At 44.6% G+C, this 142,250-nt stretch overlaps 2 protein-coding genes across 2 annotated transcripts; one reads left to right on the forward strand and one right to left on the reverse strand.

Moving 5' to 3' along the window:
• The first annotated feature begins 5,215 nt into the window (after window positions 1-5,215).
• On the forward strand, window positions 5,216-118,997 carry BACE2 (beta-secretase 2). Its single transcript, XM_054468834.2, has 9 exons — window positions 5,216-5,957; window positions 62,989-63,077; window positions 74,192-74,408; window positions 78,051-78,179; window positions 79,597-79,731; window positions 82,180-82,281; window positions 86,967-87,116; window positions 93,357-93,525; window positions 111,830-118,997. Exons 1-9 carry the CDS (start codon window positions 5,646-5,648, stop codon window positions 112,081-112,083), a joined length of 1,557 nt encoding a protein of 518 aa, XP_054324809.2. The 5' UTR covers window positions 5,216-5,645; the 3' UTR covers window positions 112,084-118,997.
• LOC134738984 (placenta-specific protein 4-like) lies at window positions 16,396-17,306 on the reverse strand. The gene is given in 4 exon segments (XM_063659928.1): window positions 16,396-16,708; window positions 16,839-16,949; window positions 17,051-17,119; window positions 17,224-17,306. Coding segments are annotated over 4 exon segments (576 nt in total).
• Window positions 118,998-142,250: the final 23,253 nt, after the last annotated feature.

Below are 142,250 nucleotides of genomic sequence, written 5' to 3' on the forward strand. Positions count from 1 at the left end.
CCTTGCCTGGCTGGGACCTTGCTGATGTAATATCATAGTAATGGGCCTTATTTATCCAATGATATGCTCCTGAAAGCATGCACGGCTTTCTGTAAATGGGACTCTATTTTAAATACATGAGGAAAGATTGTTCTTTAAAGGAAGTCCAAGGTGAATTCCTACTTCCCTCTGTTCCCAAAGGTACCTAATTAGTCATTTGAAGAAGGCAACATGGGTTAGGTAAAAAAATATTTAGGCTTCTGAAGCTGACTGGGTTCAAATCTGGGTTCATCATTTCCTCACTGTGATTTTAGACGAGTCATCAGTCCTGTGCCTCCGCGTCCTCCTCTGTGATGCAGGTGCACGTGCCTAGCTGGGAGTGTTGGAGGATAAGAGTCCCAGGACATGGTGGGAGCTCAGCGTTCCTGTCCCTCAATTTCCTTTTATAAGGAAAATTATCATCCCTACCATCCCTGCCTCCCACTGCTTGAGGAGCAAAATAAGGCAGGATTTGTGATATTGCTCTGAAAACTGAATAGCACCAGCACCATGCAAACAGGAGAGATTATGATGCAGATGGCTGTCTGTTGAGTGCTCCCATCACATGAGAGTCCTATGATGCTTCTTCCCTGTGCTGCGAGGGCTTCATCTCCTAAGCACTAAATGCTAAATTCCCCCTCCCACGCCCATCGCCACTGTCCTCACGGATCCTCGCAGCAGCTTCCCAATCGGTCTCCCTGTCTCCAGCCTCACCACCCCCAACTCTCCTCCACCTAGAAGCTAGAGTGGTGTTCCCAAAAAGGAAACATATTTACAGTCAGTCTGTCTCCTGCCAAATTGTAATTTCTGATGGAAGGGGCTTTCTGGGTGTTATTCGCCCATGTGAGCCCGCCTCTAGCGTGGAGTTTGGCACAGGGAGGGTTCAGCATATGTCTGTTAAGTGCCTGGTTATGGATGCAGCCTGTAGGGGTCTACTGGCCTATTGCACTTTCTGTGTCCTGCCTGAATGCAGATGGCATTCTGGAGGCCTCTCCAGCTGGGGAAGTCCATGAGCTCCAGAAAGTTCACATCAAAGGGGTGGCCTGGCTCCATGATGAAGAGTACAGGCTCTGAAATCAGACCCAGGGTTCTGAATACCATTCCCACCTCTCACCAATCAACTATCAATTCTGTGCCTCAGTTTCTCATCTGTAAATGAGAATGATAATAATGCCTGCTAATAGGGTCATTATTTGTATTAAATAGCTGAGAATATTGCCTGAAATCCTTGCCAATCCACATTATTTTGAAACAAGTCTTATTTCATCCATAAATATGGCAGCATGTGTCTCCACTAGATAAGAGCTCTCACACACACAATACCACTATCACACCTAAAATATTAACAATAATTCCATAATATCATCCAACCAGTGTTCAAATTTCTCTAATTGTCTCATAAACAACTTTGTCATTTTGTTCAAATCAGGACTGAATAAAGTCCATCTATTGCAAGAGACTGATGGGGTACTGGGATTCTTTTGATCTATAGCATGGGTTGGCAGACTTTCACTGAAAAGGGTTAGATAGCAAGTATTTTAGTCTCTGTGGACCATTCTGTCTTTGTTGCTATGACTTAAACGAACGGGTATGGCTGTGTTTCAATAAAACTTTATTTATAAAAACAGACTGTTGGCCAGATTTGGCCCTAAGAAGGCAGATTGCTAACCTGTGATGTACAGCCTTGTTCAGATTCAGGGTTTTTTGTTTTGTTTTGTTTGGCGATGATGTGTCATAGATTAGTAGCATTGTGGATTTCCATCAGAAGGCTTAGAATGTCAGGGTGTTTCTCTTTCCCTCTCTCTCTAATATTATCAGCCATGTACATTCGGTGTCCAGATCCATTAACTCATTAAGGGAAGTAAAATGGCAACATTCTAATTCTATTGTCCCTTCATGTATTAGCTGCGATACTTTTACAAAGAGAAACTCGCCTTTATCTACTATTTGCTTATACTGAGGTATAGTTTGTACAGGAAAGTCAAGATAATAAATGCTTGATCCCTTTCCTTTCTTTGCCAGCTTTTAAAAATAATGAGTTGGGCTTCTTAGCATTCTTCAAAGATAATCAATGTACTTTAAAAAGAACATTATGAGCAAATAGATTTCAACATAATTGAAGTGTTTTGAGGCATTGCAGTTACTGCCTTTAATGATGTTTAAATTGTCTCCGTTTTGCCCCAGCTTATGACAAGACCTCAGAAGTCTTTGATAACATTCTTGCTTTCTGGTGTGATGAGATATTCTAGGGTTATCTTATTCAGTTTATAAAATCAGCCTTCTCCAAAAAGCCCTGGTTCTCTCTGGAGGGAAGTGATATTTAGTAACCCTAATATGATACTAAGGATACTCATTGTTTCCAGAACTTTTCAGTAGATATATCAAAGGATCATTTTTTTTAAAGCCCTCAGAAATACAAAATTCAGAATACTGAAATTTTTGAATCAATTCAGGACCACAGCTGGGGCCTCTATGGGTAAGGTAAGTATGTGAGAGGTAAGATCCCCCACGATCAAAGCTGTTTGCGTCCCTCGGCCCAGCCCGATCAAACTTCTGGATGCCATCAAAGAGATCTGCCTAACCTAAAGATCATTGTTCTTTAAAAGAAAAACAAGCTCATTAATCATGTGAGGAGCCTTGGGGCCAGGATATAAAGTTAATGACAAGGGACTCCCTTCTATTAAAAGGACTATGTGCAAACAGGCCTGCCTGGAGGAAGCCAAGGACCACGATAAAGGAAAACAAACACCTTATGATTCATCCAACATAGGCTCGGTTACAATTGCAGGTGTAAAAGGAACTGGGAGCTGGCAGTGAGAGACCACAAACATCAGTGGAACATGGGATGGTGACTCTTTCTGGCTGAGCGCCACACGTTCCTACCAGGAATCTTCTATTAGTCATTTGGGCTGGAGGGTGAGATCCTTCCTCACTCTCCACCGTCCAGGGTCATGTTTAATGGTGATGTTTGTTCTTTCCAAGGAGAGAGGTCCCATCTAATTGCAGGGCTTTTGTTTTCCTGAGTGGACTCAGGAAGGCTGTGGCTGAAAACGAAGGTGCTGAGAGGCTATAAGGAGAAGGGAAGGAGGCGGAGGCTCTGGTGGAGTAAGGAAGAGCAGGGCAGTATCCTGTGTCCTCTGATGTTAGGGGTGAGGTCAGGAGGGTGGGTCTCACCTTCTCCTTTCTCTGCCCTCATCGGTCACCATGGTTTAAAAATCAATGCTATTCCATGAGAGGGCTGCCACTTATCATTTCAGTTCCAACACCTGCAAAGTAAAATTATTGTCTCCCAAATCTACCCAGTACCATAGGCTTGAATAGGGATCATGTGCTCTAAGACCATTCATGAAAACAGAGACAACCAAGGAGACAGTCACCCAATGCTGTCCCTTCAGCTTGCATTATTTTCTGACAAGACAGCTCTGTCATCCATGGAAGCCTGTGTGCTCCTCCGTCCCTGGATCTTTATGCATCCTTTTCCCCACAAACCCAAACCACCCCTCTTAAAATGAAAAGCTTAGGAAAACTCACCCTAGACTGAGTCACGAGTTTCTAGTACAAACTTTAGACTTGATTTTTTTTTAATTTCCCTTGTGGCTTTTAATTATTAGAGAGAGCAAATGTCTCTAGTATTAAACTTATATGTCACATAGCCTCTTTATCAATGGCCCTAATACATTTCATGTGCTTTTCAGAAAGATTATATTCTTCCCAGAGCTGTCTGAATGTCTTTTTGAACCCCTCAAGACTGGACACCAAGGAGTATAAATAATCATTTAAAAAAAAATCACACTCTGTCTACAACCTTGAATCTGAAACGTGAATATATGAATAGAAGGGCTCTGGAATAACTATGCAGATTTATGGAGAATATCAATTTAAGTTATGTCACGGGATCCAGCTATGCCTTTCTTCATGGAGCTGGGGATTTGTTAAAGTTGAGATATAGTTTGGGGGAAGTGTGATTTATGGTTAAAGTCATCTGAAAATCAATACAGTTGAAGATCTCTGACATAAGGGTCCCTTGCAGAGCTAGACGTGATTCTAAAATTGGGAACACAGGAATAAACATCAAATCTTGAGTAGAAGTAGCTGAAAATTGCAGTGATTCGGGGAAGCTTGGCTTCTAACTCCCCACTGTTTGAAGATGGGCTTGTTTGTTTTTTAAAACAGCCAACATAATTCAGCTGGAGGAGGTAGAAAGAATTTTCTATTTCTTGTTTCTGCAGAAATCGATGGACTTTAGCTTGTATAATTGTCCCCCCTGCCTTTAGTATCTAAAATAAAATAACTCTCGTTGCTTGCATTACTCAACGCATTTCTGCGTCTTGGTGTCTATGGCTAAACGAGTATTAATTAGATAGTCCGCGGAGAGCTGGCTGGGGATACAAGGGGAGGTGGGGGAGAAGGGCAGGGATCGCAGCAGGGTGGACTCACAGCCCTGATTTGGGATCCTGACAGCAACTTACTAAGTGGCCTGAAGGCCGGGTGCCAGGGGAGAGAGCGGGTTCCAGTAGCACCTGATTCCAGTAGCACCTGACCTGCATTAGGGACAGGGGCGCGGCGGCGGGGGCGCAGGGGGCGGAGGGGGCGGAGGTGGGGGAAAGGTGGCCGGGGGGAAGCCCAGGTTCGCAGCTAGCTGCGGGCAACAGAGGGAGTAAGGGGGGGCAATGAAGCTGGGGCCAGGCGCCAGCAGCAGCCACGCCCCCCACCTCCCCCGATTTTTAGGGAAAATTCTCCAAAGCTCTCTCATCCTCCTCTGCCTCCTGCCACCCTCCACCCTCCCGGCCTCCACTGAGACCTCTTTAAAACCACCCAGGGGCCGCCGGGGGATGAGGCCGGGGAACGGGCAGGACTGGGGGCGGGGGTTCGGGGGCAGCGCACGGGAAACGCCTCGAAAGCAGCCAGACCCGGCGACTGAAATGAGGCGGAGGAGCTTGGCGAGGGGAGGCGCAGGCTCGGAAAGGCGCGCGAGGCTCCAGGCTCCTTCCCGAGCCACCGCTCTCCTCGCTGACCCCCGAGTCACCCCCGGCAGCCCCCGCCGCTGCAGGGCGAATAGACCCCCGCGGACTCCCACGCGCGCGGAGCCGGGGCCCTAGTTCAGGCCCTCGCTGCCCCTTTAAGGGTTCTCGAAACTTTCCCCCCGGTATCAGATGAGCCTCGTCACATCCGTTGGCCGTGGCCGCTGGGGCGCTTTCCGAGGAAATTCGGGACTCGAGTTTCCCGGGGAAGAGGCTCGGCCTGAGCCCGGCGAGGGTGGGCAGGGCAGGCGCAGGTGGACCCGGGCGGCCCCCGAGCCCCGCTGTGACCTTGGCCGCGGGGGAGGGGCTGGGCCGCTGCGGGGCAGTCGCGGCCGCCAGAGGGGGCAGCGGAGAAGAACTTGCCCAACTTGGCGGCGCGGGCTGGGGCGGCTCTGCGCCTCCGCGCCCGCCTCCCCGGCCTCCGCCTTCTCCCCTCCCGCGAGCCTCCTCCCCTGGGCCCTCCTCCCGTCCTCCCCGCCGCCGCCGGTCCCGGTGCGCGCCCATCCCTGCCCGCAGCCCCGCGCGCCCGCCGAGTCGCTGAGCCGCGGCTGCCGGACGGGACGGGACCGGCTGGGCTGGGCGCGCCCCCCGGGCCCCGCTGTGGGCATGGGCGCACTGGCCCGGGCGCTGCTGCTGCCTCTGCTGGCCCAGTGGCTCCTGCGCGCCGCCCCGGAGCTGGCCCCCGCGCCCTTCACGCTGCCCCTCCGGGTGGCCGCGGCCACGAACCGCGTGGTTGCGCCCACCCCGGGACCCGGGACCCCTGCCGAGCGCCACGCCGACGGCTTGGCGCTCGCCCTGGAGCCTGCCCTGGCGTCCGCCGCGGGCGCCGCCAACTTCTTGGCCATGGTAGACAACCTCCAGGGGGACTCTGGCCGCGGCTACTACCTGGAGATGCTGATCGGGACCCCCCCGCAGAAGGTAGGGACCCCCGGCTGCTGCCGCGGGCTTTTCGGGCTCGTTGGAGGGAGGGGGCTGTCCAGAGACGCCTCCACGCGGCTTAGCGTCGCCCCCAAAGCAGCAGCTGTCCCCGCACAGAATAGCGGGGAACGCAGAGGGGCTCGGGTGGGCCGGGGAGCGGGGGCGCTCGCTCTTGAGTCGCGGAGGACGGCAGCCCCCGCCCGGGGCGCACGGAGGGGTGTGCGCGAGTGTTTCAGAACTTGTGAGCTCCCCCTCCGCGGGGCTGGGCGGGAGAGGAGACCGGGAACTTGCCGCCTCCAATAACGCGATTTCCTTCTTGCGGGCGACACCTACTTCCAGCGGGAGACGGAGCGGTGGGCCTTGGGCGACGGGCTATTATGGGGAAAATCACCTCGTGTTCATACTCTCCCTCCCCCCCGCCCCCCCACCATGCTGTCTCATTGCTAAAGAGGCTCGTGGCCGGCTTCCAAAGGCGCAGTACCCTTTAAAAAGGATTTATGCATGAGCCCAGCTAAAAGCAACCCGGTTAAGAAGTGGCTCGCTTGCTGCTCTGAGGAAGGAGCAGCGTCTCCCCTGCACCCGCTTTCCTTTCTCGGAGTTGGTTTGTCAGCTGTGTCCTCGCTCATCCGGCGGCCCTGCCCCTCTGCATGGAGCGATGCATCTACACGCGGGTGTACAGAGAGTGTGAAATGCAGTCCAGCTACCGGGAAAAAAATAGGGGCTGAGTGAGGTGTCCGGGGACCAAGTGGTATCCCGATTACAACACAAAAATAAAATCAAACAGCTTTCCTTTTCTCTTACTCTGATGTTCATTTACTAACACTTTTTGTAGCAAGAAACAAATGTTCCCAAGCACAGTAATCTGAAAAAAAAAAAAAAAAAAATCCCAATTGATCTGCTTCCCCTCCTACTTTCCAACTATCTAATCCAAGTGGGATTTGAAGTCCTTTGCTCAATTGAATGCACTATTTGAAGATACTTTATTTTTATTTTTAACGTTGTCATTTGGGTTTTGATTCAGCTATGATTCCCCCATAAATAGAACATACTCATGACTTTTGTATAATTCTCATTAAATTATTCAAGACTTTAAGAGGAAAGACATGCCATGCTAATTCTTTTAAAAAAGGAAACTGCCGAATAACTTCTGTAGTTGTTTAATTAGTTTAGGGGAAAAAAAAACCTTCAAAAGCGTATATTCAAACTTTGATTCTAGTTGCCTTTCATCTAAGTCATGGGAAGCCACGTGAGTGATCTTTGCCATCTCCAGGAGTGGATGGTTAGAGGGAGGGAATAGGAATCCCCATCAGCTGAGGGAGCTTAACTTGGCTGTAAGATGTGGTCTTGGTGCAGCCAACACGTGGGAACGTGCGCCTGGTGCTGAGAACCTTGTAAATATGACAAGATATTGAGGAAAAACCTCTTCTGTGACCTACAGAGAATCTTTTGGAACAGGCCTTGAATGAATCCCCATTTGACATGTGTGCTTTGATGCGAGGGAATTCTCTCTACTAAAAGTAAATTTGGGTGGTCTGAGGGCTATGATAAAAGAAGCCCTGAAACCCTCCCTCCAGAGCAAAGGGGAAAGGAAGAAGCCTGAAGAAGGACTAAAAAATACTTAACTATGGCAATCAAAAAAAAAAGCTTTTATAAATAATAACTTGCCTGTTAATTAATTCAATGACCTTTCCTTTAAAATGATGAGGTTTAATTAATTTAATTAACAGAAATGTATTGAGTACCTAGGCTCCTGTCTTTACCATAGCCAAGGCAGTAGTTGGTTCAAGATTACTTCTTGACCATTAGCATGTTTCCAGGGAGGGCTGCTTCTACAGAGACAGATTTAATGTTTACATGTGATGGGGAATGAAATATCCTGGACCTCCTTCCTGGCTTGATTTAGCGATAAGCTGCTTTGTAGCAAAATCTTTCCAAATGCCTACTGTAAAGTCAGGCTTTACTGACTACTGCATTAGGATTCACTACCTGCCTGTGTTGCCCTGAAATGTCTCTGACCACCAGCAGGGTGTCAGCAGCCAGCTAGAGGGGGCAGCAGTGAGGTGACTTCTGAACCTGGAGTGAGCTTTCCTGCTCTATTAATGGCCAGGAGTCATGCATTTATTCTCTGCTGATTCTCTGAAGCCTAAAATAAAAATTGCTTAGGTGGAGAGAAAAATGGAATTGTAAATTCAAGCAATAAATAACCAAGAATTTTTCAAGAATTAAGTAATAGTCGTAGACAATGTCTGGAAGCTCAGTACGTGACAAGCACTGCGCTCTGCTTTAAGTGTGCTTTCCCAGGAATCCCCACCCACCACCCACTACCCCTTGGGGGTCTTATATGGATTTTAGGGGTGGGAAAACTGAAGCTCGGAGAGACTGAATGACTTTCCAGGGCAACAGGGCAAGAAAGAGGGAGGGCCAAAAATGGAAGCCAGGGAGCTGAACTTCAGAAGCCAAGTTCTGAACCACCAGGCAGAAAATGACTTCCTTCCCTTCATGCCTCCTGATCTCTTTGGTTTTGGCCTCAAACTACCCTTTCTAGCCAGAGAACCCTGAACTTACACCCCAAGGTGTTAGGAACTTATTGTATGACGGCAACTGGACCCTCCGGAACTCCCTGCTGTTCTCCCATTTCCTCCTTCCTTCAGCACTGCTGAATGAGCAACAGAATGAAGGGCTGGATCCAGGTGTGCATGGGAGAGGCCTTGAGAGGAGCAGTTCAACAGGAACCAGAGCCCTCCAGCTCCCCCTCTTTTATGGGAAAGTCAACTGTTGGAAGTGTGCTTGTTCCCCGAAGGCTTTAATCAGGAACTAGAGGTCCGTTGTTTGCCCAGTGAGGAGTCACAGGCATGTGCCCAGAAGCCCGCGTGAGAGCTGCAAGGCCTGTGTGCTGGCGGGCAGGGCCACGTTGGCATGGAGATGACTGCCAGGTTTGTGGCTGATCCCATTATGTGGGTTCTTTCGAACCGTAGAACTTTTGAACAGTTCTTTCAACCAGCATCTGCTTGAACCGTGCAATTTGGTCTTATTAATAATAATAACACTCTTCTAAAGTAATTATAATTACAGCAATTTCCATGATTAAAAAAGAGACTTTCATGTTAACACAATAACTCCAGCTGAAGACAGAAAAAGGTGTGCAGCCATATACCTGGTAGTAGCTTCAAAAAAAGCCTTTGGGATTTTTTTTCTGAAAGATTTTCTGTCATCTCCACTAAGATAGGTAAAGCAGAGAGCAAAACTATTCTCATACCTGAACACTTGAATGTAAAGGGCTACCTAATTATTTTGGTGAATCCTATTTTAATCATGGTGCATTCACTTGATTATCAGCCTCTTAGTACACAATTATTTGGAAGACTTGTATTGAAAATATGGATCGAGCATATGCAATAAGGGTTTGTGTTCTTCAGAAGAAGCCATCCAGGCTCCCCAAATGAAGCTGACTGTAGGTGAGGCTGAAAACAAGAAGGCAATCCCAGCAAGAAGAAATCTGATGGAGCCACCTGAAATGATAAACTATTAAAGACAATGAGAAAAAACAATTACTGAGGTTGAAAGAACAAGAAAGTCAAAGCCAGTTTGCCACCAGCTCCTTCAAGTGAGAAGTGGCAACTCCTGGGCTTTAGAGAAAGAATTAATCAAAGACTGTATTACAGAGGACTGGGAAAGGTGAGCCAAGAAATCAGCTTGAAACAACAAGGAGGGACAGGAGTCTGAGAAATAGTTTATAAGATCAAGAGCTGACCTTGATTTCTTGCTGATGGAGTATTGGACACTCAAATGGCATGTGAAGCCCTTTGCGTGGCTCACCTCATTGTATCCTTGCAACGTCCTGGAAGATGTGCACAATAATGTGACTTAATTTTCAGACGGGGTAACCGAGGCTTGGAGAGGCAGAGGAGTTTGTCCAGGGCCACACTAGTGAAGGCAAAGCAGGGTGGAGCTGTCAATCTGGGTCTGCCCAGCTCAGTCTTTGCACTTCACTGCGGTTCCTCCTTATGTGCAGTGTTTTAGTTATGGTAACTTTTTAAGAAGAACCATTTTCATGCTTCTGGAGATGATGTGGTTTGACAGGAAGCATCCTGGCGTGATTACAGGTCCTGAACACTGTAGTGTCACACCTGTGACCATGAGCAAGTGTGTAACCTCCCTCGTCTTCCGTTTCCTCAGCTGTGGATAATCTTCTAATTTCTGCATTAATGTCCTGGTCTCAAAACAATAGAAACTTGTTCTCACAATTCTGCAGGCCAGAGTTCAAAAAGCAAGGTGACAGCAGAAACACTGTCCCTCCGGAGGTTCTGGGGGAGGATCCTTCCTTCCCTCTTCTTAGCGTCTGATGGCTGCTGGCATTTCTTGGCCCTTGGCCGCATCACTCCAATCTCTCCCCTCCGTGTAAGTTTCTGTGGCCAAATTCCTCTCTTCTTATAAGGAGACCAGTCATTAGATTAGGGCCTGCCCTCCTCTAACCTGACCTCATCTTGATCCCATCTGCATAGACCCACTTTCTGAATAAGGTTAAGTTCACAGGTACTGGAGTTACGTCTTCAGCATATCTTTTGGGGAACATGATTTAATCCACAACAAGTTCATTCTAAGTTTTTCATTCTATGGATTTTTTTTTCTTTGATTCTACCTCACCTTTTAATTGTTAATAATTTCAATTTGGGATTCAAGTGTAATTTTTGTCACAGGCAATAAACAAATGATGATTTTAGTGCTGTATTAATATGAAGCCTGTGGCAAGAGAGTGCCCTGGGGCTTAGGGTGGGAGAAGGAAGAGAGGAGGGTTTCTGCTTCCCTTCTGTACTTCTGTATTGTTTTTCCCACTGGAGAGTAACTGCTTAAAAATTTAAAATGTCAGGCCGGGCGCGGTGGCTCATACCTGTAATCCCAGCACTTTGGGAGGCTGAGGCATGTGGATCACCTGAGGTCAGGAGTTTGACCTGACCCAGCCTGGTCAACATGGTGAAACCCTGTCTCTACTAAAGATATGAAAATTAGCCAGGCATGGTGGCTTCTGCCTGTAGTCCCAGCTACTTGGGAGGCTGAGGCAGGAGAATTGCTTGAACCTGGGAGGCAAAAGTTGCAGTGAGCCGAGATCATGTCACTGCACTCCAGCCTGGGTGACAGAACAAGACTCCATCTCGAAAAGAAGAATTTAAAATGTCCCACGTCATGTTGCACTAATTCTAGAATTGCTGAAATTAATGTATAATATGAGAGAAATCCAATGTGTGCAAGATTAGATCAATGATATTTAAATACCTGTGAGTAATAAACACTTATGTTGGGATGGATGTAGAAGGCTTCAGTATTTCATGTTTTAAAGACATTATAAGGCAACCCCCTTATCAATCAGGATATATTTAATATGAAACAGGTGCTTCCCCCCATGCTTCCCGCCATACTCATCCCTGATCTCCTTGTGTGATCTCCTTGTTGTAGGTACGTTGGCTTCACCTCCTCTTGCCTGCCCATTTTTCTTTTTTCCTCCTGGAATGATCCCAAAAGGATAAGGCTAGCTGTTGTGATGAGTGGCTTTTTTTTTTTTTTTTTTTTTAGACAGTCTCGCTCTGTTGCCAGGCTGGAGTACAGTGGCCCGATCTTGGCTCACTGCAACCTCCGCCTCCTGGGTTCAAGCGATTCTCCTGCCTCAGCCTCCTGAGTAGCTGGGACTACAGGTGTGTGCCACCACGCCCGGCTAATTTTTGTGTTTTTAGTAGAGACGGGGTTTCACCATGTTGGCCAGAATGGTCTTGATCTCTTGACCTAGTGATCTGCCCACCTCGGCCTTCCAAAGTGCTGGGATTACAGGCGTGAGCCACCGCACCCGGCCAAGTGGCTCTTCTTTTGTGGTGGTGGTACCTAGCTGCATTGCTCCCAGGGGTGGAGGCGGAGGAATTTAAAGGTGGTGTTTTTCTCCTTCTACCTGGTATCTGACAGCATGCCTTGGGATTTATGTAACATCTCATTCATAGACTAGAGCAGGTCAAGCCTTTGGCCCCTGAATTCAGGGTCTACCAGTGCTGGAGAAGATGTCGGGGGTTAGTGGGCACTGACTCTTGCCCCACCCCCACACTGGGTACAGCAGGAACGGGGTGGTGGTCCTGCTTGCTGGTGAGTGAGGTCCCTCTCCAGGTGACCTGAGGCTCCTATGACTGACTATGGGCCTCTGTCTGTCCTTGAGTCCCTTGCTGTGTGTCATGGATCCCTCCTCTGGGTCACCCTGTTTGCCCGGCCTTGGCGAGACACTGGGGCTCATTGTCTGTTAAGGTAACAGATACTACCTGGACAATAGGGCATACCTGTGAGGCAGGTGGGCAGCCTGGCACCCCTTCTATAACTTCCCTGGGTGTAAACATGTTTCTGGTGGAACCTGAGGAAGAGAGTGTCACCTCTTCTGGGTGACTTTCCTGGCCTGGCTCCCCTTCATCCTCTCTTGGCCTAGATGTACTATTTTGATATTTGACTATTGCTACTCAATACAAAAAAATGGTCACTTTTTGCTCTTACAATTCTCAAAAGAAGAAAGAATACTCTGGGAGTGCTGATATTAACCACATAAAGGAAATGAAATGAGTGTGTTTGTTTTGTGCTAATGCTTGCTGTCCAGCCCAGGCCCCGGGTGGGATGTTTTCAGATTTTTATTATATGGCAATCATATACCTGCATCTAGAAATATACAACCTCAGCACTGCCATTGCAGGAAGACAGAGGGACTGTCTAGAGAGTAACGTGGCAATGCCCTGGGCAGCTCCATCATTCCAGGGAACCATAAAGGGAAGTAGGAATGCACACTCCATCCGTTTCACGCTAGGCTGAAAGTGGCAGGGGGAGAATTTACACCTGGCCTGCTAAGGGCAGCCTCGTGTTTCCATTTCAGAGCCCCAGCTTCTCTAAAGCCAGTGCTTGGGAAATGGCCTTGTTGGTAGCAGGCAGGAGACTGGTGCAGTGTGCCAGCTGTGTGCCAGCTGTGCAAATCCCTACCAGCAAAGAAAACAATTTCTAAAGCAGTCCCCAGGATTTCATGCCATGGGGGTGGCGAGGGGTAGGAGGAGGTGGAAAGCATTGAATCAGAAAGTTTTCCAGGTGCCAGCAATGCCAGGGTTAATATGGTCTGGCTTGCTTTTCAGGTGAGCACCTGTAGCTGGCAGGAAAGTGGCTTCTTGGTGGAGGTGGACATGAATTCCAGAAGCCTTGAAGAGGCATCCAGAGCCTTTCCCACTACATCATGCTGCCTCCTGGGGAAATTCCTAAGCTTTTTTTTGAATCAGAACAGCCACTGACAAGCAGACAGAACTGTGTGGCTTGTGCAGTGATTGGAAAGCTAGGTGCTTTGGGTACTAGTCCCAGATCTGCTACTTGCCGAATGTTGGGTATTGGAGAGAAGTCATTTGACCTGTCTGAGCCTCTGTTTCCTCATCTGTAAATCAGGGAATTTGAACAAGTAACCTCAAATTCCTTCTAGAAGCTCTAACAGTCAATGATATCATCTATTTCATTTGAGAGGATCTCTATAGCTCTAATTTTTTGCCCCCAGACCAATCTGCTTCAGCTTTGTGTAGGTGCAACACCTGGGGTTAGGTCAAAATGCAGAATCAGGTTCAGTGACCGGGAGCAGAGCCGAGGGTGGGTGCTGCCAGCTCACAGGTCACACTTGGAGTCGTTGCTTCTTTCCCCAAACCAGCTGCCGATAGTTCCTGGAAAGACCAGGACTGCCTTGCAGAAGGGCCTAGAAATACAGATTCCCATATGCAGTCCAGATTTATTGGGTGAGACTGTCTGCACTAGGACCTGAGAATCTGCATTTTATTATATCCCTTGAGTCCCCTTTAAGCAGCCACGCTGGCCCCAGCCATTGGACTCTATTTGGAGGCCACTGCAGAGGCCAGATTCTCCTCTGCTCAGCGGTTTCCTGTGCAGAAAGGCTGTGTTCTTTCGTCTTCCTAAATACTGTTCCTAGGTTAAGTGTTTCCTTCTCTTTGCCCATCTAGAAAATCTCCACCTCAAGCAGATCGTGTTCCAAAAACTTGTGTTGGGCAAGTGGAAAACACGCAGGTTTTTCTAGGGGTCTCATTCTGAAGCGGTGCTGCTCAAAATCTTGGTGCTGAACGTGTGTTTTTGAGATTTCCAGTCTATCACGGGGCCGCAAGGTGTAAATATCAAGAAAAATGAATTACTAGAAAGACAAAGTGAAAAAGACATACAAAATACAAGTGTCATTCTTTTTATTCTTAGTTTGGACAGATGCTCCATCCTTCTACACTGGTCCCACAGTTTCTGAAGCTTCCTGCAATGATCAGTGGTTACCTTGTTGCCCAAGTAACTGCAAATCCCTCCTCTACAAAGTGTGCTTGCTCCAAGGCAGTGCAAACTAGAAGTTGTTACAAATGGTTCCAGTAACAAATTTGTTTGGCGTCCTTTTCCCTTGAATGAGACAGTGGTTATTTTTGCTAAAGCAGAAAGGAAATGTGATACTATTGGGCTGTGTTTTGCTCTCTGGAGTAATCCTGCTTGGGGAAAATAGGCTTGTTCCAGAATGCAGAAATTCCTGTTAAATTAGGCAGTGTTGGGCTGGAGGACGTCTGCCTGCATCCCCAGTGCCTCACAACTCACATCTCTAAAGGCCACTCAGGTGGGACACCATCAAGACATTGAAAATCGGCAGAAGGAAGGCAGGAAGGGGAGAGGATTGAACCCGTCAAAATAGATATTCAGAAAATCTGTGTTCTAAAATAAGGCAGCTGTTCCCTCACAGCACACTTATTCCTAATTTCAACAGGACTCTGAGTCTTGCCCCACAGTGTCACAGCCTACAGCAAATTAGAAACTGGGGTGGGGGGGATATTATTCCACCAGTAACACCCTTGGGACGGGGCACACAACATGTTTGCCCTCCTACCTCTCTGTCACCTTCCCAAGAAAGGGTCAAGTTAAAACAGTGTGCATTTATAGTACTGCGAGAGTGAAGTGAGCTGCGGTGTATTAGAACCTTAGCCTCACACAGCGTCAGCCGTGTGGTAAATGTTCCATAAATCTTCGTTTAGAAAAAGTGGCAAATTCCAGGCTGCTAGTAAACAAAGGAGGGAAGACAGACAAAACGGAACAGCAACAACAACAGAAAACCCAAGAACTAGATGCCTAACAATCTGGGTCTGTATCTTGAAGGAATGTGCATCCTGTCCTCTGATTGCAAAGCCAGGCCTTCTGTGGCCCCACGACGCTGCCTCCTAGCCCTCCTAAAGTGGGAATGGAGCTGTACCCCATGGTGGCAAACAGACCTGGCTCCATGGATCTCAACCCGGGGTGATTGTGTCCCCGCCCCAGGGGACATCTGGCATCCTCTGGAGACATTTTGAGTTCTCACAACTTAGAGGGTGCTACTGGCATCCTGTGGGTGGAGACTGAAAGTGCTGCTCAGCATTCTTTGCTGTACAGGGCAGCCCCCACGACAAAGAACGATCTGGTCCAAAATGGCAACCATGCCAAGATTGAGAAATCCTGGTTACTCGACACAGCAGGTCGGCTGGCCTAGGAGTCGCTGCCCAGAGAGACAAAGGAAGAATGTCCAGTGGAAACGGCTGCCCTGAGCATACAGGCACGCTGATACCTGCTGATTCCCCCATCCTTAAGGTCCTGTCTTATTCCTAACACCACGTGGATCTTCTTGCCAGATGCATTAAAGCGTGAGAAGAGTTAAAAATCACTTATAACTAGTGACTGGGGGTTAAAGAGGAGAAAAAATTTGAACCTGACTCAAAGGATGAGCATGTTTTTCTTTCTTCAGCACATTGGCTGGGTGTGGTGGCTCCATGCCTATAATCCCAGCACTTTGGAAGGCTAAGGTGGGAGGATTGCTTGAGGATAGGAGTTCAAGATCAGCCTAGGCAACATAGCAAGTCCCCATCTATATAATTTTTTTTTTAATTAGCCAGGCTTGGTGGTGCATGCCTGTAGTCCCAGCTACTCAGGAGGCTGAGGCAGGAGGATCACTTGAGCTCAGGAGTTCAAGGCGGCAATGAATTATGATTGTGCCACTGCACTCCAGTGTGTGCAACAGAGCAAGACCTTGCCTCAAAACATATTGATTAAGCACTTACTGCATGTCGGGGCCTTGGTCTGTGCCCTGGTATGAAACAGTCAACTAGACAGAGATAGTCTTGGCTTTTACAGAACCTCTCCTTATAAGGAAGACAGATTGTTCAAGAAGTAAACAGACTTTTAGAGGAGTGCTGTGCGACAGTGCAATGTGGGAAGGGCTATGGGTGAAAGAATCCTGCTTTATAAGGGCAGTTAAGGAAGACCTCTCTGAGGAGGTGCAATTTGAGCTGAGATTGGCATGAGGAGGACTGAGCCTTCAGAAGTTAGGGAAAGCCTCCCAGGCTGCAGCCAGGGAGGTGAAGACTTGAGGGTGTCAGAGTGAGTGAGGGTGTCAGGGTGAGGAGTGAGGGTATCCAGGGTGAGTGAGGGTGTCCAGGGTGAGAAGTGAGGGTGTCCAGGGTGAGGAGTGAGGGTGTCCAGGGCGAGAAGTGAGGGTGTCCAGGGTGAGAAGTGAGGGTGTCCAGGGTGAGGAGTGAGGGAATCCAGGGTGAGGAGTGAGGGTGTCCAGGGTGAGGAGTGAGGGTGTCGGGGTGAGTGAGGGTATGAGGGTGAATGAGCGTGTCCAGGGTGAGTGAGGGTGTCAGGGTGAGTGAGGGTGTCCAGGGTGAGGAGTGAGGGTGTCCAGGGTGAAGAGTGAGGGTGTCAGGGTGAGTGAGGGTATGAGGGTGAGTGAGGGTATCAGGGTGAGTGAGGGTGTCCAGGGTGAGGAGTGAGGGTGTCAGTGTGAGTGAGTGTATGAGGGTGAGTGAGGGTGTCCAGGGTGAGTGAGGGTGTCAGGGTGAGTGAGGGTGTCCAGGGTGAGTGAGGGTGTCAGGGTGAGTGAGGGTGTCAGGGTGAGTGAGGGTGTCCAGGGTGAGTGAGGGTGTCCAGGGTGAGGAGTGAGGGTGTCCAGGGTGAGGAGTGAGGGTGTCAGGGTGAGTGAGGGTGTCCAGGGTGAGTGAGGGTGTCCAGGGTGAGTGAGGGTGTCCAGGGTGAGGAGTGAGGGTGTCCAGGGTGAGGAGTGAGGGTGTCCAGGGTGAGGAGTGAGGGAATCCAGGGTGAGGAGTGAGGGTGTCCAGGGTGAGGAGTGAGGGTGTCCAGGGTGAGGAGTGAGGGTATGAGGGTGAGTGAAGGTGTCTAGGGTGAGGAGTGAGGGTGTTCAGGGTGAGTGAGGGTGTCCAGGGTGAGTGAGGGTGTCCAGAGTGAGTGCACATATGTGCTGAGGAGGTGTTTGCAGTGCTTCAGGTGCAGCTCCTCTTTCATCTAGTTTAAAATTGTGCTCTGAGGTTAGATTTTAGTAGAACAAAGGCCTTACAAAGAATGTGAAAACATTATGCTCCCCTGCTTACAGGCAATGAAAAAGGAGAATGAAGCTGACAGTACCTGGTGTGGGGTGGGGTGGAGAAGACCACAGAGAGTATTGTGTGTTTTATTCAACAGTGTCCTGGGCTGCTTTCTCCAGAAATGGCCCTGAGACATGGATGTAAGTGTGGCTAGTTTACTGGGAGATGATCCCAGTGATGCAGGACAGGCGAGTCCTAAGATTGAGGCATAGCCCAGGAGGGTTCTTAGCTTTGCCCAGGAAGGAACTCAAGGGCAAGCCAGTGGTGTTAGCAACTTTTATTGAAGCGGCCGGCTGTGTACAGCAGCAACAGAGGCGCTGCTCCTTGCAAAGCAGGGCTGCCCCACAGGCTGTGAGCCCAGAGTAGCAGCTCAGAGGCAGTTCTGCAGTTGTATTTGTACCCACTTTTAATTATATGCAAATGAAGGGGCAGTTTATGCAGACATTTCCAGGGTGAGGGTGGTAACTTCTGGGTTGTCGGGCCGTTGCCATAGAAAGAGGCAGTAACTCCTGGGTGCTGCCAGGGCCATGGTGAACTGACTTGACACAGGTGGGTGTGTCCTTGGACCTATTTTAGCTAGTGGTCAGTTTGGTCTGAGTGCCTAAGCCCCACTTCCAGAGTTGAGTCCCACCTCCTACCTCATTCCCCCTTCAGAGATTAGATACTCCTCCTTAATCTTAAGGGGGCTGCAGAAGGGCGGAGATCTGTTTTCCGTAACTACTTCCTGCTGAGTTTATGGACGTAGGCCCTGCCTAGCACTGGAGGAGTAAAAATCTCTGGATACCTGATCTAAGGGGCCCAGAGGCAGGACGATTTCATTCTCTGTGTCAGTGGACAGGATGGGCTGGAAGCTTGTGCCAGCATTGTCTCTGGAACTGTGGTAATCTAGAATACACAAACTTTACTAAGAGGTTAAAGAAGCAAGGACCAAAAATTGGTAACAAGGCAGTTGTCAAAGGTCCTAGAAGAGGTGAAAAACAGGTGAGACTTGGGAAGGCACTTTGGATGGTTGACCAGATATAGTTGGGGTCAGTGCCCTGGTTATATCTATGTAATTAGGCAGCTTGCTCATAGATCTTTTGAGTGTTAACCTCAACCTGTCCAGAGTTAATATATGTGCAGCAGGTTTTATTAATAACTGCACAAGACTCCACCTTGTTCAGCTGGTAAATAATCCAATGCTAGTCTGTTATCGACAACTACATTTTCCAGAGTCTGGGGAACTCTTGAATTCTCTTTAATGCCTGAGCTCCGTTGGTGGCTAAGGATTCTAGGATTTTAGCCAACTTCTTTAGCGTTAACTCATGGTAGGCAAAGCCACCCCAGGGTGCTGCTAATCCTATTGCCGCCCTGATTCCTGCCAGAATTAGTTTTATTGCTTACTTATTTCTGATATTCTTGGGTCCTAGGGGTTATAGATTGTGACCCCTGGAGGGGAAAGAGTGGCCAATGTTCATTCACGTCAGTTCCAAGTTTTTTAGACACAAGGGAAAGCTATTCCTTAAAGCAGAGGTGACTCCTTAGGGAGTTGGAGTGGTTACAGGGTGTGACTTCTTCCCATTCATGGTCACAAACAAAAATGAGCCCAGCTGGGGCACCAAGAGAAGCCCTGCGGGGTGCGATATTTATACTTCATTGCCAGGTTGGGTCTATAGAGATATTTTCCACCTGTTCTCATGTTGGTGGTTGAACAATCTTTGTTTTCTAGAAGAAGGTAGTACTATCACCTCCCCAGATCAGGCAGTTGTTTTTCCTTTGTATGTTCCCATCTGGGAGAAGGTACCATATATGGTCTTTTCACTTACAAATGGAATCTCATTTACCTCCCTGTGGTCTTGGAAACTTGGCAACTAGAGTTGGATCAGAGCATTGCAGGGAAGCTTCCACTTTTGCGTCATTAATGCAAGAGTGGATGCAAATGCTAGAGTTATGAGTGCACTGGAGATATAGATGCCCGACTTCCCAGATTCTGATAATAGTGGTCAGGGCAGGGGGACAGCAGGGTTCAGGTGGGATCCACTAAGTGGGGTAGAGTTCCACTTCACAAGTAGGGGTTTGAATATTTTGAGATTGCTATGGTTAGTTAGGAGGTCTGGGGACATGGTCCTGAGATTTTCCAGATAGGTCAGAAGATGAAACTCTCTATCCTGGGAGTGTTGATGACAAATCTAGCAACCATAAAGATGATTCTATGATGCTATAATTTTTGAAATATTTACTGTAGAATTTTGTCTACCCTCCCCGTCCACATACACACTGGCTTAGGTTAATTAGAAGAGCAAACAGAATTAACGGTGGCATCGTGGTATCTGGTTGGGTCTTAGAGTAGCCTCTATTCCCAACAAGCCCACAGGAGATGTTTCCCAGGAGGACGTGGCTGGTTAAAGCCATAGAAAGGAAGCACTGCAGTCAGGAAGAAGAGCAAGATTAATGCTCCTATTCCCATCTACAGCATTACATTACCTCTTCTGGCTGAGTGTTGATTATTTTAAATAGGTAGCAGAGATCTTCCAAAGCTTTACTGATATGGGTTGTGGTTGTAGTGTCCTTCCTTTGTGCCCGTGACTCATAAGAAACAGGTTTAGTCCTGGATCTGTGTGCCCAAGTAGGTGTTCCCTGAAGTTTAACAGCAGTGGGGGTACTTAACAATACCTGATAAGGGCCCTTCCATTTTGTTGTAATTGATTCTTGGGGGATCCCTGTCTTTACCCTGTCTTTAAGGTTTTAGGAAGACTAAGTCTCCTGGTTTAACAGGGGAGCTATTTTTTCCTTTGTGGGGAAGGACAGTATTTTATTTTTATATTGGAGGGCCTTTTGAACCTGTCCTAAATTCTAAAGGGGAGGGGGAAGGTTTGTATAGGTAATTACTACAAGCCAAGACCACAGCAGCTCAACACATAAAATCCATAGACAAATCAGTTTTACAACCCCGTTTCCTGGCTTCTAGTTCTTGGCTTCCATATGCTCAAAAGGATTTCAAGGGCCAATGAGTGCCTGCCTACCTCCACACTCATTCACACTGTGCAGGTGACTTACACAGACCATCTACAATGTGGTTGAATTTCCTGACATGTTCTATACTACTTCTTTCTTAAAGTTATTTTACTCTAGGATAGGAATTTACTATACAAGATTTCTCCACATATAAAATTACTCTTTCTTTATATCCTTCCTTGCAAAACAAACAAAAAATACATTTTCTATTCATAATGTTCTTTACATCTCTCTTTTCTACTCACTGGTTCACTCATGTTTTGAACCTCCCATTTAGCAACTTCCGGATTAGACAAAAAATTTTTTCTCAATAAAGAATACATTTCTTGAGCACATTTTATGTAAACCTAGGAAGGAAGAAGTCATGAACTTCACAGTAGACATTGTCATTCTATAGATGAGAACCATTCTGCCATTTTATGATTGTAAACCACACATTAAGCATATCCCATTTATGTGTATTTAATTATTTCACTTTTAACTTTATCGAGATCACCGAGAACCAAGATACCATGCAAAGCTGGTCACCATTTAAAGCCATTTTAACCATTTTAAAGCCTGTGAACATCAGTGACTTACCTAGGTAAAAATCCTAAAGTTAAATTTTAGAAGATACAAGATTCTCTTCAAACTAATAAGCTTTCAGTAGTCTTATTTGTTGAATGTGTGAGTGTTCTTTTATCTATAAGCCAATTTGATAGCACGCTAGACACAACACACATCACAATACATGTACATATACCCAAAAACATATTAAATAAAATGACCTATACAAGACAACTGGATTCAAGTTATTTACAGAACTGGGACCCATCTACCTGGCCAAATTTTGTTTGCCCCGATAGGTATGGAAAACAGGAAGAGGCAGGACAGGGAATCCCATAGCATCAACTAAAAAGGGGAGGGAGCAAACTGCATTGCTCAAAAGGAGATTCTGGAGTCCCCAGGCCACTGGAGAGCACACTCAGCCGTGGAAATACCAAAGAAAAATGTTCAGGCGGCTGCTTATCTGCCACTGTGGAAAGCTGTCCTCTGGGACAGTAAACTTACTTGAGCTAAGCAGCTCACTGGGGCTAGTAGAAGAAGGTTAGCTCTAGTATTGATGGAAGTGTTTTGTTGTTATTGTTCTCTCTCACTAGAGCAGTTGGGACATTTGCATTGCCAGGGGCCCTTTTGCTTATAGTAGGCACAGTGATTCTGGCCCAGGGGTCAGCAAGTCAGGCGTCAAGTCTTGTTTAGGCATCCCAGATGCTAATTTTGTAACATTTTCTCAAGATGAGTAACCGTGAGGGGGAAGGGGGCTTAAAGCCACTGTTAACAATTGTACTTTTTGGCTATTTCTTTTTACTTCCCTCTTTTGCCCTGTCCCTATTGTTGTAAACTTTAAAGGCTATCTTTAAGTGTTGTTTCATAGGACTTGAAGGTCCCATTGCTGCTTTTTGTAGATTCCTCTTAATATCAGGAGAAGATTGAATGATAAAATGTATACCCAGGAGAGCTTGCCCTTCTGGGGTGTCTGGGCCTGCATTAGTATATTTCCTGAGTGCTTCAACTAAAAGACCTGAAACACAGCAGGATTTTCATCTTTTCCCTGAGTTATTTCTTTAACCTTGTCATAATTGACTGGCTTAACCACACACTTTTTCCTCTACTTTTTTTGTTCCCCACAGCACAGCAAGCGGATGACAATATTTGTAAGTCATGGCAATTTAAAGAACATAGTCCGTGTAACAAACTCTTGTATAAGCTTTTCTGGTTTATCTGAAAACTGGCCAATTCCTTCCTTTTATAAGGTCCAATTAGACATAGAAAATGGCATGTGTACTCTTTGAGTGTGCCCTCATATCCGTCAGCTACTTCCCACGATGGACACAGGCTTGACTTTAGGGGCTGATATGGAGCCCCACTCCTGGTGTACTGGTTGGGCTCACTTTCTTGGGCAGTGGAGGTTATAGGCTAGGGCTAGTTGGATAAGGGGGAAAGGTGCCTGATGATATTGGGGTGGAATCTTTCATTAGAGAATTGGTGAGAACCCCCACTCAGGAATGGGGGACTGAAGAGACTCTGGGGAGGCTTATACACTTTCTATGGGGAGCAGCTAGTTGGGGATCCCTTATGCATGGCATTCTAATGCCTGGAAGTAATGTGATCCAGTATAGAGCCATAAAAGCCTGTACATAAGGGATCTCTTCCCATTTTCCTTCTCTTTTACAAAATAAGCCTAATCGTAAAATATCATTATAGTATATAGAACCATGTTTAGGCCAGATATATTCGTCGTCTAATTTGTATTTAACCCAAATGGTGTTGCAATACAAAATGAGTTTCTTTTTCTTTAAGCCAAATTTGAATTTGCTCCAATAGCTTAAAAGACACCCTAGTGGCGAGTCCCTCGGGATGCTCCTTGTTGTCCCCATGCCTATATTAAGGATCTCTCTACAGAGGGTTTTAATTAGCCCAAGTTTAGCAAAAGCCTAGTTACTCTTCCCTCTTAAATTCCTGTGTTCTTTAAAGGTGTAAATATAGATGGCAAGGTGTTATAAAAATGGATTATGAGCTACAAATGGGCAGTCGAATGTTGAGCCTAAATTCCGTAGAGATCTAGAGTTGGGTGGAGAGGGGGGCTAAACAAATGGAGGAAGGGAAAGGGGTAAACAGTGTTGCCCAAGGGGAGACCTCAGAGGCTCTGACTTGCTGGAGAACCTCCCCAGTAGTGGAGATGCTGAAAAAAATACTGGGCTGGCCACTTGTCTACCACTGTAGGTGGCTGACTGCCAGGTCAGGAGCCTGGGAGCTCCCAATTCCTTTGACCGAGAGCGGCTTAGGCAAGGGAGTTATAAGACAGTACACAGGAAGGAGCTTGCAACTGGCTATTAGGAAAATAATACTCCTAACTTCAGGGTGGAAAAAGACAAGACCAATATTAGCTTAGCGAAAGGGGTATAACCCACAATCCTAGAGGAAATGTCAGTGCTAAAAACCCCAGAGCATCTGGAGGGTGGCCTATAATACAGATGCTGAGAACCCAAAATGCCTGCGTTTCAGCCAACAAGGATGCCCTCGCCAAAGCAGCTGTGCACAGCAGTGCCAAAAACCCTGGGGCACCCAGCGGGCGGCCAACCCCGTGAACCCAAGACCAGGTTACAGAACATAGAACAACGTGACTCTGGTATCCCAGAGTCAATACAACAGGGGACCTCTCGCAACCAAGTGTCCTGCCTTAAACAATTGCCCACATACAGTTAACAGAAAGTCGAAAGCAAACATAAGACTTCAAACAAGACATACATATTAGGACTGAAAATGAAACCGAAGTGGAGCAATAAAATGGAGTCAGAGGAGAAAGAACCAGGTGAAGGGGTGGCAAGAATGTGCTTCAAGGCACCTAAACTGTGGGGAACTGACCGCTTAACCAAAGGCTTTTATTTCCTAGCTTACCTGATATTACTGGGGGAGGTTGCAATGGGGACACTCGCCCATCCACAGAAGACAAAATAGCACCAGCCAGTCTTCCACGTGGGACCCGGGTGCAGGTCTCTCTAGGTTCCCCAGCTTGGGGGTGCTCAGCTTCTGTGTAGGGGGCTGGCTGGTTGGAGCAGTGGGTCTCACACGAGGCAGCTGTACTATGGACACTTGGCTGTCCACTCAGTTTCACCACCTGCCAGGGAAAGATGATGGCTGTGAAAAGAGGCACTGGTTAGGGTTATAGCTTGGTAGTGTTAGCAGCTCTTTATTGTTACTTCCTCAGTGTTACAGATCTTACATCCTCAATCACAGACTGCTTCACCGTCTCTTGCTGTCTTGCCAACTGCTGTCTCTTGTCTCTCACCAATTGCTGCCTCTCTGTCTCCGCTGTCTTGCCTCTCTGCCAATTGCCGCCATCTCCGCCGTCCTCGTCCCTTTGCTGGTTGCCAGATGATGCAGGACAGGCAAGCCCCAAAATTGGGGCTTAGCCTGGGAGAGTTCTTGGATTTGCCCAAAAATTCAAGGGTGAGCTGGTGGTGTTAGGCAGCAGCTTTCATGGAAGCAGCTGTGCACAGCAGTGTCAGAGATGCCACTCCTTGCAGATCAGGGCTGCTCCATAGGCTGTGTGCCCTGAGTAGCAGTTCAGAGGCAGTTCTGCAGTCATATTTATACCTACCTTTAACTATATGCAAATTAATGGGCGGTGTATGCAGATGCTTCTAGGATGAGGGTGGTAACCTTAGGGCCATTGGGTCATTGCCACGGAAAGGTAACTTCTGGGTGTTGCCATGGAAACGGTAAACCGACATGGCATGCTGGTGGGTGTATCCTATGGAAAACTGCATCTGCCCTGACCTGTTTTAGCTGGTGCTCAGTTTGGTCCTATGTCCAAGCCCTGCCTTTGGAATCAAGTCCCGCCTCCTGCCTCACCAGGAGTCGCAGGTAAGAGTGTATGTCATGGAGGAGGTTATAAATGTGGGCCACTGAGGCCCACTCCCCCGCTGGGGAACTCTGAGAGGTGACATCAGATAGATTCAGCTGTGCTGACTACGGGGCAAGGCGGCTGGGCCTTATCACCCCCTCCTGCCAACCATGGGTAGAGGGCAGCTCACAGGGGTTTCACTCTTCAGCATTTCTGGCTCGATAGCTGGCCAAAGAAAGCATCTGCAGAGAGTCATAGGTGCTTGCATTTAGAGGCTGTAGAGTCACCTGCCCAGGAAGGGTGTGGCTGGCAGTTTGCTGTAGCTACTGTGTGCCTAGAACAGCCACCGTGTGCTAGAACCATGGCTAGCACAAGTTAGGGTGATATTTGAGGAATGAAAGAGCGAATATGTTCTACCACTGAACGTATGTGAGATCACTATTTTGGCCCAGGAATCACAAAACAGAGTTTTAAAACTGAACTTTAAAATCCTAACCTGCTAGCAGGCTCTCTAGAATCTAACCCATGAAAGCCTCTGAGAGTTTGGAGTGTGCCTGTCATTGCTGTGTAGTACTTTGAACTTTTATTGGAAGGTGAAGATGTGATGTGTAGATACTGAGCAGGAGAAAATGGTTGGGGAGCAAAGGGTGATCGTGTTTGAGATTATAAACAACCACAAAACCACCTTTGAGAATTGAGTGCTCTGAACGTAAGAGCTTGCAAACCCTTTAGAATGGCTGGGCTTTGTATGGTTGACTGGCAGCACAACAAAGTTGCAAGCAAGTGTTAAATTCCTGACCCACTACCACTTCCATGTAATCCATCAGGAAGTTTACCAAAGTATAGCTCCCACAGCTTTTGTATACATAAGAATTTACTATGTAATAGTTTGTTTATATTCTGTATAACATCAGTTCTTAAGTACACACACATTTTAAAAGTATGTAATATTGTTATCATCCTTCCATTAGTCAATATATGTACATTTATGTAATAGTTCGGTTATATTCTGTATAACATCAGTTCTCAAGTACACACACATTTTAAAAGTATGTAATATTGTTATCATCCTTCCATTAGTCAATATATGTACATTTATGTAATAGTTCGGTTATATTCTGTATAACATCAGTTCTTAAGTACACACACATTTTAAAAGTATGTAATATTGTTATCATCCTTCCATTAGTCAATATATGTACATTTTGGCTTAACCCTGTAGTCCAGGGGCAACTTCTATGATCCCTCCTTCTTACTCTTTGCACCCAAATAGGAGAGAAGGCAGTGTCATTCAGGATGGTCGGGTTGCAGGCACCTGTGGGCCTGTGTTTATAGAGAGTGGAATCACTCTGTGCCCAGCAGAACCCACGTCTTCCCCTCCATGTCTGAGCTGGTGCTTCACTTGGGGCCTGCTCATCTCTGTCTCCATGGACATATGCCTCATTGCCTGGGTTTATGAACCATGAAGCTAAGTAGAGAACTGAAATCTCCCAATATTTATGTTCAGGCCTAGGGAGAGGCAGGGTGTTCCATGGTTGGCAGGCCTATGCAAACCACGCCAGAGTCCAAGGAAGCTGAGAGGCCGAGGAAGAGCCTGCCAAATCCAGTTTCTCAGAAAGAAATATTTAATAGGGACTTATGAATGGAAGCCATGCCTGTGTCTAGAGTGGTGGTGAGACGAGATGGTAGATTCCCACCCATCACCCCCCAGACCCACGGCTTACATACCATAGGGAAGGAATGTCTAGGGCAGTCGAAAAGGCAAGAATCCTATGTGAATCTGCCTAAGGGCGGGATTGCCTGAGCTAAGGGCAGGATTTGCCAATAAGTACTTTCTCTTACATAAGGAACAATAGATAAGAGAAACCTTAGAAGCCTTCCAGAAACTGCGGTCAATCAGAAGTCAACATGGTGGTGGGAATCCAAGGATGGAGTTGCTTTAGCCTCTCCACAGGGGCCTGCTCAACCTCAACCTTAAGCCTCATGCTCCAAGCCAGCGTCAACAGGATTCTTCCTGGGGCCACTGGGTTTTAGCACAGCCAATGGCACATTGGTTACTGTGGTTCCTTAGCCCTGTAATTGCATCAGAGGCCTGCCCAGAAGACTGATTGGAGGCCAGCAGTCTTGCTCCTGTGGCCAAGCAGCATCTTCTTGTGTCCCTTGAGAGTTTTGAAGGTATTTTCACATTATCTTCCAGATGCTGTTGATGAGTCTGATGCAATTGTAATTCCTGATTCACTGTATATGAACTGTTTTCTTTCCCTCCGGAAACATGTGAAGTATTCTTGACCTGGTATTTGGAAATTTCTTGTTGATGTGTCTTAGTCTGGATCTTTTTTAAAAAAAAAAATGCTGGGCACTTAGTGAATCTTTTCAGTCTAGAAATTGTCTAGTAATTGCCTGTTCTCTCTTCTTGGACCTCCCATTATTCAGATGTTGCACCTTCTAGTCTGGTCTCTCTGTTTCCCTTGTGTGTCTTTTTGTTCTTCTCTCCATTTTCATTTCTGCCACCCACATTTTAGTTTTCAGGATCACTTTCTTTTTCTATGAATGCTTCTGTTTTTGTTTGTTTTTCGCCATATTCCTGCTTCAAAGTTGCACATTTTCTTATATTTCTCTGAGAAAATTATGATTTTTCTTAACATTTGCTTTCTGCTTTTTATCTGTCTCCTCCAAGTTCCTTGTTTCAGTGTGTTTGTCATGGTCTTTGTGTCTCATGCTAGAGGCTTTCATCACTATCTCATGATTATTGGCTGTCTGTTCATATTTAAAAGAGAAGCATTAAAATTTGATTGGAAGTTAAGGACTGTATGGAGACAAGGTATAGAAAATATTTTTATTGTTTTATTAGTCAGGGTTCTGTAGGGGAACAGAACTAATAGGAGATAGATAGAGATATAGACATACACATAGATATAGATAAAGGAGAGTTTATTAAGTATTAACTTACACAATCACAAGGTCCCACAATAGGCTGTCTGCAAACTTGAGGAGCAAGGAGAGCCAGTCTGAGTCTCAAAACTGAAGAATTTGGAGTCCAATGTTCAAGGACAGGAAGCATCCAGTACGGGAGAAAGATGTAGGCTGGGAGGCTAGGCCAATCTCTCCTTTTCACGTTTTTCTTCTGCTTTATGTTCACTGGCAGCTGATTAGATGGTGCCCTCCAGATTAAGGGTGGGTCTGCCTTCCCTAGCCCACTGCCTCAAATGTTAATCTCTTTTGACAACACCCTCACAGACACAACCAGGATCAATACTTTGTATCCTTCAATCCAATCAAGTTGACACTCAGTATGTACCATCACAAGTCCACCCCTTGCCAACTTGAACCCATACACATCTGAGATCACACATAATCTTCAAATAAAGACAATAATAAGGTCATAATTATGCCTAACATATTACAACTATTCTTCGTACAACCTGAAACACACCAATCCCCAACCCAAATACTATTACATAAAGTTAACAATACTTAAATGCTGATTTGAAGTCAGTAAATCTTATGTCACATGCTAAAGGAAAAAGGAAATAAAATCAAGATATTTTCTTAGTACAAGTATAAACATGCACAAACATGTTTTTAACAAAACAAGGAAAAAATACTCATGACAATTACAGTCCTCATTTCTGCAGCTGGTCACGTGGTTGTAGCTGGTATTGATGACTGCCTACTTCTACTACCCATTCTGTATTCCCTTTGCCTTCAGCAAACACCTCAGCAGGTCGTGTTTTTTTTTCCTGGTGGAGTTACCCAAACCTTCATTCCTGAAGGGTCTGGGCCATTTGTAGTCCTGCCTGGATTGGGCTGTTGTAGTTTCCCATTGGCCTTAATCACAGAGCATGGTAATACTAAGAGATGCCCTAATGGATCTCCTGTATTCCATGAATACTCTTCCTTACCTCCATTGTGGAGTAGTAGACTGATTTCATCTTGATAGTCTGGGTCAATCACCCCGGCCAACATTGTAACTCCTTTAGCCTGTTGACTTAAAGGTAGGAGGAGCCCAAAGTGTCCAGGTGGCAATCTTAACTTCCAGTTTAATGGGATTGTTGTTGTGTCTCCTGGTGGCAGTGTTCCTCCCTCTGGAACTAAGACCTCTGGGCCAACAGAACTTAATGTCATGGGAACAGGAAGCAAAAATTGTGCTACTTAATCACTAGGGGTGATGGTGAGTGGTGCCACTTCCACTTCCACTCCTTGATTCCTGAACCCGTGAATCCTGGCTATGGGAGAAACAGTACCATATATGGGATGCTGATTCAGAGCATACACAGCCTTCTGGAGAACTTTGTCCCAGCCATGCAAAGTATTGTCACCTAGTTGGCATTGTAGTTGTGACTTCAAAAGGCCATTCCAACATTCTGTCAATCCAGCTGCTTCAGGATGATGGGGAGAACATGGTGAGACCAGTGAATTCCATGAGAATGAGCCCACTGTCACACTTGTTTAGCCATAAAGTGAGTGTCTTGGTCAGAGGCAATGCTGTGTGGAATACCATGATGGTGGATAATGTATTCCGTGAACCCACGGACGGTGGTCTTGGCAGAACATTGCATGCAGGATAGGCAAACCCATATCCAGAGTAAGTGTCTATTCCAGTGGGAACAAACCTCTGCCCTTTCCATGATGGAAGAGTTCCAATATAATCAACCTGCTACCAGGTAGCTGGCTGATCAACCCTAGAAATGGTGCCATATCGAGGACTCGGTGTTGGTCTCTGTTGCTGGCAAATTGGGCACTCAGCAGTGGCCATAGCCAGGTCAGCCTTGGTGAGTGGAAGTCCATGTTGCTGAGCCCATGTGTAACCTCCATCCCTGCTACCATGGCCACTTTGTTCATGGACCCATTGGGCGATGACGGGGGTGGCTGGGGAAAGACGCTGAGTGTTGTCCACAGAAAGGGTCATCCTATTCACTTGATTATTAAAATTCTCCTCTGGTGAGGTCACCCGTTGGTGAGCAGTCACAGGGGATACAAATATCTTCACAATTTTTGACCACTCAGAGAGGTCCATCCACATCCCTCTTCCCCAAATTTCTTTGTCACCAATTTTCCAATCATGCTTCTTCCAATTCCCTGATGATCCAGCCAAACCATTGGCTATGGCCCATGAATCAGTGTATAATCACACATCTGGCCATTTCTCCTTCCATGCAAAGTGCACAACCAGGTGCACTGCTCGAAGTTCTGCCCACTGGGAAGATTTCCCTTCACTGCTGTCCTTCATGGATGCCCTAGAAAGGGGCTGTGGTGCTGCAGCTGTCCACTTTCGGGTGGTGCCTGCATATTGTGCAGAACCATCTGTGAACCAAGCCCTAGTCTTCTCTTTCTCTGTCAGCTGATCATAGGGAACTCCCCATGGAGCCATCGGTGCAGACTGGGGGAGAGCAGGCAGGGTGGCGGGAATGGAGACCATGGGCATTTGAGCCACTTCCTCATGTAACTTACTTGTGCCTTCAGGATCTGCTCAAGCCCGATCACGTATATACCACTCCCATCTGATGATGGAATGCTGCTGTGCATGACCCACTTTATGGCTAGATGGGTCAGAAAGCACCCAGTTCATGATAGTTCAAGTCGCATGGTGACTTGAAACATTCAGTTTCCACCAAAGCCCAGTAACAGGCCAAGAGCTCTCTCTCAGAAGGAGAGTAGTTATCTGAAGAAGATGGCAGGGCTTTGCTCCAATATTCTAGAGGCCTCCACTGTGATTCACCTATGGAGGCCTGCCAATGGCTCCAATCAGCATCCCTATCTGCCACTGACACCTGAAGCACCATTAGATCTGCTGGGTCATATGGCCCAAGTGGCTGAGCAGCTTGCACAGCAGCCTGGACCTGCTGCAGAGCCTTCTCCTGTTCTGGACTCCACTCAAAATTGGCAGCCTTTCGGGTCACTCCGTAAATGGGCTGGAGTAACACACCCAAATGAGGAATGTGTTGCCTCCAAAATCCAAATAGGCATTGTGCTCTTTCTTGGTTGTAGAAGGGACTAAATGCAGCAACTTATCCTTCACCTTAGAAGGAATATCTTGACAAGCCCCACACCACTGGACCCCTAGAAATTTTACTGAGGTAGAAGGTCCCTGAATTTTAGTCAGATTTATTTCCCATCTCCTGGCACATAAATGTCTCACCAATAAGTCCAGTGTGTTTTCTACTTCTTGCTCACTGGATCCAGTCAGCATAATGTCATCAAACTAATGGACCAGTGTGATATCTCATGGAAACAAAAAGCGATCAAGGTCTCTCTGAATAAGATTATGACATAAAGCCAGAGAGTTTGCTGTCCTACCCCTGAGGTAGGACAGTAAAGGTGTATTGCTGGCCTTGCCAGCAGAAGGCAAATTGCTTCTGGTGGGCCTTATGGACAGGAATGGGGAAAAAGTCATTTACCAAGTCAATGGCTGCATACCAGGTACCAGGCGATGTGTTAATTTGCTCAAGCAATGAAACCACATCTGGTACAGCAGCTGCAATTGGAGTCACCACTTGGTTAAGCTTACAGTAACCCATTATCATTCTCCAAGATCCATCTGTCTTCTGCACAGGCCAGATGGGAGAGTTGAATGGGGACGTGGTGGGAATCACCACCCCTGCATCCTTAAGTCCTTGATGATGGCACTGATCTCCACAATCCCTCCAGGGATGTGATACTGGTTTTGATTTACTATTTTTCTAGGTAGAGGCAGCTCTAATGGCTTCCATTTGGCCTTTCTCACCATAATAGTCCACACCCTACCAGCCAGGGAGCCAGTGTGGGAGTTCTGCCTGCTGTTAAGCATATCTATGCCAATTATGCATTCTGGCACTGGGAAAATGACCACAGGATGAGTCCGAGGACCCACTGGACCCACTGTAAGTTGGACCTGAGCTAAAACTCCATTAATTACCTGACTTCCATAAGCCTCTACTTTACTGGTGGACCGCAATGACATTTTGGGTCCTCTGGAATTAACGTCAGCTCAGAGCCAGTGTCCAGTAGTCCCTGAAATGTCTGATTATCTCCCTTTCCCCAGTGCACAGTTACCCTGATAAAAGGCCAGAGGTCTCTTTGGGGAAGGATGGGAGAAAGATTCACTGCATAAGTTGTCGGTAATATAGTGGGGTCCTTCCTCAAGGGGACCCCATCTCCCCTTCATTCAAGGGGTTCTGGGTCTGTAAACTAGCTCAAGTCTGGAAATTGATTGAAGAGCCATGATTCTCTGTTTTTATAGTTCAAATTAGTCTTTTGTCCATTTGACCTAGAAGTTTTCTGCTTGTATAAATTAAGTAGGAATGCAGTAGGTTTCCCATCAATTTCACTTCTAGGAACACCATGATTAATTAACCAATGCCAGAGCTCTACACGAGTCATACTATTCTGATTGCAGCTTTGCCTCTGCTGTCCATTACGGTAGCTCTGCCCACCTGACCTTATCATATCTAGTTTTTGAAACAGGGCAAGGAAAATGATTCCACGTAACATGACCATATCAGCTGGATGACTGAATAAAACACCTTCTCATCTCACTTTCCTCTGGCCTGAAGCTTTTTGCTGTAGCTGCTTTTGCAACAAAGGACACAGCTGTAGACAGTGGATCCTAAATGGAGCTTTCCTGGCAGACTTTAGGGAAAGCTTATATTTTCCTGATAAAACTGTCAAGTGTGGCCAAGATAATACTTTTCCCTGTTTTCTGACTTTAATGAAAATACAAGGCCCTCAACAGAGATAGCTGAATTCTGACTTTGGGAGAGAGGTCAGGGAACAGCAGTGATGCTGACACTGATGTTTTTGAGCTATTGGTCTGATATCACCAGAGGCTTCCTTTACATATTTGAGCCATCCTAAATCTATAATTTTCTGTTTACTTGTGGCCAAAAATATTCTAAATGTTTCACCCTCATACTTTTTGAGAAAAAAATAATAGCTTAATAATAATAACGTACCTTAAGGCAATTTGCCATTCTTTTCCTTTCTTCCAAATCAGCAAAGCATGGCAGGACACATCTGAAAGTCTGTTTACTGTTGTTTTTGTTGATGTTATTGGCAGGCAGGGTACTTATTTCCAGCAGGGAAGAAGGGGACCCAGTTAAAGGGATCTAGACTCTGGTCATCAGGAACGGGTCAAGCCCTTCACCATGAGAAGAGCACCAAAGGGAGTTAATATGGGGTTGACCAGAGGTAGGCAAAGGAAGGCCTGTGGGCCAAATCTGGCCAGCTGCCTGTTTTTATAAATAAAGTTTTATTGGAACACAACCATGCTGGTTTGTTTCATATTTCCTGAGGCTGCTTTCACACTGCAATGGCAGAGGTGAGTGGTTGACACAGATGCCGTCTCACCAAAGCCTATGATATTTACTGTCTGGCCCTATACAGAAAAAGCTTGCTGACCTCTGAGTTAGACTGTCAGGTGGTAGAGACTAAGGAGGGAGTGATAAGTCCCTAGCTGGCCACCTGAGGTTCTGTCTGTATCAGGAAGCTGCAGATGGGAGATGTCCAGGCAGTGGCTCAGAAGAACCCATGGAGGACCCATTAGGGGAAGGGTTGGTACGTGGACACCAGCCACGCCCAGAGTGAACCAGCTGTGCAGTCAAATACAAAACTTCCCGTCCCTTACACCTCCATTCTCTGTGTTTCAATTTTAGTGAAGCCAGCCACGCCCAGACTGAACCAGCTGTGCAGTCAAATACAAAACTTCCTGCCCCTCACACCTCCATTCTCCCTGTTTCAGTCCTGGTGAGGTCAGAGGCACAGTCATGAGCAAAGTGGGGAAACAGCAGTAAATCCAACCACAACACCTCTCCTCCCCGACTGTAGACTGCCAAGCCTAAATCAGGCTCGTCACGTTGGATGCCAGATAGAAACTTTGATATGAGATAGGACTGGACTCAAAATGCCTAAAATCAAATGTATGACCACAAAGCTATTCAAAAAATGTAGACTTTGTCCAAGATACCATTCAAGGGTGGAGAAGTATAACTTACATGGCTTGTTAGAAAGCAGTTGTATGGCAAGAGAGGGTTCTATTAAAATGTTATTCCATCATATAATTTCTATGGAGAGGAATTTGGAAATGGCTAGCAAAATTACGTACATTTATCCTTTGACTCAGAAATCCACTTCTGGGCTGGGCACAGTGGCTCATGCCTGTAATCCCAGTACTTTGGGTGGCTGTGGCAGGCGGATCACTTGAGGTCAGAAGTTTGAGACCAGCCTGGCCAACATGGTGAAATCCCGTCTTTACTAAAAAAAAATAAAAATAACAATAAAAATTAGCCAGGCATGGTGGTCCATGCCTGTAGTCCCAGCTGCTTGGGAGGCTGAGGTGTGAGAATTGCTTGAACCTGGGAGGCAGAGGTCACAGTGAGCTGAGATTGCACCAATGCACTCCAGCCTGGGTGACAGAATGAGACTCTATCTCAAAACAAAAAACGAAAAACAAAACCAAAAAAAAAGACAGAGAAATCCCCTTCTGGAAGTCTATACAAACATTACACTGGGGAAAAATATGAAAAGCAATTCACAAGGCTATTCACCATGGCACGACTGTCATAGCAACCCACATGTGCCTTGAAAGGGGACTGGTTGATTAAACTATGGTAAATCTACACCATCGAACGTGATATAAATGATTGAGAATATCTTTAGATACTGCAAGTGAGAACAGCAAGGTGGAGAAAAGAGGATAGATGTGTACCACTGTTCATCTAAGAAGGTAGCATATGGCACGTGGAGGTATCTTTCCCAAGAAACTGCCCAGGACAAAGGTCTCCAAAGTTACAGGATGCAGGAAGAAATTAGAATGTCTGAATTTGTTTTGCCTAAAGCAATAAAGAATTTGGCTTTGGTAAGTTGTGGTAAACACAGGTAACCTCGTTTGGTTCACCTGCTGGGTGTCCTGGTCTTCATTGACGGTGACACACTGCAGAGGTCTGGGGTCTAGGGATCGCTGATTCTGCAGCTCAGTGAGCACAACTGGTGCTTCCTCGAATGTTCTTTTGCTTGCACCCCGCTGGTGGCTTCAGTTTCCAGGATTTTGTATGGCATCAGTCTGGTTTGTCTTTTATTTTATTTTATCTCATTTTTTGAGACAGGGTCTCACTCTGTCACTCAGGCTGAGTGCCATGGCACAGTTACTGCTCACTGCAGCTTCAGCCTCTCAAGCCCAGGCCATCCTCCCACCTCAGACTCCTGAGTAGCTGGGACCACAGGTGCATGCCACCACACCCAGCTCGTTTTTAATTTTTTGTAGGGATGGGGTCTCACTATGTTACCCAGGCTGGTCTCGAACTTCAGAGCTCAAGGATCCTCCCACCTTTGCCTCCCGAAGTGCTGTGATTACAGGGATGAGACACTGCACCCAGCCAGCCAGGTTTTTTTTTTTTGTTTTTGTTTTTGTTTTTGTTTTTGTTTTTAAAGAAACACGGTCTCTAAAGATGAGTTACATGATTTTATTTCTCAGAAAGTCACAGTTCCAGATTTGCTGACATTTATGGTGTTAGCAAGTGGCTGGCAGTGGTATGGTACTTAGTAGATATTGAAAAAAATAAACACAAAACAGGTCCCTTTAAGATGATATTTTAATGCTAAGTGAGAAGCGTAAAATCTCCTGCTATGGAGAGGTCTTTTGAGGATGATATCTGTACATGTTTACATCATTATTTGATTTCTAATACCAAAATGGAGTAAGTTTGCTACCTATGAAAACACTTTTGAACCCTTAACTTGGAGACAGAATTTCCTACCTATGTAAAAATCTTCCAAATAATTTTGCTTGTGTTTAAAAAAAAATGGAGATAAGCCGTACCTTCCGGTTAGTTTGCTAGAGTTACTGATTGACATTAGGAAAGATGAAAGTTGACTATTCCTCATCTCCATTTTACAGACGAGGAAGCTGAAGCACCAATCAGCTATATGGCTGAGGTAACGTCATTCATGAGGGCAGAGCCAAGATTTGAAAGCAGGTTGGCTGGTCCCCCACTCTGTGCCCTGAACCAGTGTACTAAGCTGCCTCTTGTGTGTTTTATAAATTTCAAAATGTATGTAATGTACAAAGGGAGGATATGCATAAGGCGGTAGATATATACACACCTAGAAGTTAAATACTCAAAAATATTTATTTTTATTTTTATTTTTGAGACAGAGTCTTACTCAGTGGCCCAGGCTGGAGTGCAGTGGTGCGATCTCGGCTCACTGCAGCCTCTGCCTCCTGGGTTCAAGCAATTCTCATGCCTCAGCCTCCCGAGTAGCTGGAAATACAGGCATGCACCACCACACCCGGCTGATTTTTGTATTTTTAGCAGAGGAGGGTTTTGTCATGTTGGCCAGGCTGGTCTTGAGCTCTTGGCCTCAAGTCATCCGCCCACCTCGGCCTCCCAAAGTGCTGGGATTACAGGTGTAAACCACTGTGCCCAGCCCCCAAAATATATATTTTTTGATGGGCCAGTTTATCCCCAAATTTTCAAAGTCACTTGTCACTGAGAATTCTGAAGCCTTGTGGGGAATGATGGGCCTCGTCTGATTCAAGAGAAATTGCCTGTTTCTGAGTTAAGTCACAGTGTTTTTGGATACTCAGGCTAGATCTAGACCATCACAGATGCTCAGGAGCGATGCATCCACCTGTCTGTTCCTGGCAGGGCTTTCTAGCTGCCTTCTTTAATAAGCTCCTCTACCAAAGCAGTTCCAGATAGAATTGAACAATCTTTTTAAAGCATAAATATCAGCTTCCAACAGGGGTCTCCATGCAGTCTCTACTCTACAGGTGGCGTATTTGACTTCTCTTTCCAGCTAGCTGGTGTGAACACACCCACTCGAGTTTCAGCACCGCCGCCTTTTTTTTGTTTTGTTTTGGTTTTTGTTTTTAATTTTAGTATAAGTACTGCTAGCAAAAACAGACTGCTTCTGGAGGTTCAACCGAATAACCATCACCCTTCTAGGCAACTTGGGTGATTTGTTGGTGGCTCTCTGTACGCTCTTTATTTATTTATTTATTTATTTATTTATTTATTTATTATACTTTAAGTTCTAGGGTACATGTGCACAATGTGCAGGTTTGTTACATATGTATACATGTGCCATATTGGTGTGCTGCACCCATTAACTTGTCATTTACATTAGGTATATCTCCTAATGCCTTCCCTCCCCCCTCCCCCCACCCCACGACAGGCCCCGGTGTGTGATGTTCCCCACCCTGTATCCAAGTGTTCTCATTGCTCAGTTCCCACCTATGAGTGAGAACATGAGCTGTTTGGTTTTCTGTCCTTGCGATAGTTTGCTCAGAATGATGGTTCACCGCCTTCTTTTTTAACAGGCACCCTCTCAGAGGTCAAGGTGCTGCCCAGTGTCTGCTCCTCTTTCCCCTTTCCTCCTTGTGGTGCCGGGAGGAGCTGGCTGCCAGAGTCCCTTCCTCATCTTCCTCCACCTGCGCCTTCCTACCGTCCCTCCCTGCCTCCTTCTGGAGGGAGCCCCAGGGAGGAGGGGAAGGCTGGTGAGGAGGAAGAACTGAGCTCTGCTGGCAGCTGCTCAGGGGTCTGCAAGGTGCTGAGGATGCCGCTGGGGGTGGCAGTGGGGCTCTGCCCAGCACCTGGACAGAAGTGTCTTGTCTGGGTGCCCCGGTGAAAGCAGTACCACCCAATGTCCTCCCCCTGTGGTTGCCCAAGGAGTAGGGCATTTTCCTGGGACAGCTTCCTTCTGTCCCGTGCTAGGGAGACCAGCTTCCAAGAGTGGTTCAGGCTTCCTTTTCTTCTGGCTTCTAATTCAGCTCAGAAGAGCAAGAGAAAAGCCAGTGCATGGATCCCACTCACCCTTCCTGCTTGTTTTAGCCGGGCTTCGATTCCCTCCGCACCTCCAGCTTTTGAAAGCAGGGCCTCTCCCAGCCGCGGCTCTCACTGGCAGGCGAGGTGGTGTGTGCCCTGCCCCTCAGGCCAGGGGCGGGGATGGCTGCCATTGTTGTAGGTCCCTTGTGCCCCGCTCACACCTCCACAAACAGCCCTTCCATCAAAACCTCTTCTTCCCACCTATGAGTGAGAACATGCTGTGTTTGGTTTTTTGTCCTTGCGATAGTTTGCTGAGAATGATGGTTTCCAGCTTCATCCATGTCCCTACAAAGGACATAAACAATGAGAACACATGGACACAGGAAGGGGAACATCACACACTGGCACCTGTTGTGGGCTGGAGGGATGGGGGAGGGACAGCATTAGGAGATATACCTAATGTTAAATGACGAGTTAATGGGTGCAGCACACCAACATGGCACATGTATACATATGTAACAAACCTGCACATTGTGCACATGTACCCTAAAACTTAAAGTATAATAATAAAAAAAAAAAAACCTCTTCTTGGGAGCTCTGGAGTAGAATTCTCTTTCTGGCTGGACTCTGATAAATACAGCCGGTGATCATTATTTCAGAATGAAACTTCGTTTAATTTATGAGTCTGTCCAAATATTTCGATCATTTAAATTCAGATTTTAGTTTACCTCGGTTTGTAGAGAATGGACTGGGCTGTAGAAACTTAGAAGCCAAGCGAATGTGGACTCCGCTGTCTTCGTTGCTATCTTCTGTTACTATGGATGTCAGATTAGGTGCACCCGTGAGGTCTTGGATTGAAACCCCATGTTCTGCAGGTCTCAGGACCTCGTCCCTGCACTGTGCTAGCCCGGCCCCCTGTGATGCACTGAATTGTGTCCCTCAAATTTATGTGTTGAAGTCCAAACCTCCAGTACTTCAAAATGTGACTGTTTTTGGAGATGGGGCCTTAAAAGAGGTCATGAAGTTAAAATGTGGCCACGAGAGTGGGCCCGGATCCAGTCTGACAAGTGTCCTTATATAGGACATGCAGAGAGACACCAGGGATATGCGCAGAGGTACCACCATGTGAAGAAGCAGCAAGAGGAGCAAGAGGACGGCCATCTGCCCATACCTTGATCTGAGACTTCCGGCCTCCACAACCATGAGAAGATACGTGTCTGTTGTTTAAGCTGCCCAGTCTGCACTGCTTTGTTCTGGCAGCCTGTGCTGACTCACAAACCCACTTCCGACCTAGGCCCTGACTGGGTTCAAGCACGCACAGCCGGGCCAGCTCAGCCACTGTCCGCATTCACAGCCTCCTGCAGCTTCCACTACTCGGGTATCCTGGTCCTAGCCTTCTTAGTTGACCATTGCTCACCAGACCATTTTATGTGGGCAGGAATGAGAAGACAAGGAGGGCCTTCAGGGACACAGTTGCCCCTCTGCTGTCATGCCCTACCTGTCTTATCCTCTGGACCATGCAAAATGTTTATCTTATGAAGTCTTTTGTTCTTTGGTAAATGCATATTAATATAACAGACACATACTTAGTATCCATGGTGTCCCAGCAGCCCTGCAGCTCTGATCGTAGTAGAGGTGGTTTAAAGAGAAATGCATTAAATAGAGTTGAGTTTGTTTTTCACAAATCAAGACACATCCCACTTGGGGCAAAGTTGTGACATTCAGGTGAACCTGAAAGTTACAGCTTCTTTTATAGCCAGCTATCCAAGGGCTAAAGCCATCGAGCTGCCTGCCTTCTGAGCACTTGAAACAAAAAGGATTGGAATGTTTGGTACAAAACCCAGCACTTAAAACCTATGAGGCTTTCAGCTGTGACTCTTACTGTCTCGCCTGCGTCTGGGAAGTTCATTGATCTTCAAAACCTGGCAGGCTCCTCAGGGGAGAGAAGATTTAAGATGGAGCAGCCAGCTCAAATCCCTATTAGGTCCAAGAGCCGAGAGGTGCAACGCACAGCTAGTTAGGAACATATGAACATCCTCCCAAAAAGCTGCAAGACCATTTTGCGTGTAAATCTAAGTTCAGGAAATTATGTGGTGAAATGGGTTTTTTCAAAGTTTGCACTTAGGCCCTTTTCCGAAGAAAATCTGTGTTGACAGTGGAGGGAGATAATGTTTGAGTTAATTGATGAGGGTTTTAAACAGTAATCATTATTTCCCAAACTAGCAAACCCAGCATGTTTTAGGGTCATTTTCAATGATTAAAATTAAAATTTGGTTGTTTCAAAACTTTGGTTGAATGCTAACCACTGGAGGCCTGGTGTTGGATGAACAGAGCATATTTTAGGATGCTAAAAAATATTAAGTGCAAATCCCATCTTTGTCTGAAATTGGTTTTTGTATTATTCCTGTTTTAGGAAATTGTGAAATCATGTAAGACAATTTTCACTATAAATTATTTTCAAAAGTCTTTGTGCTAAATGACCAGGTATGACCATAGTGAGCTGTTTATTTGTTATGGTTAATGCTTAGTTGCCATGTGCAGAAATTGATGGTTAGATGTTTGATTAGGGGATTGTTGAAGGTGGTCTGAGGGCTGGATATTGACTCCAGAGGAGTTTTTGAGATGCTACCATTATGAGGAAGGAGCAGGAAATCATATCACACGACCAATGCTTGGAGGATTTCAAGGGGGTGTGCAGCCCACCCACCTCCACCCCAGAGGGATGCCATGGGTCCTAGGCAGGCAACACTCAACACTCAACAAGCTGCCAGCCAGGTGGAAGAGGGCATTATTGCAGAGGACAGGCTTGGGTCTGCTGGAAAGCAGTAGGGGATGGGAAGTATTCAGCCAACTGGACGTTTCCTGGGGACAGGCACCAAGTCCCTTTCACTAGCTGTTTATTTCTGGATAAGCCATCGCTCCTGGCACTGGTCAGATCCTCAACAAATACTGTGGAATTAAACTGGAAAAGGGAGAACGTGGTGAAAAATATGCCCTAACATTGTAACAAGTTAGGTCATAAGGTAATGCACTTCCCATCACTGAAAAACCCAGCAGAAACACTGTCACCTCTGCATGCTGATAGACAGCAGTGCAGTCACTGAGAGACGGGACCAATCGGTGCTCCCCAGACCTGGCTGATCAGCAGTTACATGGGGACCTGGTTAAACATATGGATTCCAGGCACCATTCTCTGGGCTGGAGATGTATATATTTTTTAAGTGTCTGAGGTGATTCCAGTGATCAGCCAGGACAAAATGATGACCCCCAAGATTTTCATGTTTCTTCATAAAATCTAGTGCAGTGACTGAGTTTGGTTATTGCTTTGGAGAAGTTACTGTAATCCACACGTGACTGCAAACATTTGACAAATCGATATTTCATGGACACGTGATACTTGCCTGGTCCTGTTCTAGGCACCGAGCATCAAGTAGGTGCAACAGTCACCAAAAATCCTGCCTTCTTGGAGCTTACTCTTTCATGAAAGGGACAGCAGGACAACACGTTGTAGGCATGGTGATAGACTATGAAAGGATGGTGATAGATGCTATGAAGAACATTACCACACTAACAAAGGAGTGTCAGCGGTAGGGAAGTGTCACAAATTCATAATTATCATGGCCAGGGAAGGCATCTCCAATGAGGGAGCTCTGGAGCAGAGACCTGAAAAAGGAGGGGTGGGAGAGCAAGGTGCTTGGGGAAGGGTGTCCAGGCAGAAGGAAGAGCCAGCACGACGGCCCTGAGGAGGAGCTGTGCTTGTGTGCTGGAGGAACCCAAGGTGGCCTGCGTGGTAGAGCATGGTAGGTGAGCTGTGGGAGGAAGGCTTGAGGAAGGTGGGGGAGTGCTGTTGATGAGAGTTGCCTGGCTGCGAGGGTGAATGAGGAGTGTGGTTTTGGAGACGCCAAATGGAGATGCCATTCCTAACACCTATGGGGAGAGCACCTGCAGCAGCTGATCATGCCTCTGGGCCCAGAGACACCTGAATTTTGAGAGTGTGCTACACAGAGGTGGCATTCACATGCTCCCATGGACTGAGCCTAGGGAGAGGAGGTGAGGTCCCAGCACAGGCTCTGGGACACCCCAAAACTTAGAGGTGGGAGAGGTGAGGAAGGGTCAGTAAAGGGCCCCAAGGAGGAGGAGCCTGGTGAGGCAAGATACCTGGAGACGGGGATGGGGCAGGGAGGAAAGGAGTTTTGAAGGACGTCAAACCCCTCAGCAGGTCAGCTGTGGCTGGAGAGGATGTTGCTATAGAGAGAAGAGCTGTTGTTTGGGGGTGGTGGCCCCAAGGGAGAAAGGGAGGAGAGGACCTGGAGCCTGTGAGCTCACTCAGCTCTTTCAAGGGGATTTACTGTGGAAGAGAACAGAGATATAGGGCTGTGGTTGGAGGACAATGTGGGGTGAAGCCCAGGCTGGAGGGCAGTGGCACCCTGTCTTGGCTCACTGCAGACTCTGCCTCCCGGGTTCGAGCAATTCTCCTGCTTCAACCTCCCGAGTAGCTGGAATTACAGGCACCTGCCACGACGCCCGGCTAATTTTTTTTTTTTTTTTTTTTTTTTTTTTTTTTTAGCAGAGACAGGGTTTCAACATGTTGGCCAGGCTGGCCTTGAACTCCTGACCTCAGGTGATCTGGCCACCTCGGCATCCCAAAATGCAGGGATTACAGGCATGAGCCACTGTGCCCAGCCAAGAGTTTGCATTTTCTTTCTCAAGATGGGAGATATTATGTCCCATGTATAATAAGGGGGAGTGATCCTGGGAGAGGGGGAAAAACCAATGATGCAGAAGAGAGGGAATTAGGGGTGTGCTGTCCTGAGTGGGCACTGAGTGGGGTGGTCCAGTGCCCACAGAGAGGGCCTGGAGCTAGGACCATGGGTGGTACCTGTCTGCACTGCTGCTCCAGCAAACATATTTAACTCTCACATTCAAGGGCTCTCACACGTATGTTGAAGACTTTGCCAAGGTTAATATGTTGCAGTTTTTTCCCCAAGTCTTCTTCATTTTTCCTGTCTGAAAGATTTCTTTATGACTTTTCTATACCATAATTAAAGAAAACATCTGTATTTTGCTGGCAATAGAAGCCAAAGAGGGATGCATCTGTCATTTCTCTTCTGGGTTAGCATTCTTTCAAAATATCTGGACACCATAAAAATGTAGAGGTCAGTCAATAGAGATTTAATGCTTTCTTGTGAGAAATTCCCTTGGAAGGGCTTTAAGAAGTCTTTTTAGAAGAGAATGATATCTTTCATCATCATATGCCTATTAAAATACTTTTTTTTTTCTTGTGGGTTTAACATGGAAAAAAACATCAAAGCTTTATATGAACCACATAGAAATAGCCTGTTTCTTAAATGGCTGGCCTGAAATTAGCGAAGGACAGCAAATTGAACACAGTGGTTTTTCTGTGTTGCGCATTCAGTTTGGGCTGATCAGATCCCATGCAAAAAGATTAATGTAAAACGAAGATGAAATTTGAGATTTTAAGAAGATTTCATTGTAAAGCTAGGTCACAGCATTCCACATTCAGGTGAGTACTAGGATTTGTAGATTATCAGTCATTATCATTAACATAGTCACATATAATTGTCATTGTTGCTAAGAAGTGTTTGCACCTTTTCAACACTTAGAAATTAAATCACATTTTCTGCTTTCAAAGCCCTTAACCTTAATCAATATTTTATAATGTATTTTCATAGATGAGATAAATTTGAGTTACCCCAGTTATAAGATGGTTACTCCTTGCAATTATTCTAGATATGAAGATTCATTTTGCTAAAATGTGGCAAAATTGCAAGGCCATTCAGCAGGTCATTTTAAAATACAATATGATTATTATTCCGTCATCTTTGTGCGTGATTGAAAGTAACAGATTGTGTGATTGACAATTCGCTTCCCCATTAGAAAATTTACCTTCCTACTTCTGTTGTATCTTATATAGTATAATTATTCTGTTGCCTTGAAAAATATTATAATAAACAGAAGGGCTAATTTTTTTAAGCGTGTTGGGTGGCCGAGGAGAAATGAAATTTTGAGTGGAAAACCTCACATGAATTGTCTGTAGTTGCTTGTACTTCATCCCTCACCAGTCCAAAAGCCAATTCCACAGGAATTGAAAACTGTTATGAAAGAGAATGCTGGTCTTCCGTCTTAACATCGGGTCATGAATTCAATGGGAAACACTGTATCTTCTTCATCTCTATGACTCAGGCACATAATAGCTGCTCACTTAATATTTATTAGAAATAAATGTTTATTGAAAAAATGAATCTCCCCCAAAGAACTGAAAGCAAGGTCTTGAAGACATATTCACACACCTGTGTTCATGGCAGCATCATTCACAATAGCAAAAGGTGGAAACAACACAAGTGTCTGTGGACAGTTGAATGGATAAACAAAATTCTGATCTATACTTATGTTTTAGTTTGGGCTGCCCTAACAAAGTACCCTAGACTGAGTGGCTTATAAATAATGTCAGTGTATTTATCTTAGTTCTGGAGACTGGAAACCCAAGATCCAGGTGCCAGCATGGTCAGGGTCCAGTGAGGGCTGCCTTCTGGGCTGCAGACTGCCTGCTCTTCATTGCATCTTCAGATGGCAGAAAGAGGGTGAGAGCTCCTCCGTCCTTTTTATAAGGGCACTAATCCCATCCCTGAGGCTCCATCCTCATGACCTAATCACCTCCCAAAGGCCCTGCCTCCTAATAGCACCACCTTGGGGATTAGGATTGCAACAAAAGGCAGGGGACACAAACAATCAGGTCATAACAACATATAATGGAATATTATTCAGCCTTAAAAAGGAAGACAGTTCTGGCACATGCTATAACATGGATAAACCTTGAAGACCTTATGCTATGTGATAGAAGACTGTTACAAAAGGACAAGCACTGGATGATTCCATATATGTGAGGTTCCTGGAGAAGGCAAATTCATAGAGACAGGAACATTAAGGGTGGTGTCTGCAGGAATGGAGAGTGAGGAGTTGTTTAATGGGTAAGGGTGTCAGTTTTGTAAAATGAAGTGAGTTCCTCAGGTGGGTGATGATGATGGTTACACAACAATGTGAATGTACTTAATGCCATTGAACTTCACCTTTAGAAAGAGCTAAGATGGTAAATTTTAAGTTATGTGTATCTACCACATTTTAGAAAAAATGAACGTTAATATCTAGAATAATTGCAAGGAGTAACCATCTTATAAATTGCAGTAGCTTGAAAGTCTTGCCTGATGCTGCAGCAGGTTTATTTGCCTTATCTCTTTCTTTTTTTACGTTTATTTAAAATTTTGACAAAATTTGAATGTTGGCAACCAGGGTAAAGTTAACGATGTTCTTTTTCTGTAAGTTCAGGTTTGGTGTGGTTCTTCAATTGCTGTCATCAACTCTTGAGCAAAAGAGAACATTTAGTGAAACTCCAGAAACATCTTGAGAACTAAGACATTATACCTTTGATAAGAATTTATTCACACTTCTTTAGAAAATGTGCAGAAAGAACTAATTTGTAGGCAAAATGACATGTCCTAAAATTTTGGGAAATGCATAATGGGTTCTTCGGGGTTCTTTCGGGGTGGCTTTAGTTGTCGCTTGGGAAAGGAAGAAGCTAACCCTGTTAATAGAAATGTTATTCTACTTATCCCCCTCCCCAACTATCATCAAAGTATGAAGGTCAAAGTTCTTTTGTCCTTTTTAATAATTTGTTTCCTTAAAAGTGGTTGAGTGTGAATTTTCTCATGCATGGGAAAAGGATCATTGTTTTTATTGGCATCAGTGAATGCACTCACACATGACTGTTTAAATATGTCTTCATTCCTTAGTCAGTAGGATTGCATCCTGCTGGAAGACAGATTGTGTAACCTCAGAGGCTTCCAGGGAAACTCCAGTCCCAGGGAGAGAGTGGGACAGTGGCATGCTCCATAGAGAAAGCACCCCTTGTTCTCTCTCTCTCTGCCTCCCCAACCCTGCCCCACTGATCTCCCTCCTGGTGCAGGCTGTCTTCAGAGGGGCTGTTGGAGCAGAAGAAAACATCCAGCTCACCTGTTACTGAATATCCCCTGTTGCACAGGAACACAGGCTCTCTGGCCTCCAGCCCACATCTGCGGAAGCTTGGTTGGAGTGAGGCTGCTTACGGCTGCTCCCCTTTCAGTCCATGTTTGGTTTCTGCATCCAAGAGGCAGAGGGAGAATCAGACCCTGGACAGGGGTGATCCCTGAAGGCAACGCAGTCATTTGCAGTCTCTTGGCAAGCAGCCAGTGCTCTCAGCTGGGACACCCTGTCTTCAGGCATGCTGCTCTGTGGCCCCGATTACAGTGGTGACATTGCTTGATTCTGGCCCTGGTTCTGCCTATCACTGGCCAGGCAGCCCTGAACCAAGCTCATACCGCTAGGGCCTTAGAAAGGGAGAGGAATGCAGGCAAAAGTCGTCTCCCATCCACGGCCACCTAAGGAGGAACAGAGCCTTAGGATGTTAAGTGGAACAAACCAAGTCACCACCCACATGTAAGAATGTGACCAAGAGCGAGAAAACCCACAGACACACCTTTCTAAGGGTGGTGGCCTACAGGATTAGCTTCTCTTTCTCTTCCAAGTGACTGCTCTCCCCACACCTCGGCCTCCACCAGAGGGGGATGTGGGCAGTGCACGCAGGACCGCACTGTGTCTTCTGCAGGGGTGAAAACAGTATTTAAAGCCCCTGTGACTGCAGGTGCCTGTGCCTTCTGGGGGTGGGAGAGGGCGTGAAATCCTATCAGCAGGAAAGTCCATCCTTGCTGCTCCCCTCCACTCACCCGAGCCGGGCTGGGAAGAGAGGAGAGAGGACTTCAGAGGTGCCCAGGCTGTTCCCAGGGGGAGGCCTGTGTGGTCCCCATTTGTTCGGAGATGATAAGGAGCCATCTGAGGGAGGAGCTGCCTTCTGGACATGGAAGTGGCTGACACTACCTCTGCGGGTTTCAGTGCAGAGATAAGGAATGCGGTCTGGTGGATAATTTGATGCGTGCCTTGTTCTGCAGAGTGATGTATTTGAGAAACAGCCCCGTAACGAGAAAAAGCCGCACTACCCCTCTTTAAGTTCAAACACCACCGTGCCAGGCACTTTTCTAGAGTCAGGACAAGGTGCGATGCTCAGAGCAACACTCTTTATTAGCCCAGGGTACAGACAAGGGGGCTGAGGCTCAGAGAGGGTGGCAAACCTCAGATTCTGCAGCTAACAAGAGGTTGAGCTGGGGTTAGAATCTCAGTCCAGCACACCCTGAAGTCACTATTCTTTCTTGTATGGAGAAGACACAGGTGTATCCTGGGACCATGGCTAGGAAATGAATGTGAAACTCGCATCCTGTGAATGTTATGAAAGGACATAGATCCCAATATCTTTAAGGGCATTGGCTATGGGTTTGGGATGAAACCTCTCCCTGCTGTAGAAATGGGTCCTTTCCACTCTTCATAAGGGATGTGTGTTATTTGGAAAGTTTCAGAACTCAGTCAGGGAGGTCCCCCTCCCGCCTAACCAACGTATCACCCCAGGAACGAGGTTTCAGCTGCAGAGGTAGTGACAGCTCCTAGGTCCAGAAGAATTAGGATTTGGGGACTTGGATTTGAGTTTGAGTGATCTCTTAGGTTCTTAAAATGGGCCTCCTACACCCTGAATACTGCTCCCTCAACTTCAACCTCCACAGTTGGTATCAACCTGCTGTCAACTAAAAGTAAGCTCCTAAGCTCCCCATCAACTGAACAGACCTTCTTTTTGCCGAGGAGACCCCCCCCAAAAAAACCTTAAAAACTTAGTTCTCAGCCCTGATGGGACAGGAGATCAGACATACCTTGTTATACTTTCTCCCTTTTATGGTTTAGGCACAACGACTGACCAGTGCTAATGTTAAAATAGAGAATAGAACAGACTGTTTGTGGCAACAAGATACCAACTTATAAGCAGCAACCTCAGACCACGCCAGGCAAGGGTCGAGCCACGTACTCTACACTTAGAGAACGGATTCTGTTCTCACGCCACAGTGTCTTCTTTTTCTCCAGCAGCTAAACACGCACCGGCCCCGAGATCAGCCAGATTCAAATGACTGCAGCTCATCCACCCACAGACGCTGACTGACCCCGTTCCACAGCCATGACTACAGCTCACATTGGGCAGGAGACTGACTTCAGGAACCTCCTCCAGATAAGAGACCCCTGACAGTGGACTGGCTCTGGCTGCTTTACAGAGGCTGCTCACTTGAGTGCCTTCAAGTCCTGAAAAGACCTTTTTGACATTTAGGGCCTAATTGTGATACATTTAAATGTTAAGACTGCAGCCCAGAGTGAACACAGGAGGCATGTAACATGGATGTTCAATATGCGTGCATCAGGACCACCTTCATGCATATTCATAGTTCCTCCTGTAACCTGCTGAATATGTATGTTTAGCCAAGCCATTCAGCATAAAGCTCCTTCCCCAACCCCTCCTCCTTCAAAGTGCCTGTCTCTGGTCTTGCACAAAGGCACACTTCCCAGACTGCAGGATGGCCGCCTTGCACCTTTATAAGAAGGTATTCTTTTCACCTTCCCAAATGTATAAATATTGTGTTGATTTTTTTTTTTTAAGTGAACACTGCTAAATGCTAAGCATTTGGTGGAAAACCACCACGTTCCAGAATCAGGCAGCCAAGCCCATCCCCATTCCCCCCCCCCCGCTCCCACCCCTCTCCCCCCTTCACTGCCACCATCCACTTGGCAGTTGTGGTTTTCCCAAGAGGAGCCCGGGTATCCATGTGTCTCTCAACATGTGTCTTTCTAGTAGGAGCCTGTACAGCAATAGTGAAATGGCTAACACTCTCACACGTGCACACACAGCCGGAATAAATTGTATTATCAAGCTCCTCTTAGCTAAGTTCTGTAGCATCTGTTTGTGTTAAGTGGTGCTCTTTGAAAATGATTTCCCCCCTTTATAAAAGCAACCTTAATTTTAGATTGTGGAGAAATGGCGCATGACAATTATTTTTGCTTTCTTCAACAAGATGTGTTTAAGTAAATGAGATTCATTTCTAGAACTGAAGCTCTGAAAGAGCCTGATTAACAGAATCAGTGCCTACAATCATATGTAATAACTGTGGGCAAACAGCCCTGCGTGGCTGGGCTGCAGAGGCCACTGCTGCTGTGGGTTCGGCTTGCCGGCAGACTTCAACAGATGGGCTGCTAATATAATTAGGAATCGTTGTGTTAAATGAGCCATTATTTAAATTATCTGCTAATTTTCTTATCTATTAACCTGCTGAAATAAAGAGAGTAATATCTGAGAAGTCTCAGGCTGCTAATCACTAACTAGATGAATCACCCAGTTTTTCCCTTTAATGCAACATTTTACCTTATTGCAGCAATTAGCAAATGGCTTTCTGTAGGGTTATTACCCAATGCATCAACCGGAGATTAAGAAGGGACAGTGGGAGACGTCCACAGTCTGTTTAGGTTTCATCCAGGTGGCAGATTGGTGGCTAGACCATGGCTTCTAGCCTAGGAGGCTCTTGGCTTTCTCGACCACTGTTTTCTTGTTTATTTCATAGTCTCTGCATTAAAGGATATTTGGTCTTCAGAAAGCTTCTCTTAGTCCATTTGGGCTGCTATAACAAAATACCTTAGACTGGGTGGCTTATTGATGGCAGATATGTATTTCTTACAGTTTTGGGAGCTGGAAGTCCAAGGCCCAGGCACTGGCAGATTGAGGTCTAGTGAGGGCTTCGTGCTTCATAGAATCAGTGCCTTCTCTCTGTCTCCTTACATGGCAAAAGGGATGAGAGAGCGCTCTCAGGTACTTTTGTAAGGGCACTAATCCTATCTCTTAGAGCCCCAGCCTCGTGATCTAATTGCCTCCCAAAGGCCTTGCCTCCTAATATCAGTACATTGGGAATAAGGGTTCATCATACAAAGTTAGGGGTCAGGGCACAGACACTCAGAGCATAGCAGAGCATAAGGTGAGGACTGTGTGAGTAAAACTTCTCTCACTCTCCCTACCCTGAGACACTGGTAGGGCGCAGGGAAGTGAGGTGGGGGGGAGGAGGAGGTCAACACAGGGTGCACTCAGAGTGGGCTATTGCAGTGCACATCTGGGGCTCAACCCCACCAAGGACTTCTGGGGGATGGCACAGAGACCACTCCAAACTGTTTGCCTGGGGAGTAAGGAAGCAAGGGTTTGGACCCACCAGCCGTTTATTTTTGGTCGAGGGCTGCTCCCAGGAGCATTCACTCCCTGGCACATCAGACCTAACTTGGACACTAGATAATCTCACTCCTAAGGTTACAGAAGCTGAAGTGAGTGCCCAAGGAATATGGGTAGGACACCAGCAATCTCTGCTGTCTTCTCGCTTCTAGCTTTGCTTATACTTGGCCATTTAAGAGACAAGTCTGTGGTTATTTATATAGCAGCTGAGAAGTTGACTAAGTTTAGCCTGCCCTAGCCATGCCTAGAAAATCTAAATTAATTATTTGCACACATGATTTAGGAGTTTGGCCTGTTGAACTTTCTCCAGCTACTTCCAACTTCTTGGCAGGTTTGTTGACCTAATTGGCATTCTCTCTGCTCCCAGGTGGGAGCTCATGGACGTGCTTCCCCATCTTAAGGAACAAGTGATTAGTGAATTCCTATTAGTTGTAGGCACTGTGGGGACCATCAAAAAGAGACTAAGAAGAAGAGCTTTGTCCTTAAGGAATTTACAGGCTCATTGAGAGGAAAGATAGGCAACTGGAAAACATTAGAGGACAATAAAAGACACGAGACAACCCTGGACACCAAAAAGCAGGGCATGAGCTGTCAGAGAGCAGTAAATCAGAGCTGCAGCTAGGAGGCCTTCTGGGGAATGCAGGACTTAGCATGGGTCTCAAAGGCAACAGCCTTTGTACGGTTTATCATTTACTCTCAGCCAGCAGGCAGAAGGGGTGAGAGGTGGTTTCTACTTGCATCAAAACAAAATAAGGAACATCAAACCCCACAAATCATGCCGTTTAAAAAAATGAGTAAGCTGGCCGGGCACGGTGGCTCAAGCCTGTAATCGCAGCACTTTGGGAGGCCAAGGCGGGCGGATCACAAGGTCAGGAGTTTGAGACCAGCCTGACCAACATGGTGAAACCCCGTCTCTACTAAAATACAAAAAAATTAGCCAGGCTTGGTGGTAGGTGCCTGTAGTTCCAGCTACTCGGAAGGCTGAGGCAGGAGAATCTCTTGAACCCGGGAGGTGGAGGTTGCAGTGAGCCAAGATCGCGCCACTGCATGCCAGCCTGGGTGACAGAGTGAGACTCCGTCTCAAAAAAAAAAAAAAGAGTAAGCTTTGTCTGGGCAGGGCCCAGCATGGGGAGAAAGTTCTGACTGTTTCCAAGGAACAGTCAATTTGATTCTTCAGGAAGAATCCTTTAGAATCAAATTGCTCCAGAATCAGCCATTTTCCTTGTCCAGAGGTTTTAGTGCCCTGGGATGCTGTGGACTGTATGTCCCTGGACACCAGGAGCCAAACTCAGTTTACTCAGTTTTCACACCTTGCTGGCTAAAATTGCACATGGAGCCGGCGCTAATGTTTATTTGCTCACTCGCCGTGAGCCAGCACTGTGAGGAGCATGTGTCACAGCATTTACTTCTCACAAGCACCCCATGAGAATGGTCATCGCCCCCTTTCCTAGAGGAGGGAGGGTGCAGAGAGACCTGGAGAGAGGAACCCACGTCTTCCAGGTGCCAGGCACCAGCACATGAATGGTGGAGGGAGATTGGACCCCAAGCCCTGCGTGCATTCAGTCGTTCTTCTCAGTGAAGTGTGGACAGAATTTGTTTGATGGGAAGGTAGAATTTTTCTCAAAGGGCTTGTGACACAGGAGGAAGATGTCCACATTCAGGACATGTCTAGTTCCTACCCACCTGTGATGTGTGCATAATGGTCATCCCTGTTTTATAATTATTTTGTAAAATCTGATGATGCGTTTTTGGGCAGGGCTACTGGAACTGGGGCATATTGTCAAGGAAGTCTATGCCAAAGACGAACAGTTTTCATCGTGGGGGCATAGAATTTTCACACATCTTCTGGAATAGATCATCTAAACTCTTTTACTCTCAGATCTTCTGTATAATTGGTAGGTGCTCAAGAGATTTGCTTTAGAAATGAACAAGCCACCTTCCTTTTGCCTGGAATGTGCATTTCTCCCACTTGCTCTTCACTGCATGAACATCTCTCTAACCTTGACTTTCATTTGTTCATTCAACAACTGTTTAGTGAGCACCTACTAGGCTCCCAGGCACTGTCTGAGGTACTGGTGACAAAGAGATGAGCCACACGTGGCCCGACTGTCAGCTCTCATGGAGGGCGCACTGTGCTGGGGACATTATCTGGAGAAGACAGACTCCTGTGTGACAGTGATGCACCCAGGACAGGGGCACAGAAGCCTTGGGAACACCATGTAAAGTTAGAGGAAAAGGTATGGGGGGAGGGCAGAGATCAGAAGGAAGGACTGTTGGGGGCAAACCAGGAGGGTGCATTTCCAAAGCTTCACTGAGGCCTGGTCACTTGCGGCCAGCACTGCCTGCAGGCTGGACAGGTCAGGGGAGAGCTCAGAGATGACCGTGGGCCTGGAGCACGGAGGTCACTGGTGAGCTTGGCCGGCCATGGAGAGCTGAGGCAGAAGCTCCATCTCTGCAGGTGGAGGAGAGAAAGGGAGAGAGGAATTGAGATGGGAGGTGGCCCACTGCTGGATGCTTGACCGCGAAGGGGGAAGGAACAGTAGCTGGAGGGAGTGGGTTTTGGGTTTTGCCATTTTTAAGAAGGCGAGAAGAAATTAGCCACTCAGTTCCTGCAGTTCCACCTCCTTAGGTCTCTGGCAGCTTGGATCACAGATGGTTTTTAAGGGCAGGTCCTGGTGGAGGGGCCATTCTCCCTACTAGATGCTGCATTCTGCAGGGGCCAGGACGCAGGCACCATCATCTTTGCTGCTCTCACCCCATGCCCCAGGTTCAGCACAGCAAGGACCCACATCTGCCCTGCAAAGGCCCTCGAGGCCACTGATGTTGGCGGCAGGGTTGGAGTAGTTAAAAGCCAGTGATTTTCAAGGTAGAAGACTCTATCCAGCTTCTGCTGGAAAACAGGTTTTTGTTAGTTGTGATTGTGTTCTGGAAAAATGGAATGTGACTTCTATGGGAGGCTCCCTAGTATCAGGAGGGAAGCAGGGAACAGGGGCGGGGACGTCAGGATCTCCCTGGGCTGTTTCACATCTCCAAGCCATTTCTGTTTTCCTCAGTTGTAAAGTGGAGATCTGTCTATCGTATGAGCTTTTGAGTCATTATAAGTTGTGCTTTGCTTGGAAGTTAAGAACATTCCCTGAATTTGAGAATATATATTTCAGCTACATACCTTTTATGTAGCTGGAGGGACATGGCCCAGGGCTAGGCTGGTGTGTGTGTGTGAACACAGGCATACATGCACGTGAGGTTGAACCCAAAGAGGCAGGAAATAATTTTGGAAATTCCTAGAATAAAGAAAGGGGCAGATTAAATTGCTAGCATGTGGCATGAGGTGAGGAACCTGGAAGGAGCCCACAGCTGGGGTGTTTGAGTTTCCCCTTGTTTGAGAGTGCCTTGTGTGAAATTGATAGAGCAGGTGGCATTACTATTTTTATCTGTGTGGTTGAGGCTCCTTGCAAAAGTGGGTAATGGTCTTGGCTAGAATTCAACATGAGAAAGGTCCATTTCCAGTGTCACCACGCAGAAAATGGTGTTGGTTCCTGTGGGCCGCTCAGACACACGATGTGATGCACAGCCCAGAGCATTTACTGTGCCCTGGATACTCATCCCTTGCCTGACTCTGTGGCTGCCTTATTTATTTGGGGCCATTTCTCTCAGATCATATGCTCTAGGAACGATCATCATGGTGACTGGCTTTGCCAAGCTGTGATTCTGAGTTGAACCTTCTTGAAAACTAGCTTTTGCTGGAACTGCCACGGAAGATATGGTTGTGCTGAATGCCTGGGCAACGAGAAGAAATCACCTGTGTAAAAGAATGCAGTCCACACTTTGGTCTGACTTTCTCTGCATTTGTGTTCCCTGCCTCTGCAGAGGAGTGACACCCCCGAGAGGCAGGACCGGGTCTGGGCGTGTGAGAAAGAACTCCAGTCATGAGACGATGCAGAGGCTACGGTGGAGCTTCAGATGGAGGGAAGCAGGGTGAAACGTCTCTGGAGAGAGTCCCCCTGTCACTAGGGCTGCTGTGTGGAGGGCAAGTCTTGTTCCTGCCTTGGCCCTGTCTAGTTACGCAGTCACAGTCAGCGTGGACGTGCATTGCCAGCCTGACCGGCCAGGTGTGGGGTCTCCTGAGCTACTGAGTGCAGAGTTGCCAGCGAGACCCAGAAATGGTTGTGAAACAGCTTCCACGATGGACAGTGGGCACAGGGAGGAAGGCTGGTCTTGTTCAGAAATCTGTAGCTGTTCTTTTTTTTTTTTTTTTTCTTTGAGATGGAGTCTTGCTCTGTCACCCAGGCTGGAGCGCAGTGGTGCGATCTTGGCTCACTGCAACTTCTGCCTCTTGGGTTCAAGCAATTCTCCTGCCTCGGCCTCCTGAGTAGCTGGGATTACAGGTGCGTGCCACCACGCCAGGCTAATTTTTGTATTTTTAGTACAGACGGGGTTTCACCATGTTGGTCACACTGGTCTCGAACTCTGACCTCGTGATCCACCTGCCTCAGCCTCCCAAAGTGCTGGGATTACAGGCATGAACCACTGCGCCTGGCCCAATCTATAGCTGTTCTTATCTGTGACTTTTACTGGCCAAGAAAACGTATTTCCTACTGTTGCACAATTAGTTATTTTTTTAGGGCAATTGATGTTTCTTGCCTAACATCCACACTGTCCTCTTTTCAAGCCCTGATATTCTCTGATTTGCCTTGTAAAGGAATTTTTTTCTGTGTTTTTTTTCCTGTCTCTCCTTTACCTCTTTACCCCCCTCCTTTCCCTCTTTACCTCGTTTTAGCCAAGCAACTTCAAAATTCATCTCACCTCCAGGAAGCATTTAAATCCCCAACACAGAGACAGTGGTGAAGACTCAGGGCCCTGTGCCTTCCCTATGGCAGCTCATGGCAGCTTTGGCGAGGTATCTGCTGGTTGAGCCTCGGTGCTTTCCAGCCTGGGTGCTGGACACGTTGTACTTTGGAGCCCCCCTCCCAGTGACGGTTTAGGCCCCGGCCCTTGCTCTTTTCACATCAGCCATAGAAGTGGCTTTTGCTCTTGTGATAATCCTAAGCCGGCTGCAAAGGTGTCACAGAGCCAGCTTTGCAGGCAGCGAGGAGGCCTGGAGACCGGCAAGCCTTGAAGATGGACGGAGCAAGTAAAGGTGCCGGCCAGCAGTGAGTGAGTGGGAGGCCTGGGGACATGCCTCCATGACACAGCCTGAGGGCTGCCAGCCCCTACCAGAAACTGGGAGAGACAAGAAGGGCCCTCCCCTGGAGCTTCTGTGGGAAGCGCAGCCCCGCCCACACCTAGATTTTGGACTTCTGGCCTCCAGAACTGCCAGAAAATAAATGTATATTATCTCATGCCAACCAGTTCGTGGCTGTTTGTTAAGGCAGTCGTAAGAAATTAATGTAAAAAGCGAGTCTCGTTTTCCAGGAAACTTGAATCAGACCAACCAATGTTAAGATATGTCAGTAAAACTATAGAATGATGGTTCTAATATAAACAATACAACTATAGAACTTTGTGGCAATGGAAAGAATTCTTCAGTATCCAAGGAGAAAAAGTCACGTGTAATGAGGAAAAATAAGACATGCTTTAGATTTCTCCACAAATACTCGCTGTTGAAAGACACTGGAGAAATATATATATAAAGTGTTAAGAAAAAAATATGACCCAAATGCACAAAACCCAGGCAGATCATTCTTCAAGTGTAAAGGCCATGGATAGGCGCTTGCAAGCATGAAAACCCTTGGGGAAGATGGTGTCCAACTTTGGGTGGGGCCCGTGGGAGGCTGAACAAAACCTATCCCTTGGGGAGCTGGGTGAAGTCAGAGACAGGAGGACTGGTAGGAAGGAAAGAACCTCTTTCCTTATAGAATGACTAAGCAACTGTGGGAAATATGGGTATCAAAAACAAATCTTGAAAATCCATAAACAACAGTGTAACCTATGGAGAGGTTGGTGGGACTGAGATTCCTGGTGACATAGGTACGTTCACTACCTCATCTTCCTTAATGGAAGGAAATTCTGACAGACAATAGATAAAAAATATTGGCAGGTAGGTAAAAAAGAAAGATGGTCATGCATTATGTAAAATTACACAAAGGCATATCATGAACGTAAAAATAATGTTATAATCCAGCACTTCTTCCCATCGCTCCCTATCCTAGAGCACCCCCTGTCCCTTCCAAACATCTTGATTTTTTTTTGAGACGGAGTCTCACTCTGTCACCAGGCTGGAGTGCAGTGGTGTGATCTCAGCTCACTGCAACCTCTGCCTCCCGGGTTCAAGTGATTTTCCTGCCTCAGCCTCCCAAGTAGCTGGGACTACAGGCACACGCCACCACACCCGGCTAATTTTTGTATTTTTAGTAGAGACAGGGTTTCACTGTGTTAGCCAGGATGGTCTGGATCTCCTAACCTCATGATCTGCCTGCCTCGGCCTCCGAAAGTGCTGGGATTACAGGCGTGAGCCACCGCACCTGGCCACATCTTGATTTTTTTAGAAGTGTGCAGAGTGGGGATCCCAAAAATATCATTCTAACTTGCTAAATCAAGAGAAGAGGTTAAGAGATATCACATAAAATTGTAAAGAAAATGACTAGAATAATTTAAAAATAGATGTAAAGCTTGCAGTTCACCAGAACAATTATTAAACACCAGAAATCTGTATAGTAAAGATGAAAAGAATAAAAGAAGAAACATTATAGCAGACAGTGTAACATAGGAAGAGATAGGATGAGGAAAAATGTGTATAACTGGATGCAAATTGATGAATTCATCTCTTAAAATAATTCAGTTTGGGGGAATGTTTATAAAATGGTACAGGGATTCTGAGATGCCTGCCCCCTTTGAGAATCAGGTTATGGTGAGTTACTGATAACTTAGTGTTTATTATTTAAGAGCAGAAAAAGAGAGAACCCTGTCCTTCAGGAATATCTGGTTCAACCAGACTGACCTAGGGACGGATCTCCTTCACTTACTTTGACCTGTTACTGACTATTTGATACATACAAGAATTACTCAGCCTCCAACAATTTCTCTCCTGTAAAATCCATGTAAATACAGATTTGTTTGGTGTCCTCTAAGTGGAAAAACCACACACTGATTTCCCTCTGCTCTCACACCACAACGATCAACACAGAAGACTTCCGGGACCAAATGTGTGGGGATTTCTCCTCACCAACAAACAATCGATCAATTCTGCAACAGACACCAGCTGTGTATACTCTAATTTAGTTCAGTTCCTACACTGTCTGCCTGGGGATGGCGTCGGACCCCAGAGTGAGGGCCCAGTCCCCCAAGACTGCCTCCAGCTTCCATGCCAGTCGCAAGCTCCGGGTCATTTCCTGTGCTTCTGATCGATCGGCTACAAATGGAAGATTTCCAGGATCCTATCCTTGGTTTGATTAATTTGCTAGATTTACTCACAGAACTCAGGAAGACACGACTGGTTTCTTATAAAGGACATTACAGAAGATACAGATGAAGAGATGTGTAGGGTGAGGTATAGGGGGACAGGTACAGAACTTCCGTGCCGTCTCTGTACATGCCAGCCTCCGGGAACCTCAGCTGTCTGGAAATTTAATGAACCCTGTTCTTTTGGGGTTTTGTGGAAGCTTCATTATGTAGACATGATTGATTAAGCCATTGGCCATTGGTGATCAGCTTAACCTTCAGCTCCTCCCCACTCCCCAAGGTTGGGGGTGGGGCTGAAAGTCCCAGTCCTCTAATCCCGCCTTGCTCTTTCTGGTGACCAGCCCCCATCCTGAAGCTACCTAGGGGCTGCCAGCCATCAGTCAACTCACAGCATACAAAAACACATCACTTTGGAGATTCCAGAGATTTTAGGAGTTGTATGCCAGGAAATGGGGATGAAATCAAATATGTATTTCACAATCTTTCACACCCTTTTGTACATTTATGAGAAATTAGGATTAAATCTAACCCAAATTGTGGCTTTGAAACTTGGGGCTGTTGAGCATCTAATATTTGGATGAAGAACCAGATAATAAATTATTATATATAATACATAATAGATATGTAAATATATTTTTATATATGTGAGATTACATTCTATCTGAAATCAACCCAAACACCTCTGTAAAGGAGCAAGATCTTACACGTTTTCTAGGAGCTGTGTATTTGTAAATAGAAATTAAGAATAGAGCATTCATTTACTAAAACTAAGATGTTTAAAGTAACATTTATAGTCTCATTATTTAGAGTGCCTTTGCTGGCCAGTTGTGGTGGCTCACGCCTGTAATCCCAGCACTTTGGGAGGCCGAGGCGGGTGGATCACTTGAGGTCAGGAGTTCAAGAACAGCCTGGGCAACATAGTGAGACCCCATCTCAAAAAAAAAGTATATTAAAAAAAAAAAAAAAGTAGAGTGCATTTGCCATTGTTTTAGATTCACTTCAAATCTTCATCCCCCAAATCTGTTTCTCTACCATTCCTACAACGTTTTTGTGAACATGATCTTCATTGGTCGGGAGAGAATTCTCTGAAGTCACAAAGTAGCTTTTCGTTTGAGAAAACAGGGGTGTCACCACAGCTGCCCAGGACTGTCGTTCGTTCCTCTCCACTATTTCCACGGCCTCCTGTAGGGGAAGGGGCAATGACACTTAGTAGATTAGGGAAGTAGGAGCCTGACTGTTTTTGCCAACAGCTCGAAAACTGTGTGTGCAGAACCTACACACAGCTGGTTTGTGTGCACAGACTGCATTATTCTTGCTTGTTTATTTTTTTGGAATCTGTTATCTTTGTACCAAGGGCAAAACGAGTGTCTTTGATTTTACCCTTGCGAATAATTTTGTTGTCGATTCCACAAATGTGTGAGTGTCTACTGTGTGTCTGTTGTAGGCATGCATGGCAGACAGGGCAGCAAATGGCAAAAATCCCTGCCAGAGGGAGGCTTCACGCTGGTGGGGCGGAGGCAGCAGGAGCTGTCGGGACCCCGTGAATGGCATGATTGCGCACAGGGCCCAGGCAGTGGCTGAGTTGGTTACAAGAATGCGCTCGGAGTCTGTCTCTGGGTTCCAGCCTCAGCTCTGCCGCTTACCCTTGTAGAGTTGAGCAAGTCAGACTCTCTGCACCTCAATGTTTCCATCTGTGACATGGAGTGAAGACTGTGCTGCCCTCGGAGCTCTGTTATGAGGTTGAAATAAGCTAATGGATATAGGAAGCACATACAGCAGCGCCCAGCCCACTGCAGGCGGTGTTCAGTGTCTGCTGTCACTGTTATGTGAAAGGTGTAGTGTTATGGGAGGAAAAGGGATGCACAGGCCGGCAGGAGACTGGGAACAGCAGTTCTCCCAAAGGGCCAGCCAGGGTCAGCTTCACGGAGAAGGTGGCGTTGAAGGAAGCCTGGAAGGGAGCGATGGGCCACGCCACGTGGACCTGGGTATCCTGGGGAAGAGCCCCCACCCCAGCAAGGTGGCCAGGGGAAAGGCCCTGCCTCTGGGGCATGTCTGGGGCATTCACGGAGTGGCCTGGTGGTCAGTGTGGCTGGGAGGAGTGATATCAGGGCATGGCAAGTGACTCGGCAGGCCATGTGAGGACGTTGCCAGTTACTCTGGGTGACGTGAGAGCCATGGGAGGTGGAGGGCTGACTCCCTCTGACCCAACTGTAATAGGACTCTGGTGGCTGCTGCTTGGAAGTAGGCCTAAGAAGGAAGCAGGGACACCAGTGAGGACGAGGAGGGGATGACAGTGGTGTGGACCCCCACAGTCTCCTTGGAGGAGGTGAGGGGTGGGCAGGTGTGGGCCAGAACCTGAAGGTGGAGCCCTCGGGACCTCCTGGTGGCTGGATGTTGGGTGTGAGGGGAAGGAAGCCCTAGGGATCACCTCCGGCATGGCCTGGCCTGACCTGATGGAGCTGCTGTCGACCGAGATGGTCAAGTCCACTGGGAGAGCAGGGGTGGGGGCAGCTGGAGCTCAATTCGGGACACACCAGGCCTGAGATGATGTCCCATCTCAAGATGTTTCCTGGACCTGCTGTAACTAAGTACGCAAACTGAGAGCTTAAAACAACAGGAATAGGCCAGGTGCGGTGGCTCATGCCTGTAATCCCAGTGCTTTAGGAGGCCAAGACGAGAGGATCACTTGAGCCCAGGAGTTCAAGACCAGCCTGGGCAACATAAGGAGACCCCATCTCTATGAAAAATAAAAATAAATTAACCAGGCATGGTGGTGCACGCCTGTGGTCCCAGCTACTTCGGAGGCTGAGGTGAGAGGATCCCTTGAGCCCAGGAGTTTGAGGCTACAGTGAGCGATGATTGTGCCACTGTACTCCAGCCTAGGTGACAGAGTGAGACACTGTCAAAAAAAAAAAAAAAAAAAAAAACCCCAGGAATGTATTCTTTCACAGTTCTAGGGGCAAGAAGTCTGAAATCAAGGTGTTGGTGGGGCCATGCATCCTCTGAGACTCCAGGTGGAGCCGTCCTTTCCTCTTCCAGCCCCTGGCCATGGTTGTCGGTCCCTTGGCATCCTTGTGGCTCCATCACTCCCTTCCGTGTCTCTGCTGTCACTTGGCACCCCCCGTGTGTCACTTGGCACTCCCCGTGTGTCACTTGGCACCCCCCGTGTGTCACTTGGCACCCCCTGTGTGTCTGCTTTCCGTGCATTTTCGTCTCCCTGGAAGGACGCCTGTGATACTGGATTAGAGCTCACTTCCGTGGTCCTCACCTTCACTTGATTATCTCTGTAAAGACCTTTTTTCCAAATAAGAGCACATTCACAGGTGCAGGGGTTAGGAACTTCAGCATCTCTTTTTGGAAAACATATCTCAACCCATAAAAGATGACTATTAGCCAGCCAGGGAAAGGTGTTGAATAGGTAGAGCCCAGAGTGCATGCGCAGGTTGGGGCCGAGATGTACACGTGGGGGTCGTCAACATGCGGATGGCATTTAAAGCCTTGAGACTCAGTAGGGACACCAAGGGTGTGAGTGGATGGATCCCAGAAGTGATTCCTGAGCTCAGCCCCGGGAAAGTTCAGCCGGTTGGGGAGATGAGAAGCACCTGGCCGTGAGACTAAAGTGAGGAGTCAGAGAAGGAGGAAATCAGGAAAGTGTGGGGCCCTGGGATCCAGAGTGAAGAATATTTCCAGGAAGAGGGAGCGAGACTGAGTCAGATCCTGCTGATGGGTCAGCTCAGAGACAAACACTGGACCCAGCTAAACTGAAGTCCTTGGCAAAATTATTTTATAATTGTTGATAAGATAATCCTAGGCAAAAACTTGCCCATTTTGATTTTTTTTTTTTTTTTTTTTTTTGAGATGGAGTATCGTTTTGTCACCCAGGCTGGAATGTAGTGGTGCGATCTCGGCTCACTGCAACCTCTGCCTCCTGGGTTCAAGCAATTCTCCTGCCTCAGCCTCCCAAGTAGCTGGGACTACAGGCGCGTGCCGCCACATCCGGCTAATTTTTTGTATTTTTAGTAGAGATGGGGTTTCACCGTGTTAGCCAGGATTCGCCCACCTCGGCCTCCCAAAGTGCTGAGATTACAGGCGTGAGGCACTGTGCCCAGCCTATTTTGATTTCTTTAGTCTATAGCTTTTTAAACTTGTTTTTCAACCTTTTGGGCTATATCTACGTGGTCTGTGTTTATTTCTAAAAGATGTGTTCATTCTGTAAACAACTGGGCATGTGTCTGGACTTGGGATAGATGCTGGGTATAAAATGATGAGTAACATACACACCTGCCCCGAGACATCGTTCACTGGGGAAGATGAGTGACACAATGGGATACAGGGCAACAACCCAATAGCATTGGTCCCTAGGGGACTGCAGATTAAAACCACAGTGAGATACCATTCCACACCCATTAGCATGGTTCACATTGAAAAGACCAACACCACCAAATTTGGGGGAGGATACGGAGCAAATAAACCAAATGGCCCATGGATCCGTTGCTCATGGGAATATAACTTGGTGGACCCACATAGCAGACCTGTTCAGCAGTTTTCTTTAAAACGTTAAAAATGTATCTAATCGGCCGGGTGCGGTGGCTCACGCCTGTAATCACAGCACCTTGGGAGGCCGAGGCGGGTGGATCACGACTTCAGGAGATTGAGACCATCCTGGCTAACACGGTGAAACCCCGTCTCTACTGAAAATACAAAAAATTAGCCGGGCTCGGTGGCGGGCGCCTGTAGTCCCAGCTACTCGGGAGGCTGAGGCAGGAGAATGGCGTGAACCCGGGAGACAGAGTTTGCAGTGAGCCGAGATCGTGCCACTGCACTCCAGCCTGAACGATAGAGCGAGACTCCATCTCAAAAAAAAAAAAAAAAAAAAAAGTATCTAGTCTATGATCCAAAAAGTTTCACTCCTAGGTATTTACCGAAGAGAAATAAAAATATATGTCTGCAAAAAGACCTGTACAGTGTGTCCATAGCTGTCTCATTCATAGTAGCCTCAAACTGGACACAACTCAAGGGCCCATCAAAAGCAGAGGCAAATCATGGTGTGTCCCTGCATAGTGAAGAGAAACAAAGGGCTGATGCAACATGAGGATGTCTCAAAGACAAGTTGCACTTAAGAAGCTATGCTAAAAAATCAAACACACAGAAACCTACATCATTACATTTATAGAATGTTCAAGAACTGATGAAACCAGTCCATGGTAACAAAAACCAGAAAGTGGTTGCTTCTGGGGACCAGAAGGGAAAGGGGCATAAAGGGACCTTTTGAGGTGAATAGAAGTTTCTGCATCTTGGTTTGGGACACATGCCAAAACTCACCAGGCGAACATTTAAGATCTTGCATTTTTGTTATACGCAAATTATATCTCAAATAACCTAAAAAACAATGCTTGTGACAGCTGTTCCCAGGTGCTGTGCATGGAGGTGAGGGGCCACCACATGCCAGGAGGAGGCTGGGAAGCATCCTGGGGAGGGGATGTCATGTTGGATCGGGGTTTTCAGGCGAGATTGGAAAAAGCAAGGGGAGGCTGAACCCAGTGGAGGGCTAAACCTGGCCGAAAGCCCAGAGATAAGGAAGAGCTCAGCCTTGGTTTCAAGCACCAAAGGCCTAGAAAGGAAACCCAGTTATTTAACAGAATCCATTCTTTTTTACGGATCAGTGTGTATCTGAGACAAGACCGTTCTCTCCTCTCCAGTGCAAGCTTCTTCATGGACTTTGTTCAGATTTCAATTTTATAATAGCTTTTTGTATTCTCCTCGTCAGTATGCTTTTTTTTTGTTTCAACTGATAAATTATTCTTGCTACTTAGTTTTAAAAACATTATTCAAGAGTATTGCCTTATTAAAATAACCTGATGCTTTCTCTTTTTTTTTTCTCCTTAAAACGTAAAAGCTACAGATTCTCGTTGACACTGGAAGCAGTAACTTTGCCGTGGCAGGAGCCCCGCACTCCTACATAGACACGTACTTTGACACAGAGAGGTAAGCGCTGGCCCCTTGGCTGGTGTGCTGGGCCGGGGCACTGCATGATCAACATGTTTCAAAATGCACCAGAGTATAACAGCCAGAAAGCTGTTTCATTTTAAGGGGGATACCGATATGTATGTGTATGTATACACACATGTGGACATGTGTATACATATGTACATGTTCATTCCATCCACAAATCCACAGCAGCAGTCTCCTGATAGCCTTCACACATTTACATGAGATTCATTTTCTAAAAATCCAAGTCAGACACAACTCCTTTAGTTATCCCAAGTTGCAGGGAGCTTGTGGCCCTTTGGTGTTTATTGCAGCAGCTTTAGTTCTGCAGTGGAGGTGGGCTGGAGCAGGGGACGAGGTCTTGGGAGTCTGTGAGGCCACTCTGGCCAGCCAAGGGTGTGGAGTTGCTTCCTCAGCTGAAGGGATACATGGAAACCCACCTTCGCATAGTTCAGTAGGGGTTATGGTGTGGTTCATGGAAGCCATTTCTCTGGGTTTGTTTGCAATACTCATTTGGAAGAGTGAGTTTTGTGAGCACAAAGTATGAAGGGCCAAGACTGGGGCTGCACATGAGCACTTACGGGGTGGAGTTGAGAAAAAAAAGTGGAGCCAGATGGAGGTCTCTGGAATGGAACAAGCCCTGCCCATGCAGGCTTCCGAGCAGCCCTGGGTAGGGTTGTGGGGAGGCCCCCAGCGGCTTGTGGCAGCCTTCAGCTCTGCAGGAGCCCATGGGGTCTAGAGTCACCGCCCTCTCTGAACTGGAAGCTGCTCTAATGCTGTGCACGTTTTGATGTCACAACTATTTTTACGATCCTGAAATTTAAATTCAACGGACAGAACAGGTAAGCTGACATGCTGGTTTGTTTTTTAGGGTCGCGAACCATCTAGAGGCTTGGAACTGTCACATTGGGTTTCCCTACTGTAAATTCTTTTCCTGACTTCCCTTTCTCGCTTTCCTTATCCTCAATGTTTTGTTCCAGGGAATAAAGGCCAGCTCTAGTTGGGGACAAAAGGAGGGGGAAAGAATAGCTGAAGTCTCCTGAAAATGCCAGGCAATTTAATAAAGCAAGATGATTTGCTGTGTATGAAAGAAAGCATAGAGGAAACCCTGTATATCTGTTCTACCTACACCACATCGTGGGCTCCACTTTGGTGCCATAAATGATGGGGCCTCCTGCACGTATGGCTGCAGCTGCTTGCTAGGGAGAGGGCTGTGGTGGCCAGTGCTCTATGAGGCTTCAGAAAAATATGGCTGGCCCCTCCCTCAAGGAACCTATAGCTTGGTTTATGGCTTCATGTGTTGGTAAGCTTTCTTCATTGATATTCCCGGATACAACACCTGCCTATGATCACTATGTGCCCAGCTGTTGCTATAACCACAAACGTGTGTAGAAGTAGTGGTGGTGTTTCTCTGTGTGTGTGCAGCAGAGGTTTGGTTTACGATGGCTTATGCTGCCCCTTCCCACTCAGATCTGTGATTCATCCAAGTCCTCAGTCCCCAAACAGCCTTCACCTCCAACTGTTCACTCTGGACTGCTCATCATGGAACAGGACTTGGAGTTGGTCCAAACCTCTCATTTTGATTCCTGCAGCACAGGAGGTCAGAGAGACAGGGGACTTGCCCAAGTTCAAGCTTTGAGGCCAGCAGTCCCCAAACCTTCAGCCAACACCTGCTTTTTATAACAAGTGCTTTGTCATTCCCTGAAGTGAATGCAAAGGTCATATGACTTATCTACATACACAGCTCAAAGTGCCCTGACGTAATACGGGGGGAATACAAGGGAAGTAATGTATAACCGGGTAATCAGTACCTCAGTACGTGAACACCCTGGCTCCATGGTGCTGGTAGACCAGGCAGTAGGCAGATGCTGGAGGTGAGTTAACATCACCATGGACAGGTACACCCAGTGTAGACTGATCAAGGCAAGCTGACTTAGACTCACACACCCTAAGCAGCTCAGCTTGCTGTCTTAGACTGTTGTGCTGCTATAAAAGAATACCCAAGGCTGGGGAATTTATAAAGAAAAGAGGTTTATTTGGCTCATGGTTCTGCAGGCTGTACAAGAAGCATGGCGCCAGGCTGTCAGGCTGCTTCCAGTCGTGGTGGAAGGTGAAGCAGAGCCAGTGTGCAAAGATCACATGGAAGAGAGGGAGCAAGGGTAGGGGAAGGACGTGCCGGGCTTTTTTTAACAATCAATCAGCCCTCCCTGGAACTAACAGAGTGAGATCTCAGTCACTATTATGGGCAAGGCACAAAGCCATTCTTGAGAGATCCAACCTTACCACCCAAACACTTTCCACCAGGCCCCACTTCCTACACTGGGGATCAAATTTCAACATGAGAATTGGAGGGGACAGATATCCAAACTCTATCAGTTGTTGATATGATTTTCCAAAATGGAAAAGAATCTCAGGAAAGTTCCAAGAAAAACAGAAAGACAATCAGCTTCCCTGGATTTCCATAGTAGCAAATATGTCATGTATACTAAACCTATGTAGAAAAGATTGTATGCACATGTGAATGGGAGGTGCATTCTGTACTCAGATGATCCAGCAGATTTCACCCATTTTGATGCCCAGAGAGACTTTGGAAAGTGGTGTGGGACGGGAACAATACTTCATTTTGCACGACCGCCCTTCACATTCCAGGATAACCAGCATGCTTATCAAACACACCCCCAAAGTTTCCAAAACTTCCCCTAGGGGACAGGACCTTCCCCATTGAGAACCACTTATCTGAATAGTCCCTGATGGTCCCAGCCCTGTGTTGTTTCCACTGCCGGGCTCTAGTCTGTACGACACGTTTTCCACGTTTCCCCCTCACTGGGGCTCAGCACACAGGGGCAGAACCAACACATGTGGAGCTTGCGTTTTCTCATTTAGCAATTCTTTTCCCCTTAGAATAGGTTTTTCTCTCATCGTCTGTAGATGCAAGATACAATAGAAAGAAGCAGTAAAGCACAGTAAAGTCAAGGTTAGGGTGATGTGGATAGTTACTTTCCAGATTTAAAGGGAATCATGCAAGTCAAGCCCTGTGGATGGCTACTTTTTTCATGGCAGATAAATAGCAGTTCTGTGGCAGCCGCTCATAGCCAGAGTCCATCAAGGTCAAAGTATGCTTCTCAATCCACACATCCTTTCGCTATGCAGAGGCAATTGTTGAAACCTTCAAGGGTAAATAATACTCCGCATTATCAAGACTATGTGGAATATTTCATCAACCGTAGACAACCCAGCATCTTTCTCAGCTCCCTTCAACTGTGTTCAGTGTTTGGTTGAGCTGTGGTTCTCTTTCAGGCTACCGTGGGACACATCTCTCTTACTTACCGCCTAGCCCTGTTTGGTTTATTCAGGTAGATTTTGTGTCCATCACCAGTTTTGCATTCAAGTGGCAGATGGTTCCTGTTTTCCATCCTTTGGGCTTCTCTAGTCCATATGCGTTTGATGAATATGAAAACTCCTGGGATCATCCAGAACTCATTTGATGACTAAGCCTTCCCTCCTGCTAATCTCACAAGATAATTCAGGATTCCTTGCTACCGTTCTGACCACTCAAGATTCTGATCTGTTTCTCCTTTTGTGGGTAAATAAAAAGAGAAAGAACACACCAGTATCTAGGGAAAGCCCCTCAATGGTTGGTTTCACCCCATTGCCACTTCCACCAATCAAATTCAGCGTACCTTCCTTATTTGCAAGTACTGCAGAGACTGACTTATTACATATAACACATCACTCACCTTTTGGGTGTCTATCCTGGTACTGCCTTTCTTTTCAAGAGACCATTCTTCAACAGAACTGTAAGGTTTCTTCTTGGCTGAATCAGATGTGACACATCCCACTTCCGAGTTTGAGGCGAGTTCTATTCCTTCAACTGCATCCCTGCTACCATGCTTGCTTTGCAGGTTAAATACTTTCTTAGATTGATATTAACTTGTTTCCTTTTATCTGCTTTTTACATGCTTTATTGTGGTTGATATGCTTTATGATTGAAAGATATGAATATTTTCTTTCAATGTCAATTATGTATAATTAATTTGTCTAATGCTTTCATCTAACTTTAGAGTTGGCCTAAGTTATACTTTCAACCATTGTATTTGATGGGAGCCAAGAGACTGTCCTTTTGCCTTCTCAATTTTTGACAAAGGTTTCTTTTCTGAGCTGCAGCTCTCTGCCCTGTGATGTGTCTGTATTTGCTTGTGCTTCTGATCTCTCTTAGTTATAATAAGGTTCTGGTTGGGTTTGTCCGCCTCTGATTCACGTCCTCAGTCGTTGGATATTCAGGTCTAATGCTTCCTGAAACATGTTACAGTAATTGGAGATTTGGCGTGGGGTTCTTTGACAAGATCTCTTTGATTTATGGAATGAGATGTCAGGCTACCATTAGTCATTTGTGAGCTTGTCTTTATCAGAATCCATCTTTTCATGGTGGTGAATGTTCCAGTGAGTTACTATAGAGCAAAAAAAGAAAAAAAGAAAAGAAAAGATCATGTATTTTTTAAATGTACATCTTTTTTAGCCAATAAAATCTCACTTCCAGCTAGTTGGTTTGAAGAGAGATCCAGTATACTCATCCCTTGACCCTCCACGAATCTATTTAGGAAATTAAGTATATTTCCATTAAAATGTCTCCTTACTTCTGTACTATATCCGGGTTGAAGCTCACAGAGCAAGAGACCAATTTATTTTCCTCAGCTAATGTTTGTAAGTGGAATTAGGGACTTCTTTAAGGAGGCTAAACTGGATACAAAGGAAATGGCTTTCCATTCAATGAGGACAGATATTTTTACCTGATTATTGAGATCATTTCTCAAGCATGTCCATCATTTGCCTGGTAGAAGGGGACTTGCTGTTTTGGAGCTTGTGAGCATTTAATGTTATTGAGGATGTTGATGAACCACCAGGCTGGGCAGGCTGAGCTGACCGTGAACCTCAGGGGGTCTCATGCATTCAGGTCTGGTGACTTCGAGAATCACAGAAGATTAAGAGGGGCGTCTGGTCACCTGGGCCAGGACAGTAAGCCCACTGGTAGATTTCAGACCCTGAGAGCCCCAGGGAAGTCCTGAGCGGAATTCTTTAGGAGACTCAGCATTCCCTGGGTCAAGTGGCTCGGGAGAACCAGAGCTGACCCAAGGATTGAACTCTAGAATTCTGCACATCCACCTTCTCTTTTCGTGTTCTCTGCAACCAACAGCAGGTTTCTTTTGAAATAATAAAGTGTTCTGTAGCTCTTTTCCCCTCAGTTCAATTGATTTCACTTTTTTATCCTGCATTCCCTGAGCACTCTTATCAGAGGCAGAACATCTTCTGAATTTGGTTCAAAGTGTTTTTATTGCTGTGAGCGGGCTTTTTCCTGGCCACCCACATCCCTGATTGATTGCTGTTTCTGAGCACCCGGAATGGACATTGCCAAGGAGAAGCACATCCGGGTTTCTTGCTCCATGTATTTAATTATTGTGCAGAGCAATTGAGAGCCAAAGCATTTTAGTCCCAAGAGGTGGGACATTAGAAAATGAAGATGAAGGCATATTTTTTATTTAAAGTGCTGGAAACTCTACGCTAATAATAACCCCTAGAGTCACTTATGATTCTTCTCTGGGGTTTTACTCAGAGGTTTAGTTCAAGGAACCCAGAGAATATGAATATGAACTGAGAATTACCTTTTTTTTTTTTTTTTAACATTATCTAGGACTGTGCTTTCTACAAGGCTAGCCACAAGTCACGTGTGGCTATTTAAATTTAAATGAATGTTAAATAGAAGTTCAGCCTTTTAGTTGCACTATAATGAACACATGTTCATTAGTCACAAGCGGCCAGCGTATTGGGCAGAATATTTCTGTCGTCACAGGAGGTTCTGTTGGACAGCGCTGGTGCAGGGCAGAGGGGAACTCTGCTGTTTAGACACCGGTTGCACAAGAGCTTGAAGCATCACCACCTCTCCTTGACCTCGTTAGCTGAGTCACCCCACACACATTTGCTCCTTTCATGGGGTGGTTGGACTTTAGAATGAGACAGCTTTAGATCCAGTAAGAGTAGCTCTATAGGAGCATTTTCCAGAAAACAAACAAACAAACAAAAACATCCTGTTGATATGCTTTGGGTGCAAATCTCATGTTGAAATGTGATTCCCAGTGTTGGACCTGGGGCCTCAGGGCAGGCGTTTGGGTCATGGGGACAGATCCCTCATGAATGGCTTGTTGCTCTCATCAAGGCGATGAGTGAGTTCTCGCTCCGTTAGTTCACATGAGAGCTGGTTGTTTAAAGGAGACAGGCACCTCCTCCTCTCTCTCTTGCCCCAACTCTCACCATGTAATGTACTGTGTCCCCCTTTGCCTTCCACCTTGAGTGGAAGCTTCCTGAGGCCTCACCAGAAGCAGATGCCAGCAACATGCTTCATGCACAGCCTACAGAACCATGAGCCAAAATCATACCTCTTTTCCTTATGAATTATTCAGCCTTGGGTATTCCTTTATAGCAATGCAAGCATGGCCTAACAGACTTGAATTTTTTTTTTTTTTTTTGAGACGGAGTCTTGCTCTGTTGCCCAGGCTGGAGTGTAGTGGCGTGATATCGGCTCACTGCAAGCTCCACCTCCTGGGTTCACGCCATTCTCCTGCCTCAGCCTCCCGAGTAGCTGGGACTACAGGTGCCCGCCACCACACTCGGCTAATTTTTTGTATTTTCAGTAGAGACGGGGTTTCACCATGTTAGCCAGGATAGTCTCGCTCTCCTGACCTCGTGATCCGCCTGCCTTGGCCTCCCAAAGTGCTGGGATTACCAGACTTGAATTTTCTAATAATAACTCATAGACTGAAAAAAGGCAGCAAATGATTAATTATAATAATAGCAGCTATTTTGTGGCATATCTCCTGTGTTCCAAGCTTTTGTTCTACATGCTTTACAATATTAACTCTTTTAATCTGCGTAATTAACTTCATGAGGGATGGTATTATATTATCACCATTTTTTAGTTGAGGAAACTGAGGCATAGAGAAATAAATAACTTGGCCCTGGGTCACACAGCTAATAAGGGATTGAACTCATATTTGAACCCAGGCAGTATAACTCCAGCTGCCTCTGGTCTTTCTGGAAATGACACCAAAATATCCAGAGTGCTCCCTCTGTAAGGAGACCAGCAACCTGAGCAGGAAACTAGAGAAGACATACTAAATAGATATGGAGGCTGGTTCAGGTTCTTACTAACACTACAAATTCTATGGAGTTTTCTATAGCCTGGACAAAGTGAAACTAAACTTTTCAAAAGGAAGTCATAGCACTTTAGACTGTTTAAGAAAGATACGATTACTCTACCAGGGTCGGGCAACGTGGCTCACGCCTGTAATCCCAGCACTTTGGGAGGCTGAAGCAGGTGGATCACCTGAGTTCAGGAGTTTGAGACCAGCCTGACCAACATGGTGAAACCCCATCTCTACTAAAAATACAAAAATTAGCTGGGCATGGTGGCATGCGCCTGTAATCCCAGCTATTAGGGAGGCTGAGGCAGCAGAATCTCTTGAACCTAGGAGGTGGAGGTTGCGGTGAGCCGAGATGGCACTATTGCACTCCAGCCTTGGTGACATAGCGAGACTCCATCTCAACAACAACAAACGATTACTCTACCAGACCAGGTAGTATGGTTTGGCTGTGACCCCACTCAGATCTCATCTTGAATTGTAGCTCCTATAATTATCATGTATTGTGGGAGGGACCCAGTGGGAGATAATTGAATCAAGGGGGCGGTTTTTCCCCATACACTGTCTCGTGGCAGTGAATAAGTTTTACGAGATCTGATGGTTTTATGAGGGGAAACCCCTTTCACTGGCTTTCATTTCTCTCTTCCCTTCCCCATGTAAGACGTGCCTTTCACCTTCCACCATGATTGTGAGGCCTCCCCAGCCACGTAGAATTGTGAGCCCATTAAACTTCTTTTTCTTTATAAATTATCCAGTCTTGGGTATGTCTTTATCACAGTGTAAAAATGGACTAATACACCAGGAGTTGGCAAACTCTAGCCTAGGAGGCAAATCTGACCTGCTGCCTGTTTTAGTAAATAAAGTTTTATCAGAACACAGCCATGCAAGTTTACTTAGACATTGTCTGTGGCTGCTTCCACATTACGTTTGAGAGCTGAGTAGTTATCACAGAGATCCTATGGCCTACAAACCTAAAACATCTATTATTTGTTTCTTTATGGAAAAAAATTGCCAACCTCTCTTCTAGATTGTATTCTCCAAGCATTTCAAGATAATTAGTCTTCGTATATTTCTGAACTTGAGGAATGAACCCAAATTGTCAAAATGGACTGAATAATTCAGTATTTTTATTGCTATTCAACATAAGCGTGTGCATCTCCTCCCATGTGGCAGGCACATCTGAATTTATATTGGCACTAAAACTTGACATTCCACCAATCTTCAAATACCCCATTTCAAAGACCTGACTGCATGTTACCTGGGTAATTTCTGGTGGATCCCTTAGTGCTCTAAGGTCCCTCTGTGGTCACTTTTCTGTTTTTGTTCCTGCCCGTTGTCGGGAGATTTGCACACAGAAAACATTCACTGATTGCCTCTCTTACTTTATGATCACGGTGGAGTGAACCAAGATAGTAGGCAAATATTAAAAGCCAACCATCTTTATATTCTGTACCCCGTTATGAAGTTAGAATCAGCTGTTTCCCCAAAATCTGTTTGCCAGACCTTCGTAAAATAATATAAAAATAATACATGCAAAAATGGAGGTACCTAACCACAAGAATAGGAGCCCTCCCACCCCCAATCCTGCCACCCCAGCTGGCCACTGTTAATATTTGAGTGTAATAAATAGTTTTGAAGGAGAGTCTGTCTCATTGATGTATTTTTCTTTTAACTTTTTCTCTACATCATTTAAAATTTCTTAGAAAAAGAAACATTTTTTCCTTGGCACATAATAGTGCATCATATGGATATGCTGTAATTTACTGAACTGTTTCCTTGTTGCTGAGCATTTGGATGGTTTCCAACTGTTTGCTGTTATACATAAAGCATCATGACCATCTTGGCACATGAACCCCTGTCTGCTTCCTGGGTGTCTCCTTAGGGTCAGATTCTCAGAAGTGCAGTTACTGAATTAAAGATAGTTAACATTTTTAACACTTATCAGATATACCAAGAATGAATTAATGAATAAAAGGCCAGATAGGGTGGCTAACGCCTGTAATCCCAGCATTTTAGGAGGCTAAGGCAGGAGGATTACTTGAGCCTAGGAGTTTGAGACTAGCTCAGGCAATATAATGAGACCCTGTCTCGGCAAAAAAAGAAAGAAAAATATTAGTTGGGCTTGATGGTGTGCACCTGTAGTCCCAGTTACTTAGTAGGCAGAGGTGGGAGGATCTCCTGAGCCCAGGAGTTCAAGGCTACAGTGAGCCATGATTGTGCTATGGCACTCCAGCCTGGAAGACAGAGCAAGACCTTTTCTTTAAAAGAAATAATAAATGAATGAATGAATGAATGAATGATCATGTCATCTCCAAACTTCTTTACTGACCTTAAGCAAGACTGCACTAGTTCATGTAATCCTATAACAAAGACTTATTAACATGTGTTAATGTTCGCAGACTGATTATTAAAACAGAGTGAAATCAAGCCTGCAGGCGAGCAGGATCGCTTTAGCATGATCTACTGGGTGATTTGATATTTAGCTCAGGATTGTGATCGTTTTCTTAGGAGGAGCGTGGTTTGAGTTCACAGATATTTGCCTAGAGATGTTTCTTAGGTTCCTTCCTATATTCCAGCAGTTTTCAAACTCAAATGGGCGTAGGAATGACCTTGCAGGGTGGGACTCCCCAGGGCCATGACACTTGCTGTCCTCTCTCCACAATGCTCTGCCCCTAGAGAGCCCCAGGTCTCACTGTCTTCATTCAGGTCTCATGCAGACATGGTCGGATCCAAGAGTTCTCTCCAACTGCTGGGTCACTTGAGGTCCCCTTGCCTGCTTTGTTCCCTGGGTGGCTCTCGTCCCCGTAACCACCATTCCCGCATTCATTGTCTCTCCTCACTACAGCATAAACTGAGGGGGCAGGACTTTCCTCTGATCTTGTGAATGTCATTCTGCGTCAGTAGCTCTTACCTCCAGGGCCATGTGAGTGTCAGGCTCTCGGTCATGTCACAGTGATTCATGTTCTGGCATGCCATTAGCGTCACTGCCCATATTTTGGTGTGAGTATAATCACCTTTGGGGCATTGGGGGAGAATCTTGAGAAGGACCTGTGACATGAAGGACCTGGGCTTCAGCAGGTAGGGCTTGGTCATTATTTGTCACATGAGTTGTATGTGTGAACCTGAACCCCAGCTGCTGCGGGCACAAGCTGGTGGAGCCTCCCTCTGGGATGCCGGCACCTACCCGTGTCACAGAGCAGCAGCGCAGCAGCCCTGCAAAGCCGGAGGGCCAGGCAGGTGCCAGATTGGGTTGTGTCCTTCAAAGGGTCGTGTCCTACAGTGGCCAAGCAAAGCACCTGACTTATAGGGTTTAACTTGGGTATAGGGAAAAATTAAACTCAAGCCACATGTTCACACCAGTGCATCCCTTCCACATGACATGGAAAACACTGTTACCAAAACATTAGCGATTATGTTTTTGGGGGAAGCTGTCGCTTTGTTAACATTGATGCCGTTCATGATAAAGAGTTGCTTACAGGCTTACAGTAGACTTTCTGTGTTTAGGATAGCTGCCTTGGACATGGCAACCTTATCTTCGTGGTTCGGGAACATGGATACATAAGAGAATACAAGGAGCTTAGCCAGGCGCGGTGGCTCACGCCTGTAATCCTAGCACTTTGAGAGGCCAAGGCAGGCAGATCACAACGTCAAGAGATCGATACCATCCTGGCCAACATGGTGAAACCCCGTCTCTACTAAAATTACAAAAATTAGCTGGGCGTGGTGATGTGTGTCTGGGTTCCCAGCTACTCAGGAGGCTGAGGCAGGAGAATCCCTTGAACCCGGGAGGCGGAGGTTGCAGTGAGCAGAGATCACACCACTGCACTCCAGCCTGGGTGACAGAGCAAGACTCCGTCTCAAAAATAAATAAATAAAAATAAAATAAAATAAAATGAATACAATATGCTTTTCTTTCTCCAGGTCTAGCACATACCGCTCCAAGGGCTTTGACGTCACAGTGAAGTACACACAAGGAAGCTGGACGGGCTTCGTTGGGGAAGACCTCGTCACCATCCCCAAAGGCTTCAATAGTTCTTTTCTTGTCAACATTGCCACTATTTTTGAATCAGAGAATTTCTTTTTGCCTGGGATTAAATGGAATGGAATACTTGGCCTAGCTTATGCCACACTTGCCAAGGTAAGGCTAATCCATGGATTTAAGGAAATCAAATAATAGGATGAGATTCTGAAAATCAATCATTAAAGGGCTGACACATGAGTCTTGGGCTGTTCTTGGAGACAGTGAGAACCATGTGGTGGAAACAGACCAGCATTCACACCATTATATTTCCAAGCATTTTTTAAATTGAAGGTAAACAGGATGATCTTGGAATCTTCCTGTAAGACAGACTAATAGCATTAACTTTTTGTTTTATTTTCATTTTATAGTTTAAAATGTTAACAGAATTTGAATCACATAGATTGTGGTGTATGTTTAGGAGTTTTTACTAAGGTAGGATTAAAAGAAAACACATTTATTAAATTCATACTTTTGCGTGAAGATGGAGCCTGCGGGTGGCCCTGGAATGCAGGCAGGGGATGGTGCCCTCCACCAGGCTGGGACGTGGCCTGTTTTCCTGGCTCTGCAGGGGACACCTCCGAGGAGACACCCAGCATGGGAATATGGGCAGCCTGAAGGCATGCCCTGGGGAGAGCCAGCCCTTCCCAGTGGTGGTGAGCCCCAGAGGAATTGTGGAACCCTGCTCTTGCCATCACCAGAGCCTCCCCAAATGGGGAAAGACAGAATTGGATGTTCCCCAGATATTTGTACTTGGGGAAATAATGTCTGTATGCAGGAGGAGGGAGGCAGGCAGGCAGGGGAATTTCCACCTGGAGGCATTGCCAAAGGCAGGCGGGAGTAGACACTAGGGGTGTGTGCTGGGCTCCTGGAGTCCACATGGGTTTGCATGGATCGAGAACTGCAGAAGGAAACCAGCTCTCCTGGCCCCGTACCTGGGCACCACGCCCTGGCCTCACCTTGCTCAGCATTAGGCTTGGAACCAGAGCTACGTGTGGAAGGAAACAGAAGTGATTGCTTTAGCAACAGGCCCCCACTGTCCCATGAGGATAATCTTCCCATCTGGAAGAGCATTTGTTCCAGCTCAAGTTTATGAGCAGATGGGGGTGGGGTGGGGAGGGCAAGAGGAATTTTACAACCCTTGGCCCCTCCAAGGAGACAGAGTCACAATTACTGAGAGCCTATTAGGCCCTAGGCTGAGAAGATACAAGATAAGATGTGGGTCACTCAGTGCTCATGACTCCCTTGTGAGGCATACTTTGTAAGGTCGTATTCTCCCCATTTTCTTAAAGGTTGTATTCTCCCCATTTTCTTCTTCTTTTTACTTTTTTATTTTTTTTGAGAGAGAGTCTCACTCTGTTTCCCAGGCTGGAGTGCAGCAGTGTAATCTCAGCTCACTGCAACCTCTGGCTCCCGGGTTCAAGTGATTCTTGCACCTCAGCCTCCCAATTAGCTGGGACGACAGGCACACGCCACAACGCCTGGCTAAGTTTTGTATTTTTGGTAGAGATGAGGTTTCACTATGTTGGCCAGGCTGGTCTCCAACTCCTGGGCTCAAGTCATCCATTCACATCAGCCTCTCAAAGTGTTGGGATTATGGCATGAGCCACCGTGCCTGGCCTTATTCTCCCCATTTTCAAGATGTGGGGATTGAGGGTCAGTGAGCTGTTGCCCCTTTGAAGTCAGAGCATGGATCTTCTCACTGTCTGCGGAGCCAGGGGTGGCTCATGAACCTTTTGTCCTCTGTATCATAGGGAATTGCAGACGGATGAAAACTTGTGTTCCTAAATACATTTTCAAAATGCTTTATCTTATGTGACTGGAAATGAAAGATGTATATGACTGGTTTTATGCAAATTGTTCCAAAGATGATAGAGTAAACCTAAATTGCCTGGAATTAATAATATGTAAAGCTTCTGTGAGAACAGACCCCTTCGGGGTTTGCTCAGACCTCCTGACTCTCCGTGCGACATTTTATCTTTTCATTTATGAAATTCCAAGATTACTGACAATTGGCTTCCCATTTCCAGGGTTTGAGGAGACAGCAATAGGACTCATAGGAAGCAGAGTGTGGCTGGGAACAGGGCCTGCAGGGTGGGCTGGGCGGACTGCTCACAGGGGTCTTTGAGACAGGTGGGCTGAGCGCTCTGCAATGATCAGGTTGTGTGGTGGCCCCTGGTCCATTCCAGGGGCTTCCTGTCAAGGCTGTGTCAGGAACACCTACTGGGCTTCTAACACTACAGCTGCCTGGGCCCCACTGCTGCTGAATCAGGTTCTCTCAGGGTTGGTTGTGGGCACCTGGATGCTTTTAAGTCCCTAGAGGGATCCCGAGGCACGGCCCTAGTGAAGGACTTGACAGAATGATTGCAGCTCCTTCACTGTGTGCCAGGTACCGCTCCAAGTGCTTTATAGGTATTGGCCCATTTAAGCCCCAGAGCGGCTCCAGGCAGCTGCCCTTATCCCTGTTTCACAGGGAAGGAAGCAAAGGAACAAGTCACTCGGCTGGCAAGTGGCAGAGCCGGTCTCCCATTCGTGTTTGCTTTGCTTTACTGCCTCTCAAGAAGGTGGGTAGAACACCAGCTGGGGGCACCCCCAGGCCCACCGTGTTATCCCAAGAGGTGATTTTGTCTCACTGGTTGACCCAAACGCCCACAAGTGTTCTGACAGAGGTTGCATATGGAAATAGTGCTAGATTCTGCATCGGAATTCTGCAGAAGCTGAGATGAAACAAGTAGGAGGTCAAACACAAATGGACTACACCAATGGGAAGATCTGTATCTATGCCATGGTGGAGTTCCCCTCTCACTCCCTCTGGAATCACAGTTTTAGTTCTCACAGATAGTAAATAATCGTTCCTGTGAATGACCATGGGCACCCAGGGGATGCCTATAGCATCTGTGCTACTATAGTTAATTACGTTTTCATCAAAAACTAACAACTCAGGGTCACCAACTCCAGTGTCTCCCAGTTGTCAAAGCCAAAATCTAAACTCAGGTCTATCACTGACTTCCTATATGACCGCCGGCACCCCTGGCACACCCGCACCTCACAGCTGTTTGCAGACCTTCCCGCTTCCCTTTGAATCTTTCTGGAGAAATGAGGGCATCCTCTGTATGTCTTGCTGGATGTGGGGGAGACACAGAGCACATGAGGGCTTCTGAAATCTGGCCTTGGGGGAATAAGAAGCCTTTTATGCTTCTGGAGTATAGATTTGTGCCTTTCCTGCTTCTTTCCTGCCAGAGTTCATCTGGCAGAGCTAAGCCTCACCCCAGGCTCTGGGGTCCGGGGGATACTGTCCTCCCGGGTCAGCCACCTCTCATTTGCATGGTGGACAGCTGCAGCTGACAGGCAAACAAAAATGTCTGCGGCCATGGCAGCTCCTAGAGAAACTCTTCTCTCCTTACTCTCAAATGCCTAAGATTAGGATCCACCACCTGCCACGGTAACCCACTTCCACGGCTTCTCACACCCCCTCACAAGGCAGTCATGATGATAGATGTGACTGCGTCGAATGGCTTCCAGAAATACGATCTTATTTGTACAACAGAGCCGTGCCCAAAGGAAGAATGCCAACCAGTGGGAAGCTCTGCTGGGGCTTTCTGAATTCCTAGACCCGATCACAAGCTGGTGTACTGTTGGACCATGAAAAAATTGAATATAAACACCAGGAATGTTGTCTGTGGTGCGTGGCGTCTACACTGGGTGACCCATATCTACACTGTGAGTCCTAAGCAGGTGTCCCTCCCTGTCGCCCTCCCGCAGCCATCAAGTTCTCTGGAGACCTTCTTCGACTCCCTGGTGACACAAGCAAACATCCCCAACATTTTCTCCATGCAGATGTGTGGAGCCGGATTGCCCGTTGCTGGATCTGGGACCAACGGAGGTAGTCTTGTGGGTATCTTTTAGTCTTAAAGGGGCGAAAAATCACAGATGGATGGGCTGGTTTTTTCTGTTTTATTAAACACCTGAGCAGAAATATTAGGCATGTAGGTGTGCGTAGGTACTGTAAAACTTTCATCCTCCTTGTAGTAGGTCTTTTTAAAAATGGCTAAAATTAGTCAATCCTTTATGTCATCCTGCCATCTGGAAGGATGATTCTCATCGCTTCTCCGAATTCCATTAAAACTTTTCTTTACCACCCTTGGAAGGGCACTGCTTTCTGTGGGTGGGAGAGGGGCAAGTGAGGGGCGGTGGGGGGTGTGGTGAGTGGACCTGACTGTGGGTAGGGGGCCAAAGGAGAGTTCATAAATTTGGCAGGGAAACAGGGGCCCTTGTAGATCCTTTCTCTCTCTCTCTCTCAACACACACAGGCACACATGCACCACAGCACAAGTGTTTGCTACTGAAACAGAACCAAGGCCGTCAGCACTACGGAGGTGCTGGAGCCTGAGCTTCCCTTCAGGGCCTGGCACCCAGACGTCAAAATTAGTAGGGGACAGGAAGAATGCACTAGAAGGGGGTGCTGCCAGTCCCTTTGCTGTCTGACTGTGAGAGGCAGAATCTGCACCCCTGGTCCTCAGCTACTTTCATTTGCTACCATTTCCAGGCAGAGGATAGCATAGGATTTATGAGGAAATGTTTTATGATTTTGCAAAATGAAGCTTTGATCAGGGAAGTGCTTGTTCTTCTGTTCTCTGACCTCCAAGGAACTAAATAATTGTCAGTCAGTGTGGTTAACTGTTTTATTGCATTTCTTTGAAGGAAAAATCTCAATATTGTAAAGCTAAACTTGTATGTACTTTCTTTGGATAAGAGGAACCCCCAAAGCATCTTGATTAGATGAGGGCCTAATACCATCTGACCTTTGCAGACGTGGACCCATAAAATTCCTTGTTTTGTTTTATTTTATTTATTATTTTTTTTTTAGATGGAGTCTCGCTCTGTCGCCCAGGCTGGAGTGCAGTGACGCGATCTCAGCTCACTGCAGCCTCCGCCTCCCTGTTCAAGCAATTTTCCTGCCTCAGCCTCCTGAGTAGCTGGGACTACAGGCGCACACCACCTCGCCCGGCTAATTTTTGTATTTTTAGTAGAGATGGGGTTTTCACCATGCTAGCCAGGCTGTTCTCGAACTCCTGACTTCATGATCCGCCCACCTCAGCCTCCCAAAGTGCTGGGATTACAAGCGTGAGCGACCGCGCCTGGCTCCTTTTTTATTTTTTAAGCATTGATATTTGTTTCATGACATCGTCACGAAGTAGAAGCCCTGATTGCAGTGAAGTTTCTCTTTACAAGTGCATGCTTCTCTGTGTAACCTGTTGATATGTCTGTGTATTTTTTCTCTTATACCTGTAAATATTTTCTGTCCCAGGTCCTGGGTGGAATTGAACCAAGTTTGTATAAAGGAGACATCTGGTATACCCCTATTAAGGAAGAGTGGTACTACCAGATAGAAATTCTGAAATTGGAAATTGGAGGCCAAAGCCTTAATCTGGACTGCAGAGAGGTATTTATGCTATGGTCTCTGTTGTGTCTTTCTGTGTGTGTCTGGGTCCCTTAAATATGCCAGCTGGAACCCGTAGATGCCAATAGAAGGTACATTACCTCGTAAGATAAAGGCTCATTACATGAAAAGATGCAGGGCCTTGCTGTACAGTAAGTTGAAATCAATTAATTGTCCTCCCTCCCCACCCCAAATATTGCATCCTCCCAACCACTTATCTTCACAGGGCAAAATTACCATTAAATGGTGAGTGAAGAGGACTATCTGAGCTACACCTTTCACCATTCATTCATCTTGGACTGATGGTCCCTAAGCTCAGTTTAAGAGGTTGAAATAAACAGATTTTTAATCAGTGTAGGACAGAGAGGGACGAAAATTAAGCAAAATGAAACCGAAAAGATCATCAGCTTTTTATCCTCCATTCACAGCTAGCCTGGCCCCCACAGTACCCAATTCTCCCTAAAAAATGGTCATGCTGTATAGATGTGTGTGGCTTGGTAGTACTAAAGTGGCCACATGCAGAGCTGTGACACCAAACCTCAGGACCATGTTCATGCCTTCTCACTGAGTTTTGGCTTGTTCGTGACACATTATGACATTATGATTATGATGACTTGTGAGAGCCTCAGTCTTCTATAGCACTTTTAGAATGCTTTATAAAAACCATGGGGATGTCATTATATTCTAACCTGTTAGCACTTCTGTTCGTATTACCCATCACATCCCAACATCAATTCTTATATATGCAGGCACCTCTTGTCACACGCGTCCATGTGAAGAGACCACAAAACAGGCTTTGTGTGAGCAACAAGGTTTTGATTTCACCTGGGTGCAGGCTGGCTGAGTCTGAAAAGAGAGTCAGTGAAGGGAGATAGGCGTGGGGCCACTTTATAAGATTTGGGTAGGTAGTGGAAAATTACAATCAAAGGAGGTTGTTCTCTGGCTGGCCAGGGTGGGGGTCACAAGGTGCTCAGTGGGGGAGTCTTTGAGCCAGGATGAGCCAGGAGAAGGAATTTCACAAGGTAATGTCATCAGTTAAGGCAGGGACTGGCCATTTTCACTTCTTTTGTGGTGGAATGTCATCAGTTAAGGCAGGAACCGGCCATTTTCACTTCTTTTGTGATTCTTCACTTGCTTCGGGCCATCTGGACGTATAGGTGCAGGTCACAGTCCCGGGGGAGACGATGGCGATGGCGTAGCTTGGGCTCAGAGGCCTGACACCTCTGAGAAACTAAAGATTATAAAAACGACGATCGCTTCCATTGCAAATCTGTGTTTATTGTCAAGAGGCACTTATTTGTCAATTAAGAACCCAGTGGTAAAATCAAATGTCCGAATGTAAAACAAAATACAAAACCTCTGTGTGTGTATCTGTGTGTGTGTGTGTGTGTGTGTGTGTATTAGAGAGGAAAAGCCTGTATTTGGAGGTGTGATTCTTAGATTCTAGGTTCTTTCCTTCCACCCCATATGCACCCACCCCACAAAAGAACAAACAACAAATCCCAGGACATCTTAGCGCAACATTTCAGTTTGCATATTTTATATATTTACTTTTCTTACATATTAAAAAACTGAAAATTTTATGAACATGCTAAGTTATATTTTAAATTAAGTTTGTTTTTACACTGAAAATTTAATGTTTGTGAAGAATACTAATACATTGTTATATTTCATTTTCTTAAAATTCTGAACCCCTCTTCCCTTATTTCCTTTTGACCCGATTGGTGTATTGGTCATGTGACTCATGGATTTGCCTTAAGGCAGGAGGATCAAGTGGCCCAGGACTCATTCCATCCCTGGGTAGACTTGCCCATGCACCTGTGCCCGTAATGGTTGGGGTGGCTCATCTGGTGTTGGCCACTGGTGTCCATTCTCCTCCCTCTGCCACATGAAGAATGTTGCAGGTGGCGACAGGGCTGGCAGCACCTGTGTGTATCTCAGTCTATGATGCACTGTGGCTGTGGTTCTGTTCCCAATGCAAATATGGGATGTCTGTTGAAAAATTGTCCGTCCTTCTTCTCTTCGTTAGTGAGGTCATAGAGAGTTGATTTGTGTACAGTTTGTACACGTGGCTTTTAATATATTTCAGCCTCAAAAGACAAATAGGTCTTCCCTCTGCCCTGGGGCAGGAGTACGGGTCCTCAATGAAGGAACTTGGGCACCTCTGAGTAAGGAAAGAGCTGTGCCTTGGGAGGGCTATTGATCTGCTAATTTGGGCCATGTCCCCTCCCTTTCCTGGGCCCATTTCTTTGTCTCTGAAGTGAGCGTGTTGGGTTGGAAGACCCCTGGTTCCCCAGTTCTGAGAACATGAATGAACTACACAGTCCATGACGACTGGTGTGGCTGCCTGGATTTGTGTGTAACAGACAGATGGTGATGGCAGCTGGAACCACGTGAGGCGGGGAGCGCCACTGTCACTCACGCACCTTTCCCTTTTTCTCCCGGTTCAAGTATAACGCGGACAAGGCCATCGTGGACAGTGGCACCACGCTGCTGCGCCTGCCCCAGAAGGTGTTTGATGCAGTAGTGGAAGCTGTGGCTCACGCATCTCTGGTGAGTCCTCGGGACATTCACGGGTCCCCGAGTTGCTGAGTTACAGTCACCTGCTGAGGAGCAGCACTGCGTGTTCTGAACGTCTCTGAACTATTCCGCCATGTATTTCAAATTTTCCTATTGTGTATTTGTATATTTTATATGTAATAGTATAGGTGGAATATGTAAATATATTTTATATGTATTTAAAATCTTTATGTTTTGAAGGATTTTATTTCAACTATTACTTGTTAATTTCACAGTCCCCTTCTTTGATGTTAGCAAATAATACTTTCATGAACCTCAGAGGACTTGGATCTGAATGTGCAATGCCCTCTAGTATTTCAAATAATAGTTCAGTTGGTATAGTATTTTTTTAATCTGCAAAAAACAGTATTTGGTAATATAACTATGTTAGAGTAAACAATAAATCAAGAATACATTTATAGCCTTTAAAACAAAACAAATAAACCAAAAATTTTACTCCTTTTCGGCCTTCATCCCTGCACTGGTATCTTAACTTCTGTTTGTATAAAAGAATACCATTTTTTCAAAGAAGACAAAGAACAATCAGCCAATCTAATAATTATTTTATGGCCATGCTCTGAAATACAATTAAAATTATGACTGTGGACAACACACCTTTTTGGGACCTGGCTGATGGTATTTCTGGTGTGACCCCAACTTTCCAGTCAGTTCAGGGCAATAAACATTGGATACAGCACAGCTTTGGGGATGAAATAGAATTAAATTTAGTGTAGTTTTTGCCACTTTTAGCTGGATGCCTGGGGAAGGGTTTTGTACTCTCTGAGAGCCTCCGTATTCTCAACTGAGAGGTGGTTGTGAGTTTTGGGTCAAATGCTTGGTGTATAGTAGATACTTGGAGCTTCCATTAAACATGCAACCACCGCGTTGCTGCTATTTGTTTCGATGCGAGATGAACATGACTTTTGGCTTCCTGAGTGTTCTCATAGCATCTGGGCCTTCCTTGTGTGATGGTCAGAAAGTGTTTCCTGCACAAATCCTGTCCTGCCGCCCTGGCTGGGGCTGACTGTCCCGCTGCTCTGCTGTGATGGCTGAATTCAAAGAGTGGCCGATAGGAGCACGTATGGTGGTTGCCTTGTTACAGCTCATAGCAGAAATGTGACAAGCGGGAGAGGACTTTGAGTTGTCCTGAACTTCAAACACCTGTAACTGCTGCGGGAAGAGCGGCACGTGGATGAAACGGACACAGAGGGGGAATAAGCAGGAAAGGACGCGGGCCCTTTTTGAAGCAGCAGGTCTCAAGGCGGCCAGCCGCCTGGCGCAGCTGCAGCTGAAGCCACGGCAGAGTCTCCATCTTTCCCACTATCTGCTGAATCAGAGAAAGTGGCAGGTAACATTTTTAGTGCCTTAAATTTAGAACGCTTGCTGAAAATCAGACCCTACTTAAAATAAGGAGCGATACCCTCCTTTCTTAAATAGTCAAAATGCCCTCAACAGAATGAACGTGAGTATCTTCCAACTTCATACCCTGAATGGAAAAGTCTGACCACCATCCCGAGGACGTGTTTGAAGCGCAGTGTGAAAATCCAGCAAGTCGTGGACCGGCCGGGCCCCTGTGCCGTGAGAGGCGGGCGGCGGGGCTGTGGGGTGCTCGCACTCCCGAGCTCATCGTGGCATGTGCTGAGCCGAAAACCGCGAGGAAGAAGGAATGAGATCACATTTGTTTGCCTTGTCTAAAATTATCCTCTGATTTCATTCGGTGCCTGCGTCAGGAGGGAGAAACATGGGAAGGTTGTTTGTCTTGGGCAGGGAAAGCATAACAAGGGCGCGTTGTGTGTCTGTCTTACTTCTCTGTATAAAGTTGTGTTTGTTTTTTTTATCTACCAGTTCCGGTAAGCCAACCCTCTTGGCGTGGGTTTCCTTCTGGTTAAGGGGAGGGCTGGCTTCAGAGAGTGAAAGACAATAAAAATGTGGAGGTCTGTCCCCCGGCATGGATTGTTCAGATGGGATTCTAGAAATTAAGGGTTTGGAGTTCTGTATTTAGAAATGAGCCTGGAGCAGAAAGTATTGTACAAGGTGCAGCCCATGCAGAGGCACGGAGACCTGGGCTCGTTCCCACCCTGCTGCGGTGCCTGCGTGTCTCAGGCCCAGCGCTTCTCCAAGGAGGAAATCCAGACGCAAAATAATACTCACTTGAAGATGACTTCTAACTTTAAAACTCTGTGATCTGAGGTCAAAACTGGCCCCCAAGGACATGTGGCTTCACCCCCAGGGAGGTTGCCAGACTTTTGGTTAAGGACCGTGGCTCGGGGACGGTAAGTCCCACATCCAAATCTGAAGTGAGCTACCTAGGCCAGTTACTTGGCCCCTCGGAGCTCATTGTCCACCTGCTGTTGGAGCTGGTTATGGTGCTGTCATCTGAGCTCTGTGCCCCGTGTCCCGCTGCAGACCTGGCCACCGAAACTTCGCCGAATCCAGCAAAATGACCATCCCACCTCCTATGAGCGTGTCTGAGAAGGGGCTCTCCCTGTGATGCACATCTTTAGTAGACTTCGCTTTTTTACAAAGCAAAGATGCATTAATGCCAGCATTAGAAATTTCACAAATCAATCACAAATGGTCTGAGTGGAGAACATGGGATGGATGAACCAACCACAGGGTGCTTTTTCCCCAGCTGTATGCCCGGGTGAGGAGGGCAGGTGTCTGCCGTGCGCATGGTCACGTGGCACATGCCACCCCCGATATTCAGTGCGTGGGCATCAGCAGATGCATCCAGGGGCACCCACGTGTGTTTTCAGTTCTGGTCTTGGCAGCGTTCTGTCCCATTTTCCTGTCTTCTGTTCTAACTATCCCTTTGGCTTCTATAAGACCCTTCTGCCCCCTCCTTGGACTCTCCTTGTCCCTGTGCCCCTCCTCGTGGAGCCTCTTTCTCTGGCCTGAGCCCCCTGCTCTTGCTGCATGCCCTCCTACGTGATCCCATCCTTACCCTCATCGATATCTCCTGCTCACCTGTCAGTGCCTCTGGAGTGTGTGTCTAGCCCAGGCCCATCCCCTGGAGCTCAGGGGACTCAGGACTAGTGAACCCCACATGTACACTTGGCCTCAGGGGACTCAGGACTAGTGAACCCCACATGTGCACTTGGCCTCAGGGGACTCAGGACTAGTGAGCCCCACATGTGCACTTGGCCTCAGGGAACTCAGGACTAGTGAGCCCCACATGTACACTTGGCCTCAGGGGACTCAGGACTAGTGAGCCCCACATGTACACTTGGCCTCAGGGGACTCAGGACTAGTGAGCCCCACATGTACACTTGGCCTCAGGGGACTCAGGACTAGTGAGCCCCACATGTACACTTGGCCTCAGGGGACTCAGGACTAGTGAGCCCCACATGTACACTTGGACACATGAACCACATCAATGTGCCGCAGAGCTCAGCCTTCTGCAGATGAAATGTGGTCATGGCATTCCTTCACAGTGGTACCCCTCGTTCCCTCCCCACCTCATCTCCCATTCCTGTCTGTCTTCAGCACCTGCCATGTCCAGCCGGCAGGTTCCACGGCAGCATCTTCTGCAGCACCCCCACCACACACCTCCCCAGTGCCTGCTTGGCCCTCCAGCCCAGCTCCCGCCTTTCTTCCTTGGGGAAGCTCCCTGGACAGACACCCCCTCCTCCCAGCCATGGCCTTTTCCTGCTCTGCCCCACGTGGGACTCTGCCCTGGATGTGCTACAATAGACACATCAGACACAATCCTTCCTCAGCAGCCGGCAGGCCCAGGGCAGACTGCTTGGGAGCCTGCCTGTGAGGTCACACAGGTGTCGTTAACTTGCCAGCTAAGCAGCTAGTGGATATGGGCAGATGCTACCTTCCTTCCAGTTCCTTGGTGAGAGGTGCAGATGGATGTCCTGTGTTGCCGGCCACCTTTTTGTCCCTGGATGCCATTTATTTTTTTCCACAAATATTTCCCAGGTCTCTTCTGTGTGCAAGGTATTAGGGCTGCAGCGGAGGCCAGGCCACAGATCTCTGTCCTGAGAAGACTTGGATTCTAGTGCAGGAGACCGAAGTGTATCACACTAATCAGTGTAAATTGTTAACTGCCACAAGGAGAAAGGCCAGGAAGGAGAGGGGCATGGTGGTGTTCTAGTGTTACAAGAGGAAGCCAGGGAGGGCTTCCTGGATGAAGTGGCATCTGACCTGAGATCTGGAGGAGGAGAAAAATGTCCCAAAAGAGCAGAGAGCCCACCCTAGGCTCTGCACCAGGAGGCAATTTGCTGGGCTCATGGAATTCAGAGGGCAAGTGATAAGCAGAAAGTCCTTGGGGGCCACAATTAGGATTTCTCTCTTCTAAAGGGCCTCTGCCCTCTGCTGTGTGACCTTGGACAAGTTACTTCACCTCTAGTGCTTTGGGTGCCTCATCTGTAAAGTGGTGAGGATAATGCTATCACACTGGTTGAAAATTGAAGTAATTATTGCTGCAAAGGGCTTATAAGGGTGTCTAGTACTAGTACTAGTAGGTACTTCGTGTGTCTTGACAATTTTAATCATTATTATTTTGTCATCACCGTCACTCTTCCAGGGGACTAGTGTCCCTGCTGTTCTGTCCAAATTAAACATTGTTTATCCCCGTGGGCATCTGGCGAGGTGGCTAGGAGAGCCTGGAGCTGTTTCCTGTTGACGTGCCAGACTAGTCATGGTTTCTCATGTGATCTTGTTTTGTCTAGATTCCAGAATTCTCTGATGGTTTCTGGACTGGGTCCCAGCTGGCGTGCTGGACGAATTCGGAAACACCTTGGTCTTACTTCCCTAAAATCTCCATCTACCTGAGAGACGAGAACTCCAGCAGGTCATTCCGTATCACAATCCTGCCTCAGGTACGAACTTGGGTATGTGCTTTGCTCTTTTTATCATGCAAAAGTGAAAGCACTCCATGCATGACACATGTATTAGATGTCACACCGGTATTAGATCTCTATCACCACAATAATACTGCAAAAAACAGCCACACGTATTACTGCCCCTGAGTCCAGGCAGGGTGGTGTCCCTTGGCCGGGCTCACTCACATGTCTCTGCTCAGCTGGTGGTTGGCTGGGTCCCGGTTGGCCTCCACCCAGGCTGGTGTAGGATGGTCTCACTCACATGTCTGGTGGTGAGGTGGATGGAGGAACAGAGCCATGCGTTTCTCTCCATTCAGCCTCTGAGTCACATGTGGTAACAGGGGCCTGGGAGAGAGAAAAGAACCACACAGGGGCTCCTGAAGTGTCAGCCCAGAACTGGCCACTGTCTCTTCCATGATGCTGCCCAAACAAGCCCAAGGCTAGCCCAGATTCCGAGGATGGGGGAAAAGATGCCTCTCGCACTGGGAGGAGCCATGGAGCCACATTGCCAAGGGTGTGGCTACAAGGAAAAGGGAAGACCTGAAGACATTTTTGTCACAACTACCACATCACCCTTATACATTTTTCCTGTTCACGTATAAAGAATAAAAGTGGGCTGGGTGCGGTGGCTCACACCTGTAATCCCAGCACTTTGGGAGGCCAAGGCAGGCAAATCACCTGAGGTCAGGAGTTTGAGACCAGCCTGGCCAACATGGCAAAACCCCATCTCTACTAAAAATACAAAAATTAGCCGGACATGATGGTGCATGCCTGTAATCCCAGCTACTCGGGAGGCTGAGGCAGGAGAATTGCTTGAACCTGGGAGGCGGAGGCTGCAGTGAGCCGAGATCACACCACTGCACTGCAGCCTGGCAACAGAGTGAGACTCTGTCTCAGGAAAAAAAAAAAAAAAAAAAAATAGATTGCCTAAGATGAAGATATCATTTTCTTCCTATACTCCCAGTACCCACTGACTCCCTCTTTATCCTACATGTCTAATGAAATGGACCACATCTGTCTTCCTCAGTCCCATTTCTCACCTCTTCCTCCTCCCCTCCGTTACTGAGCCCTCACGCGTGTGGCTCTCACCAGCACCTCTGTAACCTGCAGAGTGCTGCTGTGCCCCCAAGCCCCCACCCTCTCTTCTTTTTGAAACTGTGGTCAGATCAATCTTCCTAGACCACCACTTTCACCCGAGCCTCCCCTGCTATGAGTAAGCAGTGCATCCCCATGATTTAAGTGCTCAGAGCTCGCTCCTGGCATTGCTGTCCATGGCCTCCCACCAGACCCCTCCTAGTTCCCCAGTGTTTTCACTGCACCCCAACCCTCTGCCGGGTGGCCACTGACCCTCAAGGCCTCTCGCCTGCAACCGTCTCCTAACCTTTGTTCCACCAACCCCCCTGCCTGAAATGCCCTCCCTTCCTTACTCCGCCCGTATATCCAGATTCTTCCCATCCTTTAAGACTCAACTCAAACAACCCAGCTTTTGTTGAAACTATGCCGAGCAAAATAACCCATTTGTGAGGTTGCACCTCCCACTCAGCACACATATTTTCTGGTCTGCTCATCTGGCATGTAATCTTATCTTTAGGGTACGTTTTATGCCGTTGCCTTTTTCATTTGACTTCTGTTTTCTTAACTTCTATTTCGTTTTCAATTAATTATAAATTCCTTGAAGATGACAGCTGTGGGGGTAAAAGATTGTCCTTCCTTCCCCAACGCCACCAGGCAGTGGAGGGAAAGTACATCAGAACTGTTTGTGGAATGGACACATCAATGTGTCTTTGTTGCAATTGATGAATCTGAGATAAAGGGAATTGGACTGTAGGGACAAGGAAGGAGGCGTAATTTCAGGAGAAAAAAAGTAAATGGTACTACTGCCTTTTCCCATTTTCGTCTTTATATTGTGGGGATGTGCTTTCCAGAAAAGGAGAGATCTTGGGGAAAGGATTGAAAGCTTCAGGAGAAATTCAGGCCAACAGGAGATACCACGCTCTCAGTGGAGGCTTGAGTTACATGCTCAGCACTGCCCTTCCCTCACGCCGTAACTTAGAGCAAAGCATTTAGCCCTGCCTGTGTCTCTTTAACTATAAAGAAGAAACAATAATACCTACCAAAGACATTTTCAGAAGAATGCAGTATCCTTGGATGAATGGCACTGCACTGAGTGACGTTACAAGGCTATGTTTTCAACATCTTTAAATCATCTGTAAAATCATGGGCTTTTGGCTGGGTGCGGTGGCTCACACCTGTAATCCCAGCACTTTGGGAGGCCGAGGAGGGTGAATCAAGAGGTCAGGAGTTCAAGACCAGCCTGGGCAACACAGTGAAACCCAGTCTGTACTAAAAGTACAAAAAATTAGCTGGGCTTGGTGGCGGGCACCTGTAATCCCAGCTACCTGGGAGGCTGAGGCAGGAGAATCACTTGAACCTCGGAGGCAGAGGTTGCAGTGAGCTTAGATCGTGCCACTGCACTCCAGCCTGGATGACAGTGTGAGACTCCATCTCAAAAAAAAAAAAAAAATTATGTGCTTTTGATGATTACATTTTGGCTATTAGAGTGCCAAAATACAGACATTATTTCATCAGTGTGGTGTGTAATAATGTCAAAACCCAGCTTGAGGACCCAGGTGTGCACTGCTGAATAAATGTCAGGCACCAAGGGCTCGTAAGAAGCAGAAGGAGAAGGCAGGCATTAGGGGGAAACCTCTCAGTCCAGGCGGGTCACAGCCGGGAAGGCTTGCTTGGCTTCCTCAATAGCTTTTAGGACCCAGCACTGGGCAAGCTCAGGAGCAGAATGAGAGGGGTTTGGGAACATTTCATCTCATTTGCACATCTCTGCATAAGAATTCATTATTGCTTTCACTTAATAATGGTAGATATTTTTTAGTTGTCTTTGACATGTTCAGATTTTTTATTTTTAAAAATCCACTTTGCCTGCTGTTTTCCTGATTTCTTACTCAGCATCACATTCCACTTGCTTTCCATTCCCTTTCTGGGAGGGTACTCCAATAGGAAGCTGGGAAAGATCACCTGGTGAGACCCCACACGCTCCATGTTTCCCAGCAGAAAGGCTCTGCCCAGCAGCCCTTCTAACACCAAGGGAAACCGCCAGGGTTCTTGTCCTCAGAGTTTTAGGATGGGGCCCTACCTGGGACCTCTCAAACATGAGCCCTAATAAGTGGGCAAACGATTGCTCCTGCAGAAAAGAGTCAAGTCAAAAGCAATTACTTTAAACTTTGTCTATATCCAACACTATTTTCCAAAAGCCCATGGGCTGAATCCTATGTGGCCTGTTAAAAAACAGCAGCCGCCAGCCCACAGGGGAGCTCTAAGGTTTCTTCACAGCTTCTGCTTTGTCCCTACTTGACCTGCTCTTCAGTGTGGTCACATGGCAGCCCCTCCCTGCTGGTCTCCTCTCAGTCTTTTCTGCTCCCTTCAAAATCACCCCTCACAGTCCCTCAAATCCCCTACAGCCAGAAGGCCCAGGACTCTGTGTATTAGTGTGTCTGCCTTTTTCCTCCAAGTCCTTCTTCCTGTCTCTGCCCTTTAAGACTAATCATTACTCACAGGAAGGTTCGTTTTCTTACTCATTTTGCACTCTTGCTTTTCTCTAAACAGGTGGCATTTTGTTGTACTCAGCTGCTATACTCTCTAATTGCCTGCATTTGAATTATTTGCTATTCAAAAGCCAAGAAATTGTTACTGCTGATAGGATATTGATTTGCTCACTAATTGTGTTAAGGTTTGACCCATTTCCCCACATACTCTTGGCTCCAGGGATATCAATGGCCAACTCATCTTCATTTAACACTGCGCAGCACCTGTGGGAACTGGCCCTCCTGAACAGCAGAACTTCTGACCCACAGATGCTGTCTTCTCTCTGATGTTGATTACTTCTTCTTCTTTTCACTGAAGAAATTGTCCTGCCCCCGTCAGGCTGCCTACTTTTAAAACTCTGTCTGCCCGAGGGGCGCATGATGGGCTCTGGGCCAGCTAGGAGCCATTGCAGTGGATCCCAAGGGACAAGGACAGTGAGGACTTGGCCTGAGTCGGGCAAGGGAGTGATTAGATTCTGCTTCGGTTTCACAGGAAGGCTCACAAGGGTCTGGTTACAGTCTCCATGCAGGCTAAGAGAGAAAAGAACTGGCCCAGCACTATAGGGCCCGAGTAACTGGGTGAATCATGAATTTACTGAGACAGAGAACTGTGGGAGAGGTCTGATTTGGGGGGAACAGCCAGCGTTCAGGTTTTACAGGTTACACGGGAAATGCCGATTGAGAGGTGGACAGGCAGGCAGACACAAGCATGTGGCAATGGTGGCCCAGGTCTGGGCTGGAGAGGAGGAGTTGGGAGTCTCAGCCTAGATCACGGGGTGACCTAGGGCCATGGGGTAGGGCCAGATGGGTCACCCAAGGAGGGAAGATTGAGAGGAGGCCAGAGCCTGAGAGTGCTCCGATGCTTGCAGGGGAGGAAGATGAAGGAAATCCAATACAGTGCCTGAGAAGGAGCAGCTAAGGAGTTAGGGAGAAGAAGAATGCAGCCCTCTTAGAGTCCAAGTGAAGAAAGCTTCCACACGGAGGAAGTGATTAGTGGTCAGCAGTACCCATAGAGGGGGTCTGTGAGGGCACTTCCCACCCTGTGGTTACTGCCTGGTCCCCCCTAGATTGGAAGCCTCGAGGGAGCAGGGACTGTGTGTCATTCACCATTGTAGTGCTGGTGCAGAGGGCAGCATCTGAGCCATGTGAAGTCCTCAGCGGATAACTGCTGGGCAGATAGCCAGATGGCCAGATGGACATAAGGACTAAACTCTGACTTTTTTTTTAATTCTCTTGCCCAAAATTCCTACCTAAGAGGCCTGGGGAGTCTGCCCTACACACCATAAAGTCTCACCAGAGGGGTTTTATTTAACCTTGTATAACATGGCCTGCTTTCCAGCCTGGCTCTGGCATAACATCACATAACAAATAAGGAAAGAAATCAAAATATTTTAACCCCAAATATATTTCCTTTTCTTATTTTGAAATTGCCCTGCAGAGTTGTCTCTTGTGAGAAAAATCTATGTTGTATAGAGAATCCACTTTTCCCTTTCTTTATTCTTTCCAGATCTAGAAGATAATCAACTAAGAGTCAGGCAACCTTTTTTTGTTTGTTTGTTTGTTTAATACATATATACTTTAAGTTCTGGGGTACATGTGCAGAATGTGCAGGTTTGTTACATAGGTATACAGGTGGCATGGTGATTTGTTGCGCCCATCAACCAGTCACCTGCATTAGGTATTTCTCCTAATGTTATCCCTCCCCTAGCCCCCTACCCCCTGACAGGCCCTGGTGTGTGATGTTCCCCTCCGTATGTCCATGTGTTCTCATTGTTCAACTCCCACTTATGAGTGAGAACATGTGGTGTTTGGTTTTCTGTTCTTGTGATAGTTTGCTGAGAATGATGGTTTTCAGCTTTATCCACGTCCCTGCAAAGGACATGAACTCATCCTTTTTTATAGCTGCATAGTATTCCATGGTATATATGAAGGCACCCTTTTAAATTCTGTAAGACACATTTCACAACCTCTTTTCTTCACAGCCTGCTAACTAAAAGCTTCCTCTGCACAATAAAACTTTAGTCTCCACAATCCTTTCTCTTAATCCAAACATTTCCTTTCTATTGATCCCAGGTTAGATAAACTTAACCAATTATCAACCAGAAAATTTTTAATTTACCTGTAGCCTGGAAGCCCCACTTTGACTTGTCCTGCCTTTCTGAACCAAACCAATGGACATCTTAAAAGTATTTGATTGATGTCTCATGTCTCTCAAAATTGTATAAAACCAGGCTGTGCCCTAACCACCTCGGGCACATGTTCTCAGGACCTCCTGAGGCCGTCTCACGGGCCATGGTCACTCATACTTGGCTCAGAATAAATCCCTTCAAAATATTTTACAGAGTTTGACTCTTTTCATCAGCAGACAGTTGGACAGACATCTTCTGGGTGTGTGCACCTGTGTGTAACTCCAGGTGGTGCACATGGGTCACCTGTGCTGTCACTGATCAATAATATTGATCACCATGCTTTCGATCTTCTCTCCTCCTAGATGGCAGGATGAGATCATCTTTCTTCCCCTGTGACTCCCCCCAGCACCTGGGAGGGTCCTGAGCATGCGTGTGACCTCAGCAATTTTGTGATATTGCCTGATTTGTGCTTTTTCTTGTTTGTTTGCTCTCTCCTCCCCGACAAACAGCTTTACATTCAGCCCATGATGGGGGCCGGCCTGAATTATGAATGTTACCGATTCGGCATTTCCCCATCCACAAATGCGCTGGTGATCGGTGCCACGGTGATGGAGGGCTTCTACGTCATCTTCGACAGAGCCCGGAAGAGAGTGGGCTTCGCAGCGAGCCCCTGTGCAGGTGAGCGATTCTAGCATCGAACAGGGGTCCCCGACAAGAGTCCTTTATGTAAATGTACTGACTTGGAAGCAATTCTTGATGGCAGATCAATTACCATTGAATTGTTTCACTCATTCCTATCACCAGTGATCAAAATCTTCTCAATAAAATGGGTCATGGGGTTGCTGAGAGAATTAAATGACATCATCCATGTGAAACTTCAGTGCTTGGCACATGGGAAATGCTTACTGAGTGTGAGTCCTGATAGCCACTAGGAGTAAAAATATGCCGTGGAGCCTTGGAGTTGAATTGCAGTTTTTCGACAGTTAAAGCAAAATGAGTAAGGAAGAAATTTCACATATAAGCTGTGTACATTTATTTGTCCGTAAAGCTGTCCTCATTTTGAAATAGGAAAGGAACACCTATCGTTGCGATTTCTTGAAATCCTAATATAATGAGACCAAGGAGCCCCTGTTTCTCATGGGATTCCTTTGAAAGATGTGTGAGGGCGGCCCGGAGCATGACTCTGCCCTCTAGCTGGAGGGTTGGCAGGTCTTCAGAGAAACCAGGAGAGCACGAGAAAGTCAAGCGGATGGATAAACCCCATAAGCTTGAAAATGTCTTCAGATTTCACAGTTTGCTTGAAACAGAGTGCTCATACCGCACACGGCTTAATGGGAGGATTAGGTATTTCTGACTGAGAGTCCAAGCCTGCAAGGCAGAGGCAAATCACAGAAGTGGGCATGAGGTTGAATTGCCGGAGAGAAGTGGAGGAAGAGCCTGAATCAGAAAACTGGTCAGCAGAACTGCAGCCTTTCAAAATAAGATGTCAAGAGACTGAAAAAAAAATGGTACATTGGATTTGAAGTCAGGAGCAGAATGGAATTCCAAAGTTGTGCTGGTGATATGTGAAAGGAGAGAAAAATTAAGTGTGAGGTCAAAAAAGAATCGATGACGAGGTAGAATAGAACAAAATTTGGGAATCGATAGGGAAATAAAAGATCACCATGTGGTTGAAGGAAAGGGGGTTTTGTAGGAATTTGATGGATATGAGATGCTGCTGAAAGACAGGTGAGAGTGCTGGGCCATCCTGGGAGCCTCAACTCAGACCTTCACTCTGATCTCAACCCGGGTGAAGAGCTGCCTGAATGAGGTGCACAGGCAAAATGCCAAGTGATCACAGATGAATTATTCCAGGAGGGAGAGATTTCAGTTACTATTTTTTAATACCTAAAACATGGTCTTAAAACAGGACTCCTGGTAAATAAAGCAGATAAAGGATGCTTCATTAGCTGGCTTTAGCAGAGTGGCCTTTCAGAAAAGTAAAGTAATAATTTAGAGAACAGAAATATTAAAAGGAAAGATTGCATGTGGACTATTAGGCCAATTCATATTCTATATAAATAAAATCATCCAACCCAGTGTATGTATATGACACATCATGACATGTCTTCATAAATATTCGTGCCGACATATTTCGCTTTGCATTTGTGAGCAGACTTGGAACCCTTCCCATTGTCATGTTTTTTATCTTTGCTATGAGTAAATGTTTACCTTTTGCGTGTGCAATAACTCTTTTAGCCTGTTCAGTTATCACTGAATGAGACCTTTCTCTGTGGCAGCAAGTGGGACTGAAATATCACTGAATTTCCTAACTGTGACTATTTTACTTCTTTTTAACCAAGGGAATCTAAGAACTTAAGCAATTTTGCTCACAATTTCTGTTCTCTCATTAAATATCATTAAAGTAGAGGCTACTATGGCAACAGCTGTTAGAGGGTCCACTTAATACTGCAGAGTCTAATAACCATTTGTTTTCTAAGTGAATTACTGTTGGAAATGGTCTAATATTAGGTGTCTCTAGGCAGGGCAAATTTTTTTCCCTGAATTTCACTGTGAGTTATTTGCTAGATGCTCTTATATACACCTTTTGTTCCTTTTTTTAAAAATGTACTTGAGGTTTTGGTACTTAAATGTTAGATTTTACCAGCCGTGGGAAAATACACTGATATATGTCTCCTCTTCCATGTGGATTGTTTTGCCATTAAAGTAATTACTTTCCTCAGGGCTGAAATTAAAGGCCCCAGACAGTGCTCGATAGAACCCTAATAAATGGAATAGCTATGCTGCCTTTCTTTTTTTTTTTAAGTGTTTATTTTTCATTATAAAATGTTTAAGTAACAAAAAAACCTGAAGTTACAGAAAATCATATACTATGTGTGCATTTATGGAATATCTAGATTTAATATTTTGTCATATTTTCTTTAAAAATTGGTCTTAGAAATAAAAAACCAAGTATAGCTAAAGTCTCACCCCACCCCCTTCCCCAGCATTACTCATTATCCTGAGATTAGTGTATATTCTTATCTGAATTACTATACATTTATAATTTTACTAGATGGCATGAGCACCTTGTATTAATTATCTATTGCTATGTAACAACTTACCCCCAAATGTCACAACTCTCTATCACCTTCTGCAGTTTCTTTCTTTCTTTTGTTTTCTTTTTTTTATTTTTTTATTTTATTTTTTATTTTTAGACAGGGTCTTGCTCTGTCACTCAGGCTAGAGTAGACTGCAGTGGCATGATCAGTGCTCACTTTAGCCTCAACCTCCCTGGTTCAGGTGATCCTCTGACCTCAAACTCTTGAGTAGCTGGGACTACAGGTGTGCACCACTGCCCCAGAAAGTTTTTTGTATTTTCTGTAGAGGGGGTTTGGCCACGTTGCCCAGGCTGGTCTCCAACTCCCAGGCTCAAGTGATTGACTCCGCCACCCCACCGTGGCCTCCCAAAGCGCTAGGTTTACAAGCATGTGCCACCACACCCAGCCTGGCTTTGTTTTGTTTCGCTTTTAAAAGACAGGGTCTCACTCTCTTACCAGGCTGGAGTGCAGTGGCATGATGTTGGCTCAGTGCAGCCTTCACCTCCTGGGCTCAAGCAGTCCTCCCATCTCAGCCTCCCAAGTACCTGGGACTATAGCATGTGTCACCACGCCCAGAAAATTTTTGGTATTTTCTGTAGAGATGGGGTTTTGCCGTGTTGCCCAGGCTGGTCTTGAACCCCTGGGCTCAAGCGATCCTCCCACCTTGGTGTCCCAAAGTGCTGGGATTACAGGCGTGAGCCGCCATGTCTGGCCATCTCGTGGAGTTTCTTAGGGCCAGGAGTTGATGAGGGGCTTAGCCGGGTGTCTCTGGCCCACCATTGCTCATGAGGCTGCAGCTGTCTGAAGTCCATTGTAGGAGCTGGTTCCAAGCTCACTGTTGTGGTGGCAGGAGCCCTGCTTCCCTCACCATTTGGACCTCACCCCAGGACTGCCTGATGTCCTCTGGTCAGCCCTGAGCAAGTGATCCAAGAGAGCATGACGGGGCACCCAGGATAGAAACCCCAGGTTTTCATCACCTAATCTTGGAAGCAGCATGTTCTCACTGCTGCCCCACTCTGTTGGTCGCACAGAATGACCCTGCTATGATGTGGGAGGGGACTACGCATGTAGAGGCCAGGAGTCATTCATAGTCATCTTGGAAACATCCTACCATATACTTATCACAAAACCTAGGTTGGTTGATTTGTTTGTTTGTTTGTTTGTTTATTTTTAAATTTATAGGAATGCTGTGGTAGTGTGTATCCTTTGTCAACTCGACTTTGTTGTTTGACATGACATTTTATAGATTTTCCATATTGATATGAGTCCTAGGTTATTTGTTTTGACTGCATACTATCTCACTTTATGAATGTACCCAGATTACCCATTTTTATCTTAATTAACATTTGGATTATTTCTGTATTGGCAATTATAAACAGTACTGCAGTGAACGTCTTTGTGTAGGTGAATGAGATCATCTAGGAATGGAATTTCTAAGTGATTTATTATGCAACTCTTCAGTGTTATTGGCTACAGTCAAATTTGTCTTTAAAGTAGCTGAAACATCAGCATTATATGAGAATTTCCATTCCCTAAAAGCATTACTGTATTTGTTTTGTCTTTGTGTTTTTCTAATCCATGTATGTGCAATAGTGTCACATTTTAGTTGATTACTTTCAAGATCACACAACTTTGGATATGTTTTTGGGATGTTTGAGCTTCTTCTCTGAGGGTGAATTTTTCTACTAATATAGTGCGCACATTTTTCTACCCATACTTTTTACTGATAGACCTGAGTTCCTTATATTTCTGAGGTATTAGTTTTTCTGAGTTACACTATCTAGTCTCCCTGACTTTTTACTTTGTTTTGATGCCTTTTACTTATATATATCTTTAATTTAGTGAAATCAAATTTACCAGTATTTCTCTCATGAATTATGCCCTGTGCCTTATTTAAGAAATACTTCTTTAATCCAAGAAAATAGGGATTTTTTTCTTCTAAAGATACTGGATCCTTTTATTTTCTTCCAAAATATGAATTAGGAAATTAATTTTTATAAGGACATTCCATTTTCTCAGCATCCTTATTGAATATATAATGTTTTCCCCTCTGATTTTTCCAATTTTTTTATTTAAAAAATTTATATACAGAAAAGACTAAAAATAATACCATGCTGTTCTACATATCAACCATCTAGATTTAGTAATTTTTAACATTTTGCCATATACCAGTATGTGTGTATAGGTGAGTATGTAGTTTTTGCTGAGCCATTTGCAAATAAGTTGCAGATATCATGACTTTCACCCCTAAATATATCATTATGCATTTTAAAAATAAGAACATTCTCCTATATAACCACAATACCATAATCACACCTAAAAAATTAATAATATTTGCTAAATATCATGACTATGTAGACCACACGCAGATTTCCCCAGGTGTCCCCAGAATGTTTTCATTAGCTGTTTTGCTTTTTATTTTGTTTTGGAAGGCCAGTTCTCTTGTAGAATATATCATATTCAGTTTTATCTGTTTCCTAATGATATACCGCATTGATTTTGCATCATATTTCCTTGAACTTAAGTCTAGAGGCTCAATTAGACTTGAGTTAAATGTTTTTTTGCAAGGTATCTAATGAATTTTAATAGCATCTTTGTCATGTACCAAGTCCCCATTTATGCCTGAGCCTACTTCTGACCATTCTGTTCCATTCCACTGGTCAAGTTGTCTATCCCTGGGCTAAGCTATATAGTTTTATTTTTTTTTCAGTTATAGGACAATATCTGGCAGGGACTTGACCCTTCTTATTCTTCCTCAGAGTTCTCTTGGCTACTTTTGCCCTTTTTATTCAGCTTGTTGAGATCCCTGAAAAACCCTGTTGGGATTTCTATTAGAACTGCATTGAACTTACAGAATTAACTTGAGAAGAAACCAAATCTTTACCATATCAAGTTTCCCCTATGAATGTACCAGACCTTTTCATTTGTTTAGGTCTTCTTTTATGACCTACTGCAGTGTTTTGTAATTTTGTCCAAAAAGGTTCACACATAGACTTATTCCTAAGTACCTCTTAGTTTTTACCACAAATGAGATTATTTTACATTGCATTTCTTGTGGGTTGTTGGGAATATGGGTATGCAATTTTTATATATTATATATTAATCTTCTATCCAGCCACATTGCTAAGTTCTCCTTTCTAGAAATGGTTTTTAGAGTCATTTGGATTTTCTATTAAAACAGCCATATAATCTGCAAATAATATATTTTAAATCACTTGCAATTGTTATATCTTTTATTTATATTTTTTGTGATGCCCTCTGAGACAATACTGAATACAAATGGTGATAATGGACTTTTTTGTCTTTTTTCTTACTTTAAAGAAAATATTTCTCATTTCGCACCATGGAGCATTATGCATAGGATAGGTTTGTGGAATTTCCTTCTCAGTCCTAAATTTAGGGATTCCCAGTTTCTGAAAAGTATTCAGTATGAATGGAAAAGCTTTTTGACAATTTCCACATTAAACATATGCCTACTCTATAATCAACATTCAACATTAAGCATATGCCTACTCTAGAATCCAGCAATTGTCACTCTTAGGTGTATGCAAAGGAGAAATGAGTATGTAAGTGTGCTGAGACTTAACCAGAAGGTTCACAACAGCTTTACACATAAAATAACTTAAGTAATACATACTTTAGTACTTACATAAATACATAAAACCATCACTTTTATCAAAATAGAAACATCCCAAAAGTCAACCAAAGGAAAACAGATAAACAATTGTTGACTTGCCATTCAGTGGAACACTGCACAGCAATTTTCTTTCTGCTGAAGAATGTGCTTTTGGATGTCTTTTATAAAAGACTATGAAAGGTAAATTTTATTTTGCCTCAATTCCGAATCACAGTTTAGCTATACATGGAATTCTAGATTGCCTGTGTTCCCTTAGTGTTTTGAAGGTTCAGTTTCATTGTCCTCTGGCCGTGATGATTGCTGAAGAAAAGACCCTAGTTGGTCTTAACTGTTATACGTTTAAGGGTAATCTGTTGCTTCTCCTTAGTTACCGGTAAGACTGCTTTTATTTTAAATTTCTAGTGTTCTGAATAGTGTTCTGAAGTTTCACCATGATGTGTCTAGGTATAGGGTATTTTCCCATCGTGCTATACCCTTTACACTCTCTGAATCTGACAACTGATGACTTTTGTCGTCAATCTTAGAGAATTCCCGGCCGTTACCTCTTCCACTATTGCTTCATGCACATTCTTTCTAGTCTCTTCTTCTGGATCTCTCATTTCAAGTAATGAGATTTCTCATTATTTATTTCAGGTCTCTTGACCCTTCATTTATGTTTTCCTTTCTATCTTTGCTGCATTCTGTGTAATTTCTTCAGATACATTTTATATTAGCCTAATTCTCTGTTCAGCTATGTTCAATCTACTATTTAACCTATTCATTGAGTTTTTTAAAATACTTTTACTTTTTATTATTTTTATTATTTTTGGATTCTTTAATTGTCTTTGGTTTGCGGGTCTTTTTTTTTCTTTTGAGTTTTTCATTTTGATGACTATATTTTTCATTTCTAGAAATTGTATCTCATGCTTTTCCAAATATACCATAGCCGGGCACAGTGGCTCTTACCTGTAATTCCAGAACTTTAGGAGGCCGAGGCAGGAGGATCTTTTGAGTCCAGAAGTTCAAGACCAGCCTGGGCAACTGTGTTAGTTCATTCCCATGCTGCTGTAAAGGCATACCTGGGACTGGGTAATTGATTAAGAAAAGAAGTTTAATCGGCTCATGGTTCTGCAGGTTGTACAGACTTCTGCTTCTCGGGAGGCCTCAGGAAACTTACAATTGTGGTAGAAGAAGAAAGGGAAGCAGGCACGGTCTTCACGTGGCGAGAGCGGGGGAGAGAGAGAGAGAAAGGGGGAGGTGCTCCACACTTTCGACAACCATATCTTGTGAGAACTCTATCATGAGACAATACTGGGGGGTGGTGGTAAACCATTAGAAACCACCCCCATGATCCAGTCACCTCCCACCAGGCCCCATCTCCAACACTTGGGATCCCAATTCAACATGAGATTTGGATGGGGACACAGTGCCAAACCATATCAACAACAAAGTAATACCCTGTCTACAAAAAATCAAAAGGTTAGCCAAGCGTGGTGGAGCATACCTATGGTTCCAGCTACACAAGAGGCTGAGGCAGGAAGATCACTTGAGGCCAGGAGGTCAAGACTGCAGAGAGCCATGATCATGTCACTGCCCTCCAGCCTGGGAGACAGAGCAAGACTCTGACTCTAAATAAATAAATAAACAAATATGCCAGTTAACTTTTCTATAGTGTTGTGTAACAATTTTATTGTGACTTGGATTTTCTTTATCTTCTTTTCAGTTTTTATTTAATTTAAAAGGCTATTTAATATTCAGAAGGTACGATATAGCACATAGTCCCACTCCCTCAGGGGTAATCATACTAATGCCTAAAGTCCTTCCTTTTTTTTTTTTTTTTTTTTTTGAGCCTCATAGTCTATTATATGGGTGCACCTAATTTATTTAACCAGTTCATTATTGATAGACATTTAGGTTGTTTTAAGTCTTTTGTTGTTACAAATAATACTGCAGTGAACATCATTTATATATATCATTTGCATATATGAAAGTGTACATCTAGGTTAAATTATTAGAATTGCTGAGTTAAAGGGTGTAAACATTTGTAATTTTAATGAATATGACTTTGTTACCTTCCATAGAGCTTATACTCATTGATACCTGGCCATACCTTCTCTTATAATGTAGATGATAACCTACTTGGAAATTTTGGTCATCTGACAGGTGAAAAATGATGATCTCAGTGTAGTTTTAATTTGTGTCACTTTCTATGAGTGAGATTGAGTTTCTTTTCAATGACTAAGGTCACTGTTTGTCCTTTTCTATGAACTACCCACTCATATCTTTGCCCGTTGTTTTCTGTTGGATTCTTTTTTTGTATTAATTTGTAGGAACTCTTTATGTAATGGAGTATTTAACCATATGCTTGGAGGAAAAAGAACCTATAATTTCTGTCTCAATTGTACATTTTTAAAACTTTGCTTATGACATGTTTTAGTGTAGAAAATGTTTACTTTATATATTTAAATAGTTTGATATTTTGCTTTAAGGGTCTTGGGACTACTGTTACCTTTTAAATGGCTTTCCTCACTAAAAGTGTTTTGTGACTTATTCAAGTACTTTCATGTTTAATTTAACTTGGCATAGAATGTGTGGATTAAACTTCTTTCCTCTAGGATGACTATCCCATTGTTATAACATTTATCAAATAGTTTATCTTTTTTTTTTACTTTAAATCCTAAAATTACTGCATACCAAATTCTAGTAAATATTTGGGAGATGTATATCTGTTTCTGGATTTTCTGTACTATTCCATTGATATATCTTATAGTATTAGTTCCTTTTCATTATTCTTTTTTCAGAATTTCCAACTCTTCTTTCTTAATTTTTCTTTTCTTTTATGAACTTTTGAGCCAGCCTGTTTAGTTTTTTAAAAAATTGTATTTTAATGGGTTTTTAGTCACTTTAAACACAGCTGTGGTATAATCTTGTGCACATTGTTCTATTTTTCCATCACTGATGGGGAGTTCATCTTGTTTTTGTGTCTGCTGGCTGCTCTCTCATAGTAGGCTTTTTTCTCATTTGCTTTGCAATTTTTTGTTGTGAGCTTATATTTAGAGGGAGCACACTTTTTCTTCCAAGAGAGTGCAGTGTGCCTTGGGCTGTAAAGTGTTGCTATAAAGCAATTTTGCATATGTTTCTGCTGAGTGTCCGCAGACCATGAGAATCTTGGGATTTGTATACCAGGTTCTGCGAATTTAGATGCCAGCCATGTTTGAGGTGGAGGTTTAGGGGCTCCATTTCTCATGGGAGAGTTTCTTGCCCTCCTCCCCCAACCTCTTAGTCCCTGAGCTGAGCCAGGCTTCCTTGTTGGTAGAATTTCCCAGCTCCTTTCACCAATGGGCAAGGCTTGCACAGGCATCTTGATCCCAGTGCCCACCTCCTTGGTGCCCAGGGTCAAGTCTCTCACCCCTCCTGGTCATGGGAACCCCAGCCCTAAGGCCCATTTCTGGTTGAGGAAAGTCTCTTACTTCTGGACTCAGCTATAGAGTTAAAAAGTTATATTTTATCCTCATTCCTCTTTGTTGCAGCAGGAAAAGGTTCTACCTTCACACCAGTCACTGTTTGAGGACCCCAAATCTTTGGAAGCTGCCCTTCTCTCTCAGTGTTTTATGTGTGTGTGTGTGTGTGTGTGTGTGTGTGTGTGTTTTCATGGTCATTTGTGTTTGTCTGATGACACTTAACCTAAGGGTTGGGGTGGGGGAAGCAGTGAGTGGGAGCTCCTTGATTAGAATCTCCTGGGAAGCTTTTTCAAAATACACCTGGTCAACATCCTCACGCCCTTTTCCAGCCAAGGCACAGCAGGATGGTGGTGGGTGGGAAGGTAATGGGTATTTTGGAAAAAGTTCCCCAGATGCTTCTCTTATGCTTCCCCTGCCTCTCCTCAGCCCGTTCCCACCCCTGCTGAGAATCATTACTGCAGTCAGATTGGCTGGAGGTCAGGGTGTGTTATGGCTCGGGCCAGCGTCTCATATCTGACACAGATACTAGGGACTGGAGCACTTTCAACCGCCTCTGTGTTGCTGGGCCAAGTGTCCTACGGCTACGAAAATAATAGAGTGTTAAAATTGACAACTCTCTGTTATTTTAATGTATCCAAAGCTTATGAAATACCACCCATCTCTTTTTATAGATTGAGACATTTAGCACCCAAGAGCTGTATAGATCTCAGCTTGTACAACTTGAGGCACATGATGGATTATGGCAGCCATTTGACTGTGAATTTTTCTTGCTGCAGGTTGAAAGTGGATCATCTGGTACATGCTCATGTTTAAAAATAGGAAAGTTAGCTGTTAAGAGCAGAGTTTCAGAGATACTCCTCTACCATCTACTTAGACTACAATCAAAAGATACCAAAGCCAGGGGACCCCAAAGGTGTAGATCAGGCCGCTCTGTTTCCTCATTTTACAGAAGAGAACACTGAGGGCCCCAGATATTCCATAGCTTTCACATGGTTGCAGAAAAAAAAATCTGGCTCTGGGTCCAGAAACCCTATCCTGAAACTCCAGAATGTTCTTCTAAGTAAACCATGCCTACTCAGAAAGCATTTCAGTACCAGATAATCAGTGTGGCGGGACAGTTCTCATTATTTTGTATGCTATAGGGAAAAAGACCTGACCATTATAATTTTTATCCTTGGTAAAATTATAGATCTTCCACAGGCACTCATTATCAACCAGATCCTGACCTTTCAGAGAAAATACACAATTAAAATTGTAACTCGAGACATTGATGAAAGAATTAAAAATAACAATTTAGTAACAGTGGACACTTAGACGTAGCACCGATCTTAGCCCAGGACTGTACTAAGTGCTTAACATCTATTAACTTGATTGTTCTGACAAGACTGACTTGTAGGGGCTGTTATTACCTTCATTTTATAGATGACAAAACTGAGGGTCAAAGAAGTTAAGTAACTTGGCCCAGATCACACAGCTTGTATGTGGGAGCTAGGATTGGAACCCCAGAAGTCTGGCCCTAGGTTCATGGTCTCACCCACTGCATACAATGGCCTCTCATAAATCAATCCAGTATAAAACATTAGAATCTGCTTTAAAACCATAGAATTACTAGCGTAAGTAATAAATGTAGAGACCGTGCGGTGAATGGCATTCCTGGAAAAAGCCCCCAGAAGGAATTTTAAATCAGCTTTCGTCTAATCCTGAGCAGCTAGTTAGCAAATATGAGAATACAGTTGTTCCCAGATAATGCTTTATGTGTGACCATCTTAAACTGGCGCTGCTTTTCAAAAACTTAAAAACAAAATCCATGACTCTTTTAATTATAAAAGTGATACATGTCTACTCGGGAGGCTGAGGTGGTGGGAGGATGGCTTGAGCTCAGGAGTTTGAGGCTGCAGTGTGCTACTATCATGCCTATAAATAGCCACTGCATTCCAGCTTGGGCAACATACCCAGGCCCTATCTCAAAAAAATAAAAAGTAATACATCTACATTGAAGAAAATTAATTTTATTGGGGTTTTTTTGCATTTTTATTATACACAGCACACACAGCACATATGAAAAAATGGGTATGAACTCAGGCATTCAACTGGAAGAACAGTACTAAAATCAATGTCCATGTAGTCAGCGTGACTGAGGTTGGTTTGTTTTTTCTTTTTTCTTCTCTTCTCTTTTCTTTTTTTTGAGACGGAGCTTTGCTCTTGTTGCCCAGGCTTGATTGCAATGGCGTGATCTCAGTTTACTGCAATCTCTGCCTCCCGGGTTCAAGGGATTCTCCTGCCTCAGCCTCCCGAGTAGCTGGGATTACAGGCATGTGCCACCACGCCTGGCTAATTTTGTATTTTTAGTAGAGATGGGGTTTCTCCATGTTGGTCAAGCTGATCTTGAACTCCTGACCTCAGGTGATCTACCTGCCTCGGCCTCCCAAAGTGCTGGGATTACAGGCATGAGCCACCGAGCCCAACCTCGGTCTTTCTTTTCTAATCTCAATGAGATTATAACAGATGTGCTATTCTTTGACATGCTTTGACTATCTTATTCTTTTGACTTTTTAAAACAGCTTTGTTGGGATATAATTGGTGTAAAATAAACAGTTCATGTTGAAAGGATACAGTTTGATAAGTGTTATATGTGTGCGCACCTTCAAAACCATCACCACGAGCAAGATAGTGATCATATGCCTGAGCTGTTTTCCCTGCCTCCCAGGTCCTATGGACCCCGTGCCTTTCCCAGGAAACCACTGACCTGCCTTCTGTCACTGTAGACTAGTTTGTATTTGTTAGAATTTTATATAAATGAAATCATACAGTATGTATTCCATTTTGTCTGACTGCTTTCACACAATAAAATTATTTTGAGGTTCATCTATAATGTTTCATGTTCTAAAGTTCATTTTTATTGCAGATCAATTAGGCATTATAGTTTCCTCATCCCCATACACCTGTTGATGAACTTTTGGATTGTTGCCAAGTTTTGGGTTTTTTGGCAATTATAAATAAAGCTGTTATCAACAATAGCATGCACATCCTTGGACATATATATTGTTTTTTATTTCTCCTGGATAAACACCTAGGAGTAGAATGGTTGAGTTACGTAACATGTATGTTTCACTTCTTAAAAAGCTGCCAAACTCATTTTCAAAGTTGGCTGTATTATGTCACATTCCTGCCAGCAGTGTATGAAAGTTCCAGTTGTTAAACATCCTCACCAACATTTGATATGGTCAGTATTTTCATTTTAATAGGTATTAATATTTAGTGGTCTCATTGTGGTTTTAATTTGCATTTCCCTAATGACTAATAATCCTGAATATCTTTTCATGTGCTTTTTTGCCATTCATGCATCTTTTTAAATGAAATGTCTTTTCAAATGTTCTTGCCCATTTTTGTATAGGGTTGTTTGTTTTCTCATTGAGTCCTCAGAGTTATTTATATGTTAAGAATACAAGTCCTTTATCAGAAATTTGGCTTGCAAATATTTTTGCCAAGTCTTTTTAGTCTGTTAATATTTTCTATTAAAGAGGAGAAGTTCTTACTTAATTTTGATAAAATCCACTTTTTTCCTTTTACAAATTGTGCTTTCGGGTATTATAGCTAAGAAATTTTTCGCCTAACCCCAGGACACAAAGATTTTATATATATATAAAAATATATATATAATGGAGATGGGGTCTCGCTCTGTCACCAGACTGGGGTACAGTAGTGTGAGCATAGTTCATTGCAGCCTCCATCTCCTGGCCTCAAGTGATCCTCCTACCATAGTCGCCTAAAGTGCTGGGATTATAGGCATGAGCCACCACCACACCTGGCCACAAATGTGTTATTTAGTTTCCAAATAATTAGGGATTTTTCCAGAAGCTTTCTGTTATTCTAATTTTACCTCGGTGTGGGCATGGAATATAGTTTTTATGAATTGAATCTTTTGAAATTTATTGAAACTTGTTTCATCGTCCAGAATATAGTCTATCACGGTAAATATTTCTTGTGCTCTTGAAAACAATGTATATTCTGCTATTATGGGTGGATTATTTTATAATAGTTTGATCAAGTTAGTTGATAGTGTTGTTTAGGTATTCTATATCATAACTTATTTTCTGTCTACTTGCTCTATTATTGAGAAAGGGATATTGGAATCTCTGGCTATATTTGTGGATTTTGTCTATTTCTCTTTGCATTTTCATCAATCTTGCTTTATGTATTTTGAAATACTATTATTAGGTACATAAACATTAGGATTTTTACGTCCTGTTTATGAAGGGAACAGTTTATCGTTGTGATAAACTGTAGTTTATCATAAAAAATTACCTCTAGTAATTTTTTATCTGTATCTATTCTGTCTAATAATATAGCCACTCTGAATTTCTTTTGATAAGCATTAATATGATAGTTTTTTTCCATCTGTTTAGTTTTAACATTTTGAGTCTTTACATTAAAAGCGAGTTTCCTGTAGGGAGAATATACTTGGATCTTGCTTTTTATCTAATTTAGCAGTTGTGGTGTTTTTTAGTTGTGATGTTTAGGCCAGAGATCACAAACAACAGTCTATAGGCTGAATCCAGCATGTAGCTTGTTTCTGTATGGCCTGTGAGGTAAGAATAGTTTTTAAATTTTTAAAGGGTTGAAAAAAATCAAAAAGAAGCTAACCTAAAAAGCTTAACATATTTACTATCTGGCCTTTTATGGAAAAAATTTGCCAAATGCTGGTTTAGACTATTTATATTTAATGTATGATTGATATGTCTGTGTTTAACCAGTAACACAAGAAAGAAAACTATTTTTCTTTTTGTCTCATTTGTTCCATTTTTTCCCTTTTTTCCTTTTTTGCTGCCTTCTTTTGGATTATTTTCTATTTCTTTATATCTCCTTGGCTAGTTTATTAGCTATAACTCTATATTGTGAAATTTTAGTGGTTGCTTTAGGATATGTAGTGTAAATTTTTTAACTGACCACAGTCTACCACTTCATATAGTCTAAGAGCCTTACAACAATAGGCTTCCATTTCTTGCCTTTGGTCCTTTGTGCTATTGTCATCCATTTCACCTATGCCTGTATTATAAGCCACCCAGCAATTGTTATAATTTTTGCTTTAATTGGTTAACTATCTTTGTAAATATTTAAAATTAAAAGTAAAGATTTTATAACTACTATATAGTTCCTGCTTCTGGTGTTCATCATTCTTTTGTGTAGATTCAAGTTTCCTTCTGATGTCCTTTTTCTTCTGCTTGAAGAACTTTCTGTAGTGGAAATCTGTGATGAGTTCTCTCAGCTTGTGTATGACTGAAAACATTGTTATTTCTTCTTCATTTTTAAGATATTTTTGCTGGGTATAGAGTTCTAGGTTGACAGGGCTTCTTCTACCCCCAGTACTTTAAAGATGTTACTCTTTTGTCTTCTAGTTTGCATTGCTTCCAACATGGAATCATCTATAATCCTTATTATTATTCATTTGTAGATAATATTTCTTTTTTCTCTCTCCTTGCTTTTAAGAAATTTTCTCTTTATCACTGGTTTTCAGCAGTGCACTGTTATAATCTATGTCATGTTTCTTGTGTTTGGGGTCCTTTGGGCTTCTTGGATCTGTGGGTTTATAGTTTCATAAAATTTGGAACATTTTTGGTTTTTTCAAATATTTTTTGCCTCACAATCCCTTCTTCCTTTTGAGTACTCTGATTACATGATTTAGCAGCTTGATGTTGTCCACAGTTTACTGATGTTCTCTCTCTCTCTTTTTTTTTTCAGTTTTTTCTCTCTGCTTCATTTCTATTGTTTTGGTTTTTTTAAATTCATTAGTCTGTTTTTCTGCAGTGTATAATCTGCTCTTACAACCATCCAGTATATTTTTCATCTCACATATTATAATTTTTATCACTAAAAATTTGATTTAGATCTTTAATATCTTCTGTGTCTCTATTTAACATGGTTAACATTTTCTCTGGCATCCTGAGTAGAATACAGTTATAATAAATATCTTGATATCCTGCCTGCTAATTCTATCATCTGTGCCATTTCTTACTAAGTTCCAATTGATTGATTTTGTTCCCTATTATGAACTGTGTTTTCCTGCTTCTTTGCATAATTAGTGCTATAGAATAAATGTTTATGTCCTGCCAAAATTCTTATGTTGAAACCTATCAGGGGAACCTGCCCCCGATAATTCAACGTTATTTCACGTAGGTTCTTTTCTATTTCCTTAAGTGTCAGCCAGTCTGAGAAATAAGGGGAAAGAGTACAAAAGAGAGAAATTTTAAAGCTGGGCGTCCAGGGAAGACATCACATGTCGGCAGGCTCGTGATGCCCCCTGAGCCGCAAAACCAGCAAGTTTTTGTTAGTGATTTTCAAAAGGGGAGGGAGTGTACGAATAGGGTGTGGGTCACAGAAATTACACGCTTCACAAGGTAATAAAATATCATAAGGCAAATGGAGGCAGGGCAAGATCACAGGACCACAGGACCGGGGTGAAATTAAAATTGCTAATGAAGTTTCGGGCACCATTGTCATTGATAACATCTTATCAGGAGACAGGGTTTGAGAGCAGACAACCTGTCTGACCAGAATTTATTAGGCGGGAATTTCCTTGTCCTGATAGGCCTGGGAGCTCTATGGGAGACTGGGGCTTATTTCATCCGTTATCTACAACTGTAAAATACAGACGTTCCCAGAGCGGCCATTTCAGGGACCTACCCCTAGGAACACATTCTTTTTATCAGGGCTGTTCCTTGCTGAGAAAAAGAATTCAGCGATATTTCTCCTATTTGCTTTTGAAAGAAGAGAAATATGGCTCTGTTCTGCCCAGCTCTCAGGCAGCCAGACCTAATGGTTATCTCCTTTGTTCCCTGAACATCGCTGTTATCCTGTTCTTTTTTCAAGGTGCCCAGATTTCATATTGTTTAAACAATTTGTGCAATTAACGCAATCATCACAGGGTCCTGAGGCGACATACATCCTCAGCTTACGAAGATGACGGGATTAAGAGAGTAAAGACAGGCATAGGAAATCACAAGAGTATTGATGGGGGAAGTGATAAATGTCCATGAAATCTTCACAATTTATGTTCAGAGATTGCAGTAAAGACAGGTGTAAGAAATTATAAAAGTATTAATTTGAGGAACTAATAAATGTCCGTGAAATCTTCACAATTTATGTTCTTCTGCCATGGCTTCAGCCAGTCCCTCTGTTCGGGGTCCCTGACTTCCCGCAATAGAAACCTAATCTCCAAGGTGATGGTGTTTGGAGTTGGGGCCTTTGGAAGGTGATTAGGTCATGAGGGCAGAGCTTTTCTTTGTAAATGGAATTACTGCCCGTTATTAAAGACGGTCCAAGAGAGCTCCCTTGTCTCTTCCACCATGTAAAGACATAGCAAGAAGATCATTATCTACAAACCAGGAAATGGGGGTGTAGATTGACTGCAGGGTGCATCCCTCTGTTCTCAGGTGTTGGGAGGCTTTTGTGCAGGGTGCATCCCTCTGTTCTCAGGTGTTGGGAGGCTCTTGTGCAGGGTGCATCCCTCTGTTCTCAGGTGTTGGGAGGCTCTTGTGCAGGGTGCATCCCTCTGTTCTCAGGTGTTGGGAGGCTCTTGTGCAGGGTGCATCCCTCTGTTCTCAGGTGTTGGGAGGCTCTTGTGCAGGGTGCATCCCTCTGTTCTCAGGCGTTGGGAGGCTCTTGTTCATTGCCTTTCTTTTTCAGTGCACTTAGGAAAGCCATATTATGACAGAATCCACGTTAGCAAGAAAATGCAGTCACTTTGCAAAGTAATCAAGCCTGTTTTCCTCTGATTTTAAAACCATTCTTTTCAGGTCATTATCCCATTGTTATTTTGACTTTTTCTTTCCTCAATTGAAAAGGGTATTATTTGGCAGCTCTGAAGATCTTGAGGCTTTAGTTATAGAAAAATCAGATGCTTAGCAGTGTTATTTTCTGGTGCCAAAATATTCATTTCTGTGATTAAATATAGGAAAAATGGGTAATGAGGCCTATTTCTTTTACGTATTACAAGTAAAGCTTAAGATCCCATATTCCTGAAAGGGGCAGAGAAGCCTAGTGTAGGGAAAGGAAGTCTACGGATAATCCACAAACTGGCTTTAAGAAATCATCTCAACTTCCTTCTTGGTTTGAAGTTATTCAAGAGTCTCTAGCAGAAGTCACCGGGTGACTTTTAACTGTTTCTCTTTGTCACCAGTGATGTCATGAATTAGGTGTTGCGTTCACTTACTGCTCCTGGCTGTTGATGAGACCTAGGATAAGAGTGGGGCAGGGAGGGTCTCTCAAGCCAGCCTGACCCTGGGAGGTCTCACAACCCACTAAGACTATGAGTCAGGCTGGTATGAGGTCCCAATCTGTTGTAGAATCCATGGTAGAGAGTGAACTCAGGTTGACTCCACCAGGGAAAATTCCCCATGACACAGGCAGGTCCAACTGAGCTTTCTGCGGTGAACTCTCCTTCTCTTTCTCCTCTTTTTTCATCTCCACTGAGGAAGCACAACCTACGCAGCTGTCACGACCAGGTGCTGACCTACACTCTCACCTGTGTAGTACTGCAGTGTCGCTGGCCTTCCATGAAGCACAGGGTGCTTCCATATGTGCCCTGCTGCAGTTCCCCTCCACACCTAGGCTCAGTACCCACACACCTTAAAACACGTCGTCGTTCCAGTTTGCAGGGACTGGACCCCCAAAGGCACGCTGAGCTGTGCTTCCTGAGCTGTCTAAGCCACTGGGACCTCAGTGGACTTTAACTGTGGTTTAATAAACCAAGGGGTTCTGTCTGTGTCCAATGTGAGAGGTGGACCGCTCATTTCACAGCTGTGGATTTTCCCTTTCTGTCTCCCCAGAAATTGCAGGTGCTGCAGTGTCTGAAATTTCCGGGCCTTTCTCAACAGAGGACGTAGCCAGCAACTGTGTCCCCGCTCAGTCTTTGAGCGAGCCCATTTTGTGGATCGTGTCCTATGCGCTCATGAGCATCTGTGGAGCCATCCTCCTTGTCTTAATCGTCCTGCTGCTGCTGCCGTTCCGGTGTCAGCGTCGACCCCGTGACCCTGAGGTCGTCAATGATGAGTCCTCTCTGGTCAGACATCGCTGGAAATGAATAGCCAGGCCTGACCTCAAGCAACCATGAACTCAGCTATTAAGAAAATCACACTTCCAGGGCAGCAGCCGGGATCGACAGCGGCGCTTTCTCCTGTGCCCGCCCGTCTTCAATCTCTGTTCTGCTCCCAGATGCCTTCTAGATTCACTGTCTTTTGATTCTTGATTTTCAAGCTTTCAAATCCTCCCTACTTCCAAGAAAAATAATTAAAAAAAAAAAAACTTCATTCTAAACCAAAACAGAGTGGATTGGGCTGCAGGCTCTATGGGGTTCGTTATGCCAAACTGTCTACATGTGCCACCAACACAAAACAAAACCAAGCCTTGGCTCATTCTCTTCTCTCTTCAATCTCTGGAAAAATAAGTGCATATAGTTGATAACCCCTCTTAGCTTACAGGAAGCTTTTTGTATTAATCGCCTTTGAGGGTATTTTGCGCCAGACCTCAACCTGGGTCAAAGTGGTACAAGAAGGCTTGCAGTATGATGGCAGGAGAATCAGCCTGGGGCCTGGGGATGTAACCAAGCTGTACCCTTGAGACCTGGAACCAGAGCTGCAGGCCCCTTTTGTGGGTTTCTCTGTGCTCTGAATGGGAGCCAGAATTCACTAGGAGGTCATCAACCAATGGTCCTCACAAGCCTCTTCTGAAGATGGAAGGCCTTTTGCCCGCTGAGGTAGAGGGGAAGGAAATCTCCTCTTTTGTACCCAATACTTGTGTTGTATTGTTGGTGCGAAAGTAAAAACACTACCTCTTTTGAGACTTTGCCCAGGGTCCTGTGCCTGGGTGGGGGTGCAGGCAGCCTTGACCACGGCTGTTCCCCTCACCCAAAAGAATTATCATCCCAACAGCCAAGACCCAACAGGTGCTGAACTGTGCATCGACCAGGAAGAGTTCTGTCACCAAGCTGGCCACTATCACATATGCTTACTCTTGCTTAAAATTAATAAATCATGTTTTGATGAGAAAAAACTATTCTATTTCACTAGCTTAGTTGTCTCTTTTTCCAAATCTTCTCTGGAAGTAGGTTGGCTATTACCCTTTTGGGAAACAGGGAAATGGCCTGATGCCCATATTTCTGACCAGCTGTCAGGGAAGGAAGATGCGAGATGTGCAGAAGACACGAGGTAACGTCTACTTATCCCCGTGCTTCGAAGCCGTGTGTTTCCCTTTGCAGAACTGGTTAGGCTCAAGCATACCCATCCAATCAGCTTAAATTGTTTAGCAGTTGACCTCTGTGCTTCTTCCTTTGAGGGTGTTTAATCTTTGGTAACAGGTGTGCAGTGGTAGCCTTATTTGGGGGGCAGTCCCTACTTTCTGTCACTTATTGAGGCCTTTGCCAAAGAAAAGTGGAAGCCGTTTCCTTGACATAGCCTTATATGACCTGATGTCATTAGGAGAAGAGTTAAAAGACAGTATCCCCTCTCTCCTGCTTGTGTGCCAAGTTCAGTGTTCCCTTTGCATTTCTTTTGGGGTGGGTTGGCTATATTACAGAATTCCACCAAAAGTGCTAAGTGTCCCCTCCTGCAGAAGTATCGTTTGTATTCACAGTAGGCTACGTGTGGATGTTTCAGCCATCTGCTGTGCTCCCTGGGTCCCCAGGTCACCACCATACTGAGAAATATAGAACTCTGCTAAAGAGACGTGGAGCCACGTCGGCTTGTCATGGTGTCCTGGAAGACTCTCCAGCAGCCAGAAGAACCTTCTGCGCTGTTTTCACTAGAGAAGATTTGAGTTGCAGCCTCTTGGAAGGAACATGACGGCACAGAACAGGAGGAGGGGGCTCTTGTATCAGGGCCCGTTGTCACGTCTGCTCTCAGCTTGTTGAGAACTCATAATCTCAGAATGCATTTCACACGGAGAGATGTCTGGAAATCCAATTCTCATCCCATTGGCTTTTTCCATGGTTGCTGTTTTGTGGGCCGCTTTGCACAGGAGTGAAGCCAACACCCCTAGATTGTACCTTCACCTTGCTGTGAAAAATTCAAACCCCTGAAATAAGAGGAGGGAATCGCAGGCATGCCCTGATTAGTTTTCCTGCTTATTTCTTCATACAGGCATCTTCTGTTCCGTTGCATTGTGTTAGGTTTCAGAGGCGGGGAGCTTCCTCCTGCAGCAGATGAACAGGCATAGTTCTTAAAATACAGGAAAGTAACAAGTGAGGTTTCCAGGTAGAGTAGGTGAGTGAAGTTTGCCGTCATGCTCTGTATTTCATATCAGATTTCTTTATCTTTTCATATCGCATGTCATTGGATGTGACATTTTGATGAAAATACTGAAACTACAAAAGCATAACTTAGCAACAAAATGAGATAGACAATTGAATGTGGGACATTTTTCTGGCATGCCTTGCTGCTGAAAATCGGACTTCCAGTCAAAACCCTGTTAGTGACACCCACCTCCTCCAGTTATGCAAATTGATGCTTAGCTTGGCAAGCCTTCAAGGAGGTTTGCTTGGAACAGGAAAGGAATTAACAACCCTTTGAGGGTGTCATTTTTACCTTGTAATACACTGTGGAAAATTCTGGAAGACGGTCCTTGCCTGAAAAGGTGCAACTTAGCATTAGATTGTTATCAGAAACCTTGTCAAGTCTGATGGGAAATGAATAGATGCTGCTTTATTTTCTTGATAACTTCTTTGGAAGTCTGAAATGAAATCCTGCCTTCAGTAACTGAAACCATTTATTAAAAATAGCAAGAAACGAGATGGGGACCAATTCTATTTTTATTCTTGGGAATTTAAAAGAGCCACAAGTGATTGGTGTCCAATCTCCCAGTGTGCACTATTTTGTATTTCTCCTGAACCAAAACCAAGTACTTAGCACTCAAGAAACAGATGCCCTGTGTGTGACCGTGGGGAATGTTTTTCTACAACAGGTTCCACTTCTGAACACTTGGAAGGACCTTGCCTGATTCATGGTGAAACACAGAGGTTTGGGTTGGAGATAAATTTGGGGTCAGTTACTGTTCAAAACTGTGAAAGTAGTTCCCAGGAAGACAGCATTAATGACTCTGCAGTGCTTTGGGTAATAGATTTTGAAAAGCAGTTGTGAGTTGGGGATTCCATCATTTTATTTAAGAGGTGAAGAGGGATTTAATTATTTAATACTCCGGGCGCAAACTTGTTAAATTCCTCTTTCCCTGTCCCACTTGGTGGAGCTGCCACGTGTGGTTCAGTTCTAAGTTCTGGACTAATGCCACTCGATATCATTGGGAATAAATCACTGTTCAACAGTCTGTTCCACAAACAACAGTAATTGAATTTCACAGACTTTATCCTGATGAGTGGAAATCAAATAATCGAGTGGAATCCCTATGTGTTCTCTCTTGCACAAACTTATTAGACTTGATTAGAAAACTGTTTGGAGGAAAAACTTGCCACTAAGTTTTTTTGTTGTTGTTTTGTTTTTTTTGAAAAACGACCCAACACCATAAAGTGTAAATTAGCGGTTTTGGCCAAGAGAGGTACTAGATTTTTTTAATGCCAAGAAAAGTCCATGCCACAGAAGTTATTGTGTATGTCTCTAGGGAGTTTTAAGAATTTCACATTTGAACTTTATAGCTGTTTACCAATTAAATGGCAAGCTGGAAAAATACATTTTGGGAGGGGTAGAAAGAATAAGAATATAATTAAAGGTGTGCTAACAAAATAAGCAGCACATATTCTTTCAGAAAATGCAGTTTAAGCCGGGCACGGTAGCTCATGCCTGTAATTCCAGCACTTTGGGAGGCCGAGGCAGGTGGATCACCTGAGATCAGGAGTTTGAGACCAGCCTGGACAACATGGTGAAACCCCGTCTCTACTAAAAATACAAAAAATTAGCCAACAGTGGTGGTGCGTGTCTGTAATCCCAGCTACTTGGGAGGCTGAGGCAGGAGAATCGCTTGAACCGGGGAGGCGGAGGTTGTAGTGAGCCGAGATTGCACCACTGCACTCCAGCCTGGGCAACAGAGCAAGACTCCATCTCAAAAGAAGAAGGAAAATGCAGTTTCATTCCAGCCATCCTTAGATTTCTTTTCCCCTTAAAGTGGCTGAATCCATTGGAGATGTGATTTATTTTGCAGATCCACCAATTCCAAACTTCAGGAATATTCAAGTGGGAGTCATGTGTAAGTGACAAGCTTTGACAAAGGGAGAGACTGTGGCCGGGCGGCCCGGGTGTTGCCCACATGGAGCAAGGATTGGTTCATTCAACAGATGGAGAGTACAGAATGGCTGGGACCTGGGAAGTTCCAGAATCTGAAAAGAGGGCAGGGCAAGGAGCCAGAAGAGAGGTCCCACCCCTCAGTTGGCAGTGGGGCATGGAGGTCCGCACCAGCCAAGAACGTCCCCAGGATGCTGTGGGCACCTCATTTCACCCCGCATTTTTGGCACAGTCTACTTTTTAGGTATTTTCTAAAGGAACTTCTTAGGATTGATTATTTGTCAGAGGAACAATTAGGCCAAGAGAAACTTGCTTGACAGCCATGTGTAAAACACGTCTGTCCTAATAAAACTAGAGATGTCTCAAGACCCAAGCAGGACACAGGCAGATTCAAGGTCGTGCACCTGGAAGTTCTTAGGGGAGGGTCAAGCAACTGAGGCCAAAGGGGGCTGGTAAAGTGGCTTGTGGTGTCTGAGCATCTGGAAGGCTCCTGGCAGCAGTTACCCTGATAGTGTCGTTGAGAGGCACAGCAGCTGGGCCCTCACCGTTTCCGCCAGCACTGCTGAGCCAGCCCAGCCCATGCATTCCGAACATCCGACAGCTTCTTTCTCCAGAATGTCTTGTCAGACACTTCCAGGAAAGGAGCTCCCTCCTGTCTCACTGCTGTTAGCGTGGGAGCCCTGCTCCCTGGGCTCCACGTCCCTGGAAGGTCCATGTTGTCCTGGAGCACACCCAGCCCCATTCAGGGTCAGTGCAGGACGGAACAGGGAATCTGCATTTCAGTAAGCTCTCCAGGTGAGGCTTGAGAGCAGAAACTACGGCTTTCAGATGTGAGCAGGCTCCCTGGGCTGTTGGTGTCACCCTAGAGGTGGGCGAAGGCTGTTAGCCACATATGTGGAATGTGGAAGTAAGAACATAGCCACGCTGCTTAGTGCTGCCAGCAAAACCTCAAGTTGCATCAGTGGCTGGAATCTATCACAGGTGTTGAGGATACCTAACTCCCACCAATAAATACAGTATTTTCTTCCCTGCCCTGAGCTTCCTCTGGGTTTCTTATCATCAGCTATTACACACAGATGTCCAGTGCTTCCAAACTAAATTGTACTGTATAACTTTTACATCACACTTGTGTGCTTAAAAAGTATGCAGTGGATAGTGGCTGGGCCAAGAGACATCACAAAGCTTCCTGATAAATTCGAATCCAGCCACGGCAAGAGCAACGTGTGGATACCTGGTCCCTGATGCTTGGGTGCCCCGTTGAGCCTCGGGTACTTCTTGGACACTATTGTGAGAGCAGCCATCCTGGTATCTCTGCCAGCATCTCAGGAAAGGGTGTGATGGTAAAATATCTGTCTCTTCTCCGGGAATCAGGGCAGCCCTGAGAAGTGAGCAGTTCCCTTCACAGATGGGTAATTATTTGTGTAAGACCAACCAGATAAAGTCCAAACTGTGTAGAACACACGTGTGCCTCACACATAGCCATCTGAGTAAAATATTTTTTCCAATATAGATTTATAATTAGAAAAGATAGATTTATAATATAGATTTCAGTAAGTTGGGCACAGCTGTCACTTTCGTGGTATCAATAAAAGGCTAGAAAACTTGAGTGTCCTTGGCAGCCTAGCCTTTGACATTGATGTTTTTCCATAGGATTTTCTTCATTTGGGTTGGAATAAAAATGCATTTTTATTCACAAGGCATGGACAGATAAAAATATCATGAGCAGGGAAGTGTCTCCAAAGGTCAGGACTTATGTTTTTCTGTTGAGTGCTATATGTGGAGGTTGTTGCAAGTTCCCCGATATGAGTATGGTTTCGCTTGCTACATTGTGCCTATTGAAGTAAAATTTTACACAAGCCTTGCATTTCTAAGATTAGTGTTCCCGAATGAAACGTTAAGAAAACATTAAAAGATTATCTCCTTTTTAAGATGGAGGGAAAAAAGTGAACAAAGCTAATTAATCTATAATGAAAACTGCACAAAATAACATTTCTTAAGAAATTTAATACAATTGTGTGTTCTTTGTTGCTAGTGGTATAAAACGAGATTTTTTTCCTCATTTTTCTAATTGTAGATGTCATCTCTCTCATTTATATCAGTGAGGTTTGAAATTCTGTGTAGCAGTTACTGAGCACTTATGAGAGGGCAGCGAATGAATGAGATTTGTCATGTGTTAATAAAAGCTGAATTTTTATAATCTGAAATGATGTATTTTCTACTATTGCTGTTAATTTGCATTGTTAAAAATTCTTAAAGTTTAATATGTTATGTTCAGTCATTGAAAGTGACCACTCATTTTTTTCTTAAAGTTGATGACTTTTCTGCTGTGCTAGAGTCAGTATTTCGCTTCTGGCAGGAGAGCTGCAAACTGTGTATTCTCAAACAGATGCAAAAAGTAGTGCTTTGCAAAATGTTAGTTTTCTGTTTTTCTCAGATTAACATCCTTTAATACAAGTTTCTTAAGTGTAACTTGTATTTCTGAAAATGCTTAAATTATTTTATATTTCCCTTTGGGAATTTTGTTCTATTTCCAGCACGCTGATTTGATTTAAAAATGTAATAAGACCAAGAGTTGGAGTAAAGGGATATTCATTCCATGTTAAAAGTGGTTTCGTAGCTACTGACAAATGTCTGAACTATTATTGTGTCCTTCAAAACTGGAGTTTTCTAAAATAATCTTATTTTTATACTTGTATGTTCCAGCAATTTAAGATATATAGCATTGAAAGGGAAATAAAACATTTTTGTTTATTTGAATAAATAATACTCCCAACCTGTTGCTTTTGGAATGTTTTGTAAATACTTCTCTTGAGTCACATGTCTGGCGGTCCATTATGTCCACTCCTTCATTGTGGGTTCCTGGAAAATGTCAAGGATAAAATGGAATGGAAGGGAGGGTTCAGGCTCAATCATTAAGATGCAAAACATGCTGAAAGTGGGGAGGGTAAAGTGCTTTAGAATCTGGAAACCCTACAGGTGGAAAGAAAACACCTGTAGAGAAGAAACTCAGTAAGCACATTTCAGCAGTCTTAAGGATGGGACAGATGGTTTAGCTTGGTCCTGGGGACTGAGGGTGACCAGGTTGGCAATGCCTGTGTGCAGTCACTCCCGTGATCACCCTGCAGGGAGATGACGTTCTACCATTTCACAGACGAGAAACCATCTCTGAGTCACCTGCCCAGAAAAACACAGCTAAAAAGTGGGGAGGAACGCAGCTCTGTTCCCCTCCAACAGCCCGGCTCTTTCTCTGCACTACACTCTGGTCCATCCGCCATCCTGAACTACACTTTCAGAGCCTAATGCATCACTTGTGCCAGAAGAATCCAGTTTAGTGGTCAGTCTCTAGAGAGGGGTGTGCACCAATTTGGGCACAGCAGAAGTACTTAGTGAATGAAATGAACATCATCCATGAGCCATGATCTAGCTGCTACGCCAATCCTTTAAATACACACTGCTTTCAATGACTAGACACTTTTTGTCTGACAATATCCAAATGAGGAGAAAAGAAAGAATCTCCAACCATTAGGAGGTAAAGTGATAGTTACTGGAGAAACAGAGTAGGATATCTGCTTTCTAGTAAGAAGGAGATGATTTATCCTATTTCACCATCCCTAAGCTGGAGGGGACACAACGGATGGGATTTTCACAAGTCTGTCACTAGGTGGTGATGTTGTAAAGCATTAACGTTTGTGCCTCTTTCCCCATTCTGTGTAGCTTTCACAAAGCAGCTTTTTATCAAGTATGGGTATGTAAGTAGACTACATCCCAGAGCTTTTTCATTCTGTTCTTTATAGAATCTGAAAAAATAGGCCAGCTAGAGGTGTACTCAATCTTAGAGGCAACCTCCTAATACACATTTCCAGCCCTGGCCTCTACCTGGGTTTTTAGACTTGTATCTGCAAGTTCCTTCTGGACGTGTCTGCTTGGCCATCACTGGGAAGGAAACTGAGGCACAGAGGTGCTATAAAGTCTCCAGGTTCTTCTGTAAATGACAGCCAGATTCGAAACACCAGTGTGTCTGGTTACCAGGCACGAGCTCAATCATTATGCCATTGCCTTTTTGAGGTTAAAGTTTTAAAATTACATATGCTAAAATCAAAATGCTACGAGGAAAAAATATTGGGGAAAATATTTGTAACAAATATAAGGGCAGAAGCTGACATTTATCGAACAGCAAATTCTGGCCATGCATCCTGCCATTTCATCCTCAGAACAACCCACAACGAGGTGCACGTGGTACTAAAAACATTTTAAAACCGAAGGTTGGAAGACGGGGCTGCACCAAGGACAGGCTCAGGGAAATCGGGAGGTCCAGGGAGGGGAGAATCTCACCCCACAGGATGAGATGCCACAGGCCAAAGGCTTAGGCGTCATCGCAGTAAAAAATGTAAAAACAAAAAGATCTACTGTCTTCAGCATACACAGATTGTACAGAAATAAGCCAAATGTATTATTTTCTGTATTTGATGCTGTGATAGCTGGAGCCCTGTTGACCCTGAAGGGACTGCCTCTCTCAGGGTTGGCTAATTCTTAGAGAAAGTCAACGACTCCCCTGGGAGCCTGCCTTTCAGATGCAAACCCCCCAAACCAGAGTGCACACCCATCCACCTCCTCTCTGGAGCTCTCAAACTCAGGTCATATCCACCTGCCCTCATCACCCCAGAGCCAGGTACCAGACAACTAGGCACAATCTCCCTGCCCAAAGCCACTGAAATTATTCTAACTAGCCAAAGCTAAGCCTTCTTACCCTGCCTCTTCCCTTCTTTCCTAGAGAAACCACAGTGAAGCCTCCTGTTCCGTCTTCCCCCATCCTTCGGCCTCCTGACTACCCCTGTGCTTTGCTGCGTGGCCCTCAGTGGTAGCTGTGCCTCCTGTTTCTAGGGATCTATGAATACAAAGAGCTTCTTTCTTTATGACAGTCATTTCTGTGTCTGTGTGCCTTATTACACCTCATTAAAACAAATCCCAGCTACCCTTCAAACACCAAGAATAGAAGAGTGTTAGAGTCCAGTAGAAAAACATGCAAGGGTTGTCAACCAACAGCTGGCCAAAGTGGGAATACAAATGGCTGAGAAACTGAGAAGTGTTCAATCTTATTAATGTGTGCATAATATGTAAGTAGTTACAAATAGAATGAACAAAGCTTTTAATTATTAATAGATGTCCAAGAGGTCACCAATCTTCTGCTTTGCTGATGGAAAGTGTAAATCAAAATAATCATTTGAAAGAGCCCTAAAAAATAGCCAAGTCATCTTTACATCAATACTTCCTTTAGAAATCTCTCCTAAAGACATAGAAATATGGACAAAATGGGATAGGGTATAGAGCAAAAAAAGCAATTTGCTGAATATGCCAATATTTCATTGATTTTTAAAGGGAAATATCATATATGGATGTGAGAGTATAGAATTTAAGAGTGTAGTAAGTACATGAAATTCACACTAATCTATTACCCTCAAATTAGGACTCATACATAAAGGAGATGGCTTAAGGATTTTTAAATTAATTTTATTTTGTATTCAAGTAATACGTTGTAATGGTTTCTTTTATGTGTCAACTTGAATGAGGCATAGGCTGCCAGGATATTTGGTCAATTATTATTCTAGATGTGTATATTAACTCAGGCCACCACAACAAATGCCACAGGCTGGGTGGCTTAAAAAAACAGATTTTTGGCCAGGCACGGTGGCTCAAGCCTGTAATCCCAGCACTTTGGGAGGCCGAGGCGGGCGAATCACGAGGTCAGGAGATCGAGACCATCCTGGCTAACACGGTGAAACCCCATCTCTACTAAAAATACAAAAAAATTAGCTGGGCGTGGTGGCAGACGCCTGTAGTCCCGGCTACTCGGGAGGCTGAGGCAGGAGAATGGCGTGAACCCGGGAGACGGAGCTTGCAGTGAGCCAAGATCGCACCACTGCACTCCAGCCTGGGCGACAGAGCGAGACTCCATCTCAAAGAAAAAAACAACAAAAAAAAAACAAAAACAAAAACAGAATTTTATTTTCTCTAATGTCCTGGAGGCTGGAAAGTCCAACATCAAGATTCAGTAGGCTCCTGGTGAGGGATCTCTTCCAGGCTTGCAGGCAGCTGCCTTCTTCCTGTGTCCCCACATAGCCTTTCCTTGGTGGGTGAACATGGAGATCTCTCTGTCTCTCTTTCTTTTCTCATAAGGCTGCCAATCCTGTTGGATTAGGATCTCATACTTATGACCTCATTTAACCTTAATTACTACCTAAATGCCCTATCTCTTATGCACTGACATCAGGGGTGAGGGCTAGGATTTTTGGGGGCACAAAATTTAGCTCATAGCAGTGTGTCTGTGAGGGTATTTTTGAAAGACATTAACATTTAAACTGGTAGAATGAGTAAAGAAGATTGCCTTAAGGCAGGTGGGCCTCATCCAATCACTTGAAAGCCTAAATAGAATTTTAAAAACCTGATCATTTTACAAGAGCGAACTCCTCCTGCTTGACTGCTTTGACCTGGGACGTGAGTCTTCTCCTACCTTCAGACTCAAACTGAAACACCAGCTCTTCTTGGGTCTGTAGCCTGCCAGCTTTTGGACTGTAACTTACACCATTGGTTCTCCTGGGTCTCCAGCTTACAAACTGCAGATCTTGGGACTTCTTAGCCTCCGTAATCATGTAAGCCAATTCTTTTTAGTCAATCTCTCTAGAGATAGATATAGATAGATGATAGATAGATAAATAGATAGATAGATAGATAGATAGATAGATAGATAGATAGATAGATAGATAAATGATAGATAGATATTCTGTGTCATCTTATATATGTTCTGTTTCTGTTTCTCTGGAGAACCCTAACTAATGCATACAGTTACATCATTATTAAACATTAAATAGTTTCAAGAAGCTTATCACGAGGTGTCTACTGCCTCACTTCTGCCCACCTCAAGGTCCTACTGTGCAGTGGTAGTTCTTCCTCCACCGAATCTTCTGTTTGCCTTGATGGTTACTTGCATATTTCTAAATTATATATTCATGCTCTGTTTGTTATCCGGTCAGCCAATAGCCTTGATTCCATTGATTTAGTAATTGCCAATTTGAGCATTTTCTAAATTCCTACATTTATTAGGGCCCATTGCCAGACTCTCCTGATCCCATCTATGTGTCTGTTTTTGCATCTGTGCCTGCGGTTTTTGTTACTATTGTTTATTAATGTGATCTATAATGTATAGCTGGCTGGTCTCCCCCAGTTAATCATCTTATGTGATATTATCACAAACGTGTTCATCTAGATATCCTTTAGAAATACTGAACAACTTTCTTTAAATTCTCCTTTTGAGATTTGTTTTGGAGTTTCACTAAATTTATAAATGAATTTAGAGAAAATTTACTTCTTCACAATGCTGAGCCTTCTAATTCAAAAGCAAGGTATACTTCCATGTTTAAGTCATTCTATGTCCCTCAGTAGAGTTTATTTTATGTAGCTCCATGCCTATTTCTTGATACCTTAATTCTCAAGGATTTGGGATATCCTGTTGTCATGAATCCCCATATTAGGCACATACTAGCTGTGTGACCTTAGCAAATTACTTAACCTCTTTCTGCTTCAATTTCTCAGCTGCAATATGGGATGAGCAGTAGCACTGCATCACAGTGTTGGTATACTAATTGGCTGAGCTAATTTTGTAAAGTACTTGGTATAGTGTTTGTCACATAGACGCACCACATGTGATGGTTAATTTCTTAAAAAAATAGATTATAATTTGCAAATTATTTTTCCAGTTTATTGTATCTTTTGACTTTGCCTGTGTTTGGTTTTTTGTTTTGGCCTTTGAAAAAAAAGTGTATACATATACACATTCAAATATGCTAAACATGTTTTAACAAGGATAATGGATTTGGGTCCACTGGAAAGGACTTCCCAACTCCAAGTTTCTAAAGAAACCCTTTCCTGTTTTCTTTTAGTATATTTATGATTTGATTTTTAACACTTTAATCTGTTTGGAATGTATGCTCATGCAAGATGTGAGGTACGATTTTACCCAATTGTTGAATGGTTTACCCTGTTGTTCCAACATTATTCCTTAAATAATTCATCCTTTCCATTGGTTTGACATAAAACTTTATCACACACTTAATCGTTGTGTGTGTTTGGGCTTTTTTTTTTACTTTATTTTTCCACTTACACTTCTCTTCCTCTTGTCTGTCCAAGCACCTACCAGCACTATGCTGTATTATAGTTTAAAAATTAATACTAGCCATCATGGCTGCTTCATTCACATTACCCTTCTATTTCAAAATTTCCATGGATATTTTTATTTTTTCATATGAGCATTTAAATCAGCTGTTATACACTCCCCTAACAAATATTTATTGTAAATTTATAATTACAATAATAATTTTATAATTATAAATCACATACATTTATAATTTAACTTAGGGAGACTTGACACCTTTCTGATGTTGAATTATCCTGTCTAAGAAGGGGAAGTGTGTTTCCATTTGTTAGTTTTTCCCTTTTTGTTCCTTAAGAGCATTTTAAAGTTTCCTTGATTGCTGTCTTGCCAATTTCTTGTTAAATGTATTTTTAGGTATTGATCTTTTTGGTTGTTAATGCAAATGAGGCCTTTTCTTCCACTAAATCTCCTAACTAGTTGTTGTTTGTGAATATGAAAACTGGTGATGTCTATATATTAATTCTTACTGTGTTTCTTACTAAATTATTTTGTTTGAGATTTTTCAGGTATTTTGGAGTGTCCAGGTGTACAATTGTATCATATGCGAATACCCATAGTATTTCTTCATTCTTTCTAATCTTAAACCTCTATTTTCTTTCTCCTATCTAATTGCATTGTCTGGTACCTCTAGCATAGCATCTAATAGTAATGGGCATTTTAAAAATTTTGTTCCTGGCTTTTTAAACTGGTACTAGTGGCTGAGAGATATATAACTTATTATGTTGAGGAAATAGCCATTTATTTCTATTTTATTGAGAATTTTATTAAAAGTTTTACGATTTTATTAGTTGTCTTTCATCATCTGTGGAAGACATCTGATTTATTGAATAGATTTAAGAACGTGTTGAATTATATTACTAGACATCCTAATATTGAATCATGTGCATTTCTAGAATAATTTCTGTTTGGTCATGATATCTTTGAATGTGCTTAAGATTATGTTTTATTTAGCATTTTTCTAACTGTAATTGCAAATTTAGTGGTCTGTAGTTTTCTTTTTCTGTCGGTGTTGTATGTCAAGTGTCACTGTTTGCTTCATAGAAATAATTTGGATGTTTATCCTTTTATCTAGGCTCTAGATATGGAATTATGTACTCTTTAAAAATGTGGTAGAATTCCCTTCAGACACTCTCTGGTCCTGGTGTTGAGGCAGTGCCTTGATGAGTTTCTCTGTCTTCTACAGAAATAATCTGTTCAGATTTTTTATCTCTACTGTATCAGTTTTGATAAATTATATTTTCTTATAAAATTATTCATCTAAGTTTCCAAATTAAGCAGAATAGTGTTATGATTTTTTAAATTTCTCCTGCTTTTATAGTTGTTTTCCCTGATTTCCTATATTGTATGTTTTTATGCACAGACACACTCTCTCTCTCAAATTCTTAGCTCATGACTTATCCATTTTATTAAGAATTTTTTTCCTAAAGGTTTAATTCATTAGTTCTACTATTTACTGCTCTTATTACATTGTTTTTGTTTTTATTACTTTTGCCTTGTTTAGTTTTGATTGATAATTCACTTGTTTTCATTCTGTTACACTGGCATAAGCATTTATGGCAATAAATATTCCTCTATGCACTGATGTAATTGTTTTTCAAATATTCTGATATGTCTTTATTTTCTAAAAATTCTACATTTCTTCTGTTTATTTTCTCTTTCACCAAAGAGGAGTTTAAGAGACATTTTTGAAATTTTTTAGTGGAAGGTGCTTTTCCTTTTCTGGTAAATTCCACTCGAGTTGCCCTGTGATTATAAGTGTGGTCTATAACAGTGGTCCCAAACCTTTTTGGCACCAGGGACCGGTTTAGTGGAAGACAGTTTTTCCACGGGTGGGAGGTGGGGGATAGTTTTGAGAAGAAACTGTTCCACCTCTGATCATCAGGCATTAGTTAGATACTCATAAGGAGCTTGTAATCTAGATCTTTCGCCTGCACGGTTCACAACAGGGTTGCGCTCCTATGAGAGTCTAATGCCGCCTCCGCTGATCTGGCAGGAGGCGGAGCTCAGGCGGTAATGCTCCCTCGCTCACCTCCTGCTGTTAGGAACCAGGTTGCTCACCTCCTTCTGCGCAGCCTGGTTCCTAATAGACCACAGACCGGTACCAGTCCATGGCCCGGGGGCTGGGGAACTCTGATCTATAACAGGTCCAGGATGTGGAACTTGAGATTTTCTTTATGGCTCAGCACAGACCAGTTTGCATGTTCTATGGGTGCTTGAAAAGAAGGTGCATTCTTTCCTTCATGGTAGATAATTTGAACTAAATCCATTGATCCTATTCTGTTATGCTATGTAGCTTTGCCATATCTTTGCTCTTTAATGTGATCTGTCCTGGACTGAGAGAACTGACACCTACTACCAATGTGTTTTTATCTGTTTCTGTTGCACTGAGCTAATCTCTGTGTTATAAACATTGCTGCTGTATTGCTTTGTCCATACATATTATATGTTATAGACTTAGGAATCTCTCCTTTAAAAAATAAGGCAAACTGCTTCGCTTTGAAACATTTAATGCCTTGGTGTGAATTCCTCCTTGACTGGAATGAAGTCCCCAGACCTCGCTCTGTGGTTGTTTGCAGTGGCATCCTAGGAAGTACCCATCCCTTTATTTCTTTTCCTATTAATTCCATATTTCACCATGGAATGATGGACTAGCTATTCACAGGAGGCTCCACAAGGGCAGAGGGTGTAGGCGGCCTTCCAGTTTCCACCCAACCTTCCAGGCGTGTCTTCCAACAGTCCCCGTGTCTCTGCGGCCAGGGAGACAGTCTGTCTTCTGGGAACCCGGATCATGTGCGTGTACGGTTGCAGAGCCTAACTCTTCTGACTCAGTGTCCACGAACCCCGCTGCCCTGCAGCCCCGCTTGCCTGCTTTTCCATTCCCACTGTGAAAAGGAGGGATACGGCTTTGACGTTTCGTGCTGAGCTCCTCACTAGGGAATGTTTTTGGTGCCTTCTGAGGCTGGGCGCTGCCGAACCCTCTGACCACTGGCAACCCCGTCTCCTCGTCCCCTCGTCCCTTCCTCACGCTCTCCGCCCCGCCCCAGGGTTGCAGCTCCTGCGCATCCTTTGCGCTCTGCGCCTCCCTCTGCACCCGAGTTTCACTGGAAATGCAGCCTTTGGGGATCTGTGGTTCGTTTTGTTTTGTTTCATTTTTCTTGTTGTTCTTCTGGGATTTGCAAGAGAAGGGAGAAGTTGCTAACTTATATGTGATGTTTACACTGGAAGTTTTTATTGGATATATTTTGCCCTTCAGTACTCATTGTATATTTTTTGTATCATTTTAAGGTTTTTTTTCTACAGGTATGTTTCAGTTTGGTTATTTAAATGTTTTTAACTTTTTATTGAGACTTGGATAATGATTTATTACAGAAATGCTCATAGCTGTGTTATTCAAGGTGGAAAAAAATTGAGGTGATCTAAGTGTCCAATAGTAAAGAAATCGAGTAATTGTTACACACCCATAGGGTGGATTATTCAGTGGCCATTAAAAATAGATTTTAACCATTTTAAGGTCAGGAAATAATATTATTATTAACAGAAAAGATAATATAAACTGTCTATACAGTGTGATGCACAATTTTAAATGCACACCTCCCATACTCACACATACACACACACACAGAAAAGAAAAAAGACCAAAGACCAGAAATAAATGTACCAACAAGTTAAAGAAGTGAGCTTAAAAAAATTACAAGTAATGTAAAATATTCTTGGAAAAAGTCTGTATTTCCTAAAAATATATGATTTTTCCAATCAAAATATAAATCAGCCTATTATCATCCTCCTGGCCCCACATTTGACCTCGTTCCTGTTCCACTCCCTGTCTTGGTGGATGGTGCCCCAGCCCCCATAGTCCGGGATGGAAGCCTGAATCATTCCTGCCTCCTCCCTTCCCTTCATTCCCCTTACCTGACTGGTCATGAATCCTTTTGGTTCTGCCCCCTAAACAGCTCCAATCTTTGCACCTTCACTGGGATTGTTCTAATGATCTGTCTTCTGATCTTGAGTTAGTTATTTTCTTATTTATCTCCCAGCCTTTATCCTCTCCCACCTTGATACCGCTTCTCCATGGGTTGTGCCAGTACCAGCCTAAACACTTCCCATGGCTCCCTGCAGCCTACAGGAGAAAATGCAAATTCAACCACTCAAGGCCAGCCCCAGTCTGACTCGAATCTACCTGTCCCACCACACACCTGCTGCACTCCAGTCTCTAGGGACTCTGAATTCTAGCACTGAACCTAGAGTCAAGAATGACCATCAAATTCTGTCAGCACTGGCCACACAACGGACTCTGAGCAACCAGCACAAATCCTGGCCATGCGAGCTGCCATGGGCAGCCAAATCTTCCCTGCCTAGAACCTAACAGATGCTCAACAGACATGGCTTGAACACATGAGGAATGGAGGGAGGTGATTCAGTCTGATGGCCCTTTTCAGACAGAACGAGTGTTAAGCCACGCTAGGAAAATGATGTCTCAACTTATAGTTGTTAAAGAGTAGAAACCCCAGATTCCGCATGGCTGATACACAGCAGGCGAGCCCTAAAATTGGGGCTTAGCCCAGGAGGGTTCTTGGCTTCGCCCAGCAAAGAACTCAAGGGCGAGCTGATGGTGTTAGGCAGCAGCTTTTATTGAAGTGGCTGTGTGCACGGCAGCAGCAGAGGTACTGCTGTTTGCAGAGCAGGGCTATCTTGTAGGCAGTGTCCCTAGAGTAGCAGCCCAGAGGCAGTTCTTTGGTCATGTTTATACCCATTTTTAATTATATGCAAATTTAAATGTGGATTATGCAAAAATTTCTAAAAATAGTGTGGTAACTTCCTGGTCATTGGGTCATGGCCATGGAAAGGGGCAGCAACTTTCAGGTGTTGCCCTGGCAATGGTAAACTGACATGGCACTGGTGGACATGTCTTATGGAGAGGGGCTTTTGCCTCTTTCCTGTTTCAGCTAGTCCTTAATCTAGTCCTTCATCTTGGTTTGGTGTCCAAGCCCTACAGAGTCAAGTCCCAACTCCTACTGAGAGATGAAGCCAGCTGGGCTTCTGGGTCATGTAGGGTACTTGGAGAAGGGAACTTGGAGAACTTTTCGGTCTAGCTAAAGGATTGTAAATGCACCAATCAGCGCTCTGTGTCTAGCTAATCAGCATTCCATAAAAACGGACCAATCAGTACTCTGTAAAATGGACCAATCAGCACTCTGTAAAATGTACCAGTGAGCTCGCTGTAAAATGGACCAATCAGCAGGATGTGGGTGGGGCCAAATAAGGGAATGAAGGCCGGCCACCCCAGCCAGCAGCGGCAACCAGCTGGGGTCCTCTTCCAGTTTGTGGAAGTTTTGTTTTTTCACTCTTTGCAATAAATCTTGCTGCTGCTCACTCTTTGGGTCTGCACTACCTTTATGAGCTGTAACACTCATGGCGAAGGTCTGCAGCTTCACTCCTGATGCCAGCGAGACCACGAACCCACAGGAAGGAAGAAACTCCAGACATATCTGAACATCTGAAGGAACAAACTCCAGACATATCTGAACATCTGAAGGAACAAACTCCAGACACACCATCTTTAAGAACTGTAACACTCACAGCCAGGGTCGCAGCTTCATTCTTGAAGTCAGCGAGACCAAGAACCCACCGGAAGGAACCAATTCCGGACACACTACCCTCACAGCAACCATTGCAATACCACTTAAGGTTTTGATTGAGCAGTGTTAGGTCAGGGCATGCTCCTGTGTTATCTCCATACTTGTCTTTGCACTTTCACTTTTCCCTTTAATCCTTTCAGCAACTTCACTGGGTAGCTAGAACAGACAGTATCATGTGTTACAGAAAACAGAGGCTCTATTGCTCAGTGCTTTGCTGGGTGCCTTTCCAGTCAGGATGTCCAAATTGGTCAACTGACTTGTACAAATCTTATTACTTGTTAAATCCTTGGTAATTTCAGAGGCATCTACTTATTTCAGTTGTAAGATTATTGCTTTATTCTGTATTCACCAACCTTGTGCACTGTCGCTTCATTTCTTTGGCCCATGTTTTATATGATTCAAGTTTGAGTTACCATCTTCCTCCTGTGAACTTTTATACATTAAGGGCATCCTTGCTTTCAGTGGTCAGCTGACCTGTGTGTAGGTAAGGAGGAAACATTCAAATAGAAATTTGCATCCTGGGCCCTGAACACTAAACTACCTGCTGAAACAAGAGCCACATTCTCTCCTATGAATCTCTAAATCAATGCCTTGTTTATGGATTTCATTTTCATTCACTTGAAACTTAGGGCATCAGTAAACGGAGGAAAAAGACGATAAAATACTGAAATGAGTGAAAGTCAGGAAACTTAAATCGCAGTCTTGTTGATGTAGGAGGGAGATAAGGGGCTAGAACAATGGTCTACAATTTCTCTCTTTGTTCTTGCTCATGGGCACTTTCCTCTATTGGCCCTGAACTCTCTCTTGCCTTCAAGTCTCTCTGGATTTTCCTTGCACAGAATTGTCTAGGTCAGGGCTTCTCAGAGTTGAAAGTGTATGCGAGTCACATGGGGATTTTCTTAAAATGCATATTCTGATTCTGTAGGTCTGGGGTGGGCCTTCCTGATGAGTTCTGGGGCAATGCTGCTGGCCCATGGCTACCTTTACCAAGATCTAGGTTACAATTCCTCCCCTAGCCCCACCTTCACTAAACTCTCTCCCTGGTTACTGCCACTCATCCTTCAGGCCCCAGCCAGGCCTCACCTCCCCCTGGAAGCCCTCCTGGTCCTCCTGAGGTGGGATAAAAATCCCCACCCTAATGATATTGATTAGTTTGGACTATATCTGAACCTGCTGTTGAACACTGTTCCACCAGGGTCCTGCACCATGCCTGGCTCCTGAAAGATACTCAGTGACTCTTCCGAATCGAATGAATGAATGTTTTGCTCTGTGCTTTCTACAGTCTCATTAAAACATTTTCAGTCCCCATACAGTAAAAATGTGAAATGTGCTTGTGTGTGTATGTGTGTTTGTGCGTGTATGTCTGTGAAGATCCATTTCTATACCATGCACTCAGCAAAGACACACTTTCATTCTTGCAGAGCTGCTGCTATCCTCCCCATCAATCCACCTGTGCCTTCCAGCCCCTCCCCTGCACTCCTACTCTCCACCCTTCCACCTGTACTTAGCAGGAAAGAGCTCCAGGAGGAGGAAGAGCATGTCTCCATTTGTCCCCTCCCCCTGTGCACAGGTGGCCTCAGGTGACTCCTCTCCTGATTCCTAACATGTGCAGCCTTCCTTCAGTTATCAGAAGGCATTTGTTTCTCTCATTTTCTGAAACCATCTCCAGTGCTGAGTCCCAGGCTTGCTCTTCCTAAGGCTTCTGTGGAGCAGCTGTCTACCAGATATGGGAGGGGGCCACTCTGACAATTCCTTCCCTGTAAGATGGGAATACTAACACCCACCTTACCAAGATAGCCCAGGTGTGCATGGCTCATATAATAGTTTTGCTTACCTTCCTGTCCCAGCATGTAGCACATTGCCTGGCAGATATCAGGTACTCAACAAATATTCTTTCACTGAATATATGGATGAAGGAAGAAATGAAAGCATTTGGTAAGCTGAACTCTTAGAAGAAATCAGAGGTATTAATATAGGCAGTTTTAATGTCTTTGAAAGAGAAGAGAATGAATCCAATCAATAGAACTGCCTCCCAGGTGTAGGAAAATTGAGCTATTCCTCTTGGTTCTTTACTAGGGAAACCACAAGTAGCTTTGTAAAAATACAGTGACTCAAGTTGTCAGAGGGAGAGGAAGAAGGAAGAGGTGGTTCCTCCCATCGTCATTAAAATAAACCTGGTTCTTTACCTATTTGCTCACTCGTTTATTCTGTTAGTCCCCAAATATTTGTGGAGTGCCAGTGTACTCCAAACCCTGTCCTCGGCCCTGGGGATTCAGTTGGGAACAAAAGGCCCTGTCCTCATGGAACATGAGTCTAGCAGAGAAGGGGGGTCATACTCCAGGTAATAAACACGTTAACAAGTGAATGTCTAAAATAATGCCAGGTGCAATAGGTGCTATGGAGGAGGGAAAAAAGGCAGAGAAAGAGGAGAGTGATGGGGGTGGGGGGTGCTAATTTAGAGAAATACCCCCATGGCCAACATCCCATCCCATCCCACCCATTATTATGGTCCCTTTCCACAGCGTCCCTCACAGCCTGCTCTTTTGTGACTTTTCCCATCTTGGAGGCTAACCTTGGTAGTGACAGTCCAGCAGCCATCATCTGCACAAACATTTGGGGGAGGTTGGAGGAAACTCCAGGAACTGGTCTTTCAAAAGCCAGAGTAGCATGCCAATAGCAGACCTGCCCTCTGCCCCACCAGCCCTGCAGTGGGTGTGGTGCCAGGCTATGTCCTGAAGGCTGGGACTCGCTTCCGGGTCCCCTTCTCACTCACGCTTCTATGGCAACCCTTACCCCACCAAGAGGCAACCCTTGTTCAAATACCAGGAAGCAAGGGTCTGGCAGGAATGCCATTTGGGAGGTGTCTAGAAGGGCGAGGTACTTGAGAAGTGCATTTTCTCAGTAACAGCAGCCAGCTCACTCACGCCACTCCCTGATTAGGACATCACTAAGTTTTCCTTTCATTCTGCCCTCCTTACATCCACCCATTCTACCCAACAAGGCCCACCTCGGGAACGCCTTCATCTTCTCACCTGCCTGCCCTGCCAGTCACTCGGCCTGAGCAAGCTCTGCTTCTGTGAGTCAAACCACCATCTCCATCTTCCTGTCAGGAGGTTGAAATGACCTTTCCAGGGTCCTTTTCACCTTGACATTCTATGACTCTGATCTCATATTTTTTAAGATTCAGATGGTCAATTGCTCTTTTAATAAACTAACCCTGTAAATAAGTATTTCCAGAAAGAAAAAAATGCCTGTGACCTGGCAGTCCTTCTCAAGCTTTTGCACACACATCACAGGAGATCTTGATAAAATGAGGATTCCAAAGTGGGGAGGCATTCTTCTGTTCTAACAACCTCCCCAGTGGTGCTGGTCTGGGGACTATACCTTGAGTTTCAGGAGTCAGTATAGCCTCTTTCCTCTCATCCTTTATTATTAAACTCAGTGGTTCTCAACCAGGGCAATTTTGCCTCCTAGGGAGACACTGTCAGTGGTCACAGCTGGGTCATAGCCCCTGACCATCTAGTGAACAGAGATCAGGGATCTGCTCAACCTCCTACCATGCACAGGACAGACCCCCCACAGCAAGGAATCATCCAGCCCAAAATAGTGTTCAGGCTGAGGAACCCTACATACTAACTCAGCAGGTCTAATTCTGTCTATACATTAGAGTCCCTAGAGTTCTTTTTAAAAATATAAATTCCCAGAGCCCCTCCTGGACAATGATGTTAGAATCTCTGGGGGGTGGCACCTTCATTCTGTATTCTTTAGATGTTCCCTATGATTCCAATGTGCAAACCCAACTGAGACCCGATGGCCTCAACCAGCATTGACTCCAATGGAGGAAATTGTATAACAGGGTTGGTGTGTGGGAACTTTGTATGTCCCATACAACTGCAGAGCATGCATTCTGTTAACAGCAGCTGCCACGGTGTGGAGCACCCTGAGGACAAACAGCTGAGTGGTCTGCTCAGTCAGGACCTGGGGAATCTGAGGCCTTTCCCAAGTGTGCTTGGTGGTTCTGACTGGGCCCTGATGCAAAGGACAGGGCCAAGGCCCTCATGTGTCCCCCTTTCCAAGAGACCCACTCTACCCTAAGTTTATCACTATTGGCTTCAGGTAGCATGGAGACTACAGGACATTTTTTCATTTTATCTTTATTAAAACTATGAAGGTGGACAGTTAATCATCATCTTAATCATCTGATCATACAGGTGAGAAAAATCAGAGTCAGAAAAAATAGGTGAACTAGCCAGAAAAGTAGCAAAGCTGCCATCAGAACCAGAATTTACAAATTCAAAGCAAATAGGCCACAGCCATTGTAGAAAACAGTATGGAGGTGTCTCAAAACTTGATAAGTAGAACTATCATATGATTTCTGACAATCCCACTACTGGATATACATCCACAGGAAAAGAAAACAGTATGCTAAAGAGCTGCACTCCCATGTCCACTGCAGCATAGTCACAGTAGCCAAGATTTGGAATCAACCTAAGCGTTCATCGACAGACGAATGGATAAGAAAATGTAGTATATATACACAATGGAATACTAGTCAGCCTTATCAAAAGGAAATCCTGAACCTAGAGGTCATTATGGCAAGTGAAATAAGCCAGGTACAGAAGGACACACTCCACCTGATCTCACTGATCTGTGGAATCTAAAAATCTTAAACTCATGGAAGCAGAGAGCAGAACAGTGGTTACTAGAGGCTGGGCATAGAGTTGGGGAGATGTTGGTCAATGGATACAAAATTTCAGTTAGACAGGAGGATGAAAATAATAAGTATGTGAGGTCACACATATGATAATTAGCTCAATTTAGCCATTTCACAATGTATGCATGTTTCAAAACATTGTGTTGTATACCACAAACATACAATTTTTATTCATCAATAATACCTTAACTAAAGAGCTGCTGCACAGCAAAATAAACTATCAACAACAAACAGAGAACCTACAGAATGGGATAAAAAACTCACAAACTATGCATTTGACAAAGGTCTAATATTCAAAATCTATAAAAAAATTATTGAACAAGCAAAAAACAAACAACTCCATCAAAAAAATGGGCAAAAGACATGAACAGACACCTCTCTAAAGAGAACATACAAGTGGCCAACAAACATATGAAAAGTGCCCCATATCACTAATAATAAAAAAATGCAAATCAAAACCACAGTGAGGTACCATTTCACACCAGTCAGAATGGCTATTATTAAAAAGTAAAAAATCAAAACAAAACAATAGATGCTCTCATGGCTGCAGAGAAAAGGGAATGCTTATACACTGTTGGTGGGAATGTAAATTAACTTAGACATTGTAGAAAGCAGTTTGGAGATTTCTCTAAAACTTAAAACAGAGCTACCATTCAACCCATCAATCTCATTACTGTGTATATATGCAAAGGAAAACAAATCCTTCTACCAAAAAGACATATGTATTTGCATGTTCATTGCAGCCCTATTCACAATAGCAAAGACATAGAATTGACCCATGTGCCCATCACTGTTGGATTGGATAAAGAAAATGTTGTACATATAGACCATGGAATACTACATAGCCATAAAAAAGAATGAAATAATGTCCTTTGTAGCAACATGGATGCAGCTGGAGGCCATTATCCTAAGCAAATTAATGCAGGAACAGAAACCAAATATTGCATATTCTCACATATGTAGGAGCAAAACACTGGATACCCATGGTCATAAAGACGGTAACAACAGACCCGGGGGACTACTAGAGTGGGGAGGGAAGGTGGGGGAAACGGTTAAAAAACGAGTTATTGGGTACTATGCTCAGTACCTGAGTGGTGGAATCATTCATACCTCAAGCCTCAGCATCACACAGTATACCTGTGTAACAAGCTTGCACATGTACCAGCTGATCCTAAAGTAAAGGTTGAAAAAAAAAACTTGATTGAAAACTGGCACAAGACAGGGATGCCCTCTCTCACTACTCCTATTCAACATAGTGTTGGAAGTTCTGGCCAGGGCAATCAGGCAGGAGAAAGAAATAAAGGGTATTCAATTAGGAAAAGAGGAAGTCAAATTGTCTCCGTTTGCAGATGACATGATTGTATATTTATAAAACCCCATTGTCTCAGCCCAAAATCTCTTTAAGCTGATAAGCAACTTCAGCAAAGTCTCAGGATACAAAATCAATGTGCAAAAATCACAAGCATTCTTATACACCAGTAACAGACAAACAGAGAGCCAAATCATGAGTGAACTCCCATTCACAATTGCTTCAAAGAGAATAAAATACCTGGGAATCCAAACTAAAAGGGATGTGAAGGACCTCTTCAAGGAGAACTAGAAACCACTGCTCAACAAAATAAAAGAGGACACAAACAAATGGAAGAACATTCCATGCTCATGGATAGGAAGAATCAATATCATAAAAATGGCCATACTGCCCAAGGTAATTTATAGATTCAATGCCATCCCCATCAAGCTACCAATGACTTTCTTCACAGAATTGGAAAAAACTACTTTAAAGTTCATATGGAACCAAAAAAGATCCCGCATTGCCAAGAAAATCCTAAGCCAAAAGAACAAAGCTGGAGGCATCACACTACCTGACTTCAAACTATACTACAAGGCTACAGTAACCAAAACAGCATGGTACTGGTACCAAAATGGAGATATAGACCAATGGAACAGAACAGAGCCCTCAGAAATAATACCACACATCTACAACCATCTGAACTTTGACAAACCTGACAAAAACAAGAAATGGGGAAAGGATTCCCTATTTAATAAATGGTGCTGGGAAAACTGGCTAGCCATATGTAGAAAGCTTTTGAAACTGGATCCCTTCCTTACACCTTATACAAAAATCAATTCAAGATGGATTAAAGACTTAAGTGTTAGACCTAAAACCATAAAAACCCTAGAAGAAAACCTAGGCAACACCATTCAGGACATAGGCATGGGCAAGGACTTCATGTCTAAAACACCAAAAGCAATGGCAACAGAAGCCAAAATTGACAAATGGGATCTAATCAAACTAAAGAGCTTCTGCACAGCAAAAGAAACTACCATCGGAGTGAACAGGCAACCTACAGAATGGGAGAAAATTTTTGCAATCTACTCATCTGACAAAGGGCTAATATCCAGAATCTACAATGAACTCCAACAAACTTACAAGAAAAAAACAAACAACCCCATCAAAAAGTGGGCAAAGGATATGAACAGACACTTCTCAAAAGAAGACATTTATGCAGCCAACAGACACATGAAAAAATGCTCATCATCACTGGCCATCAGAGAAATGCAAATCAAAACCACAATGAGATACCATCTCACACCAGTTAGAATGGCAATCATCAAAAAGTTAGGAAACAACAGGTGCTGCAGAGGATGTGGAGAAATAGGAACACTTTTACACTGTTGGTGGGACTGTAAACTAGTTCAACCATTGTAGAAGACAGTGTGGCGATTCCTTAAGGATCTAGAACTAGAAATACCATTTGACCCAGCCATCCTATTACTGGGTATATACCCAAAGGATTATAAATCATGCTGCTGTAAAGACACATGCACACGTTGTTTATTGCGGCACTATTCACAATAGCAAAGACTTGGAACCAAGCCAAATGTCCATCAATGATAGACTGGATTAAGAAAATGTGGCACATATACACCATGGAATACTATGCAGCTACAAAAAATGATGAGTTCATGTCCCTTGTAGGGACATGGATGAAGCTGGAAACCATCATTCTCAGCAAACTATCGCAATGACAAAAAACCAAACATTGCATGTTCTCACTCATAGGTGGGAATTGAACAATGAGAACACTTGGACACAGGAAGGGGAACATCACACACTGGGGCCTGTCATGGGGTGGAGGGAGAGGGGAGGGATAGCATTAGGAGATATACCTAATATTAAATGACGAGTTAATGGGTGCAGCACACCAACATGGCACATGTATACATATGTAACAAACCTGCACATTGCACATGTACCCTAGAACTTGAAGTATAATAAAAAAAAAGAAAAAAAACTTGAAATCTGCTTTTGTTTCCTCTTTAGAAAGATGGCAGACATTTTTATTGAGTGGATTTTAGAAATTTTCTTGTCCTCTTCTAAAAAAGTGTGTGTGTGTGTGTGTGTGTGTATGTGTATGTGTGTGAGCACTCTACTGCTCCTTGCTTGGCTTCAGAAAGAAAAGGAAGCTTTTGCTTCCCTTCTAAAAGGGCTATTTCCATTGAAAGAACAAAATAAGCCAAGTTCATTGGCACAATTGTTGTAAGGTGATGCAACCAAAGAGTTTTGGATTTCCATTACTAATTGGGTATGCAGTATTGTGTTCTGCAAACAAGATGGAGAACAAACTATGAGAAGGGAACAAGTTCAGTGTTTTTATTTCTCTCAGAAAACTGCTTTTCTCCAGCCAAATCCTGTGCTGATTAAATACCCATATACTTTACCTGTCAATGTTGATGGCCAGGATAATTGGAGTTTTGGCTTCAACCACTCTTTTGGATTCTTGTGATCTAAACTCGAATTACAATTATTGGTTGGAGCCAAGAGCATTGTTATATGTGACAAATGTTCAAAAAATATTAGCTTATTATTACTACCAGCTGAGTACAGTTTGAGGTCCTTGAAGATCAGATCTTCAAAAACAGAACATTTATATATAACACATAGGTATGGAAGCATCCACTCTAAGTAGCCATTGCAGCAAGTCATTTCACATGAGATTCTGTTTCCTCACTTCAAAACAAGGGCTTGAAGAGCAGACAGCATATAGGGCCTCCTTCCAGCACGTGAAACTTATGTTGTTCTAGATTTCTATTATCACTGTAATGGAGGAAAAAAAATGCCCCAAAGGAGTTGACCTGAGGGAAGCCTAGACATTTTACCAGCTCTGCATTTTAGCAGGCATTTATTGAACACATACAGGCATACCTGGGAGATATTCCTGATATCCTGAGATATCCAGGAGATATGCCTGATATGGAGTATTTTTATCATATATTTGTTGGTCATTTGTATGTCTTCCTTAGAGAAGTGTCTGTTCATGTATTTGCCCGTTTTTTTAAATGGAGTTTAAATTTCAGACTGCTGCAGTAAAGCAAATAACAAAAACAAAAAAGTTGTTTATGTTATATTTACCCTCTACTGTAGTTTATTGAATGTACAATAGCATTATATGTGGAAAAGTAATGTACATACCTTAATTTTAAAATATTGCTGAAAAATGCTAACAATCATTTGTCTTCAGCCAATCATCATTATTCTGTTGCTGGAAGGTCTTGCCTCAATGTGGATGGCTGCGGACTAATCAGGTTGTTGAAGGTTGTGGTGGATTTGACAATTTCTAAAAACAGATAACAATAATGTTTGACTCTTCCTTTCAGAAAAATATTTCTCTGTAGCATGCAATGTTGTTTGATAGCATTTGGCCCCCAGTGCAAATTCTTTCAAAACTGGAGACAATCCCCTCAAACCCTGCCACTGCCATATCAACTAAGTTTATATAGTATTCTCAATACTTTGTTGTCATTTCAACAATGTTCACAGCATCTTCACAAGGAGTAAATTCCATCTAAGAAACTACTTCCTCCGCTCATGCATAAGAAATAACTCCTCATCTGTTCAAATTTTCTCATGAGGTTGTAGCAATTCAGTCACATCTTCAGCCTCCATTTCTAATTCTAGTTCTCTTGCTGTTTCCACCACATCTGCTGTAACTTCCTACACTGGGGTCGTAAATCCCTCAAAGTCATCCATAAGGATTGGAATGAACTTCTCCCAAATTCCTCTTAATGTTGATATTTTAACCACCTTTCATGAATCATGGATGTTCTTAATGGCATCTTGAATGGTGGATCCTTTTCAGAAGATTTTCAATTGACTTTTCCCAAGATCCATCAGAGGAATCACTCTCTATGGCAAGTATGGCATTATGAGATGTATTTCTTAAAATATAAGACTTGAAAGTCAAAATTGCTCTTTCATCCACAGGCTGCAAAATGGATGTTATGTTAGCAACCATGAAAATATTAATCTTCTTCTACATCTCCATCAGAGCTTTAGGGTGACCAAGTGCATTGTCAGCGAGTAGTAATACTTTGAATCTTTTTTTCTGAGCAGTAGGTCTCAACAGTGGGCTTGAAATATTCAGTAAACCATATGCTGTAAACAGATATGCTGTTATCCAGGCTTTATTGTTCCATTTATAGAGCACAGGCAGAATAGATTTGGCATAATTCTTAAGGACCCTAGAATTTTTGGAATGATAAGTAATTATTGGCCTTAAGGTCACCAGCTGCATTAGCCCCTAACAAGAAAGTCAGCCTGTCTTTGAAACTTTAAAGACAGTCATCGACTTCTCCTCTCTAGCTATGAATGTCCTGAATGGTGTATTCTTCTAATATAAAGCTGTTTCATTTACAATGAAAACCCATCGTTTAGTATAGCCATCTTCATCAATGATCTTTGCTAGATCTTCTGGATAACCTGCTGCAGATTCTCCATCAGCACTTGTTGCTTTACCTTGCACTTTTATGTAACAGAAATGGCTTCTTTCCTTAACCCTCATGAACCAACTTCTGCTAGCTTCCAACTTTTCTTCTGCAGCTTCCTCACCTCTCTCAAATCTTAACAAAATTGAAGAGAGTTAGGACCTTGATCTGGATTAGGCTTTGTTTTTTAAAGGAATGTGGCGGCTGGTTTGATTTTCTATCCAGACCACTCAGACTTTCCCTATGTCAGCAATAATGCTGTTTCATTTTCGTATTCCTGTGTTTATTGGAGTGGCACTTTTAATTTCCTCCAATAACTTTTCCTTTGCATTCACAGCCAGCCAACTGTTGGGCACAAGAGGCCTAGCTTTCAGCTTATCTTGACATCCCTTCCTCACTAAGCTTAATCATTTCTAGCTTTCGATTTAAAGTGAAAGATGTGCAACTCTTTCTTTCACTTGAACACTTAGAGGGCACTGAACGGTTACAGATTGGCCTAATTACAACAGTATTGTATCTCAAGGAATAGGGAGGCCCAAGGAGAGGGAGAGAGATGGCAGAGCAGTCAGAACACAGGCAATATTTATTGATCAGGTTTGCCATCTTATATAGGTGTGGTGGTTTAGTGGCACCCTAAAACAATTAGTAACGTCAAAGATCACTGATCACAGATCACCGTAACAGAATCATAATGAAAAAATTTGAAATGTTGAGCGAATTACCAAAATGATGGCACAGAGACAGCCAGTGAGTACATGGTGCTGGAAAAATGGCACCCATAGACTTGCTATATGCAGGCTTGAACAAATGTGAACTGCAAAGAGCCAATCCTTCAAAATGGCTCCCAAGTGACTAACTGGGCCTAAATTTTGAACAGAGCCAAGTAGCCATTTGCTGACTAAAAGCCACACAGGTACTTTGAGTTCCTGGAAAACTGGCACGTTTTTATCTTTGGGACTGTTAGAGCTCACCTGGAACAACCAATCAGAGCTCACCTCCTTGGCCAATCAGGGCTCGGTTGTATTAACCAATCAGAGCTCAGCTATATTGACCAATCAGGGTTCAGCTCTGTCAACCAATCAGAACTAAATAAGTTTCAAGCAGTCATTTGCATAAACAGACCTGATTGGCAACTTGGGAAGGCACTTTTGCTATAAAACCTGGGCCTTCCCTCTGTTCTCTGGAGTGCATCTTAATTTTTACACTGGTGGTGCTGTCTCCCCAGTTTGCAAATTTTTCGCTGGAATAAAGTGTCTTTTCTCCAAATTTTTTTTTTTCAGAGAACTTGTTCACACAGGGTTGTCACAAACCTTCAGTTTGTAAAAACTACATCTGTAAAGTTTTTACAGATGTAGATTCCAGGAATCTACAGGCCAACAGGTGCAGCTGGCACACAAAGGAGTCCTCAAGCCCAGTTTGCAAGGAGTACATGAAAGTACTGTGGGGGTCATGGATGGCAGGCAACGCCAGAAGCGTTTTCATAGAAACGTGGAAATTCATTTCACAGGACCTCAGGAGACACCCTCAGACCCCATGTAATGCCCCCAGGATCCCAGCAGGGAAGACCCAGGAGCTGCGCCAGGGACCAGAACAGCGAGGAGAAGTCACCAGACTAGACCAGACCTCACGTGTGTGTGTGTGTGTATGTGTGTGTGCGTGTGTGTTTGGGCGGGGGGTGGTTGTCACAGCCGGAAAGGGGAGATG

The sequence above is a fragment of the Pongo pygmaeus genome, chromosome 22 (assembly GCF_028885625.2).
Source record: "Pongo pygmaeus isolate AG05252 chromosome 22, NHGRI_mPonPyg2-v2.0_pri, whole genome shotgun sequence".
NCBI lineage: Eukaryota > Metazoa > Chordata > Mammalia > Primates > Hominidae > Pongo > Pongo pygmaeus.

What these genes read in the sequence shown, in the direction of transcription:
- BACE2 (XM_054468834.2), top strand. Translation starts at nt 5,646, where the DNA reads ATGGGCGCACTGGCCCGGGCGCTGCTGCTGCCTCTGCTGGCCCAGTGG. An exon ending in CTTATGCCACACTTGCCAAG is followed by an intron (nt 74,409 to 78,050) that starts GTAAGGCTAATC and finishes GCCCTCCCGCAG; the next exon opens with CCATCAAGTTCTCTGGAGAC. An exon ending in GGACCAACGGAGGTAGTCTT is followed by an intron (nt 78,180 to 79,596) that starts GTGGGTATCTTT and finishes TTTCTGTCCCAG; the next exon opens with GTCCTGGGTGGAATTGAACC.